This window comes from Sander vitreus, chromosome 17, assembly GCF_031162955.1.
Source record: "Sander vitreus isolate 19-12246 chromosome 17, sanVit1, whole genome shotgun sequence".
Lineage (NCBI taxonomy): Eukaryota > Metazoa > Chordata > Actinopteri > Perciformes > Percidae > Sander > Sander vitreus.
Window position 1 is genome coordinate 5,074,140 of NC_135871.1, and position 144,179 is coordinate 5,218,318.

General features: G+C 40.7%; 4 protein-coding genes and 1 long non-coding RNA gene across 8 annotated transcripts in view; 3 read left to right on the forward strand and 2 right to left on the reverse strand.

The window, feature by feature from the left end:
* Nucleotides 1–25,045, forward strand: part of LOC144531973 (uncharacterized) — a 53,538-nt gene extending 28,493 nt beyond the window's left edge. The window contains exons 3-6 of one of the 2 annotated variants that reach the window (XM_078272385.1): nucleotides 2,241–2,355; nucleotides 8,080–8,217; nucleotides 18,055–18,637; nucleotides 19,686–25,045. In XM_078272385.1, coding sequence (XP_078128511.1) covers nucleotides 2,241–2,355; nucleotides 8,080–8,217; nucleotides 18,055–18,637; nucleotides 19,686–19,948 — 1,099 coding nt within the window. In that variant the 3' untranslated portion in view covers nucleotides 19,949–25,045. Of the gene's footprint in view, nucleotides 1–2,240; nucleotides 2,368–8,079; nucleotides 8,218–18,054; nucleotides 18,638–19,685 lie in introns of both variants that reach the window. The other variant, XM_078272384.1, reaches the window with a different exon arrangement.
* Nucleotides 25,046–32,230: 7,185 nt separating this feature from the next.
* LOC144532410 (uncharacterized) lies at nucleotides 32,231–35,347 on the forward strand. The gene is made up of 3 exons (XR_013503347.1): nucleotides 32,231–32,404; nucleotides 33,621–33,856; nucleotides 33,959–35,347. It is a non-coding gene; the product is annotated as an uncharacterized LOC144532410 (long non-coding RNA).
* A 4,174-nt stretch (nucleotides 35,348–39,521) lies between these two features.
* tm9sf2 (transmembrane 9 superfamily member 2) lies at nucleotides 39,522–64,913 on the forward strand. Of its 3 annotated transcripts, XM_078272758.1 has the most exons (17): nucleotides 39,522–39,975; nucleotides 41,899–41,966; nucleotides 42,499–42,592; nucleotides 45,692–45,819; nucleotides 46,563–46,692; nucleotides 48,894–49,018; nucleotides 49,993–50,101; nucleotides 51,612–51,691; nucleotides 52,713–52,821; nucleotides 53,293–53,425; nucleotides 55,724–55,843; nucleotides 56,011–56,068; nucleotides 56,207–56,366; nucleotides 59,024–59,175; nucleotides 60,176–60,287; nucleotides 62,893–63,064; nucleotides 64,377–64,913. In XM_078272758.1, exons 1-17 carry the CDS (start codon nucleotides 39,859–39,861, stop codon nucleotides 64,442–64,444), a joined length of 1,935 nt encoding a protein of 644 aa, XP_078128884.1. In that variant the 5' UTR covers nucleotides 39,522–39,858; the 3' UTR covers nucleotides 64,445–64,913. The 3 variants fall into 3 exon arrangements, with proteins under 3 accessions (XP_078128884.1, XP_078128887.1, XP_078128886.1); XM_078272761.1 differs by lacking the exon at nucleotides 41,899–41,966 and having other exon boundaries at nucleotides 39,896–39,975; XM_078272760.1 differs by lacking the exon at nucleotides 39,522–39,975 and having other exon boundaries at nucleotides 41,919–41,977.
* A 1,317-nt stretch (nucleotides 64,914–66,230) lies between these two features.
* On the reverse strand, nucleotides 66,231–98,083 carry pcca (propionyl-CoA carboxylase subunit alpha). Its single transcript, XM_078273007.1, has 23 exons — nucleotides 97,998–98,083; nucleotides 94,303–94,380; nucleotides 93,973–94,020; nucleotides 93,567–93,635; nucleotides 92,497–92,610; nucleotides 89,729–89,782; nucleotides 88,344–88,475; nucleotides 87,863–87,899; nucleotides 87,357–87,435; nucleotides 86,984–87,086; nucleotides 85,699–85,793; nucleotides 77,858–78,008; nucleotides 76,623–76,766; nucleotides 74,773–74,847; nucleotides 74,455–74,523; nucleotides 74,227–74,302; nucleotides 73,905–74,118; nucleotides 72,069–72,171; nucleotides 71,622–71,720; nucleotides 69,163–69,216; nucleotides 68,345–68,485; nucleotides 67,554–67,631; nucleotides 66,231–67,251 (listed from the first exon to the last, which is right to left on the reverse strand). The coding sequence occupies exons 1-23, from the start codon at nucleotides 98,049–98,051 to the stop codon at nucleotides 67,183–67,185; spliced, it is 2,136 nt and encodes a 711-aa protein (XP_078129133.1). The 5' UTR covers nucleotides 98,052–98,083; the 3' UTR covers nucleotides 66,231–67,182.
* A 3,343-nt stretch (nucleotides 98,084–101,426) lies between these two features.
* zic2b (zic family member 2 (odd-paired homolog, Drosophila) b) lies at nucleotides 101,427–110,146 on the reverse strand. Its single transcript, XM_078273264.1, has 2 exons — nucleotides 109,385–110,146; nucleotides 101,427–106,169 (listed from the first exon to the last, which is right to left on the reverse strand). The coding sequence occupies exons 1-2, from the start codon at nucleotides 109,905–109,907 to the stop codon at nucleotides 105,538–105,540; spliced, it is 1,155 nt and encodes a 384-aa protein (XP_078129390.1). The 5' UTR covers nucleotides 109,908–110,146; the 3' UTR covers nucleotides 101,427–105,537.
* Nucleotides 110,147–144,179: the final 34,033 nt, after the last annotated feature.

The window sequence follows — 144,179 nt, forward strand, 5'->3', positions numbered from 1 at the left end:
GTTTTGTGTTTTCACCACACTGTGCTTAGATCTAACAGCTCACCCTTTGTTACAAATTTATCAGTGAATTCCGGTAGGGTACTTGAGACATATATACGTGTAAATTTTGAAGATGGCTGAACTTTCAATCCTTTCTGTTAACATAAGGAGGCTAAACAGGCCGATCAAACGAGCTAAATTCCTGGACTATTTAAGAAGGAAGAACATAGATGTGGCGCTTATTCAAGAATCACATTTGCGTAAAAGAGATGTAAATCGTATACAAAAAAAAATTTAAAAGTTGCTGCTGCATCTAGTGATGACACCAGAACCAAGGGCTCCATTGTTTTGCTGTCACAGAGATGCACACTCACCATAGACAAAAGTAGTAAAGACTCTTCAGGCAGGATAGCATATATATGTACTACGATAAGGAGTAGGAAAATAGCCTTTGTCTCAGTATATGCACTGGCTACATCTGATGAAGGCTTTTTCCCTTGCCTAACCAATGAATTGCTTTCTCTCAATGAATACTCACTAATTATAGGGGAAGACATGAATGCGGTACTAGACTTAAATCAGGATAGATCAGGGGTCAACCACACGAAAGCCCAAAAACTAATATCGGACCTGGTTAATGCAGTTGTGGAATCCCATGATCTTACAGATATATGGAGAATGCACAATCCTACTTGCAAGGATTACACCTTTTTTTCCACACGTCACCTCACCCACTCCCGCATTGATTATTTTTTGCGCTCCAGTGTACTTAAGGCAATGTTCCACACAATAGCAATGGAACCAGCAATCCTGTCTGACCACAATGCACTAATTCCCTTCTCCAAAACACAGCTTTTAATACAGAATTTGGAGCCAAACTAGCAGAGTTCAGATCAATCAATACTGGCTCAGTTTCGGATCCGGCGTACATTTGGCAAGCCACTAAAAGATTTATTAGAGATTTCACATCTTCCTTTGCAGCAAATTTGAAGAAAAAGAGAGAGGCAAGGATTGCGGGGTTGGAAGAACGTTGTAAATCGTTAGAGCAATCTTTCAAGACTTGTTTTTCTAAATCTACACATACTCTTTTAGTCACAAATCAAGCAGAGCAAAATGACTTGCTAAAAAGGAGAGCTGAATTCATAATGCACAGAGTGAGGCAAAATAACTACTTTAATGGCTGTAAACCAAACAAATTGCTAGCTCTGAAATTAAAACAAAGCGAGTCGGGGTTGGATGGAATTCCATTGGAACTCTTACTACAGTTCTTTGACACACTAGGACCTATCATTTTACAAACTTTAACCTCGGCCATAGAGAGGGGCACCTTTCATCAACAAACCAACGCTGCACTAATTTCAGTCATACACAAAAAGGGCAAAGACCCTACGGAGTGTTCAAATTACAGGCTCATCAGCCTCATTGGGACTGATATTAAGCTTTATTCCAAAGTCTTGGCACTACGCCTAGAACGCTTCATCGAGAAGCTAGTCCACCCTGACCAATCAGGGTTTATACCAAAACGTCAAGCTGCAGACAATATACGCAGATTACTCCATGTAATAGAAGAAGCCAAAAACCTCCTAACAACAGCAGCAGTTTTATCACTGGATGCGGAAAAGGCTTTTGACCGCCTAGAATGGAACTACCTGTGGTAAGTAATGGAGAGGCTTGGTTTGGGAGCCAAATTCATTGACATGGTACGTACTTTGTATGCGAATCCCACGGCCATAGTCTCAACCAGTGGCCTGCATTCTCAACCATTCCCCATCGCACGGGGCTCGAGACAGGGATGCCCGCTATCTCCCGTGCTATTTGCGATCTCTCTTGAACCGTTAGCCCAGGCCATAAGGCAAAATAAAATATGTAATGTCCAGATTAAATCCAATAACAACTCAATATTGTTATTTGCAGATTATATTTTACTGTATATATCTGACCTTGAGGACTCTGTTCTTTAACGAATTTGGCTCAATCTCCGGCTATAAAATCAATTGGCATACATCTAATCTGCTCCTGTTGAACAACAAACAGGTGACATCAGCCATTAGTGATACAATACCAACCCAAAGCAAAATTACATATTTGGGCATCACCCACAAAATCAGGGAGTGAATCATTGGCGGCAAATGGGGAAATCCACCAACACGTTGGATTCAAGCCAGCCTCTGTAATCTGTGAAAATGGTATTTTTTCTGCTCTTCTCATCTCTTTTTGTCTCGTTCTCCTCAGTTGTCCTCTAACGTTTTGATGTATTTCAGTGAATACAGACTCAGTGAGGATGCTAACCCAGACAGAGCCATGCTACTGGGCTTTGAGCTGCTGCTCGCCAGGGTGGAATGTTACCACCTCCTGGAGCTCGTGGAGAAGGATCAGGTAGGACCACAGGTAAGATCAGAAACCATCCAACCATGTTTCAGATTTGCCATATTATAATCCTGTGAAACAGATGATTATACCACAGTAAATTATGTAGTGTATTGATTTATTAAAGTCCCTGTGGGAATTTCTATGTGTTTTTTTTGTGATTAACAATTTACGTTTTAACAAAATACAAAACATATAACTGGCAACAGTTATATGTTTCCGTCATCATAACCCAGACAAAAATCAAGAAAAGATAGTCTTGCTTTGCTAGGTCTGGCTAGTCCACACAGCATTCCGGGATGGGAGAAAAACATGCTTTGGTTTATTGGCATTTCTTTAAACAAATCACAATTGTCATGGGCGGTGCTAAGCGCCAGACAGAGCCATGGTGCCGCTGCAAAATAGCCTCGGGAAGGAACTTGTTTTGGTGGAACGTGCTCGTTCAAAAGTTGTTTTAGTCGTGCAACAGAAAACTCGCAGAGATCTGAGGAGCAGTTCATCTTTTTCCTCAATAAATCCACCGGATTGTAAAATTCCAACACAAAGAAAGAGAAAGGTAACGGACGTCCGGCCGAAAAGAGTGACATCTGGCGGAATTTCCGACGGCACTCTACCAATCCCGGAAGTGGAACGTTGTGGATATAGACTAAGAAAAGATGACACAGTAACTACAATATTCCAGACCATTCAACAAAATAGACAATAAACCAAATGTAAGAGCCAAATAGGGACTAGTTCATCTGAAATAATAATTTAGTTTAAAAACAGTTAAAATGGTAAAAAAAAAATTCATGAAAATTCATAAGAAATGTATTGGTTTAAAATGCATGATTTAGTAATGTTTAGGTCCAATAACATTTCAGTATTTTGAGCTTCCAGTCAGATAGCACTACGTCATAGCGTAATTGATTGGATGTAGTTAGTTTTAGTTTTTGAAGTTCGAGACGTTGGAAGCAACACAGTTTTTTGAGCGTGCGTACCATGTATCATTTTGTGTTTTATAAGTAAACTTTGTAAAAGAAGACCGTTTGGTTTGCTCGTGTTTCAAATACTGGTTGTAGTTAGACTAACTTCAAAAGGTGGCACAGAAGAATTAGAAGCAACTAGGTGCCACTACATTTAGTCAAAAAACTAGCTAAACGAAGCTACGCTGGATTACCTGGATAACGAGGAGGACGTGGCTAGCTTGTTGCTGGATGAGGAAGCAGTGTATCGCCGCAAACGAGCCACGGAGCCGGACCTGTCTGCCCCAGAGGCCCGCTACGGACCGTCAACAGGCCGCAGTTTTACCGCTGTATGTCAGGCTTTCCTTCGCTTAACTAGCTAACGGCTAGTTGTCGTGCTAACGGCTAGTTAGCCTGTCTGCTAACGGAGAAGTGACGCTGCGCGCTGAAGTGAGGACTGTTTTCTTCAGAAGACTGAGAGGAGGAGAAAAGGTCAGGAACTTAACCAAAGAAGCTAGCACTGAAACTGATCCTCCAAGGCATTCTCCTAGATACGGTACCAAAAACTACTTTTTATCTATGTGTATTGTCAAGGAAAGACGTGATACGGACGTACGAAGATAATGAGTGAGTTTGGAAGAAAACAAAAGTAGGTCAACTTTTCCCTGCAAAACGTATGCTGATAACAAGCTATGATTCAGTCAATGTGGAGTTATGGCGATCTTGCAAACTCAATGCAACAGCTTGAGTTTGAAGCAGCTAGAATCAAAGCTGAAAAGGAAGAGTTAGAGATGGAAACTGTGTTAGCTGAGAGCAAAGCAAAATTAAGGGTGCTTAAAGAATATGAGAGATCTGACGATGGTTTGAGTAGCTACGCGACCGCACAAAGGCCACGAGGTGGACACGTGAAGGAAAGAACTAGCATTATGCACCCACAACAAGCTAATACGAACCTCCATGTTCAACCGCAAACGCGGCACTCCCGAATACAACAACAGCCTCAACCAGTCTCCAATTATGTGCCTAATGCTCAAGCTAACAGAGGTGATGACATACTAGCGGTTATGCAAAAACAATGTAATCACTGAGCTACTTGTAAAACAACAGCAGCTATTTTGACATTGACAAAGCACCCAAATGGCCTCAAGTGAAGTCTGATGATGGGAAAGCATTGAGCGCCTATGCAATGTTTTTGATTGGATGTCGCAATACTATGGAAGACATTGAGTTCTTAGAGGAGATGGACAACCCAACCAACCTACGCACAGTGGTGTCTAAGTTACTGTATAAAATGAAGGAACGTTGGCGTGCTGAAGCTTATGACATGAAAGAGCGAAGAGGCAGGAGAGCAAAGTTTGCTGATTTGGTGTGCTACATAGACCGCCAAGCTAGAATAGCGATGGATCCCCTCTTTGGTAATATCTCAGACAGCCGCCCAGCTCCAAGTGGAAAGACTGACCAAAAAGAAAAGCATCATGGAAGGAAAGAGGTCCGTGGAAGCAGTTTCGCGACCAATGTTTCCACCGAAACTAAAGGGCCTCAGGAAACTCATGTTAAGCCAGCGTACTCAAGTAAAACTGTGAGTGCCTTTGAGAAGCCGTGTTTGTGCTGCCAGCAATCTCACACCCTTGCCTCATGCAGCAAAATCAAAGACCAACCACATAAGGAGCGTGTGGATTTCTTAAAAATGAAGGGCTTCTGTTTTGGATGCTTAGTTCCAGGTCATCTTAGCAAATTCTGCAAAAGAAGAATTGAGTGTAAAGAATGTGCTTTAAAGCATCCAGACATTCTGCACATAATCAAAGAGGAAGGTTCTGTCTCACCTGAAAAGAAAGATGGTCGTCTAGGAAGTGAAGTATCGTGTGCTCAAGTTTCTATTCTGCAAGAGTCCTGTGACCTCACGGGGGCCAGAGAAGCGGAATGTGTGCTGTCAATAGTACCGGTGAAGATCAAGTCGAAAAAGAGTGACATGTGTGTTGAAACATACGCCTTTTTGGACCCGGGAAGCACAGCAACGTTCTGCACAGAAGACCTGCAAAAGAAACTGAACATTAAAGGGAAACCGACACGAATACTTCTTAGCACCATGGGTCAAGACAAACCAGGAGAACAGAAGCTCATGGACAGTTTCGTCATATCAGACCTGGAAGTGTGCGGGCTGGAAGACACCAAGTTCATAGAGCTACCAAAGGTGTTCACTCATAGCAACATACCTGTTCAAACTGAGAACATACCTAAACAGTCAGATATCCAGAAGTGGCCTTATCTTAATCAAGTACGCTTGCCAGAGATAGAAGCGGATGTAGGCCTGCTTATTGGAGCTAACTGTTCAAGAGCAATGGAGCCATGGCACGTTATTAATGCTGAGGATGGAGGCCCTTATGCCGTGAAGACTGCCATTGGCTGGGTTGTGAATGGGCCCGTAAGAGAGGAACTGGATGATGCAATGAATGAAACACCTATGTTTTCAGTAAACAGAATCTCTGTGATGGAGATTGAGAAGCTGCTGGTCCAACAGTATAACACTGATTTTCCAGAACGTAACTACGATGACCGAGAGGAGATGTCTCATGAAGACAAACAGTTTTTGCAGTCTGTGCAGAAAACGACAACTTTTGAGAACGGGCATTACAGCATTGGACTGCCACTCAGGAATGAGAAGCTCCAAATGCCTAATAACCGTGTAGCGGAACAGCGCGTAGCCTGTTTGCTAAGAAAGTTCAAGAAGAATCCTGAATTCTTTGAAGAGTACAAGGGCTTTATGGAGACCATCATTGGCAAAGGCTACGCTGTCCAAGTTCCAGTCCAACAGCTGAACCGAGACGACAACAGACTGTTTTACATACCACATCACGGGGTGTTTCACCCGAAGAAAAGAAAGCTGCGGGTGGTTTTCGACTGCACAGCTTCGTTTCAGGATAGGTCTCTGAATAGTGAGCTGCTCCAAGGACCCGACTTGACTAACACGTTAGTTGGTGTTCTTTTAAGATTTCGTGAGGAGCCAGTAGCTATGATGGCGGACATCGAGTCGATGTTTTATCAGGTCAAGGTGCCGGAACGTAATGCAGACCTACTCCGTTTTCTTTGGTGGCCCAACGGCAAGTTGAATGAGCCTATGGAGGAATTCCGAATGACCGTCCACCTCTTCGGAGCAACTTCCTCACCAAGTGTTGCCTCATATGCATTGAAAAGAACTGCTGAAGATCACAAGGCTGATGCATCTCCAGAAGCTGTCCAGACGGTCCTGCGCAACTTCTACGTAGATGACTGTTTGAAGAGTGTAGCTAAGGAAGAAGATGCGGTGACCTTAGCTAGAGATCTTCGTACCCTGTGCAAAGTGGATGAGCAATAGCAGGAAGGTGTTAATGTCAATCCCTGAAGTACATAGAGCCAGCGAGGTGAAAGACCTGGATCTAAGACATGACGCTTTGCCAGTTGAGAGGACGCTCGGTGTACAGTGGGACACAGAAACGGATACTTTCACCTACAGTATGAAGCTTCAAGACAAGCCGATGACCAGAAGAGGCATTTTATCGGTCGTGAATTCCATCTACGACCCCCTTGGCTTTTTGGCTCAGGTCATCTTGCCTGCTAAACTCCTGCTGAAAGATCTTTGTAAAGAACAATACAGATGGGACGAGAAGATTGGTGGAAAACACGCTGAAGATTGGAAAAGATGGATCGAAGATGTCAGTCATCTCTCTACCTTCCATGTGAGCAGGTGTTTGAAGCCTAACGATTTTGGATGCACTGCAGCAGCACAGTTACATCATTTTTCAGACGCTTCAGAGTCTGCATACGGCACTGTGTCTTATTTGCTGCTAGAGAATAGTCAAGGTAAGAAACGTTGTGCATTCCTCATGGGGAAGTCAAGAGTGGCCCCACTCAAACTGGTCATCATCCCCAGACTTGAGTTGACTGCAGCAGTTGTCGCTGTTAAAATGTTACATCAAGAGCTTCAAGTTCCACTGCAACGATCTATTTTCTGGACAGACAGCACTACAGTGCTCAGATACATTGACATTGAAACTGCTCATTTCAAAACCTTCGTTGCGAACAGAATCTCGTTGATCCGAGAAGCAACCAAGCCATTACAATGGAAGTATGTCAGAACAACGGAAAATCCTGCAGATACACCAAATAAACGTATACAAGTCTCTCCCCAGCACAAAGCGTCTTAGGAGCCCTCCAGAAAGTTTAGGTACTTTCCCCATTTTCTAGTATATACGTCCAATCTGACAAACTGTTTCTATGACATTTTTTCAAACGCCGCCACCCTAGCCATTTCCAACAATTTGGTGTGTCTTTCAGACCAATCTAAACAATTTGGAGGGAGTCTATTAGAAGCGATGCATAATCTTGAACTGAATGAGGCGAACCCTCACATCGCGTGACATAGTTTTAATATTCCTACAGAAGTAGCATGCATGATAAGGAGACAAAACCAGAATCTTGCAATAAAACAAAATCAAAGGAAGATATATTATCTGGCTGTAATGAGCGGAATCTATGTAAAGCTATGACAGACTTTCAGAAAAGAAATACATTTGGCTCATAATATTGAATGAGTTTGTGCTTTGAACAATGATTGAGTATATAGTGTGAGCCGGGCTTATTACCATGGAATATGAAAATAACAAAATGACAGTGATACTGAGTGTCTCCCTGCTCTCCACCCAAAACCTACTGTATATGCAAATGAATGGTAGCCATAGGACAGGGTCAAAGGTCACAGTAACTTAGTCTCATTTCATGGCTTTGACGTGACAGTTGTGATCTTACACTGCAGGAGTGGCTGGAGGTCCTCCAGAGGAGAGTGGGGCCTACAAAACTGGAGATACCCACAGACAAGAAGACAACGATAGGCCAAAAGGAAGAGGAGGAGAAGGAGGAGGAGGAGGAGAAGAAGAAGGAAGATAGAAAAGAGGTAAGACTGGTTGACTGTGTTGAGAAAGAGGATAAAAAGAAAGAAAAGGAGCTGACAGCAAAGCAGTGGGACCAAAGAGAAATAAATATCAAACAGTTTGGTTTCATGCTGTGTTCAACATATGTTTCAACATCAGCAATAAAAACTTCCTGCTATGATAACTGTAATGGAGCAGCTATTTTTCTCATAATCTTAAAGGTCCAATATGTAATATATTTACTGTAGTAAATCCAAAAGTGACCCCCAATGTGTCATCAGATATTAAGGAAACATGTTTGAAATACTGTCTTTTATGACAACAATGCTAATGCCAGTATTTTCTCCTTTTGAAATATCCGTTCTGTGACGGAATTTCTGTTTGTGTTTTGAATCTGTGTGTTGTGTGTTGTTATCAACTGCCCAGTTAAAAATAATCAAAAGTGGCCAGTTTAACCCCCCAACATTTTTATCATAATGATGAATGTAAAATATTGTATATTGTAACTGTTATAAGTAAAAATTATAAGTGGTTGGCTTTCTTGATTCAATGTAATTGGCAAGCAAAGAAAAACATTTTTCACAGAAACCCCCCCCACCACTGGGTGAGACTTGGTTGCGCCCAACCCTTCTCTGTGTTTTTCAAGCACACAGTTTTATTCAGTATGCAGAGAAGTGTAAAAGACCGGTCCAGTTTGTGCTTCTTTTCCTAGAACTCGTATTTCTTTCAGAGGACTTTGTGCAATAAATCTACACTTTGAGGTATAGTGCCCAGGGGCACCACATTGTCTTAATACGGGCCTGCCTGAGATGAGGGAAACTCTGGGGAAACTGTGGGTTTTCCATTTTAGAAAGGGAGGTAAATCAAACCTGAGAAAGAGGGGTAACTCTAGCCTGTTTCAGAAAGAGAGGTAACTTAACCTCAGAGCCAGTTACTATGGTAACTGAGTCTGTGAACCTAACCTGGTCGGAAGCAGGTTTTCTTCAATAAACCTTGAGTTTCTCTCAGTCTCCTCCCTCTGACACAGCGCTTTTTATTTTCTGTAGGCGCATTTTAGCGCAGAAATTGTCATCTGCATGAATAAAAAAAACTGTTCTGTTAGGCAGAATAAAAAACGTTTTTTCCTCGAACATAGCATGTCCTTTTTTTCAACGATCCCGTTGATGAAGAAGCTGTATTACTTTGAAGGGAGTTAAACATTTGTCGGCAAATGATATTGAACTATAGATGCATTTTCATTTCCAGATAACTACCTTATTGAGCGGTATCGTTTTTCTTCCCAGTCTATCAGTTATGTAGCAACCAGCAAATACAGTGATTTATTCAAGCATAACTTTAAACCAGCCCTGGAAAGGGCCAAACAGGACCTTATCCGTTGGTCAGCGCTGCCTATATCGCTTGCTGGCAGGGTTAATTCCGTCAAGATGATAATTATGCCTAGGTTCTTATTCTTGTTTCATACAATACCTGTTTTTATCCCAAAGTCTTTTTTCAGAGAGCTAGATAAATCTATATCTACCTTTTATCTGGAATAAGACCATCCCACGAATAAGGAGGGCACATCTTGAGAAACAGAAAGAGGCGGGAGGCTTAAGCACTGCCGAATTTTTTACAATATTACTGGGCAGGTAATATTTATAAACTAATATACTGGGTCTCTGCGTCTTACGAGGGGGTGGACCTGTATGGGTTGAAATAGAACAACATTCCGCTCATCCGGTGTACCTACCTTCTTTAGTACAGGTGCTGGTCATATAATTAGAATATCATGAAAAAGTTGATTTATTTCAGTAATTCCATTCAGAAAGTGAAACTTGTATAATGCATACATTCATTCCACACAGACTGATATATTTCAAGTGTTTATTTCTTTTAATTTTGATGATTATAACTGACAACTGATGAAAACCACAAATTCAGTATCTCAGAAAATTAGAATATATACAAGGTTCAATATTGAAGACACCTGGTGCCACACTCTAATCAGCTAATTAACTCAAAACACCTGCAAAGGCCTTTAAATGGTCTCTCAGTCTAGTTCTGTAGGCTACACAATCATGGGGAAGACTGCTGACTTGACAGCTGTCCAAAAGACGACCATTGACACCTTGCACAAGGAGGGCAAGACACAAAAGGTCATTGGCTGGCTGTTCACAGAGCTCTGTGTCCAAGCACATTGATAGAGAGGCGAAGGGAAGGAAAAGATGTGGTAGAAAAAAGTGTACAAGCAATAGGGATAACCGCACCCTGGAGAGGATTGTGAAACAAAACCCATTCAAAAATGTGGGGGAGATTCACAAAGAGTGGACTGCAGCTGGAGTCAGTGCTTCAAGAACCACCACCTACAGACGTAAGCAAGACATGGATTTCAGCTGTCACATTCCTTGTGTCAAGCCACTCGTGAACAAGACACAGTGTCAGAAGCGTCTCGCCTGGGCTAAAGACAAAAAGGACTGGACTGCTGCTGAGTGGTCCAAAGTTATGTTCTCTGATGAAAGTAAATTTTGCATTTCCTTTGGAAATCAAGGTCCCAGAGTCTGGAGGAAGAGAGGAGAGGCACAGAAGCCGCGTTGCTTGAAGTCCAGTGTAAAGTTTCCACAGTCAGTGATGGTTTGGGGTGCCATGTCATCTGCTGGTGTTGGTCCACTGTGTTTTCTGAGGTCCAGGGTCAACGCAGCCGTCTACCAGGAAGTTTTAAAGCATTTCATACTTCCTGCTGCTGACCAACTTTATGGAGATGCAGATTTCATTTTCCAACAGGACTTGGCACCTGCACACAGTGCCAAAGCTACCAGTACCTGGTTTAAGGACCATAGTATCCCTGTTCTTAATTGGCCAGCAAATTTCGCCTGACCTTAACCCTATAGAAAATCTATGGGGTATTGTGAAGAGGATGATGCGATGCGCCAGACCCAACAATGTAGAAGAGCTGAAGGTCACTATCAGAGCAACCTGGGCTCTCATAACACCTAAGCAGTGCCACAGACTGATCGACTCCATGCCACGCCGCATTGCTGCAGTAATTCAGGCAGAAGGAGCCTGAATTAGTATTGAGTGCTGTACATGCTCATACTTTTCATGTTCATACTTTTCAGTTGACCAACATTTCTAAAAATCCTTTTTTGTATTGGTCTTAAGTAATATTCTAATTTTCGGAGATACTGAATTTGGGATTTTCATTAGTTGTCAGTTATAATCATCACAATTAAAAGAAATGAACATTTGAAATATATCACTCTGTGTGTGATGAATGAATATAATATACAAATTTCACTTTTTGAATGGAATTACTGAAATAAATCAACTTTTTCATGATATTCTAATTATATGACCAGCACCTGTATGTGCACCATTGCCACTCAGTAAGCAGCGCCTCACAAATAATCTTATTGTGAGTGGCTCGCTTCGAATATGGTCCAATTCAGGACCCACTTCAAACGTAGACAGGCTATGCTCTCTCTCCCAATCTCGGCCAACGCACTCTTTCCACCCTCACTCATGGATACAGCATTTAAGTTATGGTTCAGGAATGGTCTGAAACGGGTAAAGGATCTCTTTAAGGATGGTGTGTTCATGTCATTCGAGCGGCTGGTAAATGAGTATAATATCCCCAGTACTCGCAAAAACAATTGAGACACAGCCGGTAAAGTGATCCTGACTGGTCCTGGCTAACGCCGCCATGCTAACCCTACTAACCGCTAACGTTACCGGAGGACCAACCAAGCAGCCACGGCTGTTTACAACGTGTAGCCTGTTCAGCGGCTGGAGCAGACAATGGTGAGTTATTTTAAGCCAAGAGAGGGAGGCTGTAAATCGGGAAGAGAGGACCGTGAGTTTGCAGTGTGTTTAGCGATTGTTGCCGGAATTCTAAGCCAATAAAGTGTGTTCAGTTGGGTGGAGAGGACGGTGAGGTTGTTGTGTTTTTAGTGGTTCCTACTGTAATTCTAAGCCAATGAAGTGTATCTGTCCATCGGAAGCAGTGAGGTTTTTGTGTTTTTAAGCTGTTCCTACCGTAATTCTAAGACGAAAAAGTGTGTCTGTCAGTTGGGTACAGAGCTCCGCGTGAGCATGGGCTTTTATGACTGTCAATATAGCCAGCATCTAGCTAACGTTAGCTACTCCACTGTACTATGAAGTAATGTCTGGCTATGTGAGACAAGCATCTAGCAACATTGTTGCGGCTGCTGCTCTCAGCCTGGCAACCTCTGTGAACTTCGAGTCTTGGGAGGAGGGGGCGGAGGACACGACTCTCTCCAGTATTTTGAATTTGTACCGCAGTAACTATTTTAAACACTAGCTGTCAGTATTACATATTGCACATTTAAAACTAAATAATGGAATACATTAATAAATTATTGTATTTAAAGTGCTATCAGTAACATCTAAAGTGTTTTTGAGATCAACAGTATCTTTAAATGCCCAGCATGTGTGGTCGGTTGTTTTCATATTTGATAAAATGACATCTATCATTTACCAAATTTACCAAACACTGCTAGTTGCATTGTTTTTTTCACACAGTTTAAGATGTACAAAACAGTGGAATCAGCTAGTAATGATGGACCCTGGTGCAAAAGGTTTTTGTTATGGTCGCTACCCATGTATGCACAGTCAAGTAAACACACACATACAGATGCATGTGCAGTAACACAGACAACTTGGGTTTTCTATGTCAGACTTTTATAATACCATTTTGTATGTACAAGGAAATACAACTAGTAAAGATACACTATTGTAATAAACTATTGTAATACTGTTAAAAAAAAAGCCCCTTGCTTTAAGGTCAGATCCCCCTGTGGTGTTAAGCGGTGTGGGGGCCTACAAGATTTTGGTTCAAATAGCTGGTAATTTATGGGAACTTACAGATTTCCGGTTTACTGCTGTACATGGCCACGTTCACCCGGCGGTAAATCTCCACACGCCATTCGCTTCAGAATGGCTGAAAATCTGCAACTTTCCCTCTTAGCGTTTATCCCGTTACATTAAAGCCATTGCCAAATAAATTGATGAAAAGCAGCTCCACAAAATTCTCTTTGTATTTCTCAATATGGCTATGTTTAGAAAAGGGTGTAGTCTGGCGACTTTCGCACGCAGATACTCGAATGAATATTATTACCTGTTATTTTTTTTTATTAGCACCTTCAGACATACAAAACAAATTCCACAATGTGTGACAGGTAATGTCATATGGTGCACAGAACAAAGAAACAACAAGAACAAAGACCCTCTCCAACCCCCCACCCTCTGCGGTCTCGAGGAAAACAAAACAAGCAAACAAACAGAAATCACACCTTGCCTAATCACTCTCCTCTAGTTCTTGTGGGGCTGAGGTCATTAAGTCTGATATTTGTGTTGCTGCACTTTCCCATAGGCTGATAGTTGATGATTTGGCTTTGTTAATCCTTGCTGTAGAGAGCTCAAGCATAACTATGTCAAGAAAATACGGCAACCACTGTTTTATACAAAGCGAACGGGGGGGTGGAAGCCAGCGCTGAGCTATCATTTTCTTGGTTGTAGTTGAGCCAGCTAGCCAAATTTTCCTCTGTCTCCCAAGCAGGTGTAATTTAGAGTCGTCATTAAGTAAAAAAACAATCAGGTCAGTAGGAATTCGACATCCTATCACATCAGATATTATTGATGTTGTTTAATTCCAAAACTCATGCACCTGTTCACACTCCCAGACCATATGCAGGAAAGTTCCGGTTTGTTCAGGTTGACAGAAAGTACAATAGGGAGTGGGAATGACTTTAGAGACGTATCTCTTCTGAGGAGTCCAATATGTCCTTTGACATATGCTGAAGTGGATATACTGGTGATTTGGGTTTTTGGAACAGTGGAAAATGTTGTCTCAAACTGTCTCCCAATTAATTGCGTTCCCCTCAGGGCTCAACTCTCATTCCCATTTCTTTACAATTGGGAGTTCTCCTATGGATACTTGCATCAGTTTAGCATAAATCTTGGACACTAATCCTCTCACAGGAAAATCAATAAACCATTTAATGACTGTTTCCCCATGGTACTCCATAACATTTTAGGGCTGATCTTAAGCGCAGATAAAAGTAGAAAGATGTCCTGGGGACCTCAAAACTAGCTCTCAGGTCTTCAAAACTCAACATACCTTTCTCACTGAATAGCTGGTCTAAAGTAGAAATACCTCTGTCACTTCACTGCTTACAAGCAAAGGGTTTGTTACCAGACATTAAGTGTGCATTGTGCCATATTGGGGTATTGAAATGCCACTTATTGTTGTAGTGTAGTTGCTCCTCCACCTGTTTAAAGCTGGTCAATATGTTGGTGATAATAGGACCATAGGCTAGCATACACTTTTTTGGACACACACCTACAAAGGCAAGGTCTTGCAGTGTTAGACTTCAGTGAGGTTTTGTTCTATTTCTATCCATGGAACTGTAGATGAGGGGTCCATCCACACTCTGAGGGCCCATAGCTGAGAGGCTCTGTGATACATTTTAAGGTTGGGGAGGGCCAAGCCTCCCGTGTTTGTGGTACGTTAGAGTATCGGTAGAGTAGAGTATTTTAGCCTAGGTTGTTTATTATTCCAAATATACTGCCAAATTAAAGTATCAAGTTTCTTTCAGAAATGTATTGGTGGGGGATCATTGTACTTAAGAAATTCACACGAGGAACTATGTTTATTTTAACAACAGCAATCCTGGACCGTAGTGATGCCCGGCTGCGCACACCAGTTGGCCAGATCCCTTTGAACATTACTTAATATAGTGTCATAGTTGTCCTGGACAACTCGCTGTAGCGATACATGTATGACATTGTCCTTGTCGCTGGGAAATGGCTGAGAATGCAAGCCATTGGTTGAGACTATGGCCGTGGGATTCGCATATAAAGTATGCACCATGTCAATGAATTTGGCCCCCAAACCAAGCCTCTCCATTACTTGCCACAAGTAGTTCCACTCTAGGCGGTCGAAAGCCTTTTCCGCGTCCACTGATAAAACTGTTGTTGGTAGGTCTTTGGCTTCTTCTATTACATGAAATAATCTGCATACATTGTCTGCAGTGTGACGCTTTGGTATAAAACCTGATTGGTCGGGGTGGACTAGCTTCTCAATAAAGCGTTCTAAGTGCAGCCAGTTTGGCTCTAAACTCTGCATCAAAAGCTGTGTTCTGGAGAAGGGAGTTATTAAATTGCCACCTTCTAGATCTTTCTCCTAACATATCACAATGGAATGTGGTTATCAGCACATTGTGATCAGACAGAATTGCTGGTTCTATTGCTATCGTGTGGAACATTTCCTTAAGCTCACTAGAACACAAAATATAATCAATGCAGGAGTGGGTGAGGTGACGTGCGGAAAAAAAGGTGTAATCCTTGGTAGTAGGATTGTGCATCCTCCATATATCTGTAAAATGGTGGGATTTCACAACTGCTCTAAATATGTCTGACGTGTGTTTTTGTCCTTTGTGTGGTTGCTCCCTAAACTATCCTGATTTAAATCTGGCACTGCATTCATGTCTCCCACCTTTTCGGTGCCCTTGGTTTTGGTGTCGTCATTAGATGAAGCAGCAATCTTGTAGTATTTATTTTGTAGGCGATTTACATCTCTTTTACGTAAATGTGACTTTTGTATAAGCGCTACATCTATCTTCTTTCTTAAGTAGTGGAGGAATTTAGCTCGTTTTCATTGGTCCATGTTAACTGAAAGGATTGAAAGTTCAACTATCTTCAAAATATACACGCATACATGTCTCGTGTACCCTACTTTTACTATTCGCTGATGAGTTTGTAGCAAAGGGTGACTGTTAGATCTAAGCAAAGTTTGGTAAAAACATTTTCCATTTTAATTAAAGCTGCAGCAGCGTTGGACGGGCCCTCGCTCCTCCTGCCACGTAGGGGTTACTGGTGGATGCCGCTCCTTGCGACCGTGCACTCAGACACTACAAATAGACACCAATGAAAAGGGAAGTCCCTGCTGAGTTCAATGGTACCTCACATAAACGGGTCACCGGTTATAAAAGGGGCGTGGCTTAAGCATAGGGTGGCGGGCCAAACCATCACCAATGAATAAGGAACTCTCTGCTGAGTTCAAAGATACCTCACACAAGGGTCTACATCAAACAGGTCATTAGTTATAAAAGGGGCGTGGCTAAAGCATAGGATACGGGTCAAACCCTCACCAATGAAGAAGGAACTCTCTGCTGAGTTCAATGATACCTCAGACAAGACTCTACCTTAAACGGTTCAAAAGCCATAATGGGGGCGTGGCCTAAGTACATGGGCATGGTTAATGTATCACATCAGTATCACATGTAGATCACACATTATAAGTTTCATGTAAATCGGATGATGTTTGTCATATAAGGCGAATTTCCTGTTGCCCCCCGCGCTATGACGAAAGTTAAACAAAAGTTAATTTTGGCCTGTCGGATGATGTTTGTCATATAAGGCTGATTTCCTGTTGCAGTCTCAGACACTCAGCACTCAGACAATGCAAATCGTCACCAATGAAAAGGGAACTCCCTGCTGAGTTCAATTATACTTCACACAATACTCTACCTGAAAATCAGAATACGTGTCGTTGTACCCTTGCCGTAGATTCTGTGGGCTCTGTCAATTTCAATGATAGTACTGTTCTGTAAGGAGGGGATCCACACCGGTAGCTGATTTTGCAGAAACCCAACTGGGTCATCCTTTTCTCTGCCCTCTTTTAGTCCAATGATGCGTACATTGTTGCGTCGGGCTCTGTCTTCCATTTCGGCTAGCTTATACTCAAATTTCTTCTGGTCATCAACACAGGCACTCACCATGTTTCTCATCTGCCTGTTCTCCCCCTGCGTCTTGTCCATTCGTTGCGCCAGATCACGTACCGTAGCTCCCTGCCTCTCAAGCTCTGTCCTGATGTGTTGCAGTGAGGTCAATTTCAATTTCTGCTAACGCTTCCTTCATTGCGCTGCGGACCACTGATTCAAGCACACCTCGTTGCCCTTCCTAGACCCTGGCTATAACGTTTTCCATGTTTAGGTCCGCGCTAGCATCAGTAGCCCTGTTAGCCGCCGAAAAGCTAGCAGATTTCTGTGTCTGGGCATACGACGAGACCTGCTTTTTTGTGCCTGCAGGCATTTCACTGAGTCACTGTGGCAACAAATAAAATGATTGACGTTGAAGAAGGAATAGACTTGGTTTTTCAATGAAAATATGGAGGTGGGTGAGGAGCTCTAGCATTGCAATTGTTGGTCACGTGACCTCGAATCCCTTCTTTCTTATTACCTCTTCTGAAGAGTTCATCATGTTTTTTTAATCCTCTCTGTCCTCCTTGGTTACAAGTAACTGCATGGAGGACAGGTGGGGGGTGGCACGCTATCACGGAAGGCTTGCGTCAGGTGGACACAACGACTGTGTTGTCAGAACTTAGAAATCCTCATGGGGGAGACAGAAACTACGCACTATGGCTTTCATTTTGTCTAAGTGGTAATGATGAGTTGGGGGTTCAGGGGGGGAAGGGATGTTTTCATGCTGTGAGCTGTATAAATAAATTTTTTTTTAAGTAGCATATTTCACGTTAAAAACTTGACTTGAGTTGAGTAAAAAAGAAATTCGTTGACATGACAGCATCTACAAATTGAAGGTAACCTGCTTTGGTCCAACTGCGATTTGAACCAATTAAGCACTGTAAGCACACTGTTGGCTCACAGTATTGCTGTAATACTTTGACTATGGGCCTTATTGCAGCTGCAATGACTGTCTGTCTGTATTACAAACCGTACAAAATGAGCAGGTGTATAATGTATGACAAAATACATCATCAACACACAAAAGACAGCCTGACATGACAAACTGAGTACCCAGCTTTAAACCGGTTTGGCTGCACTCAGCTCTATTTATTTCTCCAGGTACGTCAGGATTTGGACACCAGACTTGCAGTGAAACCACAGCCCAAGCCTCGACGCTGCCATCTCATCAGCGTAGACCAGTCCATTATGGAGATGCAGATGACCTACCCTGACCTGGTCTTCAGGGGCCGCCCTGTGCAACTGGACGAACCTCAACAAGCAAACAGCTGCAAGAGCAGCAGTAAAGATGCTCATACTACCAGCACTAATAATTACAGTGATGACAGTAAAGCTACTGAGCTCCCCGAAAGAGATTGTATTAAAGGCACCAAAGCTGCGGCTGCTGCTAAAACTATCTGCAGTAAAAATGATGGCAGCAAAGCTGATGAAGTGTTTGGTGACGATGGCAGAGGCAGTGGTTGTAATGACAGGAACAGTGGTGGGACCACCAGCCTAGGAGACACCATTAGCAGCATCAGTAAAACTGATGGAAGCAGAGTTGATTGTGAGCTCAGTGGTCCTCAGGAAATTTCCCTGCATATCCCACTGAGAGCTGGATCCAAAGCAGATCAGAGCCTGAAGCCTGGGGAGCCTCAGCCCACAGCAGAATCTCCTGCCTGGACACAGCAGCAGACTGTAGCAGGTAACACACACACACACACACACACACACACACATGTAGCATCCGTGACATCTCCCATGGACTGCCGTTTTTGAGGCCTCGAGTTTGGCGATACAGGCGTTGCCATCTTGGTTTTTTGCAACTGGATGTGACGATTTTTTTACGAGAAGGTGGAGCTGGGTAGGATGATGTGGCAAAGCCAGTGTGGTTGCAATTGCACTGTGATAAGCTAAACTCTAAAGAGAGAAAGTTGCACAAGTTGACATTTTTCAACTGAAGCAAGTCATCAGTGGAGATTTACCAGCGGGTAAACACAGACCTTCGGGTACTGCCGCCATTCATTTGCATGTACAGCAGTACACCTGAAATCCGCACGTTCCCAAAAGTTACAAGCTAACGATAGCAGTAGCTAGCTAACTGGTCGCTGAACAAGCTATTTTAATGTACACACTGCCATGGTTAGTATTGCTAAGCTTCTGTCCTGGTCGGTGTGAAGCCACGCTCTAAAGCATCTCCTGCGTTATCGTCTATTTTAAAATAAATAGGACCATAATTTACTTAATGAACATTATGCTGTATTGGTGAAGACTGGAAAGTAGCGATTGAGACCATAAACTCATTATGAAAATGTTTACTGAGGCAATAAATCAACTGAGAAGTAGGGTCATTTTCTCATAGACTTCTACATAAGGAGGCCATTATATTGTGGTCAAAACCCTCTATCACAGTATATGTAATTTTATAATAATGTAACCGTTAATGGATAAAACAGAGAAAACCAGAGAAATTCAAATTATAGATATCACAGCACACACTTTATGGCAACATTATTATTATATTATATATATATTATATATTATACATATGTTCTATTATTACATTGCCCACTAATTTTCATTATGTTGTTACATAACTGACTCTCTTTCTAACTTTCTAGGAGACAACTTTCCCTTTATGCACTTTGAATGATGTTCCTTGCCTTAGAAACTTGCCTTAGAAACTAAAGTTTTGTTGCTTGCTGTACTGAAAATTCACCTGCAGTATAAATGTGGAACTCTGATTTTCACAGACCTACAAAATAAGAGACCAGACAGCTCAAAGCTTCCCTCTCTGAGCTCTATGGACGAGGAGCAGGATCTGAGAAAGCTGGCAGAGAGGATGGGCCAGCCCCATGTGCAGGAGACCAAAGAAGAAAACAAGAGAGAAGAGCAAAACACAAATAAAGAGGGGGAAAAAAGAGAGAAAGGCAAGCACAGCGGGAGAGGCAGAGGAGCAGAACCTCAGGAAGCCAGTGATGGAGACAGGTCCAGCACTGAGCCATGCTCACTCTGAGAAGCAGTCCACTGTGTGTCACCACTCACCGCTGACTGTCAGCAAAGCAAATAGCCAGAGTTGTAAAGGAGGAGGCAGCCAAGGGCAGCGGGAAGGAGAAGATACTGTGGGAGCAGAAACAGGCAGAGGAGAGGAGGAGCAGCTGGCACAGAGCTATGTCATAGTCGAGAATAACAAAAAATAACATGCTCTCAAGTTTACATGTATGGAAATTATTAATAATAAAGCTACTGAGCAAGCCCGAAACCAATACAACATGTAATCAGTCTGTTAGCTTAAATTAAACTTCTGCTAAGAAACTACTGTAAAGTTATTTAAGTTACAGAAACAGGGTTTTACATCATGATTCGACCTCTGTTTTTCAGAGCTTTGGTAAGAAACGCTGTAACGTTGTTAAAGTGATAGAATCAAGTTTTACATGCTAAGAAGCTCTCTGGAGGCCAAAACACCTCTTTCCTGCATATAGTATGTATGTGAATACTGTAAATCTGTAGGAACTTCTGCTAAGAAACTACTGTAAAGCTGTTAAAGTGAGAGAAACTGGGTTTACACATTTTAAAATGCTCTGTGGAGAATAAAAAAATCATCAGAATCACTTCATATAAACATGTTTGTAAGCGCTTCTGTTGAGAAACTACTGCAATGCATTTTAAGAGGCTTTTACATCAAATGATTCTGGCAGAGAAACATGTTTTTTTCAGAGCTTCTGGTAAGAAACACTTGTAAAGTTGTTTAGCTCTGTGGAGCAGTGTTGGGCAAGTTACTTTTAAAAAGTAATTAGTTACAGTTACTAGTTACTTCTTCCAAAAAGTAACTAAATTAGTTATTCAGTTACAGATTATGAAAGTAACTAGTTACTTCAGAAAGAAACTATTGCGTTACTTTCAAGTAAATTTTTAAATGTCAAATGTGACCACACCTCCACCTTACCCCTTTAATGGAACTTAAAATACATGTGCATGTTCAATTATTTATGATAAATCTGAATATTATAATGAAATGGACACTTAATACAATACATTATTAACAGAAACAATGTACACAAATCTAAACTATTTTAATGTTGCTGTGGGACAAAGTGAGATTAGCCTCCAATCAAATGCTATGTATGTAGATATTATGTTTATATAGTGGATTGATACAAATAACACAACACCTCGACAGGCCACAACTGGGCAAAATTAAATTATCCTAGTTAAGCACTATACCCAAAATAAATAACAAATATATACACTCTTTGTAGTGCAAATAACGTGTGTGTGTGTGTGTGTGTGTGTGTGTGTAGTAGGTGATAGAGCGAGGGAGAAGTGAGAGAGTGACGACGATTAGCTTTCGAGCGAGTAGCGACTCTAGAGTCATATAGTAAGAGAAACAAAGTGTCTCCCCTGTTCTTTCTGACCACGGTGGAAAATCTGTAGCAGGAAAAGTTAACCCTCTCCTTGATTTCATAACGCCATATCTGTCTCTCTCTCGTTGACTGACTCGCTTGTGTTGTTCGTTGTGTGTCTGACTATGCGTGCTTTCGAACACCCGCCCAACTCTACCTCTGATTGGCTTACCATGACATTTTACTCAACCTCAGCCAATCGTCAGCATTTATGCGCTTGTCTCGTGCACTGCCCACTAACCAAGGAAGAACAGTAAAAAAAAGTATGTGCCTCTCAGCTCAGACTCAGAGACCTAGTAGGTCTGATGAAAAAAACAGCTTCAAATATAGTAACGCGCGCCATGTTTGGGAGTGGGAAGAGTGGGGGGGCACACGTTATGTTGCGTCCGGTTTACCCCTAGACATCAGGTCGTAACTTAAATTGGGGGCTCGTTCTTTTTTTCCTTCGGTGTCGTGTTGGCTGGGTTCTTTTTGATTTTTGTTTCTTGGGGCTCTTTGTCTGGTTGGCAGTTTTCTTTTGTGGTGGGGGCAGGTATGGACTTTCAATTGGAGGATTTTGCTACTAGTCCATCAGTTGATAAGTTAGATAGGTGTAAGAAGGCTAACCTAATTTTGGTGGGGAACTTTTATGATGTGCATGTGCCCTCCAGTCTCAGGAAGCAGGAGTTGAAAGAGCTCACAGACTACCACTGTGGTGATTTTCATGTTGCTTTACTGTTTTATTATTTAATAATTTCCTGCCAAAGTCCTATACTGTATACCTGGCTATAAAGCAATATTTAATAAATTCATAAAAATCATCATCATTCATCTCACTGACTACCACTGTGGTGATTGTCATGTTGTTCTACTGTTTTATTATTTAATAATTGCCACAGCGATATTTAATAAATTCATAAAACTTTCAAATCAAATTGTTTTCGGCAAACTCCACCAGATTATTGTTCTACATCTCACAGACTACCACTGTGGTGATTTTCATGTTGGTCTACTGTTTTATTATTTAATAATTGCCACAGCAATATTCAATAAATTCATAGAAATTTCAAATCAAATTGTTTTCTGCACACTCCACCAGATTATTGTTCTTCATCTCACTGACTACCACTGTGGTGATTTTCATGTTGTTGTACTGTTTTATTATTTAATAATTTCCACAGCAATATTTAATAAATTCATAAAAATTTCAAATCAAATCGTTTTCTGAAAACTCCACCAGATTATTGTTCTACATCTCACAGACTACAAGTGTGGTGATTTTCATGTTGTTCTACTGTTTTATTATTTAATAATTGCCTGCCAAAGTCCTATACTGTATACCTGGCTATAAAGCAATATTTAATAAATTCATAAAAATTTCAAATCAAATTGTTTTCTGCAAACTCCACCAGATTATTGTTCTACATCTCACCGACTACCACTGTTTGTATACATATACTGTATATTGCAAATGCAATAAAGAAAACAATTCACCAGCCAGAATTTCTGTGAACCAAAACTTAACTTCATTTATTCTTTAGAAGATATGGTCAAGGGAAATCAATGGACTCCATGACTAACACTGACTAATACATGAACATGTATTTTGCAACATACTCCAAAGTACATTTATGTAAGATCACACATAATTAGTGCAGATTTCACAGTTCCACTCTTCTGCGGTGGTTTCCAACACTTTGTGTGGGACAGACACAAAATTGGGGTGGTACCAATTATTACAGTTGCTGCACTGCACCATCACCTCTTTGAAGTGTGAGGTCCTGCAGATGCAGTGAACCTCCACTTGAATTGTTTCCCTTTTTTGTAAGCAAATACTAGAGCCTTTTTGTTTTGGAATGCTCTGTATAATGTTTGTCTCATGTTCCTTTCCACAAACTGGCACTCCTCTGGTTTGACACCATCGCCCAATACCGTTGCAAAAGCCAATGCAAAAAGTCCACAATTGCTTGATGACCGCTGTATTTGTACGGCAGTCTTTTTAATGTCGAAATGGGGTGTTTGTGGACGAATCAACCAAGATAGTTTTTGTTTGGTCTGCTGGTTTATGATGGTGTTGAGGCTGTCGTAAAGACAAAGCTCATTGGGTCCACAGAAAGGTTACTTGCCTTTATCCAGTGGTTGTCATTTATATTCAGTATTTGGACAAATGGTGTCTGTGGTGTCCCAACCACACCTCCTTGGTGGAGACTCTGATACAGTAGGCTGGACTGAAACCCATGTATATTAGGGAACTTCTGCAAAATGTAAAAAGAAGCTGCATCCACTTCATCACTGCTGAGCCAAGTGTGTGGGTGCAGGATGCTTAGCATTTGTCTCTGTTTAAGCACTACCTCTCTCACCAATTTAGTGGCTTGGATCACGTCCTTCGGTGAGTGCCGTATCCAAAGGGGGTCCATGGGACTTTTGCCTTTGTGCTCCATGCGGTTTCCACCCTTTCTATGAGATAAACACCATAAAGAAACATTTATTTTAATGTGAATTATTTGACCTGAATAGGCAGCTCCAAATTATGTTTTAGTAACAAAGTTCAGATAATTAACACGAGTGGAGAGCACTCAACAATCAATGATAAGAGGCGTATATATATTCAGCAGTCTCACCTCATTTCGTTGACAGTTTAGCAGCATCCCTCCACCACCCCTTCTCCACACTCCTAGTCCTAACCACTTACATACGGGGGGGAGTACTCTGGGTTCGGGCCAAACTCCGAGTTCGGAGCCCTCCCCCCGGACAGCATGCTAAATACGCATTAAACTTTACTCCCTCTAATTGTACGTGAGTGTGAACTCGTGAACTCCCCTTTCACTTTGTATATTCAGTCCTCCCTCACAACATTATTTTGTCAGTGTGTTTCCACTTTAGGACTGTGGATGAGATCAATTGAGTTTTCTTTTGATAAATCTGTGTTTAGCTTATTATTAGTAATTTCACAAAGATGGAAATCACAATATTTAATTTCACAAGCTTATTAATATATTATGTTATACTTATTTTGTGAATTGTTGGCATAACTAACTTTTGATTGTCAAACTATTGTGACTGTAAGTGCACACTATAAATGACAGTACAGTCAAGTTCACCTCCAAAGCATCTTTGTCTTGGCTGACTGTCTTTAAGTCCTGTGCTGCCACTGACGGTGTTTGGCTGTCAGAAGAAGGTGTGCTGGTTGTCCCTAGAGCTGTAGGCATCTGCTTTATTTAAAGTAAAACATTGGAAAATAGAAATGTATTTGAAAGTTGTGTTAATTGTTAAGTAATGTATCCAAAATCTGGTACTATCAAATTGTTTCATTATGTCTCAGTCCAAAATGTACACTTTTGACATTAGAGTGTACTGTAAGTGCACACTATAAATGACAGTACAGTCAAGTTCACCTCCGAAGCATCTTTGTCTTGGCTGACTGTCTTTAAGTCCTGTGCTGCCACTGACGGTGTTTGGCTGTCAGAAGAAGGTGTGCTGGTTGTCCCTAGAGCTGTAGGCATCTGCTTTATTTACAGAAAAACATTGGAAAATAGAAATGTATTTGAAAATTGTGTTAATTGTTAAGTAATGTATCCAAATGTGCTTAATGTTACCGCTGTTTTTTTTAAAATTGAAATGGCTTGTTGATGGAGGTAACATAGACTCCTCTCCTGTTTTGCTTTCTCTGCCTCCATTTCTCCTTCAGGATACGGTGCTCCTATGAAATTAAATGAATAGTAGACTTCTTATATATTTGTACAAGTTATTTTTTGTTGTTGTAGTGAAGTTTCAGTTAATTTCATGAAAGACTTAGAATTTCTGTCCAAATGTCATGGTACTGACCCAATAAGGCCACATTTTATTATTTTGCATTACAGTAAGGTGGTGAACAGACAGTTGGACAGATGCAGGGATGTAAAATGCATCCCCAGATAAGCAATTTCTTATGTGTCTGTAGTTTGTGAAATTTTAATTTTTTTTTGAAGAATAACATTTACCAAGAGACATTTAAATACAATATAATGTGATTGTTTTACCTTTCTTTTAGTGATGCATTCCGCATCGCTAAATTCCCTTAAAAGTGCAGTGTGCGTGTCTTTGTAGGTCGTTATGAAATCATCAAGTCTGGTCAGTCGTCTTCCTTTAAAGCAAATTTTCTTCAAATCCCACTGACTCTTCTCCATAATTCCTTGTGTCTTATTGTCCTGAATGAAATTCTGATAAGATAATAAAAGGGCTATAGTATCTTAACTAAGGACTCAGAGTAAAGTAATAGGTTCAGACATTTAAACATTACATTGCATATATTCATCCAAATTATTCCACACCTAGCGTTTTTTCTTTGAAATCTTTGAAAATTTCTTTGAGAACAGATGGTATGGAGGTCCTTCACCATGCCTGCCCAGGTCCCCTGAAGATACAGTATAACATATTTTTACATCTTGTTTGGTCATCTTTTAGGGAAACCTCTGCATACTCTACATTATATCTACACAGTACAGCGTCCAACTCTTCCAATAATTTCAAATTTTGTGAGTGTGAGCAGTACCCATAGATATTGCCTAAAATTTAAAAAAAGCATCTTCCAAACATGTTATAATAACCATCCAGTGACCATCGGTATCCCTTACGGTATTAAGAACCTTTCCTTTAAATTTATGAGTGAGGGTAGCAACCCCTGCTGAGTGGTTGGATCCGTGAGTTAACCAAATGTCCTCTCCCCATTGACTCTTCCATAACTTTTCGTCCTCTTTACATGAGTGAGTTTCTTAGATGAAAATAACATCAGCATTGTAGTCCAAAAAATAAAGATGGCTTTTCTTTTAACAATGTTTCGTAGTCCTCTTGCATTTATAGAAAGTAATTTCATCAACCGCTAAAGAACAATTCTCTTTACGAGAGAAAAACAACCTAAGCAGTAACAGCTTCTGCCTCTTTAAAGTGAGTTTGGAACATTTTAAAGTAATTACAAAGTGCTTGTGTTATTCACGAATGACTGACTGGGTTAATATAATGTATAATATAGAATTATTAATTATTATGATTATATTATAAAACCCTGAGAGAGGATGGAATTCAGCCATATAAGCAGATATAGCCAACATAGGTATTAGAACCATTACCTGAACAGATTTTCTTACCCTCTAAAGCAGCAACAGACAGAGAAGGCACAAGATAATAGTTTACAACAAAGTCCTAGTGTGGCTCCGCAGGAAACATCTTAAAGGATCTCCACATCCTCAATGAAGGCACGGGTTCCTCTGAAAAAAGCTCGCTTTCCTTGTTTCCTCACTTCTTCAATGCGGGGCCACAGCCTTTCTCGAGTCTTCTTGTCAGCCTGTGTGAGATCCTCTCCGAAGCAAAGCCTCTTCTCCCTCAGAAAAGTGTGATTTCGTGCATTTTTCCAGACGTCATCTCTCGCTGTGCGGAAGGCAAAGAGGATAATCACGGAGAGAGGGGGTGTGTTGCCGGCGTCCCTCCTTCCACTTCTGTGCACGACATTGATGGCTTGACTCATATTTTGGTTAGGGGCTATTTGCTGACAAATGTCTATCACCTTTCTCTTTACATTTTCCTCCCTTTCTTCTGGTAGCCCATACAGCCTTAGAGCCCATCTCCGCCTGTATCTTTCAGTCTCAGTGAGCCGAATTTCCATGTTTTTTATAGTTTTTTCATGACTGTTGCAGAGCTCAGATAACTTTTTGTTTTCATTTTTCAAAGCTTCAATTTCGACGAAGGCAAAATTAAGGGAGGTTTTCAGCTCTTCGATGCCTTACTTCTTAAGGCAGGGCTGGAAGAGGGGCTAACAACCGGAGTTACAACCTCCGAATCCGTTGAGGTGATAAGGTGTTGTTGTTTTTTTATATACATAGGCCTATTTATGAATAATTTGAAACATATTATGTCTGTGTATGTTTCTCAGCAGAGGCGTTTGTCCACAATAAATAAGTTTATTGTCATTGAAATATGTTCAGTGAACCAAATTCGCCTACATCAAACGTCAGTTGTCAACAACGTGTCACCAACTGGGAAACTCGGTTAGCAAAATCTGGCCCGAGTTTCCCACCTCTGATTCCCACAGGAAGGGACGTGAATGATGATGTTTTCTCTCGGAAAAACATTTTTCCGATGTCCATGAACGTACGGTTCATATCAAAAACAAGGAAATGATCAACCCGTTCTCACTCCCGCTTGGTCATTGGGTCTCAGAGTGCACATGGGACTGCTGTGATTGGTTGAAGTTGTGGGAAACTTCAGGTTATTGGTCAAATGTGCGGAAAGGTTGCGGTGATTGGTCAAAATTGCGAGTCGCACCGAATTCGCATTGATTGGTTGAATTCGCCTGAATTGGCGCGATTGCGACATTGCGAAATCCTGGAGGGACTGGTAATACATACACCGTTGGTCTTTGGAGACGTAAGGAGAATTTTCAGATCCTCAGGCAGATTATATCTGATTGTTGCAGTTGCTTAACCATTTTGCTAACATCAAACTCAGTATGTTTTGTAATCTCATCATTCTTTTAGTAATGATTGGCTGTGTGATGTTTGGACTGATTCCTTGTGAGGAAATGTACCACACACACCACTTTCATAGTGCTGGCATCAAGGTGCTATTTCGTGAATGTGATGACCAGTTTACCTTTTAACTCCAATTTCCTGTAATATGAAGCTCACGCAGTAAGAAAGATTGTTTTAAGAACAGATCACATTAAAATGAACATGAGTCCATGTACAAAAATAAGGCCATTACATTTAGTGAGAAAGGTATTATCCTGAATGACACTGCTCAGGTTGCTGCTTTCATCTTGTGAGTACTGTGCCAAATGGCCCTGTATGAGATGATAACTAAAATGAACAAAATCTGTTATGTGATTAAGCCAAATATTTATTGTTTGTCTAATCCAATAAATGCCTTGATTTCTGGAACTGAGCCAATTCTGTAGTATATTCAAGTTGAGATTTTAATGCATTGTTTCTCATGTTCAAAGCACAGCAAAGATCATATGATTAGTCAGTCACTCATCACTCATCTTCAACTGCTTATCTGGATTCGGGCATCCTTACCAGATGCCCGAATCATCTCAGCTGGCTTGTTTCTACGCAAAGTAGCAGCGGGTCTAATCCAAGTTTCTCACGGATGACTGAGGTTCTCACCCTATCTCTAAGGGAGACGCCAGCCACCCTCCTAAGAAGACCCATTTTGGCCACATTTAACCGCGATCTAGTTCTTGACCCAGTGTGAGGGAAATTGTCTTTGATCATGTTGTAATGACATAACATTTGACCAGATGCATGCAATTAGGTTAACTTCTCTTGTATTAGATTATGCTAAATCACTTATCAATGTAACCTTTGCTGAGAACAAAGGCATGCAATGCACTGATTGAAAACAAACACCCTGAACAAAGGGGGAGGACAAAGCCTAGGTATAAAGAGAGAGAGCATATTACCATCAGTGTGCATATTACAAACCAACCTTGTCTTGTGTACCATGCTCTGAGCATTAAAAGTGTGACAATACTGTAAGAGATGTTTGTCCTCATTGTCATAGTGGGATTACAAAACTGCCATGACACCCAGCCTTAATGACCATGAGAAGTGGCCCTGTAGTTGGCACACACTCTCTGGTCCTCCTTTTTAAACAGGGTAACCACTACCACTCTTTGGGCACTGTCCCAGACTTCCACGCAATGTTGTAGAGGTGTGTCATCCAAGAAGCCCCTCCACACTCAAAGCTTTAAGCATTTCTAAATGGTTCTCATCAATTTCAGGGTCTCCTCAGTTAAGGTCTACAGCGTTCCATCCTTACTGTACAAAGCTTGGATGTTTCCCTGTTTCCCCCTCCTGAGGTGGTGGACGGTTTTCCGGAAGCACCTTGGTGCCAATCGAAAGTCCTCCATGGCTTCTCAGAACTTCTCCCACACACACTGCTTTGCTTCTTTCATGGCAGAGGCTGCAGCCCTTTGGTCTTGTCATTACCTTGAGAATAGGCGCCATCCTCCATTTTCAACAGCCTTTCAAATCTGCCGGCAGTCGCAAGTAATCTTCTCACCCTACCTGGCATTCGTCACAGTCAGTGCCACTGAGTGAAAAGCACGAAAGGCGGAGGTATGCCCCTCTTTGGCTAATGTATTTTAAAGATGGTGGCCGTCATTCCAGCAAGTCGCTCGTATGTATTCTGAATGATTCTGAATGGCAGATTCTACGCGTACGAGAATACTTTGATTAGTTGGTGGAAGTAATTACACACACTGTAAAAAAAGACCGTGAAATTTACATAAAAACGATGTAAAATCCCTACAGAAAAGTATTGTAAACCCAAAAACATATATTGTTTGTTTAAATCACAGTGAACTTTTGTAAACTATTAAACAGAATGTTTTTGTTATATTTACAACTATATGTGATTATAATCAAATTTATCTGTTAAAACTACAAATATTGCTATCAAAAACAGAGAAATACTGTAATACTGGTGACAAAACAAATTTGTTAATTTGACATGCAAATATTGTAAAAAATATAGTTTTAGTCAGTTGTTTTTAAAAATACAAAAAATATATGTAAGTCACCTTACAAGTTTATGCTGTACTTCTAACATGATTGATGAAACGATGCAAATTGGGGTAATAAAAATGTTTTCACAAAAAATGTCAATGTGAACCTGAGAGGTTGCCTATCTATTTATATATAATATCATTGTTTTTAAATTTAGGCTATTTGCAGCATATTGTAGAGTGTGTGTATAAGAAATTAAAATTATTGATATATGCAAAGTAATACTTCTGTTCAGTCCTAATCCTTGTATGCCTCATGTTTCTTTTAGTCTTTAAATTGTTATGTAATACTTAGCCTACTGGTTTTCTACATATGCCTATTGATAAAATAATATTGATAATTTGAGCATTGTGTCATTATCACAGGCTAAACAACCAAACAGTGCCTTCACTAACATTGCATGATTTATTTGTAGCCTACTGTATTTATAGAGTGTGTGTGTATAAGGAATTACAATTATTAACCATAATCCTTGTAAGCTTTATGTTCCTTTTTGTCTTTACATTTTAATGTAATACTTAGCCTACTGGTTTTCTATTTATATTTCTAAAAATATATAATAATTTGAGCATTGTATCACAGGCTAAACAACCTAACAGTGCCTCCTAACCACATACTTATGCTTGTACGCTCATTGTGCACCGAGTCCGCCTAATTTTGAATTTCATAGTGCGCAGCTGAAGCTTGTCTCTGATTGGATAATGACGTGAGGGCGGGAGGAGCGGGAGAAGCACGAGCTCCTCGTTCACGGCTGCGGCTGACGTAATTAACGAGCGAGCCAGAGCGGCGCTTGCTGGAGCAAACACAGGAGTGGAGCAGAAATCTTCGGACCACTTTGTCATTTTAAAAGCTTTTAGGACAAATCTACGATTTTAACACAAGTTTTGTGTGCTGAAAGCACATTGTGTAAGCTAGCACCAGTTGATATTCAAGACCAGTAGCTAGCTAGCTAGGTCAATGCGTGATAACTTAGTTCAACTGAAAAGCACAGGCAGACACTTAAAATCCCAAAAATGTTCACCTGCGTCTTTTGTAAAAAGAAATTGGATACATTAAGAGGCTATGTACTACATTGCAGAGTGCATAGGAATGAGCCCCGTTGTCTTTTTAAATGTGTTGGCGCCAACTGTAGTCAAAAATGTACCACTTACTCAGCTTTCAAGGGCCATTTTTATCGTGTGCACAATGCAACTGCACCGCAAGCTGCTCCTATAGCTGTTGTTGCGGATTTAAAATGCGCAGTTTCATTATGTGCCTGCCATTTTCACACGGTGAAAGAGCTAGTGGCTCACTTAAATGATCATATTGGAGAGGGCAGGTCTGTGTCATGTCCAGTAAGTGGTTGTAAGCACGTGTTTACAAAAAAGTCATAATTTACTTCTCACATATGTAGGAAGCATAAAGCATGCTCCCCTGATGGTATTGATGACCTGTACAGGGAGACTCGCCCTCAGCCCCCAGATGTCATTGCCAGTACAGATGATTCAGAAACCACACATGAAGCCATGCCAACAACTAGTACAGCCAGTGATATGCCAGAGAATGATAGTCAGTCTTATCTCAGAAACATGTCTCTTTTACCTTAAACTGCAAGGACAGCTGCTTATTCCTGCCTCTACTATACAGACTATTGTTGAGGAAATGCAAAATGTGCACGAGTTAGGTCAAGCCTACACAATAAATAAAGTAAGTTCTTTATTAAAAATATGAGCCTATCGGATGAAGCAGTCACTAAAATCTGTGACTGCATTCAAGAGTCAGATTTGTTCTCTGCCTGTCATCAGGGACAATTGAGAACAACATACTCCAGAAATCAGACATTCACGAAAATGTTTAAATACACAGAACCCCAAAAAGTGGCATTGGGCATGGATGAAAACATGACACAAATGTGCTTACTACATACCAGTGGCAGAACCTCTGAAGAGCTTTTTACAGTCACATTTAGGGAGGAATACACAGTCACAACACTTTGGAGATCCTGATGTAGAAGTTTTTACAGATTTATATGATGGACAAAATTTCAAATGTCACCAGTTCTTTAATGAAAACCCTGAAAGCCTCAAACTGATTTTGTACCAAGATTCATTTGAAATTGTGAATCCCCTTGGTTGTGCTAAAAAGACGCACAAAGTTCTTGCAGTCTATCTTTCATTAGCAAATTTACCCATTCATTTGCGTTCAAATACTGATAATATGTTTTTAGTCTTGTTGTGTGTTGAGAACGACCTTAAGCGTTTTGGAACAGTTTTCTCAGAGTTGTTGGCAGATCTGAAATTCTTGGAGACAGATGGAATAAATGTAGATGGAGAAACAGTAAAAGGAGGTCTTTACTGCATTGCTGGGGATAACTTGGGTTCTCATTGCATAGGTGGGTTTACAGAGAACTTCAGCCGCTCTCAATATTTTTGCAGGTACTGTGAAATCACAAGAAGTGAGTTTGAGGCTGATCCGAATGCCTGTGGTCCTCCACGCACCCCAGAGACATATGATGCGGCTGTTGTTGATCTCCAAGCTGAAAACATCCAAGGTGTCAGAGGAATAAAGGTAAACTCTATCTTTTAATACCCTTGAGTCTTTTCAGGTATCCCAGCCTGGTCTCCCACCTTGTTTAGGTCATGACCTCTTTGAAGGAGTCTTGTCATATGATCTAGCACTATACCTCAAGAACATTATAAAAAAGAAAAAATGGTTCACATACTCACTCTTAAACAGGCGCATCAAACAGTTTAAGTATAAAGGATCTAAAGCACTCACAAAGCCATGTGCTGTCAACCTTGATGGAGCCAAGTTATCAGGGCAAGCCATTCAAAACTGGAACCTTTTGAGATTGCTAACAGTTTTGATTGGTGACAAGGTGCAAAACCATGAGGATGAAGTATGGCCGTTAGCTCTCCAGCTAAAAGACATTGTGGATCTTATTTGTGCTCAGAACATTTCCTTGTCCCAGATAGCATATCTTGACATAGTGATCCAAGAATATTTGGAGTTGAGAAAGATGTTGTTTCCTGAAATTCAACTAAGACCCAAGCACCACTATTTGCGCCATTATTCAGCACTGATCTTGAAATTTGGTCCATTGATTAGGTTATGGACGCTTAGGTTTGAAAGTAAACAGTTATTTTAAAAGATGTGCCAGACACTTGAAAAACTTCAAAAACATTTGTCAAACTTTGTCATCAGATGTATCAGGCATATCTTTTAGCTGGGCAAGAATGCAGTAAACTACTTCAAGTGAAGGACAGCTGTGTGTTTTATCCCAACCTCTACAGTAACACTATTAAACATGCAGTCAGGGAGTTAGCCTTTTCAGAAAGCAATACCACAGTTACCACAGACATTCAGTACAAGGGCACTGCATATAAAAAAGGACAGTTTCTTGTGTACAGAAATGATGAGTATATGGAATTAGGTGAACTTCTACTCATCTTGATTCAGAATGACACATCTGTGTATGTTTTGATGGATATCCACAAAGGCATCTTCGTCTTAGAATACCATCTGTATTCTGTGACAAAGGACAAAGGAGGTCTTGGGTTACAGTGTATCAACATTAATGACCTGCCAGATTTCTATCCTTTGGTATCATACATTCTTGATGGATACCAAGTCATTCCACTAAAACACAGTATTGTGGCAAAATAAAGTCCAATTAAAGCTCAGTTGCTTCTCACTGTAAATAGTTTGACATTAATGTTACCTGATGCATGTCTCTGCTCTGTTAAGTGTATGTACTCTATATTTTTTTCTGTTCTGTTTGAAGGTGGCATTTCTTCTTCAGTGCAAATATGAGTGACTCAGAGCGAACCTTCCTAGATGTCGCCATCATGGAAGTCCTACCAGAACTTCCAGCAGTACACAAAAACATCCTGGAAGAGCACTTGCAATCCATTGGAGTTGAGACGTATGATGATCTACGCTTCGTAACAGAGGCTGATTTGTTGACAGCATTAAGACCTGTACAAGCCAGAAAGCTTCTTTCTGTTTGGAAACGGAAATGTAAGTAAAAACACCACAACTATTCAAAATCAAAAGCAGACATGGACATTGTGTAATATTGTACAGTGTGAATCATAATCTTATTTTTTTTGTCATTTAAAGACCAAACTCCCGAGAACAGCTCACTGTCATCTGTGGAAGCCTCAGCTACCCAATCGCTGTCATCGTTCTGTTTCACCCCAAAGTTCATCATCAACCTCCTCGAGCAGCCCAGGACGTGACACACAGTGGGACGACAACTTTGAAATTCCATGGAGTAAATTTCCTGAGGAAGTGATGCATTCTTTGGAGAGGGGAAAAAGGCCAGGCCCAAAACTGAGGAGGCAAATGGTCCGGATTGTTGTGACTGAGATGATGGAAAAATGCCCTCATGTAGGTAAAAAGCATTCAACTGACGTTGCAAAAAAAATGGTGGCAAAATATGTAAGATGTAATAGAGGGCGATATTGTTGGAACAGGCTACTATTCCCTTGTCAAACAGTTGCATAACAGAATTGAAAATGTGAGGCGCACTTCAACACCCAAAATAAGAAAAAGAAAACATCAGGCTGATGTCTCAGACCACACAGACGAGATCCCATTAGAAGAGAGAGCAGCAATGCAGGACAATTACGGATGCATTAAATGGAATGTAAATGTCTGCCCCTTGAAGAATCTCAAGAGAGCCAGCAGCAAAAGATGGAAAAACTCAAGGTGATGTTCCAACACTCTGATGCCAATCCAGAGGAGGTAAAATGTCTAATGAAGTCCACTTTTTACACACAACGTCAACATGTCAACCAGGGAAAAAGTATCAAATGCCTTAGAGAGGAGTGCCCGTTTTGGTTTCATGAACTTGGCATGTCAGTACACTTCAAGGAACTCACTGGGATTGACCTCAAAGAGTCAATTAAGGAACAATATGTAATTTTTGTTTTGAAGTCTTAAAGGTGCACTATGTAACTTTTTCTGGTAGAGGGTCTGCCACCTGCTTGTTGTAAGATGTTTTTGCTTTGCAGGAATGTTCCATGGTATGTAATAATAATAATAATAATAATAATAATTAATAATAATAATAATAATATCTATCTTGCATTTATTCAATTAGAACGATTTTTATTATAAAAAATATTTAACAAACGTGCATTCTTACTGTGAGAGGGCTCGCCTCTCCACAGATCTGACCTGTAACTTGGCCTGTTGGCATCACCTGATTGTCTCCATGGAGATAGATACGTTTTATGCCATACTGTGGAACATTCCAGACAGGGAATGTGGGTTGTTGTTGTCAATTGGGTTGTTGTTGTTGTGCGCCTGGCACTTAAAGTTTGTGACAGAAAAATGTCCAGATTTAAAGAGGGTAATCTTCTGGAGTATTTAAACTTGGATTCAGTCATAGTTAAAAGAACCATTACATGTAGCTTCTTTGCATGTTGTATACATTGAAAAAAGAAAGAATCCAGTTGTTTACAACTATTGACGATGGCTGTTAAATAAATTTCCCAAAAGTGATATTTTCCTCTTGTCTTTTCTCAAGATGTATTTTTGCATGTTTTGGTGTAGGCGTAGTAATCATTTTGCAGGTTTATAAGTAAATTTTACATTATAACTTGATTATTAAAACATAAAAATACAGCATATTATGAATAAAGTTTATGTATAATATACAGAACAGCTCTATTTAAAATGCAAAGTTTTACTGTTCTACCAGTTTAAATTAGTTTTTTGTATGATATTTCCCTAATACAGGAAATGGTCTATTTATATACGTTATATATAACGGTTATGTGAAATTAACAAATTTGTTTTGTAGACTGTTTTGTTTCCCGTTTCAAAAATGTAAGGAGTTTCTGCATTGAGTACTTTTACTTTTAATACTTTAAGTACATTTTCCTGATGAAACTTACTTTACTAAAATAAAATTTTCAATGCAGGACTTTTACTTGTAACTGAGTATTTTAACAGTGCGGTATTAGTACTTTTACTTAGCCTAAGTAAAGGATTTGAATACTACCACCCCTAATTTGGACTGTGGGAGTAGTCGGAGAACCCACACCAGAAACGTTCTAGAATATTTGCACATACTAGCAAGGGGATAATGGTTAAGAATATTATTGTAACGTATGCTGATGTGTGCACATCAACACACATCAGTGTGCTGATCTGCTGCAATAGCAGTAATCGGCACAATGACTATTATTTGTCATACTTAATAATAATAATAATATTCTTATTCTCCATCTTCCGCCACATTTTCGTCCCACTATAGCGTTGCCAACACATCAAACTCCTATCATGGAGCTTCTTTACTGTAGGACGTGTTATCTCTTTTTAGGATATGTCAAACAGCTGATTTACTGTTAGCCAGGGTACTGTATACTTGGGATGTGCACCAAGTAGTAGGCACACTGTCCAAATTTCTTGCGGAAATGTCTAGCTGATGATATTATTGTAAAACGTTGAATTCTGTTACAACATTATGGAATGTATGCTTCTCGTGATTCATGTATTTGGTTATAGACAAGGGGGAAGCCTCTCTCCATAACCATAGACAGTATATAATGGACCAACAGATTCTGTTGCTCTGGACGGAGACCAGTGAAGGAGATGCTGCGTTCATAGACATCGGAAAAACATTTTTCCGAGTGAAAACGTCATCATTCACGTCCCTTCCTGTGGGAATCAGAGGTGGGAAACTCGGGCAGGAATTTTTGTTTTGCTTTCAAAGAACTTTATTATTCCAGTACAGAAACATACAAACATTGAAAACATTAAATGCATACATACATACAAACATGGGAAAGGGGCGCATGAAATTTACATCAAGAGAGGTTGAAAGGCATTGTAAATGTTCAGAGTCCGGATGGCTTTCTTATATGTCAGTCTTTTTAAAGTTTCAAAATATAATTTCATGTCATTTTTAAATTGGTGAATATTCGGTTTCCTTTCAGACTATTTGTATTTATGGATATAAAATTTCCCAAATAAAATTAAAAGATTCAAAATGAAAACATGGCATTTTTCCAAATCATTTCCTTCATAGTAAAAAATAATGTCTCTACTTTGTAATTTTATCTTAGAGCCACACAATACATAAAATACATCCTCCACATCAATCCAGAACAATCTGACATAAAAACATTCACAAAACATATGTGCAATCGTCTCTATGAAAACCCCACAAAATGTGCAGGATTCAGAAAGTTCAGATTTATATTTCTTTAAAATGTGATTTGTTGGGTAGATGCAATGGACAATTTTGAAAAATACTTCCTTAACTTTATTACTAACAACATATTTATTATAATAGGTCCAAATCAAATTCCAATTGATATTCCCAAATTGGTTATTCCAATGATTTTTGCATCGAGCAACTGTGGGGCAATGTGTCAAATGTCTAAAATATCTATTATTGCACTTTTTATCCTTTATGTCAATGCCATTTAATAAAATATCTGTTCTAAATGTTGACTGATCATTTGACACATTACTACTCTGCAGCAGTCTTATATAACCCGTGGGTATAGCATCAAACACTATGCTATATTCTCATGCTATTATTTGAATATTAAACTTCATTAAGAATTCTGAATATGTAAGTAATTGACCATTGTCATTAATCAGCTGGGAAATCAATAAAATTGTTTTGTTTTGGACCCAATTGGGATAACATATGGACTTGTTCTTACACTTTACATCTTTATTATTCCATATCAAATGTTTGTGGGGTGAAAAGGTGTGTTTATAAATAAGAAGCCAACATAAAAACACCTGTCTATGAAAGTTAGATAGCTGAAGAGGGATTTTATCAATATCAAAATTGCATTTTAGTAAGAATTCAACACCCCCAACTTTTTGAAAAATAAAGTTTGGAATGAAATACCACAGTTTATCTTTATTGTTTATATAATGTTTAATCCAGTTCACCTTGAAAATTCTATTAGATGTATGGAAATCAAGAACATTCAAACCTCCTTGATTGTATGGATTACATACAGTATTTTTGTTTAAATAGTGAGGCTTATTTTTCCATATGAAATTGAATAATGAGTCTATTTTCTTAATAATAGGCTTTGGATCATCTAAGACTTTGGCCAGATAAACTACTCTGGATAATCCTTCAATTTTGGATAAAAGTACCCGACCTTTGAGTGATAAATCTCTCATGAGCCATCTATCAAATTTATTTTTAACTTTTGGAATGAGAGGTTGAAAATTGGAATTTCATCCTTTCTGTCTGATTTTTACAAATATTAATTCCTAAGTATGTTACTTCCTCTTTAACAGGATGCTTTCTTTGAGTGGAAAAAGGGTAAATTGTTTAATATTTAACGCTAATCCTGAAATTTTAGAGAACACATTAAGACAATCAATAACTTTTTAAACCTGAAATTCATCTTTTAAGAAAACAGCTGTATCATCAGCTAGCTGGCAACATTTGATTTCTTTCCCTACAATGTTAATGCCTTGAAAGTTCTCATTGTACAAATATAGGGCCATTACTTGCATTACTAAGAGATACAAGAACGGGGATGCAGGATCTCCTTGAATTATACAACGAGATATGTTGAATCTATGAGTTGTTCCCCACGGAAGTTTAATTGAACTATTGCAGTCACTATACAAACTTTGTATTGCTCTTTTGAAGTATTGACAAAAACCAAAAAAAATCTAACACATCAAATAAAAGACTATGCTTTACAGTATCAAAGGCTTTATATAGGTCTATGAATAAAATGTAGCTGTTGTCTGTTATGTAATCCTTATAATCAGTCAGATCTAAAATCAGACGAATATTGTTACTGATGTGCCTACCTTGCATAAATCCAGACTGGCAGTCATCTATAATTGTTTCTAGACATGCCTTGAGTCTGTGCAAAAATGTGAGAGAATACTTTTGTATCATTATTAATTAGGGTTATGGGTCTCCAGTTATCAAGCACAAGTTTGTCTTTATTAGGTTTAGGTATCAAGGTAATTATACCCTGACACATAGTTGGTGGAAGTTTGCCAATGTCTATAGCTTCTCTGAAGACGTGAAGAAAAAATTCAGAAATATGATCTTGAAATACCTTATAGAATTCACCAGTAAAGCCATCATTACCAGGGGCTTTATTATCTTTCAGTTTACTACTATTTTTTTTTTAATTCATAGAGTGACAACGCTTGATCACAGATATCTTTTTGAGTTTGGTCAATACCTCATGCCTCGTTTGTTATAGAGATGACTCGGGCTGGATTTTGCTAACCGAGTTTCCCAGTTGGTGACGCGTTGTTGACAACTGACGTTTGATGTAGGCGACTTTGGTTCACTGAACATATTTCAATGACAATGAACTGTTTATTGTGGACAAACGCCTCTGCCAAGAAACATACACAGACATAATATGTTTGAAATTATTCATAAATAGGCCCATGTATAAAAAAAACAACAACACATTATCCGTGTCCTTTCCCGTTCGTTGTCCTGCAGATAACACAAACAAACACCTGTCCATATGCTCGTATAAGAAAACCAGATGGCATGAACGCAGCAATATTAGAAGCACTTTTCCGGTGATGGCTCAGCGTTACTGCGCAGCCTCCAACTGAGAGATACGACGTAATGTGACGTGAGCAACCTGTCTGAAAGTTGTAAGTCTTCTGGTAGCTGTGCCAAGAGAAATCTCAATCATTCCCAATCTTGCAGAGACGGAGAGCGTAGGTATATGTAAGGAGATAACATAGGCACAGGCTAATTATTGCTAACTAAAATGCTAGTTAACATTAGTAATTCAACTTAAATAGCTAATGTAAGTCGAAACTGCCTGCGAGCTTCTCCTGTACTATACGACACGAGGTTCGAGTTCTGAAGCGAAGCTTACCCCCTTGGCTCCACTTCTGAAGCAGGACTTCCGGCATATGACGTGTCTGCAGAACCGGATGCTGGTGGCTGCCCAGTGTGGATGTCAGATGCTGTCTTAAAACTGCGAAGAGGAGCAAGTTACAGTTTAAATTTTGGGTGAAGATTGGCCGGTGTGACGATGTTGCGGTGGCTGCTTGGGACTGCGCTGCTGGCTCGAGCGGCCGGATTCTACCTACCGGGTCTGGCACCCGTAAGCTTTTGTGAGCCTGGAAAAGACCAAGTTCCAGACTGCAAGGTAAACAAAACATGTCACAGATCACTGTGTAGCTGCCAGATGCTATAGCAAAATAACTGAATAAATCAATAGCGACTTAACAAATAGACAAGAGGTATTGGAATGCAAATGCTTGGTTAGCTAACGTTAGTTCTTTATAAACAGCTATAACGTTAATGTATGTGATTCAGCTAACGTTAGCCAAAACAAACAACAAAGCTAACGTATAACGTTACTATGTTAACTAACTAGCTACATAGCAAACTAACGTTAACTGTATAACTAGGTTAGCGAGCTACCTCAAAGTCACTTCGTTCGCTGGACATCAAACTAATAACCGATATTGCCAGATTGTATGTATAACGTTAAGTGACTCCTGATGGTTCAGTTAGTATTTCAAAACTAGTCATACTCTCTGTAGGGCTGATACCGATTTGAACTGCCTAACATTAAAAGATTAGAATTCATTTATATTCTCATCCTACCCATTTTATTTTATTGTATTTTATGGCTACTTAAAAATATTCGTAAACTCATGTACACTACAAAGTGCGTATTGTGAATATTGTGAGTTGTTGGTTCTTGGTACTGAAATGTGTAATGCCTTGTAAAATCCTCAACAGTCGAGTGGTTTAGTCGTTTTTAGTGACAGACTGCACTGGTATTGCAACTAGTTGTGCCATATTTGACTACATGTGATAGTCACCGGCCTCTAGCTTTTTCAAAAGCCTTTACAAAGCACAAATTTTCATATAAAAAGATTGAGTTAAAACCATTCAGACTGACTAAAAAACAATTCAGAACATACGCTAAGCTTTTTTGCTAGAAAGGAACCCAGAAACCTAAGTCTCTAATCCACACAGTACAATCCCTGAGTATTAGGCATTATCATGTTTATTCTGCATCTACCGGGGCACGAACCCTCAACCTCAGACACCAAGGGCAAGTCATGATACAGTAACTGGTAAGTTATAAACCATATGTGGCTTCACAGTTCACCCTATGACTGAGGCAATCACCAGGGTTGCTTGTAAAGACAGATTTCAAACTAGTGTCAATTTTTATTCATTTATCAAGACAAAATTCTGAGAATTTGTGTACTCCATAGATATGACAAAACTGATGTTTAAAAATGATCTATTCCCATTGACTGCAATAGCTCACATCAGGATAGAATTCAAAATATTGCCAAAAATTATTTTGTAATATACCACACGAGATCCGAATTTTGTCATTTATTTTCATAAACATTGGAGATTTATTTTGCGAGAATTTGCAGTAGTTGTTTACGGTACTGTTTGGAGTAAAAATAATTTTTTGATAATTCACAAATCTGGCTGGATTGTTTGTGGAGGACAGTCTGAAGATGCAGTGGAGCAATGTGGGTGTTAATTAAGCAAAATATGTTGGAGGTTTTATTAGTTTTATAGTTTTTGAGAAAAACAGAGTAATGGACTTCATAATTCCTCGCAGCAAAACATTTCTGCTCAGTTGGACCTACAATTTGGTGAAAGTTGCAACGTGCTACCATGTACGACTGATTTGTTATACATTTAAAAAAAATTTAACTAGATGGTTGCTGAAGCACCACCATCAGTACTATTAGCCCACCAAGCGGGTTGAGGAAGTTTAGCATAGAGAAAATATTGTATTTGGGGCAACTTTTATTGTATTTATTCCCTTGGACTTTTTCATGATTTATTTATTCACCCACATTACAAAAAAGCAACAAAACAAATTTCCTTACCTACCCAGAGTTTCCAGAACATTGTTTTTGGAAAAGACACACTGCTGTTGAGTTTAAAAAAAAAAAAAAAGTCAACACAATGTCATCACGACAAGGTGTAAAAGCCAATCAATATCTAACAACATGAAAATTAAAGCCTGATAGGAGCATTCCTACTGTCTGTCTAATATGTGTCTGTCTGCTTTGTTTTATTCTAGTCGACCATTGAGCTGTTTGTGAACAGGTTGGATTCAGTGGAGTCTGTTCTGCCTTATGAATATACTGCGTAAGTGCCAAGTGCGTAACACTGTAATTGTGATTTCCCCCCAAAAATAGTTTTAGATTTAAACGCATGTTTTTCATCTTAACCCTGTAATACATTGGTTATTCTCTGCACTGCACTAGTTGTTCTTTTCTAAAAATGGTGTTTGGATTCATACATTCCTACTCATCATATTCAAAGTGTATCAAATTAAGTTATTTATTCAATAACAGTTGTTGGAAGGCACCTGCTGTGGCATCAGAACATCAGAAAACATTTCAACATGATTAAAAGTTTCAGCCCATGGATAACGATGCATCAGCATTTGTCTTATTTCATTCAAGTCGGGTCTAATTTCAGACAGAATTCAGGGAGTTTTAACAGTGTATCTGTACTAATGTAAGCAGAGAGCCTCTCGTTCTGATCTGTTTGGATTTCTCTCAATCATGTGGAAACCCTTGGCACTGAATGCAGTGTTCAATGGGGAATAAAGGTGTTGTGCAGTTTAATGTGTTCTGCCCCAAACATTTTGAACAGTCGCTTCCTGTTTATGCAGGTTTGACTTCTGCTCAGAGAAAAAAATGAAACGTCCATCAGAGAATCTGGGCCAGGTTCTTTTTGGCGAAAGGATTGAACCTTCACCATACAAGGTAACACACAGCTACCAAAACGCATACGCACGCACGCACGCACGCACGCACACACAACAAACCTCATTAAGTATAGTAAGAGTATATGAAAATACATTCCTTGGAGTGATTTTAGACCACAGAATCTGCTGGAAACCTCACATAAACCACGTCAAAGCAAAACTGGCAAAGACCACAGCAAAATAAATCAAGACAGTAAAGCACTGCATACTCTCTGGGGGAAAGCATACAAAACCAACCTACAGTTGTTATGCACATTACAAAAGAGAGCAATCAGAATGATTGATGATGGCACAAATCATGTTCAAAAACAACTCTAAAGAGTATGTGCATCACTATCTGGGGGGGGTGAGTCTTTGGAATGGTTTGGAGCAGGTGCTAAAACATTACACAAACATTAAAAGGTTTACAAAGTTTTATAAAAACAATTTACTAAAAGGATATTAGAATGAAGAGAGATTCATTGATTGTGAGTGTGGGTTAGTATACTGACTGTACTGGGATGGGTGATTATAGGGTGATGGGTTGTTTGGTGCTAAATGTCAAAAGTTTTGGTAGGTGTTTAAAATTACTCCATATTATATTCTATATAATATATAATAACAAGCTTCTGCTTCATCACATGCTCCTTTTCAGACAAACACATAGTTTATAACACTTTCTTGATATTGTTTTTCCTTTTGTATGTTGCAATAAACTTATTGTATTTTTATATTTTATATATTTTTGTTCGAAATAAACTAAAGAAAGAAGGAAATAGTTCTAGAAACAGTTATCAGAGAAATCACGATAACAGTCCATGGGCACTCCTGAAGAAAGCTTTTACAGCGAGGTGCGGACAGTTCTCATTAATTTGACTCAAGCGTAGTTGAACCATAATGTCAAATGCTACTTCAGTACACATTAAGAACAAATATTACTGGGACCAATGCAGACTATTACAGATGGACATTTAATATCCTGGGGTCTCATTTATAAAACTGTGCGTAGGATCCTTAATATAAGTATACGTACGCCCAAAAGCCCAAAAGTCAGATTTATCTGATCTGTAAGCAATGTTCCCTTTATAAATCACAGATTACCTACAATTGTGCGTACGTGAATCAGCCTCTTATCCCGCCCTGTACACGCCCATTTTTAACCATAAATAGTCAATGCAAAGCACCTCGTGAATGCTGATAAGTATGTTAATGACTCATGTACACTACAAAGTGCGTATTGTGAGGTGTTGGTTCTTGGTACTGAAATGTGTAATGCCTTGTAAAATCCTCAACAGTCGAGTGGTTTAGTCGTTTTTAGTGACAGACTGCACTGGTATTGCAACTAGTTGTGCCATATTTGACTACATGTGATAGTCACCGGCCTCTAGCTTTTTCAAAAGCCTTTACAAAGCACAAATTTTCATATAAAAAGATTGAGTTAAAACCATTCAGACTGACTAAAAAACAATTCAGAACATACGCTAAGCTTTTTTGCTAGAAAGGAACCCAGAAACCTAAGTCTCTAATCCACACAGTACAATCCCTGAGTATTAGGCATTATCATGTTTATTCTGCATCTACCGGGGCACGAACCCTCAACCTCAGACACCAAGGGCAAGTCATGATACAGTAACTGGTAAGTTATAAACCATATGTGGCTTCACAGTTCACCCTATGACTGAGGCAATCACCAGGGTTGCTTGTAAAGACAGATTTCAAACTAGTGTCAATTTTTATTCATTTATCAAGACAAAATTCTGAGAATTTGTGTACTCCATAGATATGACAAAACTGATGTTTAAAAATGATCTATTCCCATTGACTGCAATAGCTCACATCAGGATAGAATTCAAAATATTGCCAAAAATTATTTTGTAATATACCACACAAGATCCAAATTTTGTCATTTATTTTCATAAACATTAAGCGCGAGAGCTTAACGGCTGTATTTCCAGACTTTGACATTTGATGATATGTGCACAGTATTAAAGACAGATCTTTAGTTATTTACACTGTGATCTGCCGTTAACTAATGCTATGGTATTTAAATGCTATCCTGTATTCCATGGAGTCGGGCCATCTCATCCTCCTGCGCTCCATAGCGGACAATGTGATGGTGAGACAGCGGCGATTAAATATTAACGAGTTTTGATTTAAAATTTTATTTGTATTTTACAAGGTGTTTATGGAACAATTATCACTCAGTACAAGCGCAAATAACACTGCTGGATTTAATCTTCATGGTAACATGGATGATATGGAGTGAAGAAATGTGCGTGAGGCATTAACACTTGAAAATATTAAGAGTAATCTTTATTCCCACATGTACTTTCTGCAGTCTGACTTCAATTCACCAGCTCACCATCTGCGTCGACAATTTCCCATTGTCTCCAAAATGTGCGTACGCATGGGTCAGAGTTTGCGTGGAGGACTGCACATTCTCCTGTCAAGTTTGTTTTTTATAAATCACAGCCTTTGCGTGGGAAGTGGAGTACGCACATTTCCAGCCCCGTTTTGTGCGTACGCCACGTTTATAAATGAGACCCCAGGAATCCACATTATAGACACTACCACTGACTATTTTTGTAACAATTTAGCCACAATTTTGCACTTTGATCATACACAGTCCAGTCATATACTAGGTTTTGACCTACTCTTGTTTTAAGATGACAGAGCTTGGCTAAATGTTTACACCTGCTTCTCTTAATCTTTGTGCTAAGCTAGGCTAAACACATCTCAGGTATATGTCTGTGCTGATGTTCCTATTTGTCTGGGTTTGAAGTTACAGGGTTCCCACAACTGTTGTGGGTGCTTTATGGGGATTCATTAATTCATTCCACCTCTGTTTCACATCATTAGAAAGGGGCATATTAACACCTGATTGACCCAGACAGAGACTAATGTCTATGTTATATATTGTATTTTTTTTTACGGGCAAGGAAAAGGTTTTAAATTTGACATTATTGATCCTGCTTTTTTATGTCAGATTGAATTTCTTTATTTTGTTGTCGAGTTTGCACTGTGGATAAATGATGCGTTGTTTATATGAATGATGGCAACCAAATCCAGTTGTTACAGTGCCAAAGCACACACATACTAACGCCCTCCTGTGTGTCAGTTTGAGTTTAAGAAACCTGCGATGTGTCAGAAGGTGTGTACCCAAACCTACGACACCAACAGCCCACCAGACAAAGCCAAACTGGACTTCCTCAAGAAAGGCATGTTACTCAACTACCAGCATCACTGGTATGTATGATTCACTGACATACTAACTTCATAAAGTGAAGGGAAATGTAACCACATGCTTAGAGCACATACATCAAAAACACATACACTGTGTGATGTAGAAATTCTGGTCAGTCTTTACTTTAATGAATAATAGAACAAACTTGATGAGCTTCAGTTATTACAACACAAAATCTGACTTCAGAGAAGATCTCGGTACAGCATGTATGTATGGACACAGTCATACCAAAAACTTGACAGCCATGAATAGCTTTGGTATTGTTTATTAGACAAGGTACAAGTACTGCAACAGCACAGCCCACTGGACAAAAGTAGATGTGAGTGGGGGCTGACGAGGAAGTATGCTAGCTCAAGAAAGATGCAAGATGCAGCCAAAACTGGCACTGTTTTAGCAAAAGTTTTAACATCTCACAAAATAAACAAAGACAACAACAAAACCGATCAAACTGGCCAAAAGTACACACTATATTTAGTTTGAACATCTAAGTAGCTTGAAACAATTTTCCATCAAGAAACTCCAAATATAAACTAATAAAATACAGTAAATGATAGCAAATTTATGAGTGGTGTTCATCTGATTGATGTCCGTTGTTTCTATCATGAGTGAATCAAGCGCCGTCATTCAGTCTGTGGCCGGAGGCATGCAAACGCCCACATTCGGTATACTGTGTGTGTGTGTGTGTGTGTGTGTGTGTGTGTGTGTGTGTGTGTGTGTGTGTGTGTGTGTGTGTGTGTGTGTGTAGGATTGTGGATAACATGCCAGTCACCTGGTGCTATGATGTTGAAGATGGACAGAAGTTCTGTAATCCTGGTTTCCCTATTGGCTGTTACGTGACAGAAGCAGGTCGCCCCAAAGATGCCTGCGTGGTCAATGTGAGTGGGTCACACATGGACATACACACCCCCTTTAACACTATAAGTCACGTTTTTATCAATCAAACATATATACAATAGGCCAGTAATTCATGAGATCCAATTCTATAAAAAAAAATAATATAAAAAATGATTATAATAATAATGTATACTCTTTATTGATCCCCAGTGGGAAATTTACAATGTGGACAGGGAGCTCTGATACATAACATCAGTGAGATGTTGACTAGGGATGCCACGGTGATGAAACTTTCCCACCGGTTAATAAACTCTTGACAACACTGGTATTACAGATTATTCCGGACATTTTTCAAGAAAATATATTCATAAATTTAAATCTGAAATATTTCCAAATAGGTGCTTTTGCTTTTCGCTTTGACACCACAAATCCTCTGCCACCGTCTTACCAGTCAACTCACCGTTTGAACACGGCAGTGAAATCTGACTCCTGCTACTGCTGTGACTTTGCTGCTACTGCTGCTGCTGTACGGAATGGAGCAGACACTTTCAGTTTATAAATGATTCCACCAAGTGCAGCTGTGCGTCGTTCCTGCTGGGTTTCAGAGGCGGAGCATTTTTGCCTGTCCGCCGGAGCTGATCTCAGCTACTCTAGACCAGGGGTTGATGCATAGCCAAAACATCTGGATCGCCCCCTGGTGGCTATCTGCAGTATAGGTCATAAGCCCTGCCCCCTCCATGTTAGCCGATGGGACATGGGCCAAACTAAAAAGTCAATGTACATTTGTACACTGTGTGTGGTTTCTCTAATTTTAGTTAGTTCTTATTATGCTAACGTTTGATCAAGTGTTAATTATTTTTATTTTTTTAAAGATCATTTTTTGGGCATTTTAACCTTTAAAATGGACAGCTGTAGTCAGAAAGGGGGGAGAGAGGGTGAAGACATGCAACCCTGACCAGCTGCGTCGAGGACTGAGCCTCTGTATATGGGCGCCTGCTCTACCAGGTGAGCTACCCAGATTTTTATTAGTTATTTGATGCTTTAAAAACGGAGTGAAACGTCACGATTGACAGCTGTGATTGACGATACCGCGGCCCCACCGCCCGGTTACTACAGCGCTAGTCTAGACTTCCACTTCCCAGGTTGCTTCTGTGCCGCCGGAAATTCCGCCGGATGCATGTCTTTTCGGCCGATGTCCGTTTCCTTCCGCTTTCTTTGTGTTGGAATTTTAAACTCCGGTCAATTTATGAGGACTATGGTTAACTGCTCCTCAGATCTCTGCAGGGTAAATCCAGACAGCTAGCTAGACTATCTGTCCAATCTGAGTTTTCTCTTGTACGACTAATGCAACCTTTGAACGTACACACGTTCCACAAAACAAGTTCCTTCCCGAGGCTATTTTGCAGCAGTTCCGTGGCTCCATGAGGAGCTTATTGCCGCCAATGACGATTGTGATTAGTTTTAAAGAAATGCCAATAAACCAGAGCATGTTTTTCTCCCATGCCGGAATAGCCAGACCCTCTGCTGCAGTGCTGTGGAGGAAGGTCTGGCAAAGCGAGACTCTGGCTCCAGAATTACTAGATGGCAGTGCCTTTATCCGGGAAAATGTTGGCTTCACTTTTGTACAGTGGGAGGAAGTGGAGACACGTCTTCCATCTTTTTTTACAGTCTATGCTCTAGACAGGCAAAACACTCCCGATGTGGTATGAAGCCTCGCACAGGACGGATGAAAACCCAGTCGAAACTCGACACAGCTGTGCCCTGGTGTAAATAATACTATGCTTGTATTTTACAAATTAGAGTTGTTTTTTTAATTTGATGAACATGGGAGCACAAATTAACTAAATGGGTTTTATTTCCAAAACAAAGAAAGGAAAAGAAAAACGACGGTGGGGGCATTGGGCAAGTAATCTAGTCAGTGTATGCCCAAACACCGCGTAACACCGGTAACACGACTATCGCAGCAAGCAAGTTTTAAGGCCCCTGTGCATTTTTTTTTTCATTTTTTTTTTTAACGTGCAAATCCTGATGGAATTCATAATCTGTGGATCAGATTTGATAGGGGGTAGAAACGCGGCCAGCGGCATGCATCACTGTCTGCCACTTTGCCTTTTTTGATACTAGCACTTGTCTCAGTCGCCAAAGTCAGAATGGTTTATATCCTACACATAGATGTAACTGTATAACACATTACTTTATATGTATATGCTTTAAACCTTTGTGTCTTGGTTTTGTTTTCCAGTCTAACTTTAATGAAAAGGATGCTTTTTACATCTTTAACCATGTGGACATCACCATCCATTACCACATCGTTGAGCATGAACAACTGGGAGCACGATTGGTTGCTGCCAAGATTGAACCCAAAAGGTAATGAATGGCAGTTTTAGCTGATATGGATCTATGATTTGGAGCTGTCCTGAACCGGTTTACAGCTTTATATATAATTATAATTCATCCACCTGCCATACATTCATGTCATACTGGTCATCTTCCCCCCTTTATATATTGCATATATTGTTATGCACTGGTTATATTGTTTCATTTTTCTGAAACTCCTACTGGTCATATTGTTTAACTGTTTCATTTTTCTTATATGCATTTATATATAATTTTAAAATGTTTTACTACACTTTCTAATGTGTATGATTGTGTATGTGACAAAAATAAATCTTGATTTAATTTGATCTTTTATTTCTTTAATTGTTTTTTATCTTAGTTTGTCTTATGGTTAAAACTTTTGTGCGTAACTTTTTGATATTAATTAACGTCCGTTACATTCAAGCCATTGCCAAATGAGTTGCTACAAAGCTAATTAAGACTATCAGCTCCACACAACTCTCTCTGTATTTCTCGGTATGGCTATGTTCAGTAGATTGTGGTGTCCGGTGACTTTCCCACGCAGAAACTCAAGTGAAGATAATTACCTCTTCTGAAGAGTCCATCATGTTTTTTTAATTCTCCGTATCCTCCTTGACTACTAGCAATTGCGTGGAGAGGGGGAGGGGGGTGGTGCGGTGTGCGGTCACAGAAGGCTTGTATCATGTGGATGCGCCGATGTGTTGTTGTCATTACTTACAATTCCTCATGGGGGCGGCAGAAACTACGCACTATAGCTTTAACATTTGAGCCAGCTGTAGAACTTTTTATGGATACTAAAAGAGCTCTGGTGCTGTCCGTTGGTATGAAAGCCATCTGTTCCACAGAGTAGTTGAATAGTGTGGTATTAATTAGTGTTCTTGTAGGTTCTGCCTGTATTGTAATTAGATCTCAGTATGCAAATTAGATAACTGGTGGACTTTGCTACTTTGATCTATTTCTTTTGTCTCTCTTTCTCTGTCCAGCTATGAAAACCCTAATGACAGCCCTGATTGTACTGGAGGGCCAAAGTTCCTGAAAAACAAACAAACTGGAGTGTTCAACATCCCATACACCTACTCTATCAACTTTGTGGTTAGTACAATAGTATCGTCTCGGTGTGTTTAATGCTGTCCATGTTTTTGTCATGTGCTCTGCCTTGTTTCAGCTTTCTTCTCTGTAGCGGGGCACCAACATTTGTAGCGTAATTACAATAATTGGTACAAAAGATGAAGTAGAGTGAACGCACTCAACTTCAGGCATAGTCAGTATTTATACTGAGTAACAGAATTTGACTTCCTTTAATTCACCTTTTCCCCAAGAAAATGTTACGGTTTTTCACCGGTTTTTACACACACACACACACACACACACACACACACACACACACCACACACACACACACACACACACACACACACACACACACACACACACACACACACACACACACACACACACACACACACACACACACACACCCAAAACAGCAGCATGGAACCATGAGCCTGCAATGTCACTGCTAATGCTCTGCTATTAAAACACCTTTCAGCAGACCATGGTACAGTATTGTAGGTGTTTAGGGGCCCCTAATTAGTGGGAATGCTGACACACGGGGGTGGTGATGGTGCAGTGGATATGACACATGCCTTTGGTGTGGGAGACCTGTGTTCGAATCCCACTGTCATATATCAATCAATGTCTCCCTGAAGAAGACACTTAACACGTGTGCTCCAGAGGCATGTTACCACTGACATATATAGCAATTGAAAGTTCCTTCCTTTTTATCTTTCTCTCTTTTTTCCTCTCTTGCTCTTTCCTATCTGTCTTCTCTCCTTCTCTCTTCTGTCTTCTCTCTTCTCCCTTCTCTCTTTCTTCTTTCTTCTCTTCTCTTTCTTTCTCTGTCTCTCTTTCTGCTTGTTTGTTCTATGCAATGGATATGGCTGATAATACGTCTTTTTAGTCAATTTATTGTAACTTTCACTTTTGACAGTATTACAGTTTAGCTTCCAGCTTTTCTACAAATGTATTTCAGCTCTTAACTTATGTGCAGTTCAGCTTCCAACTTCCAAGTTTTTCAGCAGTGTAGTGCAATGCATTTGAGATTTTTCAAACAATTTGTTCTATTTCTGCATTTTCATCAATGTTTCTCACAGCATTTGTAAGTCTTCCATACTTATTCATAATTTCAGTTAGAAAATAAATTATTTTATACATTAGTGGTGTTATTCAACTTTGAAATTCTAATGAAAACTAATGAAATTCATACTTATTAAACCGATTTCCACTTTTTCAACTATTCTCACTTCTTCAACTTTTTCTTACGGATTTAAGCTATTCATCCAGTTTAGCTTTAGCAATTCAGCTATTCAGCATTCCCACGCATTTTCTGCAGGAAATGCATTTTCTAGTTATTAGCCACTCTTAAAAGCAAATTACACTGAACATTTTAGATGTATTTAGATAATGGAGTGTAACTGCAAACTGCAAAACAGGTGTGTGTGTGTGTGTGTGTGTGTGTGTGTGTGTGTGTGTGTGTGTGTGTGTGTGTGTGTGTGTGTGTGTGTGTGTGTGTGTGTGTGTGTGTGTGTGTGTGTGTGTGTAGGAAGACAAGAATATTCGTTGGGCGTCTAGATGGGACTACATCCTGGAGTCAATGCCTCACACCAACATCCAGTGGTTCAGGTAAGACACACACACACACACACACACACACACACACACACACACACACACACACACACACCCACCCCACAACCCATGTTCATGAATTTTCTGCTTGTAATGTTTGGAATTTCACAGACAAACAAACTAACAAACCAACAAGCAAATGGACAAATCAAACTAAAAACATAACCTAAAGGTAAAAATATACACATTCCAATAGTAAATTCAGCATGTGATTAGTATTAGGGGGGGCATCCTTACCAGATGCCCGAACCACCTCAACTGGCTCCTTTCGACGCGAAGGAGCAACATTCTACTCCGAGCTCCTCACGGATGACTGAGTTTCTCACCCTATCTCTAAGGGAGACGCCAGCCACCCTCCTGAGGAAACCCATTTCGTCCGCTTGTACCCTGGATCTTGTTCTTTCGGTCATGACCCAGCCTTCATGACCATAGGTGAGGGAGGAACGAAAACTGACCGGTAGATTGAGAGCTTTGCCTTCTGGCTCAGCACTCTTTTCGTCACAACGGTGCGATAAATTGAATATAATACCGCACCCGCTGTGCCGATTCTCCGACCAATCTCCCGCTCCATTGTCCCCTCACTCACGAACAAGACCCCAAGGTACTTGAACTCCTTCACTTGGGGTAAGGACTCATTCCCTACCTGGAGAAGGCACCCTAGAGAGGTGTCCAGCTGGGAGGAGGCCTCGGAGAAGACCCAGGACTAGGTGGAGGGATTATATCTCCAACCTGGCCTGGGAACGCCTCGGGATCCCCCAGTTGGAGCTGGTTAATGTGGCTTGGGAAAGGGAAGTTTGGGGTCCCCTGCTGAGCTGCTACCCCCGCGACCCGATACCGGATAAGCGGACGAAGATGGATGGATGGATGGATGGATTAGTATTGATTTTTTTACTATTCGAATTATATGCCCTAATGTCTATTAGCTGACCCCTTGTCTCTAGGCAAAGAGATGATCCACATCAAATACTGATACAACAGCGATAACTAATTTGGCATTGCTGTCTTTTATCTGCAGCATAATGAACTCGTTAGTGATCGTGTTGTTCCTGTCTGGAATGGTAGCCATGATCATGCTGAGGACTCTGCATAAAGATATCGCCAGATACAATCAGATGGACTCAGTGGTGAGTATGCCTGGGACAGATTTCTTTTGTCCCTATTCGATTCTCTCATGATACATGTAGTGTATAGATAGTATTGCGATTTTCTTTTCCTTCTTTAACAAAACAAAAGTTGAATAATATACTTCTAGAGACAATATATCATGAGACATTTCTAAAAACTAATTGTTTTCTAAGAAGAATGCCCATCACATGTCAGTCAGTCAGTCTGACATTTGTTTCATTTGTAAAGAAGTATGTATTTTCTGCATTTTCTGCTTTCGGTCTGTTTTGCTGGAAACGGATATATGGTGTAGTCGCCATCTGCGGTACTGTTTAAACAGAAAATATTTCGGTGAATCAATGGTTAAAAAGAAAAAAAAACGATTCTAGGAAAAATAATCGATTTTAAAAATCTTGGCAAAAAAAATCATGATGCATACGATTTTCGATTTGAGGTTCTCATCATATCTGTTCATCCATCTTGTTTTCCAGGAGGATGCTCAGGAGGAGTTTGGGTGGAAGTTGGTCCATGGAGATGTTTTCCGTCCTCCCAGGAAGGGCATGCTGCTGTCTGTTTTCCTCGGCTCTGGAACCCAGATCTTCATTATGACCTTTGTTACCCTTTGTATGTCTTTTTTTTAAATCTTTGTTATCTTCAACAAACTAGTACCACCTGATAGTGACAGTGCCTGATAGGTTTGTTACTTCATTACTTGCTCTTGACATGCCATTAGCTTTCCTCTTCTTCTTCTTCTGTCCACTCTTTATTTCTGACACTTGATATAATTATCAAGTCAGAAACAGCCAAAGAGTCAGGGAGCATTAATATGCTCCCTGACTCTTTGGCTTGCCCAAAAGTGTAAAATACAAAACATGCAACTTCTTGTGGCATCAAATAATTCAGAAAGAATTGTTATTCATGCTTTGAAAAAGAGTGTACAATTGCACAAATATCTTATTTACCTCCCTGCCTCTCTTTAGAACAACTCGAGAAATACTTAATGTTGCTCTCTGAGCAATAACAGATTTTGAACATTATTTGTATTAGTTATATGATTTTTTTGCTGCTGCAATATAAGGAGGTGGGCATATGCTAGACACAATTCATAATGGAGTCAGTTAAAGAAAATGGCAGAAAGTCAGATGAGAGGTTGTAAACAAATCCCCACTTCAAACATATTAGCAAAACCACTTATTTGAAAGTTGAACTCTAGAAAATGATCAGCCAATATTAGCTTATCCCAAGTATCACGGTATCAGTATACAAATATCTGCTGAGGAGTATTAAGAAATGTCAGTAGAGTAAAACCCTATTCGCACGGAATAAGTATCATCTTATTCCTTGCGATGGCCAGGGCGAGGCTGCCGCATCGCACTTGGGTTTGGGGTTCCGTATCTTTTTGTGCCAGGCCCGGTAGAGGTTACCAGAGGCACATACAGGGCACATACAGGTCTGGGCGGCGCTCAGCTCTGGATGCAGCAATAGTGGCTCTGCAAAATGGTCTCGGGAAAGAACTTGTTTTTTTGCACCCCGCAAAAGAAAACGCCACATACAATATTAAATAAAGTTTACTGTTCACACAGTACAATAATGTAAGCTATTTAAATTAGTTGGATACATGACTAAACGTAATTTGCTCTTACCAGTGTATCACCGTGTGTACTTCGTCCACAACAATCCCACTAATCAGTCCCAAATCTTTGTAAATCTTTACAATCATTCCCCGAAAGAACCAAGCAGGCCTGCCTTGTTGAACGATCCAAATTTTCTTCAAAACATGGCATTTTCAGCGTGTAGCTTGCTAGCTCGAAGTTTGTTGTTTCCTGAAGAGAAGAAGGGGAGGGACATCCATGCGCCGGATGTCAGGCAATTATCCTAGAAAGGTTGTTCTGTTGATCCAAACTACCAAGATACCAAACTGGCGCAGGCGAGGAAAATACCAGTCCACCACCGGTATGACATTGCGTTTTTAGCTGTATACCAACACGACAATAGAGCCCAACATTTCACAAACCTAAAAAACAGCAACATTTTAAGAAACGCAGCTGCACCAACTGGCTGTGTTAATATTATGGATTATGATTCAACCATTCTATACCGATCCAACTTTGGTCTATGGGAAAAAGGAATAGGGCTTTACTTCAGGAACCAGGGGTGTCCAAAATAGCTCCTCCCACTTTTCAACTCTATAAAGACCAAAGGCGTAAGTGATTGGCTTAGTAGTATTCCATGACACATCCACATCCAGAAAATCTCTCTGGTGTTCAGTGATGAAGCTGGAAATTAAGATTGTCTGGAACACTGGAGTTTTTTTGTTATTTTATTATTTATCTTGCAAGTAGAAGGAGACAGTTTCACAGATTACCAAGCAGTCTGCAAAAGTGTTCAAAGAACGTAGGATTACGCAGAGGTTTTATGGATTAGAATGCAGGGGGGAGGGAGGGGCTGTGTCCTTGATGGCACAGCTGTTTATTATCAGTTAGCAACATGGGAACTCCAGACATACTATATTTGGTGGCATTCTAACAACTTCTTTAGTCGTACTTTTCAACGTTCTACACCAGAGACACAAGCAATACCGTATTCGGTATTAAAGGTTTGCATAGTTTTGTCTGAAGTGTACATGCAGTTACACATACAATTTCCAATACAGGGTTCTGTCCAGTCATGAAGAATGTTGTCCCTACATTTTCCGTTTTGTAAAATATTGTGTTTTCTATTTTTTTGTGTTTTGTCAAATGTTGTGTTCTGCTTTTCAGGGCCATACAAATCCAATATAAGCCAATATTTTATGATCAGGTTTTTAAACTTAAATATTGGTATTAGCCTAACAAAAATCCAGTATCAGTGGGGCTCTATAACTGCCTTACTTATCCTAACTTCAAATGTGTAACATGTAATAATGTAATCCCCCCTCTCCAGTCTTTGCCTGTCTTGGGTTCCTCTCTCCGGCGAACCGTGGGGCTCTGATGACATGTGCTGTTGTTCTCTGGGTTCTTCTGGGAACTCCTGCTGGATATGTGGCTGCTCGCCTCTACAAATGTAAGTGGGAAAGGAAACAGGGAGGTGTTTTATGTTGAAGGAAAAAAGAATAATGAGAAAAAATATTCCAGGTAGGGCTGCAGCTACTGATTATTTTCATAATCCAGTTTAATTTGATTTCTATAATTCCTTTTTTTCCTTTGTCTTTATGTTTGGTTAATTGTCAGCTTTTGGAGGAGAGAAGTGGAAGACCAACGTTCTGCTGACAGCCTTCCTCTGCCCTGGGTAAGACTGTTACGAATCGCTCAAACACTGAACATAATAATGGACACAACACCAGGATAGAAGTTTACTGCAGGACAAAGACACAACCACTTGATCCCGCTCTCTCACTGAATAACTTCTCATCTAACATTCTCTCAGGGTGGTATTTGCAGATTTCTTTGTGATGAACTTGATCCTTTGGGGTGAAGGGTCTTCAGCAGCCATGCCATTTGGGACTCTGGTAGCCATATTGGCTCTTTGGTTCTGTATATCAGTACCACTTACCTTTATAGGTGCATACTTTGGCTTCAAGAAGACAGTAAGTAAATATAAACGTTGTTGGTATACATTTCATGCCAGTGGTGGTTTGCAAACAAGAATGTGCTGTCACAATGTCGTCAGTTAAGTACATTAAGTAGTACTGAAGTAAAAAAAATAACCAAATGTGAAAATTAAAGGAGAATTCCGGTCGATTTCAACATGTAGCTCTGTTGTTTGTAAATTTGGAGTGCTGTTAGTAGCGAGAAAACTGAAAGCAATCGGTGCTGCCTACACCGTGTTATCCTCTAGAGTTAGCAGCCACAGTAGGGTGACCAGACGTCCCCGGTTTCCAAGGACAGTCCCATGTTTCTGTGACCTGTCCCTGGCTGGAGCTGTCCCCGGAAATGTCCCCGGTTTTCACTGTGACTGACAGACCCGAAATTGGAATACAAGAAAGAAAACATTGACCAAACGCGCACCCTAAACGTACATGTGCCCATATTTTACGATGCTAAAATTACTGTTTATTTACATGGAGTCTGGTGGGTTTAGCGAATGCAATTTCGCGAACTTTTTATGTTTAAAAAAAGGATCTTACTCTTTAACAGAAAGGTCGACCTCCTTAGAAATCCTTTCCATAATGTTGTCAGACACTTGAAATATTAATTTGAGCCTGTCAATGGCAAAATGAGCACTTTTATGAACGTAAATACAAGCTGGACAATTGACGTCCTATTAACTTACATTGTAGATTGTTTCGCCGTTTCCAACTGCAGCAATCTCGTTTAATACCGGACCAATGTCAAAGGAAAATATTTCCTCAATAGTTTTAATTGTATCTGATACACAATGAGCTGTTGCAGAAACAAGCCCAGCGTGAAGCAATAAAGCAAAAGCTGTCAGATAAATGTAGTGCAGTAAACATTACAACATTTCCCTCTGAGGTGTAGTGGAGTACAAGTATGAAGTAGCAGCAGGAGCGATTCTAGGATCAGACCTTCAGGGGGGCTCAGCCCCTAATGAGAATGTGACACGGATATAGTGCATGCAAAAGTGTTAATCTGCACCATGAAATTACCAACTTTTTCACAACCACACTCCTGCTCTCCCTCTGACAGATAGAGACTCAGCCAAAGGCGTGAGTCTGGCACAACCACCTCAACCAGAATCTAAGCTTTCCAATGATATTAGCGCCAGTTGCTGTGACAAATGGTTTGCACATCCATTACTCTCTGTGAAATATCTCACAAACTCTTCACTCAACTCATGCATCGGTACAACAAGCGGTTCCCGGGTAATCCGGTTTTGAAATTGCAACAACATTTCTTCATAGTCTCCAACTATAGGCACAACTTATAATGTATTCTCATGTCAACTATTTATGTCAGCACAGACATTTTTGTAAATTGCTTAGCCAGTGTATCCCACCATAATGGTTATTATATTGCCAGATTCCAGACAATCCCACTTACTTATATATATATCCCACTTACAAATATGAATATATATTTCGACTGGGATGCTTTCTAGTGACATTAATGCAAAAAATATGAAGAAAAAACTATTCCACCTGTGTGTGCATGGTTAAAATTCTGAAGTGCAAAATAGTTCAGGCTACAGCCCAAATATTTCCATCCATAGATAAGAATACTCAAATCTAACTCTGAATTTCTCTTCAAAGTGAACCAGATTGATGCATTTAAACATTAAAATAGACAACATTTTCTTACAGGGGAGCATGCCCATGGACCCCCCCCCCCCGTTTTAAGTTTACAAATATAAAAACATTACCTGTTTATTTATGCTTCTGAGCTGAAAATGTCCCCGGATTTTGTCTCAGAAATCTGGTCACCTTAAGCCACAGGCTTAAACAGGGAAAGTTTTAAACTTGTTTTTAGCCTCTAAACATGTTTGAAATGTCATTACAAGTGCCTACCCATGTGCAGTTATTCCTACCGAGGGGACACAGCGAATTTGACTGCAGTAGCTGTGACAGAAATGCATAAAAGTTGTGTTAATCCATACCTCTGTTTATTTCCTGGTTTCTGGTGAAGTCCACACTAGTCGATTGCCGAACTCATATAATCCAATATTCCAAAACGTATTTTCCCCCCAAAAAAAACGATTTGCCGTGGTTATTTCCATAGATAGCTAATGAACCTTTGAACTTTTAGAAACCAGGAAATAAACAGAGGTATGGATTAACACAACTTTTATGCATTTCTGTCACAGCTACTGCAGTCAAATTCGCTGTATTCCCTCGGTAGGAATAACTGCACATGGGTAGGCACTTGTAATGACATTTCAAACATGTTTAGAGGCTAAAAACAAGTTTAAAACTTGCCCTCTTTAAGCCTGTTGGCTGCAAAATCTAGCAGGAGGATAACACACACCGATTGTTTTTGTTTTTCTCGCTACTGACAGCACTCCAAATTTACAAACAACAGAGCTACGGGTTGAAATCGACCGGAATTCTCCTTTTAAGTTGCTGGAAGTGTCTGTAGCTCGGTCAAGCATTGTCTTGTTGTTATGTTCTGTCATTATGAAGATTTAATTTTTCCTCCGCTCTAAACTAATGTGAGTAAACCAACAATACTGTGGTTCAAAATCTGATGTATGTGATTTTTAAATCTTTTTCTGAGTGACTATTTCAGGGTGTACCTATCTGAATGTTTGATTCTCTCTCTCTTTCTCTGCTGTGACTGATTGTTTAAGGGTATTGAGCACCCAGTGCGGACCAATCAGATTCCTCGTCAAGTCCCAGAGCAGTCATTCTACACGAAGCCTTTCCCTGGTATCATCATGGGAGGAATTCTGCCCTTTGGATGTATATTTATTCAGCTGTTCTTCATATTAAACTCCATCTGGTGAGAATAAAGAAAAGAAAAATATTCATAGAAAGCCAGAATGCTTCTTGCGACCTCAGTCTTTGCTACTACATTTAAGTATGGACAGCTGAGAACAGAGCTGTGGGGAGTCCCACTTCCCAGCCGTCGCGTTTAACTGCTGGGGGCTGGCTGACTTAGATCAATGTATTACTGTTTAAAGAACACAAAACCAGTGTTTTTACAATATCTTCATGCTGACTTGCTCATATTAGTAAAGTAATATGATTAAAACAAATATACAAAATTAGTCTCATGTAGCTTAACCCTTTTTTAATTACCAATGTGTAGTTAATTTATTTTACATAAATATTTTAATAGAAAATAATGAAAATGCTTTCAATAACTTCCATGTAATGTGACCCAGTGGCTCAAATTAAATACCAAATGTATCACTACACAGGACACACCTGTTCACATGGGATTTTAGCTTGATGTATTTTTCCAGTAGTAGTCAAGGGTAGTTTTACTGTACATTACTGTAATTTCAGCCGGATCTGGTGCAGGTAAAAAAAACTTTGGCGCATGTAATTTTGAAAGTTAATGCACACAGTGCATGCACATAGAAAAAATCATTTTGAGCTGTTGGAATCCAAAGCGACTTACAAATTGCTATATATGTCAGAGGTCGCGCGCCTCTGGAGCAACTAGGGGTTAAGTGTCTTGCTCAGGGACACATTGGTTAATGTGTCACAGTGGGAATCAAACCCAGGTCTGTGCCATCACCACCCCATGAACAATGACACTGTTATTACACAGTCATGACACATGAACCCTAACCATAACTTGTTATGACAAAAACCGAATGACACTTACTGAAAGAAGCGTTGTCATATATGTTTATGACTTGTTTATATAGTTTATGACACGTTCATGACAGTGTCATGTCACTCTTATGTAGATCCCTTCAAGTAAAGTGTAACCAAATTATGTTTAGCCTGTAGTGTCTCCGCTTAAGGACATATCTCTGCCTGTCATCCAGGTCCCATCAGATGTACTACATGTTTGGCTTCCTTTTCCTTGTCTTCATTATCCTGGTCATCACCTGCTCTGAGGCCACCATCCTGCTCTGCTACTTCCACTTATGTGCTGAGGTAAACAACATGATCAATGCAATACTGACATCATCTTTATTTTTTTAATATATTAATAAGTATGTTTCAGGGATGATATTAACACTGGCATTTTTGTATTGAAGCTGTTAGCATCAGCTATTAATTTTAGATTTGTCTAGTTTATTGCATAAAAGTACTGTTACTGCTGACTATATCATTGCGGCAGGAAATAATTGTTGCCAATAAGTTTGCAGGTGTCCAAGGTCATGGACTGCAAATGCAATGGAGGGTAATACTGAAAATCACTAGGAATTAGCTAGAATGGTATTAGGGAAAAACACAATTTATTTAGAGTAGGGATCTGCAATTTGCAGATTATCTGTATCGTGTTAAAGGGTCTGTATCTGTATTAAGTTAAGGGGTACCTACCATTTTTGTTTCAGCCTAGGCGCCATTTCCGCATGCATTTGTGTCTAATAGACTGATGTGACCAAAAATCTTTGAATTTGGTCCAGTATTGAGCGAGATTGCAATGACTAGTCGGCGCCAACTGAGCTACAATGTAACCTTGCTTTTTGTCCAATAAAAGTGATTTTTGTTTTTGCTACTGACAGGCTCAGGTTGTTACTAAAAGTGGCTGACAACATTATCGATCTCAGGATGTGACTTTCTGTCTGAAGACAGCGGTGTGGAGAGTGAAACGCAAGACGAGAAAAAGGCGTTGTTACAGAGTAGGCTACAGAAATGATAGGCTCCTGTTATCTAAAAGATTTTCAATATAATGGCTCAATATTTAAATGATTTCGACAATGTGGATATAATGTGGTTATAACAGTTTGATGACCATATGTAGGCTATTCATTTGAGCCAGAGTAGGCTACAACATTATGGATGAAGAGCGAGAGAGCGAGAGGCAGCGGGCAGAGGAGAGTGAAGCAGCGGCTGAAGGGCTGCGAGGCTCGGATATTGGTAGTGCTCCCGTGGGTGCTGTGCCCCTATATGCCCAAAGAATACGTGTAGGAGTGGTACCTGTTGCTGCCAGATATCTGTGGTCTGGATGTGTCCAGTGATATCACAACGCTCTGTTACCACGTCAGGATTTCCCTCTTCTAATCAACAGGGCTGTAAGACATGAGCAAATACAAACCATGGTTTTCATTGAAAATCTTTTAGATAACACAAAACCATGGATGTATTATAGCCTATTGATCGCGCGAAACACTGAGCAGCTGCAGTCTCTCTCTCTCTCTCTCTCTCTCTCTCTCTCTCTCTCTCTCTCTCTCTCTCTCTTTCTCTCTCCTTCGCTCTTTATCCGTATACTTCATCCATAGTCTATAGCCTACTCTGGCTCAAATGAATACGGGCGGCCATCCAATTATAACGACCTCATCCACATTGTCGAAATCATGTAAATATTGAGCCATTACATTGAAAAATGTTTAGATAACAGGAGCCTATAATTTCTGTAGCCTACTCTGTAACAACAGACTACCTGAATGCCTTTTTCTCGGCTCGCGTTTCACTCTCCACACCGCTGTCTTCGGACAAAAAGTACATCCTGAGATCGATAATGTTGTCAGACACTTTGAGTAACAATCTGAGCCTGTAAGTAGCAAAAACAAATCACTGTTATTGGACAAAAAGCAAGGCTCAACAATTGCCCCATTATGTTACATTGCAGCTTGGTTCGCGCCTGCTCGTCATTGCGATCTCGCTCAATACTGGACCAAATTCAAAGATTTTTGGTCACATCAGTCTATTAGACACAAATGCATGGGGAAATGGGGCCCAGGTTGAACAAAAACAGTAGTTACCCTTTAATTAATTAAAAAGCGCTCTACTTTGCATACAGCTCTGTAAGCAACACTTGCAATCAAACTGTTAGCATGTTAAAACTTTGGGTTTTTATTTATTAATTTTTTTGACTTTGTATTATGTTTAAAGTTTCAGTTTTATTAAATAATTGCTTAAGGCATTTAAACAAACGTGTGTTGGAGTTTGTAACATTCCAAAATGTTAATTTTGACCAGAAGATATTCATTTTTATGGTAAATGCTAATCACTTCCAAATATCGGTTTTATTAAATACTAATTATTGGTATCGGCCCTGAAAAAACCATATCGGTCAACCCCTAATTTAGAGTCTAAAGAAGTTAATTTACTCATTTAAAATGCTGAATTTATCTGCGGTTATAGTTTGATTTTATTCAATTGATTTGACATTGTCTAAAGATGCGTATTGTAGTACAACTTTAATTTTTGTCCCAATAAATTACACTATCCAGGAAATGATCTAAAAGTATAGTATAGTAAAGTAATTTTTTTAATACAACCGAAATCGCAAATCCTAGAATTTCTGTATGTGGTCGTGTTTAGAACTTAACCCCAACCCCTTTAGGCCTAGGAGCAGGAGATTGTGACATGAGAGGTGTGAGGTTGATGGTCGACAAACCAAAGGATGCCTTGACATGTTTGCATTAGTTTAAATTAGATTTTGTTCTGACTTCTGTGTTCCTGTGATTTATTTAACACTCCCCCAGCAGTGACATGGCTCTGTATGACAGGGGCCTTTTGCTTTTTTAACCCTTCAGTTAGAGTATGTCTTCCTTTACATCTCCATTTTGGCTGTTTGTCCTCTTCACAGGACTACCATTGGCAGTGGCGTTCATTCCTGACCAGCGGCTTCACTGCTGTCTATTTCCTGGTCTATGCTGTTCATTACTTCTTCTCTAAGCTGCAAATCACTGGACTGGCCAGCACCATCCTGTACTTTGGATACACCATGATCATGGCTCTCATCTTTTTCTTATTCACTGGTAGGTATATAAAAAAAGATGGGAAGGATGAGGGTTGAAGTGTTTTTCCATTTAGAATTTTCATGGCTGGCATCTTTCATGTACACGGCTACAAAATAGTTAATAATTATTTTGAATGGTTAAAAGGAAAGATCTCTGTTTAGAGGGTGGAAATTCTCACTGTGGAAGGAGGTATTTTTATTATGACTATTATTTATTATTGATGGCATTTTTAGACCATTAGACTTCAATCATTTTTACAGTCAAAAGGGTGTTGGGACTGTCGCTGAACCCAAGTTTAATATCACTCTTCCTTTAGCTTTGGTTTAACGTTCTCAATTTAACACTTTAAAGTTTTAAATCCACTCGAACCACTCTTTAAATCACCATGAATTGGATCCACCACACAGCAGCTTATTTTAAAAGAAAACGTCTTTTTTTTATAGCTCGTTCACTTGTTAATCCTGTTATTTCCTTAAACACTATGTATTTAAAAGGCTTTTTTAAACGGAGTCTGTCGCAGTCCTCACTCCACATAAACGCTACATTACATCACTACCAGCAAACTTCACAGAGAACAAAAAGGAAAAAACAGCATCACCGATCTGATTAAACTGAATATTCTCTGGTCTAGCTCAGCTAAAAACACAACACGAATCCACCAGCATGTTAGCGTGTTGTTCACTACCGAGCCTGTTTGTACCGACCACTGTTCAACTGACTTTAGCATTTTAGATAACCCGCTTGACTGTTCTGCTGTTACAGACATGAACTAACCAAAGGCAGTTGCCTTGTCAATGGACTCATGGCAATGCGTCGCTGCAGAATGAATACAGGGGAAACACAATTAGCAGCGTTATTTTTGGCATTCAAAAAATGATTTTCCTGGCCTGGCGGGGGTTCCCACAGGCCTGTACAGTTATAGGGGAAACACTGATCCTTTTACCATTCCACAATGATGGAGTTTTATTAAACGGAACCATTTGTATGCTTGGCTTAATAAAAAGAAAATAATACATGTGCATTATTTTGTTGTGTTGAGTGTGTGTACACCTAGTTTTAGTCAATCTACACAGATTTTATGCATCTGATTCCTGGTCAGCTGAATTCTAAGAAAAGCTATAATATTAAACAATAAGTCTCGTAGTGTCCTGAACTTGCAATGTGATAAAGTTACAGTGCTTAAAATGAAATAAATGAAACACTGATGTTAAGTCATTGGCAGTGACCCACTGTCCCTCAACCTCACGTGTATGCAGTATATTAATTGATGTTGTGCTATGGGTCAAGAAAAACTTCATATAAATCAAAGGTGTATTTTCTCTGTCCTCAGGTTCAATCGGCTTCTTTGCCTGTTTCTGGTTTGTTACCAAGATCTACAGTGTGGTTAAAGTGGACTGACGGATCCAAACACACATCAGACTGTATATGGATGGAGGTTGCTTTCTCCCAATAACCTCTGGAACATTCAGCACTGTCAAATTGAACTGAACAAAACAATCTGAATCTTCAACTCCTCGTTTCCTCAAGCAGAGAGGACTCTGCCTCAGACAGATGACAATTTTCTTTGTGTGCCTATGTTTGTGTGAGCATGTGTACAGTACACTGGGTTGTAATTTTGAACATACAGTATCTATCTGCTAAATGATTCATAACTCTACTAGCCTGTTTCCGGTCTCTGACACAGAGAGAGTTGGATCGTACCTTTCCACCTTCACACAGTTCAGTGACCCACAGCTGGACTGCCAAGGACTGTGTCAGCTATCATGTCATGCATTTTAGGATTATTTCATGATCCATGCACTAGTTTGCAGATGTAGTTGAAAATTGTAGTCAGACAAATAAAGCTGCAAGGCTCTGCTTCTTAACAGCTTCTTTCTCAGACTGGTTGTGTTCAATTATACAGTGGTATGAAATGTGCCCTTGTCACCATTTTGTGTGCAACACGTTGCACATTGTGTCCCAAAATGTGTCTACGTGCACATTCCAACACCAAATATGTCAAAATGGGTCAATACAGCTGTTCCAATCTTAAAGCTCCTCCAAATGCAGCAGAGAAATGCAGCCTACTTTTGTTTAAAGTTGAGGGGCACAGTCAGGGAGTGCTTTGTGGTCAGCAGCTCCTTCAAATTATTGTGGTACAGTTTTCATTTATTTCTCTGAAGTCGAGGGATATGATGAATCCTCTGCTGATTTGGGTTCAGCCAACCAGCCTTCAGTTCTGGGAATGACAGATTCTACGATTCTGCATGCCTTGAAAGAGACAGCCACTGAAATAAAAGCGCTGCAAGTTTACCAGCCTTCATGAAGCAGGGACAGATTAACCTTTTTTCAAAAAAGGATCGTATTTCTGTAAAAAAAGCCAAAGTCAAGTCCCACTTTGGTGCTGGCCTTTGTTCCATGAAGGGCAACACACAAGGGGAATAGTGATGTCAAGTTGTTAGAATACACCCCTGTCCCTTTTCCCAGCATCCACTTATTGTCCCAGAAAAGCAAAAATTTTATTACATTTGCTCAACTTCTCCGCTACCTATTTTGGTGTCCAATAAGCAGAGGTGGAAGGAGTACAAAAATATTCTACTTAAGTAAAAGTACTATTACTTTGATGAACTACAAGTACAAGTAAAATTACCAGTATAAAAATCTACTCAAGTAGATCATTTAAAATTTACTCAGGAGTAAAAGTTACTTAGTTACTTTTTAACAGGGGGGGTATTTTTTTAAATTTATAGTTAATATTTTATTTATACTTAATTAAAAATCTGTCTTTTGTGATTTGTTAAGGGCACAAAGCCAAAAAACTCAAAAAGGCAACAAAAACCTTTAAAAATAAAAGCAAATTCAATTAAAAAGTGACAAAAACCTTTAAAAAAAAAGAGAAAAAAAAACTATGCCAAAACCTTTTTTTTTTACTCCGTAACGGATATGATTTAAAATGTAGCGAAGTGCAATACTTCGAGACTCGAGGTTGCTCATTTGGATCAAACTATAAGTAATTCCATGCCAGCACAGGTGTTTTATATTCTATTTCTTTTTTATTATACAATTGTGTCCAAGTCCTGTCAGTCCACAGCTAAAGAGTAATTAAAACTGACATTCACTCACATCAGTATCATATCATACACATCATATACATCTCTTATTTAATGGTTGTTTCTGATGTAGCCAGACAGCAGTTCAGTCAGAGTTACTGTTTGTGGAAAAGAAAGAGCACTTTATTGGTTGTATGTAGTGTGTCTTTTAAAATGTCAGTTCAACCAAATTACAACAGACATGTTTTTCTACTTGCCACTCAAGATAGTTTTGGTTTTCTGCGATATGGTTCTATTTCGTTTCTACTGACCGCCAGAGGCGGTGCTTTCAGCACCTGGATATCCATCGCACGCATGTGCAGGTCGAGTGTATCAACAAAGTCGCCTGTGACCTGGGTGACATATGCCCTGTGCTCTGGCACAAAAAGCAGGCCCACCCAGGAAGTGACCTCTTGGCAATCTTCTTGTGGAAATTCCGAGTGACTGCCGAGCTCTGGCGGTCATCAGAAACTCATAGAACCGCGGTTACATACGTAACCATCGTTTTAAGATATCCGTCTCTGAGATTTCTGCTTCCGCTCTAATACAATGGAGGTTAATGGAACTCTCTTTTTGGTGCTCAAATCATGGAAAAATGACTTTTGAAAAACTCATCAGCAGCTCCAGGTCCATGTCCATTATATTGAAGCAGCAGCTGACATTTGCTATGTAGATATCTCAAAACCTTGGCACATTAATCAAAACTATCTGCAAGGAAAGACAGCATAGGGGTAAATATTTTTTGTAATATAACAAAAAATTATAATCAGGTCTGGAAAACACATATGGGAAAGAGATTTCTTTTTTAAGATAGCTGCATCTAAACAAGCAACATGATTGAGTTTGATGTGGAAAAAACACTGGTACACTGCTGATACGCTCAGTTCTGAGTCACCATCAGGGAAACTAAACTGTGCTGGGGGCCACTCTGGAGACTGACCACTGGCAAGATAAATCAAGCATCTGTTATCGTCCAGCCTGTTTGCCAATGTAGATCTTCAGAGGGTAGTAAGGCTCATCCTGGTGCTGATGTTACACATCAAAAGATAAAAAAAAAAAGCTTGTGTTTTATTCCAGCTCTACCAGCAGGTCTCCTTCTCCCACCGTCTCCCCTGGCTTACAGTGGACACTCTTAACCTGGAGAGACACACACACACACACACACACACACACACACACACACACAAAATTAAAAACATGAACACTTTAAAGGCCTATACAGAATATTATTATTACTTAGCAAAGGTTTTTAGGTTTAATAAATAAGTATCTAATCTACCTCCATGATTATTTATCAATTTGCTCCCAATAACAGCATCAGCCAGTATTCTGTGGACTTGGTGTGCTGCTTCTTTATATTCATTAGTAGGGATGCACTGATCTTAGCAACACACCCATAATACGATAACAGCTCCACTGTCAGTGTTTCATGTTGTTACCTTTGCTTGCTTGACAGCAGTCAAACTGTTCTGCATCTTCATTGCTTCTATCACACAGATCTCCTGACCCTCTGCAACCTACAACCACACGCACATTTTAACAATATATTTATGACCGCAAACCAGGACAAGGACACAAATATGAAAGGTGCCGTAGAATACATACGGCTGGCGGATGGCTTAGTAGCATTTATAGAGTCCACCCTATAATGTTTGCAGTTTGTTACTCAGTACAGTAAAACATAACTGTAGTGTAGGTGCCCTGATAGCTTAACTTTTCAAACAACCACTGCTCACTGGAATCGTGTTTGGACGGAACGGAGGTGTGTATTGCAGCACGTGCACTACATAGAAGTAGGTGGACACCTTAAAATACTGTACCACCCATACTTGAAAGTTGAACAGGTTGCTCTAAAATCACAGGAATGATGCAATAACTTTTCTGGTTTCAGGCTTTCCACCAGACTTTGAAACCTGGCTGCAGGGATTTGATCCCATTCAGCCACAAGAGGTCCAATACTGATTTGGGAGTGATGAGGTTAGTATTTCAGCATTCCCAAAGTGGGAAAACCTTTATGGAGCTGGCTTTGTGCATGTTGAGACAGAAAAGGGACAAATCCAATCTGTTGACACAATGTTGGAAGAACACTATGATCTAGATAATTATATTATAGCTATATATTAGTCTGCAACTAGGAATATCAGTTTGTTGAGTCTCTCTGTAACATCGAGTTAAGTGGATAAAGATTACCCAGGCAGTGAAATCAGGTATTTTGTAAATCTCTACATACCGGATCTCCAGGCTTGACGGACACAGCCACCACTGTGCCTGGCATCGGTGAACGCAGGATGCTGCTGGTGTCTTCTGGAACTTTTTCTGGCATGTAGGAGTTAAACTCTGCAGCCAACTTAGACAGAACGCGAACCTTAAACTAAAGAAAAACAACAGTATAAGAAACACAAGTAAGATGTGTCTGTACTGCAATATGATCAAGAGGAAAGATGGGAAGGGAAACTACCAATTTAACGCAGCAAAGTCTGTTTACAGGTCTTGCTGAGTACAAGGTAGAATTTATCCTAATTCTTTCCGTATACAATAATCAGTATACAGGGAACCAAGTTGAGTTTTTCAGGGCAACAGTTTACATTATAAAACAAATAATAGAAAAGACAGCATTCTGTGGCTCCAGAGGAAGCCATCTGATAAATGTCCTCAAGTGATGTCACTTTACATTGGATTACAACCATGCATCACTTGGAGAAATTGTGTTTGTTAATTAAGGTTTCACTTTGTCTATCAATACAATTTACAAACTGCAAGAAAAGTACATATATTTGTCTTTTGTGCTCATCTCATTTGAAGCACATATTTGTCAACATTTACTTGCAAAAATAGTTTGCCATCACGTGCCATCATTCTCTTCACTTACACATCCTTTGATGCCACTGGTTGAGGTAAAAATGACCACGTTCCTTCTCAGTGTGGGAGCTAACATTACACACTATAGCCTGTTTGCATAGCATGAGAACTAGAGACAGCAGCCTGTGTGATTAAGTGTACCTGTATGTGATTATGTGATTATAATTGCGTGCAGACATGCAACCTTACCGATGTGCCAAGGTACTGCAGGAGAATCCTTCCAGAAGCATCTCTGGACAGACACTAAAACAAAAGACAAAATATCACCTGCACTACATCTGTAGCCCCGAGAACTTTTTAAACACTGGTGAGTTTATTTTTTTAATCTGCGTTTTTTTTAAGCTCTTACTGTGTGCTTACTGTGAGGTAAAAAAGATAAGAGTGAAGCTACAATGAGACTAGACTGGGTAAACCCAGCCCGATCTGCCGGCGATTTGATTTCGCCTTGCAGCTCAGGCTGGAAACCTGTAAGTTTATCTATCCTGCTTCTGTTACAAATTTGCGGGGACCAATCACAAACTGGCTTATCCACCTATTGGCCGGTTTAACACGATGACGATAGAGAAGCGACCAAGCAGCTTTTTGTTTACATTCAACAAGCCGGCCACCGAAGTGCAGCACTCCATGGCAGCAACCCGTTGATGCTGCGGTCGCTGCTACGTCACCCGGATCGTTGGTCTGACTGGTTGAAGCAATCCAATTGCGTACAGAGTCATTTGAACTATGCCCGTTGATCACGCCTCTTTGCAGAGAAAATACAGAGCAGACTCCCCAGACTAATGTTCAATCTTAAAAGATTGAGCTTGGTATAGCCAGACTAACAATGATCACCTGAGTGCTACACTACTGATATAGAGCTATAGAACTGTTTCAGCACTATGGACATTGCCACTCCTAGACACGCACCCACTAATTTGGGCATACTTACGTATTTACATACTTATACTTTATTTATTGACAGCACAAGCACTCACTTCCACAGTTTCCATGGTCAGTGTAACAGTTTCAGTTGCTTATAATGGACGCGCTCTGCTGCAGGTATGCTGCGGCAGACATGTCGCACCGGGTCCATGCCCAGTTTATTTTAAGCTTAGTTTGCCACGCATCTTTCAATCAACATTTAGCAAATTCTTGTAAACTTTGCTGCTGGCTAAGACAACCAGCCACTCCTCTCTCAACCAGTGGTACCAGCACATGTCGAATTATCATGACATCATGAGACCTTGACGGTGAGGGTTAAATATTTTGGCAGTAAAAAAAGAGCTGTGTCTATATAGCACAATAGCCAAGCCCTAAACAAGACTCTGCAGATGACCCTGGCCAAGGGGGGAACCTATGCTAAGGTCTACGGTGGTGAAGTGGGTGTGGATGAGGGGCCCATTTTGGAAAGTTTTGCCCCCCTGTTCATAATTCCTAATGACGGGCCTGGTAACGAGCGTAGTTGGAGGAGCTCTGCCTCGACACGGAAACGCAGCTGCGTGATAATAAATTACACCGAAACGTTAAATAGTACCGATAAAAGAACCGGTAATGTCAGGGCTTATCAATTCTATGGTCTCGTTTAATAGGCCTACTGTGTTTCTGTACCCATCTCATCCCATAAACAGCTTTTTTCACAGAAGTCTCTGTGAAAGCTGCGCATCTTGCTTATAAACAAATGATTTTGCATGGTAGCTAAAGCTATGTTCTAATACAGATCACACACAAAAAAACAATGTTAAATTGCAATTGTTAACAAAATACAGCCTTCCTAGAAGTGCTGTAAGTGATTAGCTGGCTATTCATTTTCTTGTGTTAGGCCCTTGTCTGCTAGCCTGGCTCCATCCTCCTATGTACTTCTGCTCAATTTAAATTTTCCTCCAGTACTCCGTCTGGGTTTGCCGTATATTCGCGGGTTTTCTCCAGCCAAATCTTTGCCGGTCCAATCAGCGAACAGAGTGAGTGGCTGAGAACGATGACGTTGAGTTTGTATGCTAGTTTGAGTTGTAGTTCCATAATGGTGGCGGAGAAAGATGCGAGCGAAGCCATTTGGTCCGTTGTGGCAACGCTGCCGCATATCCAGAAGCAAGCCCAAGCAAGAACAATCTTTGCCGAGTTTTGTTGGTGGCCAAGATGTTGTGGCCCTCCTCCCCACTCGCTCCGTTAGTGGTGAAGGAGTTGTCGAATGCTAGCGATGCTAAGCCGACGTCATGACCAAACGTTAGCGGTTATGGTTATGGTAGATCTAGAGTGGCTCTGGACAGATCCAATAGTTTTAAACTCAGAGTCTTCAACGAAGTTAACACTTGTCAATGGAGAGTAGCCAGACTCTGTACAAATGAAATGTACGAGTCTGGTAGGACCAGGCTACCTGCCCGCATCAGCTTCATTCAACCCTGCACTGATACACCACAGCGCCACACCCGCTTTTACAGCTACTGCCTCTACAAGGGGATTACATTTCACTGAAATTGTACTGGAACTGTAGGGATTTTCGTTTTTCATGTGACAATGAAATTGATTGATTAATTGATTAATGTAACTAGAAAAGTTCTATGTTTTAATGTCAGGTGTAGTGTTGGTTTGGCATAATGTATGCCATAAAGTGTAGTGTGGGTGTGGCACAGGTGATCATGTCAATGAAGTGTGTGTGTGTGTGTGTGTGTTACCTGTAGCGTCCTGTGTGTGCCGTTGATGGTAAGTGGTAGCAATGGGGAGGCCAGGTTCCACTGTCCACTTACTTCCACTTTTCCTCCATCCACCTCAACCTACAGAGACAGACACAGATTATTCCGTTATTCTGCAAGTGCTCTGATGGCTGCAATGGCTCAAACCCATTACCAAGAGGCAATGCCCTCCTGTTGTGTCTACACAGGGACTATAGTTACATCGTTCCCTGCTGACTGATGTCTATTTTTTCTTCTGGAATGTGAGCTCGGGTTTTGACAGTTGATAACATATTGTCTTAATCAACTGTCCACATACATGAATTAACATCACAACTTTAAAGGTTATTTTCTTTTCTTTTCTTTCAGTACAGCAGGGCATAATGCTTCAGGAATGACCATAGATATTGATATATTTAATTTGTTCATAGAGGCAAATTAAATACTCACAGTATAAACATTTCCTGATTTGATAACCTCCACAGAATGGCTTCCGTCCTCCAGCTGCACACACAGCTCCCAGCGGCTACATTCCACAGGACTGGAAGAGACCCTGCAACATGCACACGACATCCAGTCCTTCTATTGATGACATTTTACAGTTGCAAATGATTCAACTGTGCCACCTAAATTACTTAGTACCACGTTTCTAGCTCCTAGGTGGTGCTGATCAGGAAAAATGCTCCACCATCTTTCATAACTGCAGAATAAATTTTGATTATCTCGAAAGACACGATAAAACAAAAAGGTAAAAATAAGTTGAAAGTGCACCAACTACTGTTGGACAAACCTCGCCAGGTAGACATCTTGCTCTTACCAACTTCTTCCGCTGCTAATTCAACCCATTCAACTGCTGACCAACGCTAAGGGTCAACTGCTGCGAACACAGGGCAACTCTACGGTGCGAACATTTACACAGATTTGTAAAGCTCCCATGCTAACGAATTTCTTATCTGTTACTAAATAATTTCTCTCTCCTTCTCTTTCTCATTAGCAAAGCTTAGTGTACAAAACATTCAGGTAGCAGCTTCTTATTTTTAGCTGGCCCCAACCATCACTTTCACATGTTAAAATAACAAACCTTGCAGGCAGACGAAGGGCAAATTAAGGTCTCGCTAATTAACACTAAATTCCACTGAGTAACTTGAGTAGAGTAACTTCTTCTGGTTCCCACAACACAAACTGATACGTCTTCTAAAAATAATCTAGCTCACGTCACATCAGGCTGCCACATCTTTTCATTTGTATTATATCAATGGTTTAAGGCAGGGGTTTGCAAACTTTTTGACGTCAAGGACCCCTAAACTGGATTTTTGCTTTTAGATGTTTTATTATAGAAAGTATATGAAACCCATGACCAAAATAGTCCTACATTCTGTCATTGTGTTACTTAAGGATAGTTAAGCCTTTTTGCTGGAGACCCCCTGAAAGAAGGACCCCTGGGCGTCCCCAGAACCCACTTTAAACACTGGTTATACGCTTAATAAAATAAATAAAAATGAGGTGAGCCAAAATAAACAGGCTAATGGTATTTCAAGGTACAATATACATTTTAATTTCCTAGCTTATGCTACTATGAGCATTTGTTTCACTATGTATACCAAGCATCTCTGGCACAAAAACAATTTCTGCGATGAATTGAGTTCCATCTTATCATATCTTATCTTTAGGTTATAGCTACAGGTTGTGAACATTATTTGGTGACCACTCAAAACTGTTTCTGTCAAGACTCTGCTTAAAGTCTGAGACAAGTCAGACTTTCAGCAGAGTCTTGACTTGTAGTTATTTACTTTAGTCGCTAAAAAAGTTAAACACTTACCTAAATGGATTAAATTAGGGATTTGATAAGCACATTCAGTACTGAAATAAGAATCAGTAACTGGATTCAGATTGGATAAAATGCTATGAAACCCCAACCCTACTTGCTAAAAGTGTTTTAGTAATCCCTAAATCAGCTTGCTCTTGCACACTGCATGTTTATTGTTAAAAATAAATAAATTACGTTGTTATCGTTATTTCTTAAAATAAATTGCTCTGCTCTTGACTTTATTTATTTAAATACCTGTAAAAAGTGTGGAGCCCTGCAAAAGTACCAGACACCATGCAAAAGCTAGTCTCAACGACAGTCAGCTTTTTAACTTTAACATTTTAGTTTCTACTATGTTGATTATGTGGTGAGGCTCTATGAATGCACTGTATTTTTCAGGAAATGTTAATTGACGGTAGGGCCGGTGTGTAGAAAACTAGGCCCTTTTAGCCCCGATGACATCTCGCTGGAGTCCTCACCTCAGGTCACCCAGGACCTTCTGTGAACGGAGCTGAGCAGTGATGTAGAGCGCTGCTGCTGAGGCCAACAGCTCCCTGCGTGTGTCTACGTCCAGCTGGTGACCCTTAAAGCCATCAGGGTAAACCTCGGGCAGGAAGTTGGTGCTGATGTCACCAGAGATAAAGCGGGGGTGTGTGATGATTTCCCGAAGGAGGGGAATGTTGTGGGTCACACCTGGAGAGAAGATTATCAAACATCATTACAGAAAGAAAAATAAGATATCCATTTAAAAAGCAACTGAGTGTATAAGCTGACATTCACTGTGAAAATCTGTTGGTGTACCTCTGATTACATAGTTATCCAGAGCGTCCTCCATCCTGGCAAGGGCTTCAGCTCGCGTAGCTCCATAGGTAACCAACTACAATATACACCACAGGAAATTATTGCAGAACCACAAACCCTTGTGGAATGGCGGAAGTTTTTGATCTACTGTCTTAATGTGACCATCAGTTCGTAAAAATAAAAAACACACTATTTACAAAACTATTATGTATTCAATACATCACTGACTTTAGAGATCATGGGATCATAGTAGATGCTGATGTCACTTCCCTCCTGGATTCCGCTGTCTACACGGACCTGACAGAGAGAAAATGTTCATATTGGTAGGACACTTGCCAGTCACTCAGGTAGACTATGTGGATTGTGTGTGAGGAAAATAGTTTAAAAAGAAAGAAATCAGGTGAAACTACAAACTGCAGTATTATATCTGAGAGAGGGCTGAATGCTCTTCTCTGTTGCAGCTCTAATATGTAGTTTGAGGTTGTAAGTTTAACAAACATCTTGCCTCGTGAAGCTTTAAGACTCATATCTCGAACACACACTTACATTGCTGAGGTTGAGTGGCTCTTGGTATTTAGACAGCCGTCCAATAGAGGGAAGACCAAAAGACTTGTAAGGATCCTAACAGAACAAACAGAGAAATAGATGGACAAATGGAAAAAACTGAATCTTCAGGTTTCACTCACGACAGTAGTGTAAGGAGAATGTTACTTTAAATGTTTAAAATGTAAATACTTTACTTTAATATTACTTAATTGGCTTAACACCCCAGCCTCCCCCTTTCATGTCTTTGCTACATGTTTCTGTGTGTTGTGCATGGTTTGATCATCTTGATCAGTGTGCGTAGGGATCTGCAGCACTTATTGGCCCTCATTTATGAAACGTGCGTATAACCTAAAACAGGCGTAGGACGGGCGTATGCCGATTCCTACGCAAAGCAAGGCATTTATAAATTTGAACGCGAGGGTAGGCTGCGATAAAATGTCACGTCTGGTCTGAACTTGTGTACACAAGTTTTCAAGTCAGTGTGGACTTGCGGTGCAGCATATAATCAATTTAACAGGAGAAGGAGAAGTTATCAGTTGATCACTTATTAGCAATGGCAGATCTGGCTCTTTTAGAAGACCTCTATGCGCCGGTACAACAGTGCACAAGCATGCGCACGGCCCACGGTGGAGTGCTCCATCGGATTAATTAAGGGCAGATGGCTCTGTCTTGCATCAGCGCCCATACACGGCAGAAAAAGTCTGCAACATTGTTTTAGCCTGTGGGATTCTACACAACATCGCGCAGAAAACAGGGTGCCAGAAATGTAGTGTTGGAGCCAGATGACCCGATGCGCAGAGTGCAGTGTCCAGCACAGCCCCAACTGGGGGCTATAGCTATGGGCTATACGAATGAGACATATTATTTATATTATTCATCACTTTTAAAAAGGTATAGTGTTATGTTTGGCAATGATATTCAATACAGGAAACATGACGATACACAACATTTGTATTTATATTTCAGGTTTTCATTTCTCTTTTAAAGTGTTGTTAATGGACGATTTATTTCTGCCATTGACCGAGTTATTTTGGCTCGTTTTTCCAGCCCCTCTGCTGTTGGGAGACAGGGTCGGGGTGGTGGTGGTCCAGCACGGGGGGCGGCGGACACGCTCTCTATCCCTCACAGCTGTTCTGACTCATGAACACAAGTAAAATAAAAGACACTTCATAAACTCCACTACAGTGGGTTTATTTAAATATAGGTACACCATGTAGGCCTAAGAGATTGCAATATAAGCCTGTATATTACTATTAAGACTATAGCATACAATAATACATTATTGTATGCTACATTAAATAAACTTCAGCTGGAGTCTGATTTACTACAGCAACACTGTTGACTGCATCAGTGATCTCTTTCCATTCCGCATTCTTTCTATAGCCTTTAATAACAGTTTTCAGGCTGCCAAATAGTACACACGTTAGTGCAAATGAACCTGAGATATCAGGGTTTCAATCTCCACCGCCACGTCTTGCCATGTCGTAAATTGTAGGGGCGAGGCCTCAAAACCGAGACTATATTTCCATCCACTGCATTTATCAATGTACGACCATCTTACGAGATCTTACACTCTGATTGGTGTGATACGAACGTTTCATGAATCACACGTGAAGCCTGTCGTAAGATGATTTCTGCGCTCATATCTGCGCTGGTTTTTACGTTAAGTTGATAAATGAGGGCCTCTGTGATCAGTCCACTTCCAGCTGCTGGTGTTTGTTTCTTTGCTGCCTTGTCACTCCATACAGTCCTTACCTTCAGAATGAGTCTTTGCAGCTAATAACTAATTTAATAATTGTAAAACCATTTTAATATTATCAAACAGAGAACACACACACACACACACACACCTCAGCGTAGACACGACTCTCAATGGCCCAACCGTTAATTGGGATATCTTCCTGTTTGTGCTGCAGTTGGTAACCCTTGGCAACCCTGATCATTTGCTCCACCAGATCCAGGCCAGTAATACACTCTGTAATTGGATGCTCCACCTGGGGTCAAAGTTAAACAGAGAAGATACAGTTTCTGAAAGCAAACTAGTGGAGTTCTTGTTGAACGGGAAACTCAAGCAACCATTACTGGCTCTTTTCCAGATATTTTAGACACAGGTCTTTCCTTCGCAGGTGGAATTTTCTCAGTTGTCATGGAGAGCCTTAAAGATTGCTTAGTCAAACTCCATGCACTGATAAAGTCCATGATATGTGGCTTAAAGACTTGTAAATAGACCTTAATTTAAGATTATTTTTCTTTTGGGGCACCCCGTTAGTTGAAAGCGCCGACCAGGAACCAAAACATCCCCTGTCCAGCTGGGAACCTTTGTCGTTTCCCAGCTCTCTCATTTTCTATAATCTCCCTTCTGTCTCCATTATAAAAGCCACAAATGCCGCAAACATATATATAAACATTATTTGTCTCCAACTTTCTGTATAAACCTAAATAACTCTGTATAAAACTAAATATGAGTATTATAGAGAGAGTACATTGTGAAATGTCTTTCGGCATCAGGGTGGTAGCAAATAAACTGGCTTATCCTGTTTATTTGGCAGATTGATTTGCCTATTTTTTATGTATTTTTGAAAATAGTGGAGGAGGGTCTGGCTAGTCCACACGGGATGGAGAGTAACGTGCTTTGGTTTATTGGCATGGCTTTAAACCAATAATCGTCATGGGTCATCATGGGCCGCTGCAAAATAGACTTGGGAAGGAACTTGTTTTGGTGGAACATGTGTACGTTCAAAAGTTTTTAGTCGTGCAACAGAAAACTCAGATTGGACAGATATTCTAGCTAGCTGTCTCGATTTACCCTGCAGAAATCAAAGGAGTAGTTAACCATAGTCCTTATAAATCGACCGGAGTTTAAAACTCAAACACAAAGAAAGCGTAAGATAACAGACATCCGGTGAAAAGAAGGACATACGGCATATGAAAGGTCGTGGATATAGACTATTCCTCAATGGATCTTTCCAAGTGAAAATAAAGACTAAAGGAATAATAATAAGACGGAAAAAAGGGAGTGTAAACCCGACTGTTAAACAACTGTGTCTACACCCACATACAGACACACAAACAGCCCTACACTGACCTGTAGTCGTGTGTTCATCTCCAGGAAGTAGAAGTTCTTTTTAGAATCCACAAGGAACTCCACGGTGCCAGCAGAGGAGTACTGCACAGCCTTGGCCAGCTGCACTGCCTGCTCACCCATCGCCCGCCTTGTCACTGGGTCCAGGAAAGTACTGGAGAGGACACAACACTAGACACTCAGACTCACCTCAGTGGTAGAAATTGGGAGTCTTTTTTTCCCCAAACACTTTATTTAATTTCCTTTTTCTTTTCATGCAGAGATAGAGAGCAGTACAAAATAGATTAGTACAGATAAAAGTACAATGCAACCAGCAATAACCATGTCAAATTGGGAGCCTGATAAAAACAAATTATACAGCTTGACATTCCACAAACCTTTTTAGATACATACTAAAAACTCACAAATGTAATCATGCAGCCCCTATTGTACCAAATAAATAAATATAGATAGCAAATAAAATAAATAAATAAATCTTGATGTAGGTTACAGTGTACATTCCCAAACACAAATCAGACATTTTTCATTATCTTATTCTCCCACTGCCTCCTCCATATCTCCACTCCCTAACAGTTCCAGAAATATCTTGCAAACGTAAAATTCAGAAGCCCTCTTTCTAACAATATAGGTCAGTTTCTCAAGAGCCAAACTCAATGTTAAGTTATTTAACCAGTGGTTAAAAGACGGGCACCCAACATTCTTCCAACATAAGGCTATACAGCGTTTGGCCTGTAGTAAACAAAGGTCAACCATTTTTATTCCCTTACAAGATAAAGTACAGTCATCTGGATAAATGCCTAAAATACATAACTTGCAAAAACGTACAGGGGAAGTTGTGATCTGAGATATATACTTTAACACTGAGCTCCAAAATTTTTGAATCTCTTCACATGTCCATAAGCAGTGATATAATGTACCCTGGTGACTGTTACACTTATAACATAGATCTAATATATTAGGATCAAATTTATTTAATTGTACAGGGGAGATGTATGTCCGCATTGTCCAATTAAATTGTATCATTCTAAATTGAGTGTTGATGGTTTGAGTGTGTGTTTTTAAAATATTTTGCTCCATTCAATAATTGAAATATCTTCTTGTAAGTCACGTATCCACTCCTGTCTTTTACTATCAGAGTTTTCCTTATGGGTTTCAACCAACATGTTATAAAACCGGGAAACCAGTCTTTTACCAAAACCGTTTTTTGTAACATGCGTTTCTAAGACGGAGAATGGGGGCTGTTGAATTGTTTGTGTGCGCCAGAATAAAACTTCTAAGTTGTAAATACTTAAAGAAGTGTTTGTGCGGTATATCAAACCTTGCCTTTAACTCACTGAATGACTATTAGACTATTATAATTAGAGTATACATCCTGTAGTTTCACTATGCCCTTGTCCACCATGCTTTAAAACCCATGTCGTTCTTAGCTGGGCTGAAGTGTTCATTAACCCAGATTAACCCTGAAGAGTCATCCAACATTTTTTGTACTTCATGCCAAACAACAATAGTGTTTTTTACAAAAGGATTAGTAGTACTTTTCTTTAATGTTTTAAAAGATGCTGATTCTTATGGCTATTATAGCTATTCAATGACAAACCTTTTGAGGACAGTTTTTCAATTTCTAACCAGGGCAAGAAAACATCTTTCGAAAACCAAAACATTGTGGTTCTCAACTGAGCAGCCCAGTAATACCATTCTAGATTTGGCAATTGTAGCCCTCCCCTGTCATAAGGTAAATATAAGAGGGAGAGTCTGAGTCTTGGCTTCCTATTGTTCCAGATGAAATTAGAAAGCAGCTTTCTGGTCTTAAGAAAAAAAGGAGCGGAATTGACTGAAAAATATATAAAAATGTAGGTAATATAGTCATCTTTATTATGTTTATTCTGCCCAGTAAAGAGAGCGGCAGTGTCGTCCACCTAGTGGGATACTACTGGTTTCTTCCTCTCGTTTACATTTAAAAACATAATAGATGACTTTTCTTTGTTCACTTTGAACCCAGAGATACTACCAAATTGACTGAACAACTCCAAGAGAGATGGTATCAATTCTGCAAGATGTGATAAAAACACAATAGTATCATCAGCATACATTGCTGTATTGTGTACCATATCCCCGGTCTTAATACCATGGACTGAGGGTTGTGATCTAAGCGCTATTGCTAAAGGTTCCATGGCTATTACAAATAGAGGCGAAATTGGTGACCCTTGCCTTGTGCCTCGAAATAACTCAAAAGGCTGAGACATGAGGTTATTTGTAGATACCATTGCAGAAGAATCAACAAGTAAAATTTCGACCCATCTACAAAAGTACTCACCAAATCCAAAACGCTTAAGCACCTCGAGTAGATAGGGCCATTCGACTCGGTCGAACGCCTTTTCCACGTCGAGTGATAGTATTGCAGTATCAGGGGACTCTTCACATTCGTGGATTATATTAAGAACTCTCCTCACATTGTGGAACCACTGACGATTTTGACCATTCTGGTCTCCATGTATAATGGTTGGTAGAATCTGTCTCATAGCCAGAACCTTAGCTATAATCTTTGAATCAGAATTTAAAAGTGATATGGGTCTGTAAGAACCGCTTTCGGTAGACGCTTTGCCTGGTTTTAGAATAACAGTGATCACAGCACTACATAATGAAGCAGGGAGGCAACCTGTTTTAAAGAATTCCACATAAACATCTAATAATGGGGATATTCATTTTGCTTTAAATAGTTTGTAAATATCTATCGGAAGCCCGTCTGGACCCGAAGCTTTACCTCCTCTCATGTTTGTAATGGCGTTAGAGATGTCATTCAAATTTAATTCCCTCTCCAATTCAGTTTTTGTAACCTCAGAAATACAGGGAAAGACCAATCCATCCAGGAAACTGTTTTGGTTTACTAGGTCTAGTGGACTGTCAGAATAATAAAGGGTTTTATAATATGAGACAAAAGGTGCTATTAATTTCTGTGGGATCCGTAGATAATTCTCCTGGTTCGTTCCTAATTATATTAATGGCTCTGTCAGATTCAAGTTTCTTTATCTGCCAAGCTAGCAGTGTACCCGGCTTTTCACCCTGATCATAAAAAGTTTGTTTCATTTTATTAGACCATCTTCAGCCTTAAGCAAAGAAAGCTCCTCGTATTTAGCCTTAAGGGTCAGAAATTCCCGTTTTTTTTGTGTTGAATCATCTATGATAACTTCTCTCTCTAATTCTCTAATTTTAGTGTCTAATTCATTTATTGTCTGTTTGAATTTGTTAAATTTAGAGCTGGTGAAGCTAATCATTTGTCCTCTAATATATGCTTTAAAAGCTTCCCACCTAATGGCTGCAGTTGTTATCAATGTGTTCTCCTACAAATTTTATAAAGTCAGAATCTTGTATCCATTTAGGGTGTAAGCGCCAATTAGCAGAGCGTCTATTCAATTGTTCCACATTGTAAAATAGTGAGGTTGGGGCATGATCTGACAAAACAATACTATCACATATACAATTAGTTATATTGGGTAGCAGAGATGAGGAAATTAAAAAAAATAATCTATTCGGGAGTGGGTTTTAAATACTGCTGAGTAGCATGAGAATTCCCTTTTGTTAGGGTTTTGAGCCCTCCACAGATCACAGAGGTTCAGGTCTTTCATATATTGTTGTATTTTCTTTCTTGTTTGAGAATGGGATGTATCCATCCCTGACGAGCGATCAAGCTTAGCACAATTTAAGTCCCCTGCCAATATAATCTTACCAGGAAGGGTGGCCATCAACAGAAATAAATTCTCAAAAAATGATGGGTTATCATCATTGGGGCCATATACATTAACCAAATTGATATTTTCTTTCAAGAGTTCCTTGAACCACCAAAAATCTACAAGCTGTATCATACATAGTGTTGTTTACTTGGAAAGGCACTGAATTATGAATTATCACCATAACCCCTCTCGAATGAGAAGGGAAACAGGATGCTAGCACTTTGCCATCTCCTACATACTTTCACCAGGTCCTCCCTGAGTCTTTTGGATAAACACTATTGATGACTTAAGTTGTTTAAGCCTGGTAATAACCTGTTTTAGTTTAGCCAATTTTACCATTCCTCTCACATTCCAAGAAGTAAATTTAAAATTCATATTTGATGTCATCTAATCTTAATACTACAACAGATTGTGCAGCATAGCATCAGCTTTTAGTTGTTGGTAAACCTTTTGAGTATCTCTATGTGTTGTATTGGGAGTACACCAGCAAAATGCAACATGTTGTGAAAAATACAAAAACACAAACAAAAAACTTGAAATCTGCCATAAACGAAACTCCTTAGCTGTCAACCTGAACAGGACAGCCCCTCGTCCTACCCCACCTTCCCCCTGACCTTGGGGTCCAGCTAAGTGCACACACTGATCCAATGTAAACAAGGGAGCAGCTAGACCAAACCGAGCAGTCATTGTAACAGAACACAACAAAACTAACAGGACGATTGTGTCCCCTGGCAAAAGTATATCATCTACACAAACAAGTATACAGGTGCTGGTCATATAATTAGAATAACATGAAAAAGATTTATTTCAGTAATTCCATTCAAAAAGTGAAACTTGTATAATAATAATTCATTCCACACAGACTGATATATTTCAAGTGTTTATTTCTTTTAATTTTGATGATTATAACTGACAACTAATGAAAACCCCAAATTCAGTATCTCAGAAAATTAGAATATTGTGACATGGTTCAATATTGAAGACACCTGGTGCCACACTCTAATCAGCTAATTAACTCAAAACACCTGCAAAGGCCTTTAAATGGTCTCTCAGTCTAGTTCTGTAGGCTACACAATCATGGGGACTTGACAGCTGTCCAAAAGACGACCATTGACACCTTGCCCGAGGAGGGCAAGACACAAAAGGTCATTGCTAAAGAGGCTGGCTGTTCACAGAGCTGTGTCCAAGCACATTAATAGAGAGACGAAGGGAAGGAAAAGATGTGGTAGAAAAAAGTATAGCAATAGGATAACTCGCATCTCTGAGAGGATTGTGAAACAAAACCCTTTAAAAAATGTGGGGGAGATTCACAAAGAGTGGACTGCAGCTGGAGTCAGTGCTTCAAGAACCACCACGCAGAGACGTATGCAAGACATGGGTTTCAGCTGTCGCATTCCTTGTGTCAAGCCACTCTTGAACAAGACACAGCGTCAGAAGCTGGGCTAAAGACAAAAAGGACTTGTTCTCTGATGAAAGTAAATTTTGCATTTCCTTTGGAAATCAAGGTCCCAGAGTCTGGAGGAAGAGAGGAAAGGCACAGAATCCACGTTGCTTGTAGTCCAGTGTAAAGTTTCCACAGTCAGTGATGGTTTGGGGTGCCATGTCATCTGCTGGTGTTGGTCCACTGTGTTTTCTGAGGTCCAAGGTCAACGCAGCCGTCTACCAGGAAGTTTTAGAGCACTTCATGCTTCCTGCTGCTGACCAACTTTATGGAGATGCATATTTATTTTTCCAACAGGACTTGCACACAGTGCCAAAGCTACCAGTACCTGGTTTAAGGACCATGGTATCCCTGTTCTTAATTGGCCAGCAAACTTGCCTGACCTTAACCCTATAGAATATCTATGCGGTATTGTGAAGAGGATGATGCGATGCGCCAGACCCAAGAATGCAGAAGAGCTGAAGGCCACTATCAGAGCAACCTGGGCTCTCATAACACCTGAGCAGTGCCACAGACTGATCGACTCCATGCCACGCCACATTGCTGCAGTAATTCAGGATCAAGGATTTTGTGCTGTACATGCTCATACTTTTCAGTTGGCCAACATTTCTAAAAATCCTTTTTTGTATTGGTCTTAAGTAATATTCTAATTTTCAGAGATACTGAATTTGGGATTTTCATTAGTTGTCAGTTATAATCATCACAATTAAAAGAAATGAACATTTGAAATAAATCACTCTGTGTGTGATGAATGAATATAATATACACATTTCACTTTTTTTTAATGGAATTACTGACATAAATCAACTTTTTCATGATATTGTAATTATATGACTAGCACCTGTATATGAAATGTTCATCATAAACGTTCTTGCAGCTTAACTCTCATCTAGGAAAGCCGACATATATATAACCACTTCTCCAATAAACTAATTTAGCCCACTTAAAAAGGGCGCGTGGCAGGTTCTCTGTTGTGTGGCCCGTAAAGCCAGCAATTTCAACCTATATCTGTTATAGGCGGATACTAAAGGATTCAGCAGTTCACATTAGTTACTCTGTGAGTCCTCTGTGTTCTGTAAACCTTGGATGAATTTTTCAGCATCTGCTGGGGTTTCAAACTCATGTGTTTGTCCTTCGTCTGATTAACTGGGTAAATTAATCCGTAATGCATGTTCATCAATCTCAGCTGTTGTTTTAACCAGTCAAAACCCCTCCTCCTTCGGTGGAGATCCATCGAAAGATCCGGGAAGAACATGACCTCTTGACCACCGCAGATAACTTTACCTTTGGCCCTGGCTGCTCGCATCACTCTGACTTTATCCTGGAAGTTTAAAAACTTCACAATGAGGACTCTCGGTGTAGTTGATAGATTAGGATGCGTCCGGCCGGGCAACCTGTGCGCTCTTTCGATGAGAGGTTGTCTCGGGAATGTCACTGGTCCCAGCGCTTCAGGGAGCCACTTCTCCAGGAAAGCCACCGCATTATTTCCTTCCATCTTCTCCGGCACGTTATCTAGTCGCAGGTTGGATTGACGAGACCGGTTTTCAAGCTTATCGAGTTTGTTTGTGAGGAGAGTCACTTGTTTAACTAGCGCCTCAGACTTGCCTTTCTCTGAGTTAACGGTGTCCTCTACACTGCTAATGCGCACTTCCACCTCATCCATGCGCGTTGCACGTCCCTTTTAACGTCTTGAATCCCGCCGAGTATCTGAATAATGGTGTTTTTCCATTACATGGTACCTGCTCGACTCGCCTCTATCACCTCGACGCACTGTGCGTCCGTTTTCCATTGCAGATTTTAGTACCGCCTCAGTGTGGCTGGTCGTCTTATATAGCGGTGCCGCAGTAAACTGCCGTGACCTAACGCAACACACACAGAACGTCGAAGGTGTGTTGTTGTTGCCACAGCCAGAAGACACTTTTTGTTTATATATTTATAAAAAAAAAAACACAGCTGGCTAAACTATTTAAAAATGGCGGGTTTGTTCAGGACACCCCCGTCTGTCGCTTTCACGTCACCTTTTGGTATCGGCTCAGCTCGCTTGGAACCTCGACTGAGGTGGTACTAAAAAAAGTACCTGTTAGCAGGTACCAGGTACTTTTTTTCGTAATGGTCGAGTCGAGCAGGTACCATGTAATGGAAAAGCGCCATAACATCCATGTTGTGGGCCGTTCCAGTATCAACGTCCACGTGCAGGGGCTAGCATCACCTGTTGAGTTAGCTAGGCTGTTAGCATCTGAGACGTCGTCTTCCCCACTCGGAGAAGAGTTTGCTTTAGTGCTTTCTTCGCCGGCATATTGTCACGGGTATACAGTAATAAGTCGCCACAAGCAATATTTATCACTGTTCATGCAGTTAAAGGAAAGTTCACAGGATTTTACTAAAATATCGCCAGGAGCTCACAAAAATGTGTGTGCTTAGTTCACCGCCATAACCACACCCCCAGTTTATTGCATTCTTAATGAATCAAGAGCACTACATTAACTAAAAATGGAGCAACATTAGAACATTATTGGTATCTACGATGTTGGCTAAGCGGTTCAAGGAAACTACCAGATTTCAATTTAGCAGTAATGCAGTGTGTGGCTGCAACCGTGCTGATCACAGCCTTTCTGACCTTCTGGCCCACGCTGATTTAAAATGCGGAGAAAGAGCAGACGCAGTTTCTCACTAACCTGGGAGCTTCTTCCACCACCTTCTGGTTCCTCCTCTGGATGGAGCATTCCCTCTCATTCAGCCACAGAGCATTACCATGTTTATCGGCAAGCACCTACAAGACAAACAACAAGTAGATCTGACCGGGAATCTGAATGGCTGGTCAACTAGACATTTTAAATTTGCTCAAATCAGCGTGATAGCACACCCAGAGCCGTTTGAGCCCATGATTTGAGCACACCTTACTCATCAGTAAAAATATTACTCCGCCATTTTTTTCATGTAAACATTCTAAGAGTTAATTCAAAATTCAACTGTACCGGTAAGTCAGTGACACGGCCCTATGTTAAAAATACCCTACGTGTGAAGTTTGCAGACATTGTAGCCAACGATCTATTCATGTAAAATAGATTTTCAGCAAATATTTTAGTTACAACACAATTCGTCTAGCAAAGCAGCTTTGTGTTTATATGTGCGGTATCGATTTAGTTTGGGAAATCCTACGAGCTCATGTAAAGTTGGCTGGCTTAGCAGGGACTAGAAATCCTCTCTTTTTATATTTGTGAGCAAATTGCCTCACAATATCTTATTTTGTTGGTAACCGTTGTATGTATAATTGCAAAACTATCGCAACTTCAGTGAGGCTTACAGACCTGTCGTTCCAATAATGACATCAAAGCACACCCTCTTGTGTAATATTGCTTCATTCTATGGTTCTCTTTGGTAAAGGAGAGGCATTTGGAATTTATTTAGTGATTTTTATTATTTGACTTTTTTGTCAGAATAGCTAGCTAAAATTCAAACATTCTAGTTTTAATCACAACACTGTTGACCAGTGTTGTGATTAAAACTAGAACGTTTGAATTTGAATGTGTTGGAGAGCTGGAATCTGCTAGCTGCTGCAAGCTGCTGCTACAGCAGCAATTATTTCTTCCTTGGCCCATAATACACCCACCAGGTTTCATGAAAATCTAGCCAGTAGTTTTTCCGTAATCCTGCTGACAAAGAAAGAAACAAACCAACAAACAGACAAACCGAGGCGAAAACCTAACCTTCCTGGTGGAGGTAACAATAAATAATGTTCGTGTTCATGAGTTATTAGCCAGAACATAGAACACGCAATAACTGACCACATGGCGGCGCTATTGGTATCATGTATTAATGTGTTAAGATTTCAGATTTCAACATTACTCCCATACACTTCCCATTATAATTTTTTATAAAATACATGTACGTCCCAGTCACACTCAAATTGTCAATATTAAATGACATCAGACCTATGTGTGCATGGTTCTTATACAGTACCTGTATCTCAATGTGTCTTGGGTTGTCTATAAACTTCTCAATGAGCAGCCTGTCATCTCCAAAGCTGGATGCTGCCTCCTGGGACGAGAACCGGAAACCTTCCCTGTAACAGTACACATACACAAACAAATTGCATCAGACATAAAAGGTAGCACAAACATCAGTCTTTCCAGTGGCCTAGTAGTTATTGTGTATGTATTTGCAATACAAGGTTTAGCAGTAGTATCTAAGGTTTAGCAGTTTAAGTCATACAGTATTTGTAGAAGCAAATTAAGTCCTCTACTTTGTTTGTTTTCATTAATAAAGTTGTTTAAAAAGTAGATAGTTAGATAATGTACATTCAGGGCGTGACAGAAACAGAGGAATACAATACCTTGTCTCCTCAGCATTCCAAGCAATCCTCATTCCTTTCCCTCCTCCTCCTGCAGATGCTTTGATCATCACTGGGTAGCCTAGCAACAACACAAAGGCCCTGTTCAGACACGGCATTAAAATACGTCCTAGGTGATCCGATCACAAGTGGACAGCACTCAGTACGTGAATTCACATCTGGCATTAGAATGTGCCTCCACTAGGCTTGCTAAAGTCGTGTTACACGGTGGTCGGCCATAAGATTACAGATACACAGATTACATTACATTACATGTCCACCTTCGTTTTGCTTTTTTATAGGAATAAACCCATTCAACCAAATTATCGAAAAACTGTATAAAATAAACCAAACTTCTTGATATAGTAATTAGTATATTTCTAAATCATTCTGCTACAATAATACAACAGTTAATTGCCTGACATAAATGTCCCTTACAAGTGTATGTAGAACATTTCTGCAATAGAAGAGCTGAGTGGGAACGGAACACACACACACACACACCTTACCAATGTCCTGTGCGATCTTCACAGCTTCCTCAGCAGTCTGACACAGAAGGGTTTATGGTTACTGATGAGGAACCAAGGCATTACTGACAACTATGCAGTAATTGTCTCATCCATGCTTTGAACTGGCTTGTATGGTTATACATACAAATTAATTGTTTGTCTGGAGGCTAATTGATCCTAGTGGTAAATGAAAATGATCTTGTACCACACCATCTTGAAAGTTATTTGTATGTGATGACTGTTGTGTTTTTTTTTAAATTTCTTGTTTTTGGTAAAAATGTTTTGTGCCCAAGTTAAATGACAAAAAAAATCTTATTGTTGAAACAGGAAACAGTTAATCATACTTTTGGTACTTCCCATTTCTGTCTGTAAAAAAATTATACCGATTTAAGGCAGTGTGGCCCATAAAGGGAACATTCCTCTACTGCACTCTCTTCTTGTTGAATACATGCATTGCTGTGTACTGTATGTGTGCCCGTACCTTGACGACTCCATCATATCCTGGGATAGTGTTGACGTTTGCAGCCTTAGCGATCAGCTTGCTCTCAATTTTATCCCCCATTGCCATTATAGCATGGGTGTCTGGGCCAATGAATGCCACGCCTTCTGCAGCCTAGTAACAAAAGAATACTGCCATGAAATTTACCATATCAGGCTTATAATACTACAGAGAGAACAAATAGTCCCACCCCCACTGCTGGGCTAGCTCCACTAGCAGCACAACATGTTTGCATTTAGTAAATCTATCATCCAACTTCCTAAAAAAGATGAAACATAATAGTGAGGTTTACTGTCCATGTTTTTAGTAACTACTATTGTAATTGCCAGTAAAACTTTAGCCTGTTTTTTTAAAGCAATAGTTCAACATTTTAGTAAATACACTTATTTGCTTTCTTTCAGAGTGAAACTAAAAGATCGATCTCATGTCTGTGTGTGTAGTACAGCTAGAGTCAGGAAAACTATTCCTTCAAACCCAAATGCATACCCTTTATTTTAGCATTTAATAACAATTAAAGTACTGTAAAAACCTGACTGGAGGTGGTTTTGTAAATGCTAACAAAAAAACTTATCTTTTTAACACTTCATCACTGAGTGTTAGATAAGACGCATATTCATCACAATACTGCACTAAGTGCAAATTGCACAAACAATTTAAGTAGTTGTACATTTTTATTCCAAACTTGTATGTTTGTACAATCTTTCCTGTATTGTATATTTTTATCATTCTATCCTATTTATTAATATTCTACATATTTCGGAATTCGGTTACATTTAATTAACTTAAAATTATAAAAGGTTTTTGTCTTCCGGCAGTAGCCCAGGGGCCGCTGCACACTCAGAGAGCCAGTGATAAGAGCAGGCGGGTGTGTGTCAGATATGTGCAGAGCACCGGAACAAAAACACCAACACATCCTCAACAGTATGATAATAACATCCAAAACACACGATTCACTCTCAATGGTTTCTATGACATGAGAAATACTTTAAAAAATACTAATGTTTATAAAAAATAAATAATACAAATATGGTGAAAATACACAGACCGTACACAAACTTGTTCTTGGTGTGAATGGCCCAATATCCTCGACAGTTGCACAAGCTTCCACATCCCTAATCCATACTTTCATTACACATTTGTGGATCATTCATTAACACAAATATGTCCTGTTAATGATACTAAAATAAATCATAAATAGGTCAAAGACTGTAAATACATCAGCAACAAATGCATGTCTTACCCCCAAAGCAGTAATCAATTACCTTGGCATTTGTTTGTCATTGATTCATTTTGAACTCATTGTAGTAAAGTGTGTGATAAAAGAAAATAAGTGTGTGTGTGTGTAGCTGATTCTACGTTTTACTCACCAGTCGCTTTGCAAACTCTTTGTTTTCAGAGAGAAACCCATAGCCAGGATGAACCTTCAGAGAAACAAAAAAACTTCATTGGATTTGTTTCCAAGGCTTTAAAACACAAAGTTACAGTATAGCTTTACACTGGCGATTTTGTTGTTGTCAGTCTGCTTTACAAAGATGAGTCTGCTTTTTAGACAGGGGTCAAGCTTCTCACCTCAAGATCAATACAAGCAAAATGAAGGACATGCTGAGGAAAAAAAACACCCACTTCATCTCAGACTGTCATAGCAGATAACACAGTGGAGGTTGTTAATACCTGCAAATACATGGGCGCAAGCCTCTATATATTACATTAAATGTCATTTAGCTGGCACTTTTATCCAAAGCGACTTCCAATTCAGTGAGAGGAAGTGGAACATGTTTTTAGTGGTGGGGGAAACCAGAGCACCCAGAGTATAGAATACCACATGCAGACACGGGGAGAACATGCAAACTCCACACAGAAAGGCCCGGGACGACCTGGGTTCGAACCTGGTACCTTCGTGCTGTGAGGCCACAGTATATTTTTTCATATTGTTTCTATCTCAATGACGGAAAAAAACAGCGGCCAAACTGCATAACAGCAATATTTACGTCCTGATCCTTGTCTGTTCTTAGAGCTATGTCAATTTTGCACTCATGTTCTTAATAAAATGAGAAAAAGTCAAGTATTTAATTCACAAAAGGAGTATACAAAAATAAGCTTCACCATGTGGTTATTTCATATAGCCTATTTGTTGAATTACCAGAAAACATCATCATCCCCCAGTCGGAGCTGGTTAATGTGGCCAGGGAAAGGGAAGTTTGGGGTCCCCTGCTGGAGCTGCTACCCCCGCGACCCGACCCCGGATAAGCGGATGAAGATGGATGGATGGATGGAAGATATAGAAGGACTTATATCGAAATAGAATATTTTGGCTAAATTGCCCAGCACTACTACAGCTCCGTGCTTTTCAATAATGTATTGAGTGCTTCAGATGAAAACTGACATAATTATTGCAAAATATGATGGATAATACTGGTAACATTACATTTTTACATTTATTTTTTTATTAACTTTTATTTATGTATTTGTATATTATTATATTTTACCCTGTTTTATTTTCATCATGACTGTTTTTAATTGCTCTTTAATGTTTCATGTAAAGCACTTTAAATTGCCTTACTGCTGAAAGGTGCTGTAGAAATAAAGTTGCCTTGCAACCTCAGCCTGTCAGTCAGTCCCAAGGGCATAGAACCCACTGTTGTGCCTGCTTGTCATTAATATATCACAGTGAATGGTGTCTGCGTGAAGTTTTCAAAAGCTGTAACCACACTTGAAACTAGAGGTCGACCGATTAGTTGGCCGATTTTTTTTTTTTTTTTTACATAATCGGCATCGGCCTAGTGTTAAAAACAATAATAGGCGACATTTTTTACAGCGCACCCAGACCAGCTGCCTCCAGCCCCTCCCCTTGTGAAGTCTTGCGCCTTGTGTCTCGCGCAGTCACTTCAGGCTCAGACGCTACCGTTAGTAGTAGCATATTGCTGGTGTACTTGCCTTGGGATTAACTGTACACTGTAAAACCGTACAAATCACCACGGCCACACCGCTGTGGAAGCTCCCCGAATGTCATTTATCAGAGTCTGTCCGTGGCAGCCTCATCAACTCCTATAACGGAGCTAACCGCTAACGGAGCTAATCGTTGCTAATCGTTGCTAATCATTGCTAACAGAGCCTTCAGTTCTCCGTGCCTGTATCCATTAACTGCATCTATGGACTCCAGCACGAATAAAACCCTTAATTTTATTAAACTGGCTGGACGAGTTTTAAATTACAACTAAGAGTTGTTTGAATGACAGAAATCTGCTCAGATAAGACCATAATGAGTGCAACAGGACATGTAACAGTAGGATCCCCAAAACACAGATAAAACACTTCAACAAATGAACAATGATCTAACAAACAAGGTGAACAAGAATTGACTTTAGATAGCCCTAGTCTTATGTGATTCAACAGCAGTTAGGAGGAAATAGTGTTGAGATTAATAACCTGTCACTCTCAGAAGTTTAATAAATGCTGCTAAGTGCACTAAACTTTGTGTTTTCATTGAAAAGTTCATTTGACAAAGTTTATTTTCTTCTTACCTGTTTCGTTTATTTAATATATTTTTCATACATTATTTATACTATGTTTTTACATTATACATTTTTAATTGAATTATACAAGTGTAGATTGGTGAAATTCTGTGTATATTAGTGTTATATTTTATCTTTCAAATAGAGGTTTAAAAACAAGCACATATCAGCCAAAATAAATCTGCAGCATTTATCGGCCATCGGCTGACCCCGATTTCTAAAGATCGGCATTGGCCAGAGAAAACCCATATCGGTCGACCTCTACTTGAAACCACTTTATCGGCATTACCGTGACTTCAACAAAACTGCAGAGCCGACGTAGTTTTGCTCCGTCCGCACCTCTGTGTGTGTGTGTGTGTGTGTCGGAGCTCCGCTCTCTGTCAACATGCAGAGAGGACAGATAAGCTTGCGCTTACGCGCTCTCAGGTACCGAAATTTGCCACCGTTTGATTTTACGTGAACCAATACTCGGTAATACCGACGTGATTCGGTCGGTACCGGTAAAAGTACAGGGTTCGGTACCCAACACTAGTCTTGATGAACATGTGTATCAAGTACACAGAGTGTATTGCATGTCGCCTACCACAGTCACATAATGTAACAAGAGCCATGTAAATGCTTACAGCTTGTGCTCCAGTCGCTCTGATGGCGTCCATGATGGCATCCATGTTCAGGTAGCTCTTACTGGTGGGGGCGGGGCCAACACACACTGCTTCATCAGCCATCTTTACATGAACCTAGATACACACATACACAGGGAAGTTCAATCCAGATCAAGTGAGAAAGACACATCGAACATGGTTACCACCTATTCCAACTGTTTATGAGCCCTGAAGACTCCAAAACAACAATCCAATATGTCCCCACCTTATATAGTTAGGTTTCAACAGAAACGCCGGGATTTGTGTGATAAAGATGAATTTCATGTGACTGTATGTAGGCTATGTATGTATGCTAGAGCCCCTCCCTTATTTCTTCTTCGGTGACTGTAAATCCCTTGTGCTCCCTTTCCCTCTCCCCTTTTGTAATACCGTTTGGGAGAGGTGAGTGTAATTTAATTTTGGCTCATTCATTACTTGAATTCATTCCATTATTTTGTTAATATTTTTGATCCCCATAATTTTATAATGTCTGTCCCAACCTTCTACATCTTGATTTCAACAGACTTGTCACGTTACTGTTGTTTACCAAGTTTTTAAGAGTTAGTGTAGCTAGTTTAAATTTGCGGCAGACAAAGCTAACTTCGGTTTTGTATATGTGTTAATGTGTGTATTGTAGAAGTTGGATCGGGCCATTCTGATGTATGACGAGGTCTGTTTATTCATGTTTGTCACCAGGTACGTTTTTACTGTATAAAACATTGCTGTATTATGTATATTATTTTTGTCGATTGTTAATATGCCCCTTTTTGTAATACCATTTGGGAGAGAAGTTGGAGCGGGCCTGATGTATGACGAGGTCTGTTTATTCATTTTTGTCACTAGGATAAACGGACATCATCCTAAAGAGATCCTGGTGTCACGGTGTGGTGAATAAAATATAACGTTACACAATGCAGAAGTCCACCGGTTACACATACACGAGTTTTCAGTACACACACCAGGCTTAAAAACAAGTAGATGTTAGCAAGAATTTCCTGGGAAATACAGGATCCCTAATTTTTAACACTGGATGAAAACAGATGGAAACTCACAGCACTGGAGTCTACATCACTGTGAACAGCTACAGTCTGGATGCCCATCTTATGACATGTCTTCATCACCTGATGGAAAAACACAACATTAACAACTCGTGCTTCGCTCTATGGTCAATGACAAATACAATGCTGAGAATGACCGTATATAGGTACAGGTTGCTGTGTGTTAAGGTGGAAATGTACCATTAACAAAAATCAGCCAAGGAGCAAAGCCAAGTTTGTGGTTAAACATGTTCATAATTCTGCCCTTACAGAATATGTTTTACAAGCTCCTCCATCTGGGGTGGTGTGAGGTGAAGCTCCAGTGAGTGTATGTCTTTATGTGTTGGACAGAAATCCAACACCAGTTTCAGTTTTCACCAGGATTTCATTTACAGTGCATGTCTGTGTCAGCCAGCCTTACCCTGCAAGCAATCTCTCCTCTGTTGGCAATGAGGATCTTATCAAATGTCTGTGGAAGGAAACAGCAGACAGATTAGCTGTTTATCAATGACACAACAAGGACTTTCTTCACTCCACCTGTCATAGAGAAGATTAGCAAACTCTCTTTACACCCTAACTCCGGAGCAAGGCATTTTATTTCAGCATTCACACCCATTCTTACCAATGTCACACAAATCACATCCTGCCTCACAATGTCCAAATTTTTGGTAAAAATTTTGACATTTTTTTTCAGTGTTAACAGCTGCTTGTTGAAAACATCCAATATAGTCAAACAGGGAGGATGCATTACCTTTTCACTGGGACTGTGGACGGTGGAATATTGAGCGTTGTAGTGCACTGCACAGCATCCTGACTGGAATGAGGCATACTGCAAAACACATACAAATACATTAGGCTACTAAATAATGTCATATTCAATTAGGGTTGCTGTATGTGGTATGTGTAAGGGTGTGGTATACGTTTGAATTTAATCAATTATTTCTAATTATACATATCAATTCCCATTTTATTTCTATGACAAACTCTACGAACAAATACATATGCATGAAAAACTACCTTTATTTCCGGCAGATTCCGGCTGGTAAATGATATATTAGGATGTTTTGTGGTGTGATGACTTTGTTGGTAAAAGTAATTTATTAATTTATCTCAGTCAGGATCTGAAATTATCGCCTGCCAAATGCGAGTAAATGGTTGGTAGTGGCAGGCCAAATTATCAGGCCATGCGCCCATTTGGCATACAAGAAAAAAGTGTTTAGTAAAGTTAGCGTCTGACTGGATAAAGCTATAAATTTGAAAGACGCTCGCAACGCTATTGGCTGTAGAACCTTATTTGTTTGGTTGACATAAACAAATTGGCCCCTAGAAAGCCACAGTGTAATTCAAACACTATAATTAACCATGCATGTAATGACAAAAACGCCTGCCACTGTCACAGGCAGTGAAAAAAGTTCATTTCAGATCCTGAACTCAGTACACAGTAGACTTAAACAACTTTAACAGTGGTTTTGCATATTGCACTAATCATTTTATAAACCTAGCTATTGTGTGTTAGGATTTCAAGTTTTTAAAAAGGTTTATTTAGATAGGGACAGATACAAAAAAACATAGATAAACTTCAACAGTCATCTGATGTATGTATCATAGTGTTTTTAGCCAAAGCTAATTCGACACTTGTCCCTAGTAGGGCTTTTGGTTACAAATAAAAATACAGATTTAAATTATCAAAAATACAATAAAGCTGAAACAAAAAGAAATGAAAGTATACAGTGTAAAAACTAAATATGAGAGCAAGATTGTTCCCGAATTATACAAGCGTAACACCTGTCCATGTAGTAGTCTCTAGTGTAGTAGTACTATGGGAAGGCGCCTGGGTTCTCCGTTTTTACTTTAGATGGCGCTATTACCGGTAGTAACTAATGCTTGTTAGCAATCTATGTTTCTCAATAATAATAAAATACCTGGCGGTGCCGCCAATATGAATTAGGTAAGTTTTGTGTTAACCTTGATGATTACTCTTTTAAATTGTAACTCAGAATGAAACCTCATGTACCAAAATCTAAGACCCAACAAGTATACTTTAAATACAATAACCCAGATAAGGGAATTTATTTAGTTAAAGTACAAAAATAATATGAAAACACATTTATGGTGCATTAGAAAAAAAAACACAAGTGATTATAAATAAACAAAAGTACTCCCTTTTTTTTTTTTCATAAATGAGACACAAAATAATATGTTGCCTCAATATAGTTTTCAGTGTATACTATAAATTGTTACCTCTGCTTAGGTTTTAATAAAATAAATGCAAAAACTCTTTTGACATGTAAACCTGGCATGTTGTTTTATTTGCCCTGGCAGATGTGTCTGGTCCCCCTTCCGCTTTGAACAGATTTCCTTCAGCTTGAGCTCCGACGGGCAAATCACAAGCGTTTAATACAGGGCATGTTTGAGATGATTTCTGTTTAGAGGATCGCCAATGAGGCATTTTCAAAAACAACCAAAATGACTGCAGCTGATGTGGAACTTTCTGTGGAAGCTGCTATTGCGTAACCTGACATCCCAAGACCAAATTGCAAATGCATGTGCCAGAACAAATAAAACATGAGCTTGCAGATTCATCTTGTTCCCAGGCAAATTATCACATTTTAATGGCAACAATGGGAACACTTCACAGACATATTGATGCTATGAGATAAGCGTCTGCCAATTTATTTTCATAACATACAGAAATGAAAACCAATGGGTGCTTGGACCATGGATGTATAAAAAAAAAAAAAAAAACTAGATACAGATTTCGAGGCAGAGCTCTGCTCATTCCTATGAGAGTTGCTCAGTAGCGGATGAACATGCATATTGCATATTCTGATAGTGAAACAAGTCATTTCACGGGAGTTGTGATGCTCAAAAGAAATTATCCACTAATTTACAGATGTGTCTTTCCCCACGTAAATCTATGGGGAAAGTCTTTTTGGGCCATAGGGTATTACTGTCGGCCCGGGATTTGCAATTCCACCACCTGCCCGCTATGTTCGATTTGCTTCAAAGCCCGGCATGGAGCAGGACTTATTTTTACAGTATATGGAGCAGGTGTAATAGAGACCTCGGCCGGCCGAGCCAGCTACTTCTGGTTTAGCGCTGAGCTTACTTTAAAAAGGGATTAAACGATTTATTTTCTTCTAGACTTTCCAAATGTTATCGGATAGATCAAATTCGGATAGTGAAACAATCATTTTGCAGGTGTTGTGACGCTTGAAAAAAATTTATTCACTGATTTACGGATGTCGCTTTCGCCATAAAGGTCTATAAGAATGGCATCACGTGAAGGACACAGAAGTTGCAATTCCACTGTTTGGCCGCGGTGTCAAACTGGCTTCAAAGCTTGACACACTTCATGGGGGCCTGATTTGGACCAGCATGAAAAAATGAGGTTCAGGTTGTATCAAGTGTGAAAGCACTTGTAATAGACTTTAATACAAAAACAAGTACTAAAGTTGCACTGTGCCACATGATTATATATGTAGTAGAGCTTGGTGGAGTGACAAGAAAGAAATGTGACATTTTGTATGAGTGAAAAATCAACAAACAACTTTGTGAATGAGGCACAAGCCCTGAGGAAATTACCGACTTGTATCCAAACAGAAGCAAAGTGGTTTGTACAGAACAATAGTTTTCAAACCATTTAAAGTGCCTTTATTAATTTGAAATGCAGAATAATTAACATGGACACATGGTCTGACTCAAACCTCCCTTAGCATGAAGGCTTAGTGTTAGAATGAAAAAGCTATGCTATGTTTGAGTGAACCAGTTTGCTTAAAATTTTGCTCCTAATGTGTTTTTTGTTTATAATTGTGTACCAAAAGTATCACAAGTAGGTGGCCACTAGGGGCCCAACCATTAATTTTACTTCGGGGCCCCCTAGTGGACTGATCCGGTGAAACATAAGACCTTAGAGGACTCAGTAAAAAAAGTTAAAGCCGCAGCCTGTACCCCTTGAAAGCGATCCAGCGATGTCTTGCTAAGTAAATAAAATGCAATTACAGTTGTTTAAACAGGATATAATGTGTGAATGTTCAGCACCATCGTACCAGAACCTGTTTTATACACACGTTTGGAGCACAGCCTGTCTGTCAAAGTCAGGCTGGATTCAGTCTCTTTCTGGCTTAAAAAAAACAAAACAAAAAAAACATTATTTACTTGTCAAGCTTTTGGCAGCATACGTTTTTCCAATTTTAGCAATGCGGTTCTTTCGCTTATTATCGCATCTAAGGACGTTCCATGTTTGGTTTATCGTTATGCTTGTTCCATCAAGAACGTTCAAGACTGTCCTACTTGTCATTAGCAGGTGTTGGACTTATGCTAACAGCTATCATGTCATTCTACTGATAGTAAACACACGGCTGTCAGTTTGGTCAACGAGCTCGCACTTTGCACAGTCACACTGTGAACAGCTCACCTCTACAGCAAAAAGTGTGAACAGCTCACCTTTACCGCAAACAGCAGCCTGTTCAGTGATGGAGAGACCCTGTGCGCCGCCATGTTGCCAAACTGTGACGGTGACGGTTAATGACGTATTAGCTTTAAAGAGACCAGATTGGTGGAGAGAGAGGCGTCAACGCCAATCTTTTTTTTTTTTCTCGCAACTTTATTCATTCATCATCGTCATCATCATCATTATCATCATCATACCTGCGAAAAAGAAACGCTGCCTTAAAAAAATCTTTGGCAGAAGACATGCTAGTCAAAATCCTAGCAAGTGTTCCTTTTGTCTGGTGGGTACAATATAGATTTTCTGTCAAGAAACAAGATTCATTCAATTTATTGTGGGGACATTTTTAGAAAAATAAGTTGATAACTCAGAATGTGTTTTGTAAGGAATAAGGAGTAGGCTCACTGCTTTGTAACAGTGGATTATGACTGTAAATTATTGACCCCTCTGTGTATTATCAAAGTTAATTGGAACATTTAGTCACCTAAAACTGTTTTATTTAGCGTTATACCAAACTAGCGTTAGCTGGTAACTTAAGAGAAAGTCTGCCAATTTTCAACCAGCTTGTGTACTTCCATAAATGCTAACGAACGGTTCCAGTACCTGGGGGTCTGTGTTTAACCATCAGTAAAACTCTGCTGGATGACTCGCGTCAGAACAGTTGAAAATCAGCAACTTTCCCTCTTTAGCGTTTAGCTTAATGCAGCACCATGAAACCATACACAACACTGGCTTAGATATGTCTTCCTTCCCAGCTGCGCCTTTTTGTTCAAATATGGTCACTTCTGGCTCCAAAATGCAAAGATAGTGACGGCCAAAATGCAAACTCCTGGCTTCAAAACGGCAGTCCACAAACCAATGGGTGACATCACCGATATTACGTCCATTACAGTCTATGGTTTGGTTGTTGAGATCAAATATTAACAATCTTTTTCCATAAGACTCCACCTTTTAAGAAACAGGTGCTAAAACAGACTGACAGAAGGTGAATACAGCAGATGCAGCAGTAAGCAATATGAGAAAAACCATGTGGTTTGTGAACATTAAAGCATGTTAGGGACTGTTCGTTATTTATTTAAGGGGCTACCGGAGGAGTTTTGGGACCTTTAGTCAAAAAAGACACGACCCTCCCCTCGCCAGTAAAAGAATTTCTATGACCCTCCAAAACAATTTGGATAAAAGGGATGACCCTCCCCCAGCAATTTATCGATACCTTCTGTACTGACTTGCGCTTGGTAAATATACATCTTCCCATTGTTTTTTAACAGCCATAACATACGTGACTAAACCTGCATTCTCATCTGACCACAATCCTCTGTTATGGTGTGGTGACCATTTCAGGAGATTTACTCACTAACATTGTTGTGGAAACACAATAAGCATGGAAACTAAATGCACACTTCCTGCATTACTTCAAATACTAAGTTACTCCTCTAGTAAACTAGTATTCACTTGAAATAAAACAATAAAATATTGAGACCATTCAGCAAGGCACTCTGGGTAACATTCAACACACAAACTGGTTGCTATGGACTCGTCACTAGGCTTCATCCACTTCGCCGTTTAAACAAAGTGGAATAAACGTATAAAAGTCCAAATCTAAACAAAACCCACAATTAATTAGTAAGCTGACATCAAATGTGGCATTTAGGAAACCTTTATTGCAACCTTGGCACGGTAAGATGTCCAGACTAGCGACAAGACATTTTCGTTTTTTACGTCCTGCTGCTGCCATCGTCAGCCAGGAAATACTTTTTTTTTTACTAAAGCAGTATATTAAATCAGATGTATTACCTACCCCCATTTAGTTGTTTTGTGTTATTTAAGATATTTATAAAATATCTGATCATGTCAGACGTAATTATTCCACTCATTTTTTAAACAATGCAATTATCCGTTTCAGCCACCAGGGGGCAGCTCCCCCTGCCCCACTCATGGGTCAGACCCATCTGGTAGCGAAGGAGGGCTGAGACTAAGAGCTACATGGAAAAATATGCACCAAACAAGCCACTTTGAAATGTTGCTGTTTCATGAATACAAAAGTTGGGTGACCCCCCCTCTGGACTGAAAAATGTTGGATGACCCTCCCCTCAGCAAAGAATAAAAAGACATGACCCTCCCCTATTTTCCTCCGGTGGGCCATTCCATAAATACCGAACGGTCCCTAAATATGTTCTAGTAGAAAACCCAAATGAGCATGTTTTCTTTAAGACTATACATTTTACTTCTCCTCCTTCAGACTAAATTAACCAAGGTAGCAAAATAAATAAATATATAAAAATCCTAATAGATATTTATTTATTGTGCCATTTGTGTCTCTCCACATTGGCATGAGTTTCGTGGGGTCAGCTGTGTATGTTGTATTTAAAGTGAATCCTTCAAATCTAAGTTTTGGTCAAATGCCATTTTGCCATCCATTTAGAACAGCACTCCCTAGAGCCCTGAAGAAGGTAACATATCCAGATTGTAAAATGAACAAAGCTAAGATTAGATGAAAGTCTGAAATAACATACCTTTGCGTAGCAGAAATATGTTATTGTTTGTTTTCCTCTCCTGTTAATCATCACGACCAAGCAGATTTATCATGTGACCCATTGTGAGGGGCCTGACCCACATTGGGAACTACTGACTTACAAAACCATTGTAATTATTGTGCAGTTACTCAGAATCTGTGTTTAATGCTGCATTCCACTGATATCAAAAAAGTCAGAAATTCATGTCCATGAATCCACATATACAATCCCACCTGAAAATCGACGTCAGCTCCACATCAGTAACCTGGTCACTTGATGACAGAGGTGGACACGGGCAGCTGCTACTGAGTACACTGAGCCCATATCTTCATTATTTCCGGCCGTGTGAAGGTTTGAACAACGTGTTACCGTGTGTAGCTTTCAATTTATGTGGAAATCAGTTGCTCAGAATAGTCTGCCAGGATAACATTATTGACTAATTTAAAGGTTTTTCAAAAATATTTGGCCTGGCTCGAGTCTATCAGATCCTGTGAAGCCTATGTAGCCTTGTTGTGGTTGAAAGAAAAGGGTCACAGATGCTGTATTTGATTAATAAAATAACAAAAATTAAATTAACGGTAAATACTTCACCATCTACTTATTTTAAGGCTGCTGCTGTATTCTATACACATTTTTGGAACATTGTAAAACATCATAACATTTTAAAAAATAAGAAGTTAAGCCACAAAAAATGAACAAATAGTAGGCCTACAGCCTTTTCTAATCAAATCAGGCAAAAATATCCTTATATATATATATATCTTATCCACACAAAAAAACTAATTTGTAAAATCCTGTCTGCATTCCTGGACATCATAAGAATAATTAAGAAGCTGTAGTATTAGTAGTAGTAGCTGTGCCTGCTTCATATGTGCTTAACAGAAGACTAATAATAAGTTATTAGGATTTAAATGGTTTATTTAACAAATTACACTTTCATGTGCATGAGAAAAACAATTCATTGAGAAATTCATTTTAGATTTTTTTGTATTGCTCTGTGATGACTGCATGTGACTGTAAACCAGTGGACCTGCATGAAAAATGCAGGTCCAGTTTTTTGATAATAATTTAAAAAAACAAACAAATAAATATACTTGCTAACTTATATACTACTCGTTCAGTGTGTTTGTGACACTGTCTTTTAAATTATGGACCATGCCAGAGTCCTTTACATTGTAAGTCTGACAACAAAATTCGTCATACTCTTCTTAAAACTCTTGACTAATGTAGACACATACTGCTAGTGTCTTTTTCTTGTTAAAACAGATAGACACCGGTCATCAGGTTTGGTGTAAAAGGATCTCACGCATCAGTACTGTGGGACATTGGGAAATGCAGATTGAAGATGGGTCTTTCGTAAAATGGCATTGGCCTATGCTAACTTTACAAACAGCTTATTGGGAAGCAGTCTGAGCAGGCAGTGTACATCTGATTCATCCCTGACGTCAATTAATCATTAAACCTAGCACCAGGATACAGATTAATTTAGTTGGCTTGAATTATGTGGTTAGAATAAAGCTTTCGTCTAGTGAGACCAACTACTATCACTTCAACAGTTCAGCTAGTGGTACAGTAAGACATCTTATTCCATGGGCTACTTACTAGTATTTCCAAGGGCTGCATGGTGCCTTAGATCAGGAGGGTCAGGGTTCGAACCCTTCTGTGTGAAGTTTGCATGTTCTCCGCACGTAAGGTTTTCTCCGGGTTTTGCAGTTTCTTCCCCCAGTCTACAGACATGCAGTTTAGGTTAATTGGCGACTCTAAATTGCCCGTAGGTGTGAATGTGAGCAGTTACAGATAATGGTTGAATAATATTTACAAGATCAAGAATGAGCTTTTTAATGCTTAAGTGGCGTAGTAGTTCCAGTGCTCCTCAGGCACACTGGATATGAATCCTTTCAGCTGCTCTGTGGTCAGATTTGCGTCAAATCTCTTGACCTCACACTAAATCATAACATTAGTTTGTTCTTTTAAAGCCTGATGAGCCTTGTTAATAATCATGATACAAGGACAGACAGATGCTGTCCTTTCACCTGTTTCCAGAGAGTCACCAAGATACAGTACTGATTACTGAGTAAAATCGACAAAAATGGTTGATAAAAAATCTGACATTATTCAATAGCAATAGCATGATACTTCAGTAAGGTTGGTTGGTTTTAATTAAATTTCTTATTCACTCGTTTACTCACACATCATTGTGACTTAGTGTTGTTAATTCAGAGGGTTGGGGTGGGAAAGGGTGAAAGGAAAGGTTGATCTCACTGGAGTTCATAATAGCTGAATAGCTGTATCTTGCATTTCATCTGCTGCATTGAACATGTTTTTAGACAATGAATTGTTCAGAAGGTGTCTGAACTGGAAACCTTCAATGACTTCTGGTGGTCATGGTGTGGTACTGCATCAAACAGCCTTTCTCGATAAAACACAAATATGCTATTCAGTGATCAATAACTCTGAAATGTCTGCCCTATCGTGAGGCAAAATTAATCAATCTGTAGGGCAAAATGTATAACCCAGGAACAGATTTGTACTCAAACAATTTGAAGCAACAACCTGATTGGGTAGTTACTAGTTTTCATTAGCTGAGAGATTCTGAGCACTTGATAACATGAGACAGAGACCTGGAGCCTATCCCAACTCACATCGTGTGAGAGGCATGTTACATCTTGATAAGTTACCAGTCTAGCACAGGGCTAACATATATGGACAGACAACCATTCACACTCACATTTACACCTACAGCTAATTCAGAGTTTCCAATTAATCAGACCTGTATGTGTTTGGACTGTGGGAGAAAATCCACACAGACATGTGAACTCCCTACAGAAAGGCCACAGCTGTGAGGTGACGGTGCAAATCACTGTTTCAACGTGACGACCATGAAAATAATACAAACTTCATAACTGGGTGCGAGTAGTTGCTTGCTCGTGTCTAGAGATTATTGCTTGAGAATCAAAACTTCAATGACACAATTCTGTCTGTCCAATTTTGTTCTACACTTACTGTATACACTTCCCTGTATCCTCTCCACTCTTGACTTCCAGATTGATTTGTCGTAAGTAAACCTAAATGAAATTGAAACTCACAATTCTCAAATCACTTAAATTGTTTAAAGGAAAATTCCATAACCTTGGTGTTATTTGCTGTTTTGTCCATCATTCCTGCCAGTAATAATAATGTACACACTAAGTTAATAGTTTGGGGGTAAAGTGACTTAAAAGATTTTAAACAAACCCCCACGTTAGCCAAACGTACTTGGAAGATGAACACTAAAATTATTTCCCAAGATAACCCTTGTGAACATCCATCACAGTTTACATACTCACTTCCTACTCCAATTCTGACTTACTGTACTTACTGTAGTGTGCACCCAGTTTTCCTGTGCAATGAGGGATTATTAGAGACATTTCAGGTGTGCTCACTTTCAGTTTTAAGGTTGTAAGACCTGGGTTGTACACACTTTAAAACAAAAAATCAAAGGCACGCACACACTACATACTGGCTCTGCTCTGCTATTCTCTTAAAGACATACGCTAGAATGACGCAGACACACCAGCACACAAGTATAAATCCTCACAACGGCATAAGCCACTTACTTAGGCTCTGCGTAGAGTCACGTACAACCATAAATCAGCCTTAATTTCCCTTTAAAATATAATTTAAATCCTGTCTGCTTCAGCTAGATTTTCTTACAACTCAGGATCAAATCCAGCTTGATATGTCCTACTAGTTGATGGATAATGTATATTGGTATAAGTCACTTATTACTCATTTAAAGTGTTCTCGATGCAGTTAGTTCAAACATAGATGAAATATTTTTCCAAGCTGTACCACAATCTTTCACAATACATTCTGCTCGTTTTGTTGATTCATTGAAGTCAATTTTCAAATCCAAGATTCCACTTTTTATGGCTGCACCATTTGATCAAAGGGAAAACAATAGATGTCTTGTGCATCATTTAATACACATTTTCATGTTAAAGGAATATGTGTATGACATATATGGTAATTTTGGAAACCTTGGGGTCTTGACTTAATTGTAGATGGAGTGTAAACAGATGCAGGCGATTAACCCACTGAAAGGTCCATAGAGTTGAAGAGGTTAAGGAGACACTTAATGATCAGTACAAAGAAACAGTCCCTATGGTCTTCAAACTGCAGCTTCACTGCTGGCTACTGTGTTGGATTAGACTGTGATCACATAAAACACGTTTGAACAAGTTACTACCAATGGTTTATAAGTAAAGGCATCAGTTTGCTTTAAACAAAGTGCTTGTCGGATCACCTAACAGCATTTAAAAACCCCTTTCTGACCGCAAAATCAGCTGCTTCGAACACATTTTGATCTGATGTACAAACTAGTTTGTTTAAAACATACTGGAGCCATAACAGGCACACGCTCACCTCCAACCTGTGTGCCTGTTGTTTTGGACCTGTCGGGGTACCATGTGTACAGAGCTATATTGACCTCAGGATAACATTAACCACCTTCTATCAGTGTCAATGTAGCCCTTAAAATTGCTTCATTTAGGTGGAGCGCTTAGATAAATTGGTCAATAATCTGTCTCCCTAGAGAGGTCGTCATGTACACCGCCCTCTTCATATTCTTTAATAGCAAGCAGAGCAGTACCCAACATCACCTGGTCCATTTGTACAATGTCATCCCCTTTGTTAGCTCAGGTAAGTTAGCCAGCACTAATTGGATATCTTGCAGTTTTTTTGTCAAACATTTTGTTTGATAACCATAACAATGGAATTCCTCTTGTCCCTTCTGGCAACATTTGATTCATTGCTTTTTGGTCCACAGATAGTGATGATCGCCAAGCTGAGTTTTGTATTAGAGACAGAGTAAAAAAGGTCTCCATCTGATCACAGCCTTCTCCATCTTAGCAGGGCCTCTGATGTTGAACCATACTGCTGGTTCTGGAAATTTACAGCAACTATGATTCCACAGAGCATTCTCTGACCTGACCTGGGTCTGACAATACATGTTCTTCAAGTCCAAATTACGTGACATGATGTCCTACGTGACATACTCCTCGTCATCACTAGGTTCTGATTTGATGTGGTCTGGGTGAAGTAGAGGAAAGTGTGGTGCTGTACTCCTGGTACAGACATACCACTCCTTAATGTTAGACAACTGAGGTAAGGCTGGGTTGACTGAGCGCTGGCTCCTCCGCTGGGTCCTACCACTCTGCTGCTTCTGGGCCAGCTGACTCTTCAGGCTTGACAGAGAGAGATCCAGAGGCATTGTCATTGGTGATGAACTCCGCAGCAGCAGCTTATGGTCAACTTCGCTGGCTGAGCTGATATCTAATTGGTGATTGGACAGGAGAGGAAAATTTGTGTTTTTATTGGCAAGTGATGGAGAGAGGCGATTCATTTTAAGGTCGAGGGGCTCGAGGAGGGCTTGATGAGGTTGTTGGAGTTGATGAGGGATGGAGTCGTACACGTCCTGGGGTTCAGAGGTAGGTGACGACTTGACGTGAACCTTCATGTGTTTGCGCAGGGAGCTGGGGTGGGTGTAGGACTTGGTGCAGCCCAGGGCTTTGCAGTCGTAGGGCTTCGAGGCTGTGTGGACCTGCGAGTGCTTCTTCCGGTCGCTGCTGTTGGCGAAGCGTCGCTCACAATAATCACACTGGAATGGCTTCTCACCTGCAACACAAACATCACACTCATTATCATCACACTCTAGAATGGGCCCCTAAGTACTGGTACAGACACCAACTTTTCTCCACCATCTACGCATATGCTACTGAGTGCATTTTAGCCTATGGCGTGTTGAATGTGTTGAGCGACAAGGAACTCTTATTCATTGAATGTGGGGCTGTGTTCAGGTAAAAGAGATTTGGAAGGAGGTGATTAAAAAGAAATCTTGAGGATTCTTGAGAGTTTATTAATGTTTCTTTAGTACACATAGAATTGTTAATTTTAGTTCATTCATTTAAGAGCAAAAGAGTTTAGAGTGTGTGCACATTACATGTAAAGTTACTTATTGCCTTAAACTGGAAGAAAACTGTCAGTGTTAAAAATATGGTGTACTGTATAGGATTTAAAGAAAATACCATTTACTTTGAGAGCCAAACTGAGTTATTATGAAGAGATTATAGGAATATTCCTGTGGATGAAGAACTGGGTCATGTTCAAATATAAATGCAATGGTATGCCTTGCAAGAAGTGAAAGGGAGGCTTATTTATCACATAAAAGTAGGGAGAAAGGGGTTTGCAACAACATTTTGCTGTTTAAATGCTTTTTTTTTAGATATGTAATTTGGGATGGCATGTATAATGGAAAACTGACAATACCAATTATGGTGTCAACCAATGACATGAGTGCAGCTCTGAATAGTACATAAAAAAACCTCACTACATCTCTTTCCTGCAGCTAACAGATAGTTTGACATAGTATAAAAATTACTACATTTAATTTACTTTGCCATTTTATTTCAGCTGTAAGCACTGACATTTTCTGTAGGAAATACATTTTCTAGTTATTTGTTGTTTTATGCTGTTGCTTAATTTGCTGTGTGCTATGAGCACGATACTTAACTTTAAATGATGCAAATGCTTCACAAGAAATATGACCCCAATCAGCCTGATGGTGGCGCTATAATTAACATTCAAAAAACAAGTCAGATTGACTTGAAATTTGACACACATATCCATCTCTATCTGCTCTTTAAAATGACAATATTTGGACAAAACCTGGACAATAAAGGCCACCATGATGGATTTCTTGCTCATTTGTATAATACACATTTAATTTACCATTTGGGATTTTGACTGTATCAATACCACATTTATACACCAGATACACCAACACATTACAATTGAGCTAGACTGGTCCAAAAACATGGCTGCCATCAATCAAAAAACTTTTGGTGCACGTGCTCTGGGGGAAAGTACTAAAATCTGAAGTTTCATAACTCAAGTTCTCTTTGAGCAATACTGATTAAACTCAGTCGAGACATTTCCACTATGTCCTGAAAATAGACATCAAGCTTTGTTCACATCAAATAAAGAGGGGGAAGGGGGTACAACTATCACAGGTTGAAATTTCAACCAAGTGCAAGACAAGAGAGAAAAGAGGCGCCTGGTGATTGGATAAAGTTTCAGAGAAGACTGTTCTTTTCTGGGTTCCTCCATTACTGAGTGTAGCAAGAAAGTTAATCCTCTTAGTTTTTCATTATATTTTTAAAAAACTACTTGCTGTAAATTAGTGAAACCATTTTTTGGATGAATTATGAAGAACGTGTTTTGAGAATTTTACGAATACTAGGGCTGTAATCTCCCAGTCGACTAGTGGTCGATACGTTCTGGCTCGACCAAAATTCAGATTGGTCATTTTTTTGCTGTGTTAATTTCTTTCTTTCTTTCTTTTTTTTTTTTTTTTTTTTTTTTTTTTTTTTTTTTTATTATTATTTTTTGCCGCGTTAATTTGATCAGGTGGAAAGCACTAATTGCTAACGGGGGTGTTTTCAGAGCACCCCTGTTTCACAGGTAACAGTCTGTCTTCAGAACACCCCCCTTGTTTTCACTTTTTGGATCAGCCCAACCCACTGGAGACAGAAAATGCAAAATAATTAGTTAAAAAATGATTTAATATACTGCAAATAGCCTACTAGTTTTTTATGTTTGTTTATAATTAATTTAGGTGGACAAGGCTACCAAGTATGCGCAGCTAATTAATCTAACGCTTTTTTTTTTCGCCCTTTGTCACTGTCAACTGGAATGGGGGTGTTTCTATATTCCTATGTGATAATAATGTCTCATTTATTCTCTCACTCACATTTAGGTGTGTGTACAGTTATCTCTGAGTATGTCATGTACTATGTACAGTATACATCATACTAGTGTTGTACCCTGGACTTAAGTTGGATTAGTTATTGTGGTCACTGTCTAAAGTTTGTACTGTGGGGGTTGTTTGTGTTTTTGGAATGATAAAAGGTTATCAAAAAATGATCAATTCTTTTACAGCATTATTTCATCACCCCATGGACATCTAATAGAGCTAAAAGGGTCCACCTAGCTAAAGCTAGCTATTGCAGTATAATTCAATAGTTCTGCACTAAATCCTGCCTGCATGGAAGTTCTAATGTTCTAACATTGTCCGAGTCTATTCTGGGACCTATTTTAAAGTTTAGCAATGCTAGCTTCCCTTACACTGTCTAACAAAACCATGAAAAAACAAGCAAGTAAACAAAACACACAGGATTGACAACTTATAATTCATCTATAGAGCATGAATAAATGATTCATTGACCATTACAAAATATATTAGTTACAGTTTATAATCCCTTCACAAAGGGTGTCTAAGTAGAAAGCAGCACTGTCTCTTCGGCATTAAATGGAATGCCACATTTTAAACAACTGGCAACTGAATACTTAAAACTGCACACATTGACATAATATAGGCCTGATTCTGGGTAATTGTGATAAATAATAAAATTCCTGCAAACTATGTTTGATGCAGGCTGGGAATTAAAATGACAACTATAACCATATGAATGTCTCAACACACTCAGTTCTTTTGTGTACATCGAATCAATTAGATTCTGCACTAATCCTTTTCCCTCTCTCACAATCCAGCTGCTTTGTCCTGCTTCCTGTCACCTTGCATGACTCCTGAGCTGCAGTTTCGACCTATGATTCCTCTAGGAAACAAGGAGGCAATGAAGGCCGGATGTGAATGGGGTACTGAACTGTGCCTACGTAAACATGGAGGGGATTCCTAGCAGACTGGGAACAATATCTATTAACCTCTTTATTCTCTGTAAGGAGGCTGCTTTCTAAACGGGTGACACGGATTTAAAGACTATAATGACTGTATCACAACGCTCTGTGTGAGTCACAGAATCATGAGACCCTACCAGTGTGCGTGCGCGTGTGGATCTTGAGGTTCTCGGAGCGTGCGAACATCTTGCCGCAGTTGGGAAATGCGCATGAAAAAGGCTTCTCCCCGGTGTGCACGCGAATGTGGTTGATGAGTTTGTATTTGGCTTTGAATGCCTTCCCGCCGCGCATACACTCGTCCCACATGCAGACATGACTGAGGGTCTCGAGCCCCGCTGCTACATGCTCGGTGGTGACGTGGTCCACCAGCTCGTGCATGGAGCTGAAAGTTTGGTCGCAGACGGATGTCGCCGTCCGCCCAAGCCTCTGTCTCGAAGAAGTTCGGTCAATCCATTTACAGACCAGCTCGGTTTTGACGGTGGGGCCTTTGGAGAAATCCAGCAGGCCGTCCATCCCACCGCCAACACCACTGTCGGCAGAAGCGGAGATACTAGTGGCTCTCGGCTGTGGTGGTGAGACGATGCTCGAAGCCCCGGAGTTGTTGTTCCCCAGCGGAGAGACGAGGCCATTGTGCCTGGCCACTACAGTCGTCCGCTTCATGCTCAGCACGGCGGGCTGCCCCGCTCCTGTCTCCAACTACAACCCTCTCTTCCACGTAAAACGAGTTAAATCCAACTGGCAAAGCGTCCGCCGCTGTCCTGGCTTCCTTCCCGTGTGTTTTGGTGAAAGGGAGAGCGCATGCGGTGTCTTTACCCCCCGCTGTTCGATATTAGATCCCGAGAGTCGGAGCCTCCATGCTTTTATTTACTGTGTGAATGGAGGTGAACGGAGACGAAGAAACACAGCAGGACGCGACCCAACAGCGTCTAGGGCGTCCTCGTCTCCTTTCCTTCTTCAATCCTTCCTTCCTTCCTTCCTTCATTCCCTTTCTTATTGTTCAACTAACAAACCCCCAAAGTTATGGTACACACATAACATGACAAATTTACCTTCAGTGATTACACTTTGTCACAGGGTTGATGTGGATGACCTACGTTTGTCAACCCATTACAACATTACATGGAAATTTGTACATACACATACATATGAAACATATGAAAAAGACATATGAAAAAGAAATCTAATATATGGGCTAGTATTTGTGTAACCATAATTGACAGACACACACAAATATTTTTAGTATCATTCCATGTTTGGTATGCAAATTCTAGATTTTTACTATACAGTCTTATTGTATAGTTTTGGCAATTATTCCCATCATTACTGCTATGATTTGTATTATTATTAGCCCATTATTATTTTTGATAAGGTCTATTATCAATTCTTACCATGAAAAACCTCCCTATCTTAAAATGCCACTTTTGTCTAGAAATGATTGAAATCAAATAACCATAATGTTGTGTATTTGGGTGACAGCCCATGTTGTAAGGATTTTTTTTCCTGCATCACAAACACCAAAATGACCTTTCTGAATAAGAAAAGAGAGGGAGCGCTGGTTAATGTTTAAAAGTAAGTTAATATAACAAGATAAATGTAATGAATTTATTGATAATAGTAATAATAGGTGAATAGCGAAATGATCTGCATGGTACTAGCCTGCTTTGAAATGTAAGGTCTAAGTGTTCGGCACAGTTGTGTGTTGTTCTTTTTGCAAAAAAGCGTTGACAAATTGCACTTGAATGGTTATAGCCTAGAGCCCTGCACAAAGTATTTATTATAGGATTAGATTATTCAACTGAGTATAAGGGCCACTTTTGGACCACTTTCCTTTTTGAGACATTAAGAATTAAGTCATTATGAGAATATATGTGTAATCTTAAAGATAATAATTTGTGATATTTCTGCATTAAAATGTATAAAAACGACTATACCTATGTTATTTATTTTGCTAAACTGTGTACTTACAAATGTTTCCAACAATGTTCAAATTCAGAAAAATCTGTAATTTTAATCAATGACACGTTTGGTCGCCTGTCAATGGTGTCATATATTAACCCCTCTAGTTGCTCTTCCGTAAAAAAAACAGGAAACGGATGGAAACAATACGTTTTGATATATTTCAATATTCATAATATATGACATAATGGGGGCGTGTTTGTGTAATGCTGATATAACCCAGATTTACAGATGTGTGGGGGATATCATTTGAGGAGATTAAAGAGTCTCAAGCAGACGGCTGCACACATTCCACACAGAGAACACTACTAAAGACAAAGAAGCTGAAAGACATTCTTGTTTTTCCACATCACAAACTTTTATACGACACAATACACCTTTTAAAAACTGAATTACAACAACAAGGAAGAGCAGGGCTGGCCTGGCGAAGATGTCGACAGAGCGGACCTGAAGCATCGCTTCAGACGCAAAACCATGCAGAGTCTGGGTGAGTCGGTTTAACACAGCACAAACCCCTCTAGAAGTAGGAAAGACATACACTCATCAAGGCAAGTTTATGCCTAGCATACACTTGAAGCAAACTTTAAAAAAGCTTCCGTTGACATGCTTCAGAAGAGTTGAAAATCTGCAAATTTCCCTCTATAGACCCTTTGCACATGACGTCACGTGACGTCACGCTCCACTCGTGCGAATTATGAACGCCATGACAGACGGCGGAAGAGCTATGCTGTAGATGGACGGCAAGCTAAACACGTACGTTTTCGTTCGTGTTTGTGTTCTCACATTCACAATCTGCAAAGTAATCCAAACCAACACAAGCATGTATATGTATTGCCTCTCTGTTTTAAATTAGTGATAAATAAAATTAACCTCAACCAGCTAGCTAGCTGCCGTGCTAAACAGCTGTTCCTACTAACAGGTCCAACCCGATGATGACCCACATAACTAACATCGGTTATTCACTGACCTAGCTACATATCCAAAAAAGAAAGCCATTTTCTTGATCATTTAACTTAACACACATTCAAAAAATATCGGTTAAATTAAAGATGACATGGCATGGAAACTAGCTTCAAAAAGGCCAAAAAAACAAGTTAAATGCGGGTCTGCGGAGCTCCTACCCCAGTTAGCTGACGAGCTAGCTGCAGCTAGCTTTGGACTGCTTGCTAGCTTTTGCCCATCCACCGGTCATATCTTAACATAGGCTACACAGCGAATATAATCACAGATAAGAAGATGGCTAGATGTTACAATTATGTGTGGTTACTACTGAGCATAGACACTCCGTGATTTACTGCATTAACTGGATTAACGTGTGATAGATAATTAATGACTGCACTTCCCAGAGTTGGAATGCCTTCATGCATCCATTAGATAGTTGCATTGGCACACCCAGTGAACAACGGTATGTGGGTAGCCACGACCGACCATGTCCTCTAAAAACATGGGCTACGTGTTATGTAAATCTTTACTTAAGTAAAGAATAGATATTAATACAAAATAAACCCTAGATTGATGTCTTATCTTTGCCATTATGAGGTACATCCCCCCGCCGTTAGCGTAGCATCGCGTACCTGTAACCCAGGTAAGCAAAGAACTGGTAAGCATCCAGACTTTTAAAGCTTTGAGATCAGCACCAGTATATGGGGATAGCCTGTTTACCACATAGTGGTACAGATCATGTGGGCTGAAGTCGGGCAGACTCGGTGATTTAATGAGGTCCGTGAAAACGGAGGGAGGAAGAATTAAGGGTCGGTATCCAATCCTGCTATCTCCAACTTCTCCAAATACTGCTCTTTGTGAGCACCTACCAGATGCCCTACCTCGACCGATAACAGCACGACAACTTGTTATTCAATAGAAGAAGCCATAAAGCCATAAATACAGTTTATTTAGTGTTATGTATTTCAAACTGATTGAAACTATGAAACTTTCCACTCGTCTACTACACTGTTTAGCTTGTTATTGCTGGTAACTTTGCCGTCCATCATGGCGTCGTCACGTGGTCTTGGTCACGTGTTTGAAAAGTGTCTATAGCAACCATAAACAATACTGGCTCTAGCTGTTTGCTGCTTCCTGTTTGAAGCTGGAGGGAGCGCACACATTGGTTGTTGACAATGTTCACGTGATTCAATACACAGACTTAAAACTTAAGATAATATCCAACACGTTTTCACGTCAAGACGGGAAAAAAAGACTGACTCGGACTGAGTTTTATGATCACCTTACATCAAACGATTGAGACGACAGGAGCGCGCCCCAACTGTAGCAAGACTCTCATGATTTCATTCCGATATTGGAAAATAGTCTGCGACAGTGGAATCACTTGAAAAGTCGTTTGGTGTAAGGTCGGCATTAGTCTCATTCTCATGTTTAAGGGTGTGTAGATGTGTGTGTTTGTGTGTGTGTGTGTGTGTGGTAAGTAAAAGGGAGAGAGAATCACCCAGAGCAAGGCAAAGCAAAAGAGGTGAGATTATAACTGTCAGCGGGGAGACAATAAACAATTCTTTGATCAACTCAGAACTCCAGTGTGTGCTGCCATTGTTCTAATCTAACAGACAAAAGAAGACTTTATTAACTTCATCTGCAGTAGTACGTAACTAACACAGTGAGACAATACAATGAATGTAGCGAATTTAGCATACATAACAAGCAGCAAACACAATGATTAAGGCACTTAACAGAGCAATAAACAAGGACACAGCGGTCAGGATTTCACAATTATAAAATAAGACTGTACAGCAAGAGAGCTTACATATAACACACTGCCAAGAACTACAGCCTCTTACTTGAGGTTGCTTTCGGTAGCGATTTAAGTGGGTTTTAGTCCATCTGACTCGTCCAGCGGCTTCTCCGAGTTCAACAATTACGTAGCATTGTATTGCTCCTTGGCAAGTTTAACGGCAAGCTGGCCTGTCAGTGGCAGCAAGGGAAACGGCTGAGTCGACTTAGTGCGGAAAGCGGGACTTGGAGGTTCCTGCTTGGTGAACGCGGCGGTCTGTATCACCCTTCTGCAGGTTAGCCCTGCAGGCCCTCATTGCAAAGTGACAATATCACTATAGCCTAAAAGTTTTCAAGACTGCATTTACATTGTCAATAGGCATTACTACCTTAGTACGATAATTAGGAAGCATAAAAGGTTAGCCAGACAGCATTGTGTATATAGGATAAGGAAATTACTTTACAGGTTATGTGAAATGTTGCAATGAACACATATCTGTTACTCGTCCAGTGAGGTGAAGTTCTGCTAATTATGAACGTTATACTGAGATGCTCCCCCTGCAGCAACTCTTGTTGCAGCAGAAAAGACAAAAGACGAGGCACCTGGGGTCAGCATTTATCTCCTGGTGGACGTCATGACCATGTCACAGGGGCTCACCAGGGTTCCTGTGATTCTCATCCAATAAGAAGCCAGGATCTGAATTCAAGCCAGGTGTGATTCTAGGTTTAGTGTATTTTGACGTGGCCTTCTTCCTCTTTGTTTGTGTCGCTATATGTAGGCCACTGTAGTAAAGGCTTTGTTCTGCATGTAGGCTTTTCCTTTGTTGGAAGCCACATGTTGCATATCAAGTCCCAACAGTGTGCAGTATATTGTCTGATCTTTACATGCAGCACAGCTGTTTGGGTATCTGTAGTCTGTTTCTGTGCATTTAAATCAGAATCAGATATATGTCAAAGTGAGTTTTCACATACATGCAGAATAGATATAATACAGTAAAATGAATAAAACGTGTGTATGCTATAATTTTAATCTCGGGATATGCAAAAGTTTACAGTATATATGTGAAATGGTCAGGGATAATAGTCAAGGATGTATGTTAATGAAACATGTAGGGACTGTGTTTGGGGAGTTAAGTGTCCTGGTCCTTATTGAGAACCACTGCAGTCATGAAGAAACTATTTTTCTTCATGTGTTTCAAGTGTTTCAAACAGTTTGTCTGCAGCATGGAGGAGATGAGGATGGACTTGATGATGACAGTGTAGAAGTGCACCATCATTGTCTTTAGCGTGTTGAATTTTTTCAGCTGCCACATGAAGTTCATCCTCTGCTGTGCCTTTTTGGTTAGGGAGCTGATGTTCAGCTCCCACTTGAGGTCCTGGGAGTTGATGGAGCCCAAAAAGCTGAAGGACTCCACAGTGTTGCCTGAGGAGTCAACCAGGGTGATGGGGCGGGTGGAGCTATGTTCTTCTGGATATCCACAACCATCTCCGCTGTTGTGTTTAGCTCCAAATTACTGCACCAGGCCACCAGATGGAAAATCTCCCACCTGTAGGCAGACTCATCCCCACCAGAGATAAGTCCAATGAGGATGCTGATGTCCGCGAACTTGAGGAGCCTGACGGACTAGTGACTGGAGGTGCAGCTGTTGGTGTACAGGGAGAAGAGCCGAGAGTTAAGGACGCAGCCTTGAGGACAACCAGTGCTGATGGTTTAAGACACAGAGACGGGTTTCCACAGCTTCACATGTTTCTTCCTGTCAGACAGGAAGTCTGTGATCCACCTGCAGTCGGGCACGTGCACCTAGGAGAGCTTGTCCTGCAGCAAAGCTGGAATGATGTTGTTGAAGGCAGAGCTGAAATCCAATCCTGGTGTAGGTTCCTGAGAAGTCCAGGTTTGGATGTTGAAATGAAGGGCCATGTTGACTGCATCATCTACAGACCTGTATTTTTATTTAACCATAAAACCATTTAACCATTTGTTAAACCATTTAACCTTTATTTAACCAGGAAAAGTCCCATTGAGTTACAGTAACTCTTCTCCCAGGGATTCCTGGCCAAGACTGGCTGCAAAAAGTTTCAAAATACATAAAAGACAGGACAAAGGTTACATACTACACCACAAATCTCTGTACATACACTATACATACTAAAACACAAACAAGACATTACACTTAACTTGGCTCTATAGGCGAACTGCAGGGGGTCCAGGAGTGGGTTGGTGAGGGTTTTGAGGTGTGACGCTCAAAAGACTTCATAACCACAGAAGTCAGGGCGATGGGTCTGTAGTCATTCAGTCCTGTGATCCTTGTTTTTTGGGGACAGGGATGATGGTGGAGGACTTGAAGCAGGCTGGTACATGGCATGTTTCCAGTGAGGTGTTAAAGATGTCAGTGAACACGAGACAGCTGATCAGCACACTGCTTCAGGGTGGAGGGAGAGACAGAGTCTGGTCTAGCTGCTTTGTGGACGTATTGTTTTTTAAACGGCCTGTAAACGTCTCTTTCGCGGATGGAGAGGGTTTGTTGGTGTGGAGCGGGGCAAGGGGGGCTCTGAGGTGGGCAGTAATGAAGAGGCCCCTGTCCCTGTTCTCTGTGGGGCTGGAGCTGGTGGATGGAGTCATTCAAACTTGTTCAGTCTGTTTGCCCAGCGCAGGCATGGATGTATTAAGAGAAGTAGATACAGCGTTCAGCGGGAAGCCCTGTTCATTCCAATGAGAGTGCTCAAAAGCACATAAAGCAATCATGAAGCTTGATCTTCTGCGTTGACTGACCCATGATGTCACGATGGACATGCGCACTAGCAACAGTTGTCGTAGCAACCGGTAGCAACATTCGCTTCTCTCTCGTGTCTCTTACAAGTGGAGAACTCATGAACTCGCCGTTTCATTGTATAAAATATTCACTAACGTTAAACATTGTGTTTTCGTTGTTCCTGATCGTTTACATGCTTATCTAAATAAATGATGGATGTATTTAGACAACCAAGGAGATGTAATTATGTTGCGCTACTAGCTAGCGCTAGCTATTAAGGTTAGCCTGCAGTTTCGCGAACAGAGCATCTCTTAATAACATCCATGGCTTCATCTCTCATCCACGTTAAAGGCTTTACAGCATACATACCATGGATGTATTAATAGAACACATGGTGAATTACAACCATTAGTGTTAGCATTATCCATTATTACAGCTACAGGACCTCGGGAGAACAGTCATATGAATCTGTCTAGGGCCCTCCAGATGCAGAGTCATTAGCTGACACCGACGATAATGATACCCGATTACGCAAATCGGAGATGACTAAAATTAATGTTGAGTTGATGTGTGCATATGCAAAGACAATGTCGGACTCCGTAATTTTCTCTGGACCCCTGCCAAACTTGATAGCGATGACATGTATAGACGCATGTGATTCCACTGCTGGCTGTTGAGGTGGTGCCCAGTAAATGATGTGGGCTTCATAGATAACTGGCAGACTTTCTGGCGATAACCTGGTCTGATTAGGAGAGACCGCATTCATCCCAATTTGGACGGAGCCGCTGTCTTATCTAGAAATATAACCAAGTGTATAGTTTATCAGTGGTCCTAAACCATGACAACACGCTTCTCTGTGCTTACATTAGGACAGTTACCAACTCATAGTTCCATAACAACGGTGTCTGTCCCCTGACTCAAATCAATTAAATCAAAAGTAAACAAAAGAGGAGTTATACACAAAAACCTAATACGAACTGAAACCACCACCATAACATAATAGGATTATTAAATGTGAACTTTTAAATATCAGATCTCTGTTTTCTAAAGCAGTACTAGTAAACGATTTAATATCAGATAACCATATGGATCTGTTCTCTCTTACCGAAACATGGCTGTGTCATAAAGAATATAGCCTAAATGAATCCACTCCTCCCAGTCATATTAATACTTATATTCCTCGAGGCTCTGGCCGAGGAGGGGGAGCTGCAGCAATTTTCGACTTAAGCCTATTAATCAATCCTAAACCTAAATTAAATTATAACTCATTTGAAAGTCTTGTTCTTAGTCTTTTACATCCAACTTGGTAAACATTACAGTCAATTCTATTGATTATTGTGTAACGCGCTTCAGGTCCATATTCAGAATTTTTATCTGAATTCTCTGAGTTTTTATCAAGTTTAGTCCTTAAATCATGCAAAATAATTATTGTAGGTGATTTTAATATTAATGTGGACGTTGACATAACGACAGCCTCAGTATTGGGTTCATCTAGATTCAATTGGTTTCAGTCAGAGTGTACATAAGGCAACTCACTGTTTTAGCCTCAAGGGGCGGTAACCCTCGAACACCGTGGTGGACACCGGTGGTCAGGGAAGCTGTTCGACTGAAGGAGTCTTTCCGGAATATGTTATCCCAGAGGACTCCGGAGGCAGTTGCAAGGTACCGAAGGGCCCGAAGGGCTGCAGCCTCTGCCGTGAAAGAGGCAAAGCAGTGGGTGTGGGAGAAGTTCGGAGAAGACATGGAGAAGGACTTTTGGTCGGCACCAAGGTGCTTCTGGAAAACCGTTCGCTACCTCAGGAGGGGGAAGCGGGGGACCATCCAAGCTGTGTACAGTAAGGATGGGACCCTGTTGACCTCAACTGAGGAGGTAACAGGGCGGTGGAAGGAGCACTTTGAGGAACTCCTAAATCCGACTAATACGGTAGAGGCAGAGCTGGAGGATGATGGGGGATTGTCGTCAATTTCCCTGGTGGAAGTCGCTGAGGTAGTTAAACAACTCCACAGTGGCAAAGCCCCAGGGACTGATGAGATCCGTCCAGAAATGCTTAAAGCTCTGGGTGTGGAGGGGTTGTCTTGGTTGACATGCCTCTTCAACATTGGAAGTCTGGGACAGTGCCTAAGGAGTAGCAGACCGGGGTGGTGGTTCCCCTGTTTAAAAAGGGGGACCAGAGGGTGTGTGCCAATTACAGGGGTATCACACTTCTCAGCCTCCCCGGTAAAGTCTAATCCAAGGTGCTGGAAAGGAGGGTTCGGCCGATAGTCGAACCTCGGGTTGAAGAGGAACAATGCGGATTCCGTCCTGGTCGTGGAACAACGGACCAGATCTTTACTCTCGCAAGGATCCTGGAGGGAGCCTGGGAGTATGCCCACATGTCTACATGTGCTTTGTGGATCTGGAGAAGGCGTATGACCGGGTCACCCGGGAGATACTGTGGGAGGTGCTGTGGGAGTATGGGGTGAGGGGGTCCCTTCTCAGGGCCATCCAATCTCTGTACGACCAAAGCGAGAGCTGTGTCCGGGTTCTCGGCAGTAAGTCGGACTCGTTTCAGGTGAGGGTTGGACTCCGCCAGGGCTGTGCTTTGTCACCAATCCTGTTTGTAGTATTTATGGACAGGATATCGAGGCGTAGTCGGGGTGTGGAAGGGTTGCAGTTCGGTGGGCTGGGGATCTCATCGCTGCTTTTTGCAGATGATGTTGTCCTGATGGCATCATCGGCCTGTGACCTTCAGCACTCACTGGATCGGTTCGCAGCCGAGTGTGAAGCGGCTGGGGTGAGGATCAGCACCTTTAACTCTAAGGCTATGGTTCTCAGCAGGAAACCGATGGAGTGCCTTCTCCAGGTAGGGAATGAGTCCTTACCCCAAGTGAAGGAGTTTAAATACCTTGGGGTCTTGTTCGCGAGTGAGGGGACAATGGAGCGGGAGATTGGTCGGAGATTGGTTTTCATTCCTACCCTCACCTATGGTCATGAAGGCTGGGTCATGACCGAAAGAACAAGATCCAGGGTACAAGCGGCCAAAATGGGTTTCCCTTAGGAGGGTGGCTGGCGACTCCCTTAGAGATATCGTGAGAAGCACAGTCATCCGTGAGGAGCTTGGAGTAGAGCCGCTGCTCCTTTGCGTCGAAAGGAGCCAGTTGAGGTGGTTCGGGCATCTGGTGAGGATGCCCCCTGGGCGCCTCTCTAGGGAGGTGTTCCAGGCACGTCCAGCTGGGAGGAGGCCTCGGGGAAGACCCAGGACTAGGGATTATATCTCAAACCTGGCCTGGGAACGCCTCGGGATCCCCCAGTCTGAGCTGGTTAATGTGGCTCGGGAAAGGGAAGTTTGGGGTCCCCTGCTGGAGCTGCTCCCCCCGCGACCTGATCCGGATAAGCGGACAAAGATGGATGGATGGACTGTTTTAACCACAACCTTGACCTTGTTCTGGCATATTGAAGACTTCATCCATCAATATCTTTATTGATATTTTCAATTTTAAGACAATTGTGTTCTCACCCAGCAGGAGAAAAATTAGAAGATATGTAGATTTTTGTCCAGCATTGAAATCAGACTTTTTATCACCAGTAAATTATCCAGAGGATAGTACCAGAATGAAAAACACAAAATAAGCAAATAAAATAACAAAAAAATTAAATGACAGTAAGTAAAAGAACGACCCCCTCCTCCCCAAAAAAAACAAAACAAAAAACAAACAACGTTTCTCTATTTTCACATAATCAAGGGTTGCCCCGTTATTATATTCATATTCATATGTTGTGCATTGTTATCAAACTTAAAGGTACATTCTATAAACAGAATAGTACGGAGCCCCTAAAGGGACATGGGGAGGGAAAAAATATTTTTTTGTCCGCACCAGATACGTTCGCGTGGTAACAAGTAACTTTCTCATGCTAACCAGAAACTTTCTCGTTACCACGCTAAAGTTTCTGGTGCGCACCAAATACCGCATGCACAGAAGCGTGCATTATATCTTCTGTTTCCATGGGTAGAAATGACAGAAAGAGGCTTAGTTAAGCTGTATTTCGACCTTGGACTTACTTATAAGGACATTAAAAGTTTGCTAGCGAGTCGTCACCACTATATTATCTCAGAAAGACATTTAAAATTAATTTTGAAGTCGTGTCGTCTGTTTCGGTGCAAGGGATACACCCATCTGGACCAGGTGATTACTTTCATTTATGAACAATTACAAGCATCTGGCCAACTGCATGGGTATAGGTGGATGTTTACAAAATGCAAGGAGAATGGATTATGTGTCAGAAAAGAAGACATCCGCTTAATTCTAAAAGAACTGGACCCGAGGGGTGTTGAACTCAGAGGAAACAGCTCCATCGAGCTATTTGCAACAGGGCCCAATTATATTTGGCACTTACATGTAGCTGCATATGACAAGCTGAAGCCAATTGGTATCTGTATAAGTGGGTGTATTGACGGCTTTTCACGGGAAAATCTGGCTGAACGCATTTACTACAAGCAGTGACCCCAACATCATTGGAGGCTACTATATGGAGGCAGTGGAGAGAACAGGTGGCTGTCCACGGATTGCCAGAGGTGACCGGGGCACAGAGAATGTGTTAACCTTTTCTTTGTTTTACTAGCGCCAGTTACTGTGGCTTGCAGTTTTGGGTAAGCGCTGGGTGTAAGTGCTTGTACTGTTTGTTCAGGTTGTTTTTTCTCTACAGGAGTACAAATCTTTACTTGATTTGAGTTCATTCCCATTTGCTTGCTAACTACTCCCCCCTTGCGTTCGCGCACATTGTATGGGGGAGGTGTGTATTTTACTTACTGATCTTTTTCTGTTGGAATTAAAGCTGTTAACCTGTGAGCCCCGTTTTCCCTGTGGGTGCCTCGGGTCGACTCAAAACATACTGTGTGTATTGCCCTTAGCCACTGTTCGCAGGGTTTGGTTACCTGATTTCCTCCCCCCTTTTTTGCCGTTGAGTGTATACGGTGGGTGCTTTTCAAGTGTGTTGCATTTCTTTTCTGCTTTACTTTTAAGTAGTAGGCCAGTTTTGGGGAGTGGGCTTGTTCGGTCCAACAACTGGACTCTCAGTCACGGATCCTGGCTGCCATACGTGGTTTGTCTCCATACGGAGGTTACGTAAGATTGAGGCTCAGCGTTCTGTGGCGAGAACCCTCAAGGGATTCCTCCCCTGACGGGTTGCCTATCAGCGGGATGATAGTGATCATGCTGACACCCTCTCCCTTTATGCCCCGACCTCCCCTTTTGGGAGTGGTGGGCAGGCTGAGGATGCAGCTGAGTCTGATCAATTTGACTCCTCGCGGTTTGGTGGTCTGTCCACTTTGACAAACACGGGTGACAGTGAGCCCTCACATGGATATTATCTCCAAGGTCATGAGTGCGGAAAAAATTGTGGGTCTTGATGTCCCGACTGTACCCCCTGCTGTGGATGGAGTGTGGGCAGGCATCTCCCAGTCTCAGCAATCGGTGTCGGATCCTGTGGCTGGGGATTATTTGCAGATGCTCAGAAAGGCGTGGAGCACCCCTAGTGGGGCCCCTCAATTCAATGCAGGCTGCCAGAGATTGGCTAAAGTACAATATGCTCCTGGCACTGGTATGGGGGATATGCCTCCCGTTGAATGGGAAATTGCGGCTTTGACGTCTCTGAGTCCGGAGCGTGTGACAGCTACTCTGCGCTGTCCAGTTAAAGAGTGCAATAAGACTGACTGTCTGGTGTATCGGACCTACAATGCAGCCACACGAGCGGCTCGTTCTGGTAATGCACTTGCCATTTTATTGGCGTATCCGACAGGGATACCATGAATCTCATAGATTCCGCCCTTGTTACCCATTCAGACATTGGGTCTACTATGTCGTCGGCCACGATGTCATGGCAGCAGGTTTGGTAAGCGCAAACGTTTCTGCCAGAGAATATCCGGAAAGAGCTTGTGAATTGTTCCGGGGTAGGTTTTTCATACTTACTCCCATGGATTGTTGGATAGGGCTTAACAGTCTCGGCGAACTAGGGATTGTGTCCAACGCACATTCGGTAGAGCTGCTGTTGCCAGATATAACCTCAGGGGCTCCCAGCTTCCGCACCAACCCGCTTGTTGGTATGGCAGACAGCAGTATGTGGCATTCTCGCCCCCTGGTAGTGGTTACAGACAGCCATCCCAACGCCAGCAAGGGTTTCGGCCCCGCCTGTCAGGGTACAATGGCGGACTCAAATGCACGACTCAGGATGCAGAGGTAAAAGGTAAGTGGAGAAGATGTGGTCAGGAATACAAGCAGTTGGTCTGGTAACACTGGAAATATACACTAGGAAAATACTGGAAAGAGGGACACACAAGGAGCTACAACAATCTGACAGGGAACAAGTGAAACAAGGGGGAGTATATATACATGGGGGATGGGAAGACAACTACACACAGGTGAATCCCATTAGGGCGGGGACAGGTAATTACAAACGGCGGGAAACAAACAAAGACAGGAAGACAAGAGAACGGGAATGCAGACAGACAGTACATTTCAAAATAAAACAGGAAGTCCATGAAACAAACAGAAACAAAATAAGAGTGTGGACTGGATGTAACAGTACCCCTCCCTCTAAGGCCGAACACCGGACGGCCCAGGCTCTTCAGGATGCTGCCTATAAAAGTCCTGAATCAGGCTAGGACCGCCAAAAGCTGGACACAGGAAAAGGTCCTTCGAACCGAGGAGCCAACTTCTGGCTCGCTCACGCAGTGGAAGGTCCTTGGTGGCCAACCACACCTTCTGGCCCACTTGGTAATGAGGCGCCGCAGACCTCCGACGATCAGCCTGCCTCTTGTACTGGTCCCTGTACCTCAAGAGAATCTGTCGAGCCCTCGTCCAGGTCCGCCGACAACGCCTGACCAAGACCACAGCAGAAGGAACCCCCACCTCTCTCTTGAGTGCCAAAAACATCAGCGGCTGATACCCATAGGCGCACTGGAAAGGAGACAAGCCGGTGGATGAGCAGGGCAGGGTGTTGTTAGCGTACTCCACCCACAGAAGCTGTTTGGACCAGGAAGCTGGATACCGCGAGACCAGGCAGCGAAGACCCATCTCCATCTCCTGATTCAGTCTCTCAGTCTGTCCGTTTGACTGTGGGTGGTAACCTGAAGACAAGCTGACTGTGGCCCTGATCAGCGTGCAGAATGCCTTCCAGAACTGGGAGGTGAATTGTGGACCACGATCTGACACCACATCAGTAGGCAACCCATGTACCCTGAACACATGGGCAAGCAGAACCTCTGCTGTCTCTTTAGCAAGGGGTAGTTTGGGCAGGGGAATAAAATTTACCATTTTGGAAAATCTGTCCACAGCTGTCAGAACGGCAGTATTACCATCGGAGGGGGGTAACCCACTAACAAAGTCTATGGAAATGTCTGACAATGGGCACTTGGGAACAGGCAGAGGTTGTAAGAGGCCAACAGATGCTTGACGTGAAATCTTACTTTGAGCACAGACTGGACATGCAGCCACATATTCCCCGACTTCTCTCTCCATGGACGGCCACCAGAATCGTTGTTGCACCACAACAATGGTCCTCTTGACCCCAGGATGACAGGAGAGAGGTGAGGTGTGTGCCCAATGGATGACCTGAGCCCGAAGTTCAGCAGGAACAAACAGATGATTGGGAGGACAACCAGCAGGAACAGTTAATCCTTCTTGAGCCCTATTTACCCTTTCCTCCACATCCCAGACAATGGCCCCTATAACACAGGACTCAGTTAGAATGTTAGCAGTTTCTTCGGGAGATGGCTCAGGATCGAACAGGCAGGATAAGGCATCAGGCTTCACATTCTTAGAACCAGGATGGTAAGACAGGCTAAAGTTAAATCAGTTAAAGAACAGGGCCCACCTAGCTTGGCATGAATTCAGTCTTTTGGCAGAACGCAGGTACTCCAGATTCTTGTGATCCGTCCAGACCAGGAACGGCTGCTCCACCCCCTCGAGCTAATGCCGCCACTCCTCCAAGGCCACCTTAACTGCCAGCAACTCACGGTTACCAACATCGTAGTTCCTCTCTGCTCCAGACAGCTTACGAGACAGAAAAGCACATGGATGAAGTCTCTTATCTTTGGAGGAACGTTGAGACAGTCTTGATAGATGTGAGATCGTGAAGTGGAGCTGCCACAGTGCTGAAGCTTCTGATGAATTTGTGGTAGAAGTGAGCAAAACCAAGAAACCTCTGGACCTGCTTGCGGTTAGTAGGAGTAGGCCATTCAGCAACTGCTCTCACTTTCTCCGGGTCCATGCGAAATTCACCCTCCGACACCACGAACCCCTGGAAGGACACAGTGGACACATGAAACTCGCACTTCTCAGCTTTGACATAAAGCTGATTATCCAGTAGTCTTTGAAGCACCTGTCGCACATGCTGAACATGTGAACTTGGGTTAGAAGAGAAGATCAGGATATCGTCCAGGTAAACAAATAGAAAAATGTTCAACATGTCTCTCAGAATGTCACTGTCACATCTTTGCTAACGCCTGAAAAAATGCAGGAGCGTTAGTGAGTCCAAATGGCATTACAAGGTATTTGTAATGGCCTGTAGGGGTGTTGAAATCCGTTTTCCACTTGTCCCCACTCCTTATTCTCACCAAATGGTAGGTGTTGCGAAGATCCCTGACAAAAGTGAAAATCTTAGCCCCCTGGAGCAGTTCAAAAGCAGTGGAGATCATAGATAATGGTTCTTCACTGTAATGTCATTGAGTCCCCTGTAATCGATACAGGAGCGTAGGGATTTGTCTTTCTTTCCCACAAAGAAGAAACCAGCTTCCGCCGGAGAAGAGGAAGGGTGAATAATCCCTGCTGCCAGTGATGCCCCCATGTACTCCATCGCTGCCATCTCAGGAGGTGACAGTGAAAACAGACACCCCTTAGGAGGTGAAGTACCAGGTAACAGTTCTATGGTGCAGTCAGAGGAGATTTTGATCCTTCTGCAGAAGGATGCGATCATGAAAGTCGATCCCAGCGAACAGCTCGATGGCTTGTATTCCACGTATTTCCTTGTTCCCGAAGAAGGATGGTGGGTTGCGCCCCATCTTGGAACTAAGGCGGTTAAACGCCTTCATAAAGGTTCTGCCTTTCAAAATGCTGAACACAAATCAGGTCTTGGAATCCATAGAAAAAGGAGACTGGTTCACCTCCACAGATCTGAACGATGCGTACTTTCACGTGCCCATCTGCCCCGACCACTGGCCTTTCCTTCGGTTTGCCTTCCAAGGACAAGCTTACCAGTTCAAGGTCCTGCCATTTGGTCTTAGAGCTGAAGATCTTTGCCGGGTCCTGTCGGGTCCCGTTGGGTCCAGTCGGGTTCGGTCTTAATTTCTATCATTTTACACGGGCTCGGGCCGGGCTCGGGCTTGCGCTCCAGGTTGCATGGTAAATGAGCGGTCAGGTGATGCATTTCGATTAGCACGAAAATGGATGCTGAGGAGGTGAAACAGAGGCTGGCCTCTGGAGGACTTATTTTATTTCTTTCTTCCAACTTCCAAGTGGCCTATAGCCTACGTTAGTCATGAATAAATTATGTTAAAAAATTTATAAATGACTCATTCTTGACGAAAGACAAAAGAGTTGTGTGCGTGCGACGCAGTCTCTTTTTTCTTTCTCTCCCTTTTCCGCCGAGTGGTGCATATGCCCGCTTGTGGTGTGAAGCGGACTGTGTCCGCGCTATTCTCTGACCTGCACTCTAATCACTGCTGATAGACGGCCTTTTGTATAGTCGGGCTGTAAACGGGTTCGCGCTTTTAAATTTTAAAAGCTGTCAATCAAAATGTACTTGTCGGGCTCGGGCCGAATTCTGTTGGGCTCGGTCCTTTTTGGGCCTAACTTTTAAGGCCCGATTACAGCTCTATTTGGCCTGTCCCTCTCACCAAGGGTGTTTACCCAGGTGGTAGGGGCCGCCTTGTTTTCTCTTCTACTGTCAGGGATGAAAGTCCTTCCTTATTTAGACGACTGGCTGATTTGTGCTCCATCTCCGAGGACACTTCTCTCACATGTCCAGTCCCTGGGTTTCACAGTGAATGTGAAGAAAGCAACCTGACCGGTTGGGGAGCAGTCTGGGAAGGCAGGATGGTGCAAGGTATGTGGGAACCCCCTTGGGGGGAGCACACATCAGTGTTTTGGAGTTGAGGGCGGTTCACCTTTCTCTGAAAGCTCTCCTCCCTTTTATTTAGGATAGACATGTGCTAGTGAGAACAGACAGTTCCTTTACTGTGTATCATGTAAATCACCAGGGAGGCACCAAGTCTCTGCGCTACCTCCAGGTCGCACAGGAACTCCTGTTTTGGGCTTTTCGGCGTCTGGCTTCGCTAAGGGCGATTTACATTCCGGGAGTTGTGAACCGGTCAGCGGACCTCCTGTCCAGGACTGGTCCTCCCCCTGGAGTGGAGACTCTCTCCAGAAGTTGTAGCCCTCCTATGGACTCGGTGGCATGGCACTGCAGGATGTGTATCAAATTATTGATTTATTTAGTTAAGTACGGTGTAATAAGCGGAATAATGTAAAGCAAGCGGGTCATTAACTCTCCCACAGTCATCATTAGTTTATTACTTACAATGTAATGTATACTGTAAATTGTCACCAGGGGCCTATTTATCTCAGCTGCAGAGTAAACGAGGGCTGTATTTGAAACAGGTCTATTTTTAGATACTTTAGTTCTATTTACTTTATTTTTATATGATATTCTATCATACTGGTGTAAGAAACTTTCCTGCAAACTCATCACTTTCTGTTGTCTTGATAAATTCAGTGTAATGTACATTCCACAACACTAACTCTGTCAGTACAACAGAGACATGTCAAACTCACCACTGTTGCTCTCACGTTCTCTTTTTAACACTAATGGTGTAAGGCGTTAAGGAGACTATATTGCACTTGTTGTGTAGACCTGTCGTCAACGTCATGCCTTCCCAGACAGACTTGAGGTCATAACCAAATTTATAGGTAGAAGGTTCTTACTGATACAGAAAGTAGTTTGATATCAGGTAAACATTTGTTTGTGGACCCCCTCCGCTGTGGATGTAGGAGAGCCTTGTAGCTGAAGTGTTTTTGTTTTGTTGTCCTTCAAGTGCCTAGCTGATGTGTTTGTTTTTGTCCTATGTGGTATCTGCAGCTGGAGGATGAGGAGGAACCATTTGTGTTAGAGGATACCTGCGTGCTAAACACAGATAACATGGATGCTCACTCCTGTGACACCTCCTCTCTGGCCAGCTCGGACAGTGGAGACCCAGCACATCTTCAACGGCATGTACACACATACAGACACACACACACTCACGCGTCCTATTGGGCAGCCGCGGCATTTATGGTGCTTTACTCTTCTGGAGTCTGTGTTTTATATCTGTTGCAACATTTATTGTACTCTTGAAAGATGCAAATATATAAACGTATATAATTGCTAACTTACTCAAGGGCTTTTTGTAATAATACATTTTAAACAAATTTGAAATCCCCCCCCCCCTAACAAAAAAACAAATAATGTTGTTGACAACATCATTTTCACTGTTTTATTAACTTTAGGCTTCATTATTAGCCTGGTTGACACCCGACCCTTCTCAGTTGTAACTGAGAGTGGGTCTGGGCAAGCTTCATTCGCAGCGCATTTCCAAAGGGGCGTCACCAACGGACGCCATTCAAATGCCTCCGGGCGCAATTGGATAGTCCTTCAACCAATCAGACCAACGATCCGGGTGACGTAGCAGCGACAGCGGAATCAACGGGTTGCTGCCGAAGCGGTGGCCATCATGTTGAATGTAAACAAAAAGCTGCTTGCCTTCGCTGCACTATCGTCATCGTGGCCTGGTGGCTGAAACGGGTAATTGCATTGTTTAAAAAATTAGTGGAATAATTACGTCTGGCATGACCAGATATTTTATAAATATCTTAAATAACACAAAACAACTAAATGGTGGTAAGTAATAGATCAGATTTCATATACTGCTTTAGTAAAAAAAATATTACCTGGCTGACGATGGGAGCAGCAAGACGCAAAAAACAAAAATTACTGTTGCTCTAGTCTGGACATCTTGCCGTGCCAACCTTGCAATAAAGGTTTCCGAAATGCCATGTATATAATTGTGATGTCAGCTTACTAATTGATTGCGGGTTTTGTGTAGATTTGGACTTTTATTCGTTTATTACACTTTGTTTAAACGGCATAGTGGAGAGGCCTCGTTCACCTGTTTGGAGCTGGCTGGTGAATGTGACACTCGTATAGGCTTTGCTGGATACACCGTGATCCTTTTTGTGGATCTACTGATCGCTGTGGATTACTTTTTTTTCCTTGTCATTGGATTACAGCAAAATACAGATCTTTTTTATCAACGTGTCTTAACATTTTATGGTGTGACAGCGCTTCGTTTCTGCGTTTGGATAGGCATCTCAACAGACTGTAGGTCGAACACTGATTGTTTATTGTTACATTTTAGTTGAATTTAAGTGTCGGGGCATTCCGCCACCGTCTATCTATTGCGTTCCAAGACAGCCGTGCTGCGATTGGATTTCATAAGGGCGAATTGTTAAATTGTTACAATGTAATTTAAAATCATATATATGTTTTGGAATATAATGTTCAGCTTCGGCAGCTTTACCTATGTGCTAAAATATACAATGACTGAGGAAGCCTAGTGACGAGTCCATAGCAACCAGTGTTGAATTTGTTATTTCCCAGTGTCCTTTGCTGAATGGTCTCAATGTTTTATTGTTTTATTTCATGTAAATACTAGTTTACTAGAGGAGTAACTTAGTATTTGAAGTAATGCAGTAATGCAGGAAGTGTGCATTTAGTTTCCATGCTTATTGTGTTTCCACAACAATGTTAGTGAGTAAATCTACTGAAATGGCCACCACACCATAACAGAGGAGTGTGATGTGTAAGGTGAGAATGCAGAGGTTAACTACTATGTGTTATGGCTGTAAAAAAAATGCAACCTAGCACATAAGGTGAGGAGGGTCTTTTCCTCTTTTTTTCCAAGTCATTTTGGAGGGTCACAGAAAAATTATTACTGGCAAAGGGAGGGTCAAGTCTTAGCCTAAAAGTCCCGAAACTCCTCTGGTGGCCCTTTAAATAAATAACAACAGTCCCTTATTGGTGTAAACTGACAGCTTTCAGAACGGTGTGTTGCAAGTAGCTGCAGGATTCATCTTGTCTCGTTGCAAATCTTTGGTCAGAACTTGCTACTGCACACACAGTGAGTGATGCAGAGTGAAATTGTAAATTGTTGTTAATGACTTTTACTTTCTTAACTTTAGCTATGTTTACTTGAGGTAAAGATAAAGGGATATTTTAGTTGGCTATGGTTAACAATAGTCTAGCTAGAGTGAATGCGTGAAATACAAGCATTAACTAACCTAGCTATCTGAAGTTCTCTATTCTCTGCCATTAATATAGCATAGTATTAAAAACTATTTCAGTCCCCACAGAATGTTGTCACTGAAAACTAAATTTCATAGTGTCACTGTTAATGCTATTGTACTGTTATATCCTTCAATTCATTGAGCAGATGGATACTGGAAGATATTTTGAGAAAGAGAGAGAGAGAGAGAGAGAGAGAGAGAGAGAGAGAGAGAGAGAAGCAGGAGTTTGTCAAGGCAGCTGATTCTGAGGGAAGCGGCTTGAATGAGGTCAGTAACGTTAGTGGTCTACAGCAATGGTTCTTAAAGTGGGGTCCAGGGACCCCCAGGGGTCCTTGAGGGGGTTCCAGGGGATCCCCAGCAAAAAGTGAAATAACTTATGTTCACTATAATTCCATCCATAATTAACACAATGTTTCATAGATTAATTCATAGACTCAATATAGACTTCCTGTAATAAAAACATCTAAAAGCAAAAATCCTATTAGATGGGGACCCTTGGACTAAATCTAATCAAATGGGGGTCTGTGTTCTAGTTTCTGTCAGTTTAGGGTTCCTTGATATTGAACCACTGGTCTACAGGGCTAAAAAAGTGTTGGGTGTTTTGTTTTCTTCTAACAACAGGCATTTGTTGGCAGGTCTAGGCACTAAGGCATAGCCTAAACTAAATTATTTCATGATATTTATTATATAGGCTATATTCTGACCAACTTAACTTTCTGCATTAATTTGCTGCAATACATTAAACAATTATGTAGATGTTGTAGGCTAGGCAATACATGAGCATACATACATACATACATACACACACACACACACACACACATACAGTATATACATACATATAGTAATCAAAACTTGTATTCATCCACCATCAGGTTATTAAATTCAGAAAGTAGCTACTTTAAATAGGATCCTCACCAACAGCTTACATGATAAAGTATGCAACAATGGCTATTTAATATTTTATTCTTTCTATAGTACTGTTATTTGTCATGGTACACTGACCTCTGTTTGTCTATTTTACTGATTTGTGCTGGACATATTTTGGATGTTGACATGACACTGATTCAACCTGCAACTTATCTAATAGAGAAAGGAATTAGGTATAGTATTACTTTATCACACATTTACACGAGCAGATGGATAGTCGTAGCCTACAGAATAACTCAGCAGCAGCACAGTCTGGCCTAAGTAAGTTCCCCCCATGCAGCTTTGATGTATCTAAAAGCTAACATTAGAGTAGCGTTTGATAGTAAGATTTTGCAAGGGAAAGTTTTGCATAGCCTGGGGGCTAAGCCCTCCCTGTCTTTCAATCCTAGTGACGTCCCTGGTTCAGACCGTGGCAGGTGTGATTGCTGTAGGAACGTCTCATGGTCTGGCTCTGGTCTTTGGTGAGTCTAAACTTGATTACACTCTTACTTACACTCTTATACACAGTAAAATAAATTATATTTTCACATTTTAAACTTTTTACAACAGTGTAAATTAAGCTAATTGAGTCTAGTTACCAGTTATTTCTCATAAAACAAGTCATATAAAGCAGGTCTAGATCATAGTCTTACTATGAAACAATGCTTCACTTCCAATTAAATTAATAAAAAGTGTATACATTGTGGGGATGCAATGGTAAGTATTCTTTTGCATGTTGCTGTTGTTGTTGCTCTTGCTGAGTATGAAGAGAATGTTGTAATGTTTATAAAAAGAGTGTGAGAAATTGAGGTTAATATGGTACTTAATTAGAAACTCCTTATCTCACATTAGAATAATTTGTTTCAACTTAAATTATTATTAACAATAACATTGGTCAAAACAGACATTTTGGGACAAACTAATGTTTCCCTTCTCTTGGCTTTTTCTTTTTGGGTCTGTTAAAACCTGAAAGTGGAGTTAGGTAACAGTAGCAAAGGATGTCAAGCAGCAACCTCCAGTGCTGAGAAATAAAGCCAACGCAGAAGTGCCAAGTTCACTGAATAGCCACTTGAGGGGACGGGTGTGTATTGGGAGATGCGGCTCACGTATGTGATGATGACAGGACATAGTTATGTCATGTATAGTTCTTTAGTGTGTTTGCATAACTGTGAAACCAAAACAAACCACATCAATGTATACTATATAACAAAGGCATGGACCTTGGTCTGGACTTTGCTTCAAACATTCAGGTGTGAAAGGCCCTATGGTCAAGTGACAGGTGGCTGCCATCACAGGAGACTGTGCCACCAGGAGCTGCCCACCCTGAGCTTAATTTTGTCTCTTCTTCTCTTCCTATAGGTGACATCACAGGAACCACTTCAATATTTTATTCAGTCTATGGTTTATGTGCATGTCTCCCATCAAACACAAACATCCACAAATACTGACTGTAGCCTGTGCAAACGCTATGCTGCCCTCTAGTGTCTGTCCTTTACATACACACCTAAACATAGGCTTATTGTATCATTAGTAGAAAATGAGTGCCTCAAGACTTCTTCAACAGTCCTGTTCCATAGATCTGAGTAAGGTTAGGGCTATTTTCACACACACACACACACACACACACACACACACACACACACACACACACACACACACACACACACACACACACACGCACACACACACACACACACACACACACTCAGGCCATCTGGCGGAAACACAACTTTTCCCATTTATTTTGAATGGGGGTACTCTGTTTTGGCTGTGTCAGTTGGGGGCCGCAGGGTGGTGCCAGAAAAACCAGTAGCAGCCTGCGGGGAAAAATTAAGACAGATTCAACTTTGGGAGACACAACCCAACATCACCCTGTGGTGGCCAATCATGTAACCGGTGATCAGATTTGTCAGTCGGTTTTGAGGCAGTGTGAGAGTCCCGTACAGTAAACATGTAACATCACTGCCTCTATCGCTGCCACAAAAAGAAAGAAAGCACTAAACTGCCCAGGAGTTTGTGTAACAACAGCTGACTGTTTCCTGCAATAAGCTCCAACACAAAGCACAGTCGCTCGTCTCTTTTCTTTTTCTCTGCGAAAGGAAGCTGCCTTCAAGTGCGGATGGAAATGATGGGATCATAAAAAACGATCTGACGGAAAACAATAATTGTAAAATATAAGGTCTACTTGTGATACATTGGGGGCTAAAGAACACAACAGGACGCCACACAAATAGGCCATTTAAGTGATACTCTCAGAGGTGCACAACCCTGCAGCGAATAGCTTGCTTTGGTCTGAATGCGCCCTAAAAGAAGTTTGCGATTTCTCCGGGTGCTCTGGTGTCCTCCCACAGTCATGTAAAAAGTAATGCAGAATACATACGTAATAAATATGAACTTTAAAGTTAAAACTTTCTTAATGTTGAGGATACTCTGAATGCTGCCCTGACGTTCCTCCCACAACAGGCCTTATGTGCTGCCAGTTATATAACATGGGAACTACTAAGCAAAAAATAAAAATAAATATTGGATGATAAAATGTGGTGAGGACATTCACAAATGAAAGTAAGATAGATAATACCTGCACCACAGTGCATTAATGACAACTGTGTCATATGCTGCCATCGTGGCGCGGGGGAGCCGCTCCTCTTTAACGCATCAGCATCCATGTAGGCAAAGGTCTAAAGGCTCTGACACACCAACCCGACGGCCACCCGTTGGCAGAAAAGGCAGTCGGACTGACTGCCTCCCAGAGTTGGTCCAAAAAGTGCCTCGGAACACACCAAAGCGACTCCGACTTGAGTGTACGTTCTGCGCAAGACGTAATATGTCTCCATAACAGCAGGCAGCACTAATCTGTATTGTCGCCCAAAAAAAACGGCAGCTGATTGGACGAACGTGTCACGTGGGTCTGGCCTCTCCCGAATTTCAAAACCGACTATTAATGGCGGCTCGTTTGGAATACGATCTCGTATTTTACGAAAACAGTTCACCGAAACGTGTTTCTGAAAACATTTTTAGCGAGAAATTGGCCATACAGTTGCTGAATCTGTCTTCATTTCAGATCGACAAAGGTCAGTTTAAAAGATTTTCGTCAGACCAATCAGATTGGTCATTGAGTCCGACTGCCTGCCTTCCGATTCAACATGTGAAATCGGCCGAAATTAAAGCTGACGGTTCCTCCAACTGACGACGGCACAGAACACACCAAACAGACTTGAGTCACCGACCTCGCCATACTGTCCGATGGCCGATAATCGGGTTGGTGTGTCAGAGCCTTAACAGAAATAAACTCACTATAAATCGTCAAAATGTCATGCAATTTTGTAGTTTTTTTGGTTTCGTTCCAAAGGTTAAAAGTTTATCATCATGTGCAGTAACAAACAAAAGAAAGACTAATTAATGTGTTAATACAAAGAATATTATATGCCTAGTCCTGGTTCTGGTTCTCCCGGGGTTCCCTTCCCTCCAGCAGTACGGCCTGGGCCTCCAGCTGCGTGGTGTCGGTTTTGGCTCCCAGGAAGCGGGCAATGAGCTCCAGATCCTGCAACCGCAGACGGACTCTGCTGCCCCGCTGTAGCTTCTCTCCGTCTGCCGGTGTTATGTCCCTACTGGTTTCCAAACTAACTGCTTTCCGTATATTGTGTTTACCTAACGGCAGCAGTTGTTGCCTGCCTCTCTCGCCAGATTCATCACACAATCACAAACATATTACTGGCGATTTTCAGGTCGCATCTCATATCTATTGCAGTGAATATGATTGTATAAATGAGCACTACATCGCAGCCACATACAAAAAATAATTTTAAGAAAATACAAAATTGCAAGTTTGCATCGAGCTGGTTTCGAACTGTCGAAAGCAAAAACACATACTCTTCCTGTCCGCAGCTCTACGCTGCAAGCACCTCGAACGTGTTTGACTCTTGTTTCCAGTAGGTATTACTTAACTACGTCAGCATTCAGGTAACTTTTGTTTTTATCTGAAACTACGAAGCAAGATTTGGCGTTAACGAGGTAACTTCAGGTTCAACCCAGAATTTTCTGTACCACGACGGTGGATCACTTGTTACCGGTACTGGTAATTTATGCAACACCTAACCTGGTCGGGAGCGGGTTATGTTGGAGATTAGAGATCAACCGGTGTAAAAGCACCGCCTACTGACCAATCAATACTCGATTGATAAAGGCGTCAACGTTCTTACAAGATCAGGCGGAGCTCAGTGTCACGGTTTGTCAGGAATGACTTGGACCCAAAATGCAGTTTAGATGATTTATTAAACAAAAATGAAGTACATAGCAAAAGTGTCCAGAAAGCAACAGGCAAAAACTAATTCCAGAACAAACAGAACAGGATCTCAAAAACCGGAACTCAGAGACGAAAGGTAGACTCCAGACACGAACACACTCACAGAACACACAGCAACAGAACACACGGCAAACAGAATGCACAGCAACAGAAACGTAATGCTCCCACACAAGACAAAGACAACACAGATACTAAATACACAGGTTAACAAGGACTAACAAGAAACAGGTGACACAACAGGTGAAACAAATCAGGGCAGAACAATCAAACAGGCGGGAAAACAAAAGACAGGAAGTAAACTAGATAGGACAAGGGAGACAAGACAGACTTCAAAATAAAACAGGAAACAGAACATCACAATCATGACATTCGGTGCGTGGAGAGAGGGAGAGAGAGAGAGAGAGAGGGGGAGCGAGGGATGCGCTAAAAGTTAAAACATTTAGAGACCGACAACCCCGTTAACATTCCCTGATGGGTATTTTTATGAAATATATAGATTTTAATGGGAGGGAATTACATATAGGCTATCGGCATCTTGAGCCGTGTGTTGCCAATGCGCACATCGGTTTGAATTATGTTTTTATATATTTTATTTGCTCTCACATCGCTTCCACTGCCAGGGTTGCAACTGAAATAATAGGCTAAAGCAACGGCAGTTTATGGAAAGCACAAGTTGTGATGTTATGAGTACATTACTTGAAGAACTCCATTACCGAGCAAGCCACAGTAATTAGGAGCATGCGCAGAGGCCCCGGCCGGCAGTGGGGGTGTGTAGCCATGCGGGTAGCACTGAACTGTTGTTTTGTGCAAGTTATCGAGTAAATATGAAAACTCAGCTATCACGCCTTGTCTGCTTATTATAAGTTAAAGCAAAGCAACACATGGTGTCAAGATGGTGAGCAGCTACGGAAGGAAGATTGCCACGGGAGAGCCACGAAAAAGAAAAGAAAAGTCGCGTGAGTGTAACGTGCTAACAACGCAACATGCTAAAAGAGTTTGCTACGGTGTGTGATGGCTACAAGTGGCAGTGGAAGTGAAGCAGGGGACAAGGGACAGATCGAACAAGTAGAAGAGGATTTTGTGCCCGAAACGGAGAGGGCTGGAGAAGTCCTGGTACCCTGACGTGCAGTAATGGAGAGGTTAGCCTCTCCATTACTGCACGTCAGGGTACCAGGTCCACCCACTTCCATGCAACTGACTGGTAATCTTGCTGATAATTGGAAGCGTTTTAAAGTGCCCATATTATGAAAAAAACACTTTTTCTGGGATTTGGGGTGTTCTTTTGTGTCTCTGGTGCTTCCACACGCATACAAACTTTGAAAAAAATCCATCCATGCTGTTTTGAGTGAGATACGGGTTTCTGAATGTGTCCTGCCTTCAGTCTCAAACTGAGCTGTTCAAAATCGGCACGGCTTGTGATGTCACAAGCCGAAACGAGCTGGCTAACCACAACTGTTAGCTCGTAGCATTAGCGTTAGCATGCTAACGCTAGCATGCTACCTCGTTCTCAATAGCAAAGCACTGCTACAACACACACAAGTTCACCATAATCTCCAAAAGAACTACTTACATGTGCGCCCTCATTTAGAAGTCTCCCAGCTAATCCTGCTTTGTAACTGACCGAAGTTGTAGAAACAGCCTTTCTTTTACTGTCTATAAAGCTAGCTAGCTGACATGATCTACATCTGAGCTACTGCGCATGTATGCGAGTGCAATCAAAGATAGTAAGAAGAAGAAGAAGAAAAGAGGTCTCACTCTGTAGCTAAAACAGAGACCAGGTGAAAAGAGGATCTGCAGCAGTGAGAGAGAGCTGTGCAGTACAACAAAAATATGGTGTTTTTTGAAAATTAAATCATGTAAATCTATTCTGGTACAACCTTAAAACACAAATATGAACCTGAAAATGAGCATAATATGGGAGCTTTAAGCTAAGATTTAATATATATTTAGCAGCAAGCAGAGCAGGGGGTGATGATGAAAAACTGAAAGCTCACATCCTTTTGCATGTTATGGGAGAAGATGCTTTGGACATATATAATAGCTTTCAGCTGGATGAAGCTAATCTGACTTTAGCAGAGCTAATGACAAAGTTTGAAGAGTACTTTGTGCCTAGTCAGAACGTGAACTTTGAGAGGTACATGTTTTTCACCCATGACCAAAAGCAAGGAATACCTTTCGATCAGTACTTAGCAGAGCTTCACACAATGAGCAAAACATGTGAATTTGGCACCCTGAGAGATTCACTAGTGAGAGACAGGATTGTTTGTGGCACAGTCAGCGAAAGACTGCTCAGAGAGACTAGACTTACACTAGACAAGTGTGTCACTATGTGCAGAGCAGCAGAAACCACTCAAGCACAAGCAAAAGAGCTTCGGAGAGGTGAAACAACAGTGCATGCAATACATAAAGAACAGAGGAAAAAGAAAACATTTACAAAACAAAAAGACCAGAAAGAGAAATCTGTGTGGTAAGGCAGCCCGAGCCAAAATCATGTCCTGCATTTGGAAAATCCTGTAACAACTGTGGAAGGAGCAATCACTATGCAAGATGTTGCAAATCAGCTTCTAAACAGAAAGTTCATGCAGTTGATGAGGAAGAAGAGGATGATGAGGAGTTCATTGTGGATGTGGTGCAGGCTTGTACAACTGAAAAAGAGGAATGGATTGTGCCAATCGAATTGAATGAGACAACAATACCATTCAAGTTAGATACAGGTGCCCACACAAACCTGTTATCTTTTGAAGACTATAAAACATTGACTGTGAAAAGCAAAATTCATCCTATAAAAACAAAAGTGACAGGATACACTGGAGAACGTGTTCCTGTTAAAGGTGGATGCATCGCAGCCTTCAAACACAGAGGCCAGCAGATAAGAGCATTGCTACTGATCGTGGATACGAGTGCACAACCAATTCTGGGACTCAAGGCATGTACAAAGATCAATCTGGTCCAAAGAGTGTTTGTAGTGACATCGTCAGATACTGCAAATGATCATGACTCACTCATGGAGGAGTATAAAGACTGTTTCGAAGGACTTGGATGGTTCAGTAAACTAGACGCTTCGTCAGGTTTCTGGCAGCTGAGGCTGGACGAGGAGAGTTCGAAGCTGTGCACGTTTAACACACCTGAGGGCAGGTACAGGTTTATTCGTCTGCCGTATGGTATCTTATCAGCGCCTTAAGTCTATCATAAGACTATTCATATGATCTTCGAGCACATACCAGGAGTAGAGACAATGATGGATGACATCATAGTCTGGGGGTCGAATCGAGAAGAACACGACGAAAGACTGAGACAAGTGCTAGAAAAGACAAGGGAAGTGAATCTGAAGCTTAACAAAGACAAATGTGAGTTTGGAGTGAAAACACTTACCTTTGTGGGAGATGTTGTCAGTGAAGAGGGGGTGAAGCCTGACCCGAGAAAAACGTCAGCAATCAACAACATGGAAAGACCGAAGAACAAAGATGAGGTCAGACGTTTTCTGGGAATGGTCACCTATCTTGCCAAGTTTGTACCACAGCTGTCAGCGCAGTCAGCACATCTCAGGAGTCTTCTGGAACAAAAGAATGAATGGATCTGGTCCCACGAGCAGGAACAATGTTTTGTGAAACTGAAAGAGACTCTGACACAGGAGCCCGTGTTAAAGTTTTATGACCCAGAAAAAAGAACAAGGGTCTCAGCAGATGCGTCACAGTACGGCCTGGGAGCTGTGCTGCTGCAGCAACACGACGAGCAGTGGCTACCTGCTGCAACTGCAAAAATATGACGTGCGCATGATATACACACAAGGGAAATACATGTACACCGCCGACACCTTGTCTAGAGCAGTGGATAAGGGGGAACGTGCGGACAGCGAGAACACTGCAGAAATACAGGCATATGTGGACATGATTGTGACGTCTCTGCCAGTAGCAGCTGACAGAACAGAACAAATACGGAGAGAGACAAATGCAGACAAAACGATGAAAGAACTCAAGCGCACAGTACAGACAGGATGGGCTGAAAACAAAAAGGACTGTCTCATGAACATACAAGACTACTGGAACTGCAGAGCAGAGCTCACCGTGGTGGATGACATAGTGTTGAAGGGGAGCAAGTTTGTTATTCCATCATCATTACGTAAACAAATGCTCCAAAAGATACACGAAGGCCACCTCGGAGAAGTCAAGTGTAAACGACGGGCGAGAGAAGTAATGTACTGGCCGAGAATCAACCAAGATATCAGCCAGACAACAGCGTCATGTGAACTTTGTCGCACTCACAGGCCAAAACAACAAGCTGAGCCGCTGATGCCCCACAGACCTTACTACAAAGTGGGAACTGACCTATTTGACTGTGATGGAAAGAGTTACATAGTGGTCACCGACTACTTTTCAAACTATCCAGAAGTTGGAGCGCTGCAGTCAACATCAAGCAAGGCAGTCATCAGCTACCTCAAGACTGTCTTCGCTAGTGTCCCATGTGAACTGTTTTCGGACAATGGGCCCCAGTTTTCCAGTTGCGAGTTTGCTGCCTTTGCCAAAGAATGGGGGTTTCAACACTCTACGTCGAGTCCAACCTATCCAAAGTCCAACGGCTTGGCAGAAAGCTCTGTGAAAACAGTAAAAAACATGATGAAAAAAGCGCAGGACAGAGATGACTTTCAGAAAAGCTTACTGATCTATAGGAGTGCACCTCTACAGAACAAACAATCACCAGCTCAAATGCTGATGGGTAGACGCATTTGCTCTAACCTACCAGTAAATGAGGACTTGCTTACGCCTAAAAGCGCACACAAAGTCCGAAAAGTAAAGGAGGAACAAAAAGCGAAACAAAAACATCTGTATGATTGAACGGCAAAACACCTGCCAATGCTGAAGCCGGGAGACATGGTGCGTCTCAGGGACATCTCTACAGGCACATGGAGACAAAAGGGACAGGTGGAGAAGGAAGTTGCTCCACGCTCCTACAGGATCCAGACGGAGAATGGATTGTCTCTGAGGAGGAACCGCACAGATCTTCAACTACAGCCGACTGAAAAGGACACTACAGCTCAAGAGACGGGTTCAGCAGGACACGGCTGAATCTACAGAGCTAACTGACAGTGGTCTGACAACAGTGTCGGTGTTACCAGCTGCTGCGACACCTTCCAAACTGTCGAAATCGCCAGCTGCAGAAAGACAGGCTAGACCTAAGAGACATGTTCAGCCACCTCAGAGGTTGATTGAGAGTTGCTAAAGTCTCTTTAGTTTGTTTTGCTGAACAAAGGAGAAAAAAAAAAAAAAACAGGTTGTACTTTATTGTCTATTTAAAAAAAAAAAAAAGGTGTTTAAATTGAAAAGTTGTTTACAAGTAAAGTTAATATGCTAAAAAAGTATATATAAGAGCACTTTAAGATGGCTATGTTATACAGGGGTAAATATTACTTCTTTATAGGGGGAAAGATGTGATGTTATGAGTACATTACTTGACGAACTCCATTACCCAGCAAGCCACAGTAATTAGGAGCATGCGCAGAGGCCCCGGCCGGCAGTGGGGGTGTGTAGCCATGCGGGTAGCACTGAACTGTTGTTTTGTGCAAGTTATCGAGTAAATATGAAAACTCAGCTATCACGCTCGTCTGCTTATTATAAGTTAAAGCAAAGCAACACACAAGTCTAATTATGGTCAGATCTAGTGCCTGACTGATGGGGAAGATATTGATAAGCGTTTACACATTTACAGCGTTGGCTATTTTTTTTGCCAGCTTTCCTCCTGTTTTAGGAAGCAGCGACTGTATTGCGTTTTGCCTGCAAAACCGTGTCTGCGGTCTTCATATTTATGTAGAATTATAATTTGCTCTTCTTATATACAATATGTGGCTCTGGTAGATTGGTATGGTTGCGATTGGTCGTGCTTTGCAAACACCGCCTCTTTTATGTGAATGCGCGCGCCGCTGGATTGGGAAACCCTGGGTTGATTGAACTAGTTGTTGACCACCGTCGTGACACAGCTTATGCAGGACCGCGGTTGTTAGGGTTAGTGAAGCCGGGTAACTGAAAGAAATCCAGGGCATGTTGATCTTGATTCGTAGTACAGGCCTCTGGTTACTCCCATAGGCTGTATAAAACCGTTACTCTTAGAAAATACACAATCGTATTTATCATGATTCTTTTCTCGCGAGAGAAACATATACATACATAATACATAACTGGAAAGCAGGAGATCCATGAGCCTCGTAGCTCACAGCGTAGATCCAGTGCCAGCCCGAGCCTTTTGGGGGCCCTAAGCAGAATTTGATTTTGATTGATGACGCGGAGTCACCTGTGCTTGACGATTATTGACAAATGTCATGCTATAATGTTACATTATAAATGAATACAGTGAGGTTATGTATTAATACAGTGAACTACTGTCCCCCAGGGCACAGATGCATAAGGACCCTCCCCCCCTACCCTATTTGTGCAAAAGTGGGTGCAAACGTGGAGGGGGGGTCTGGGGGTACTCCCCCAGAAAATTCTGAATTTGGTAGATGTGATTTCCTGTATTCTGGTGCATTTTTGGGATGGTCAGCTGGAGAAGAGCAATACCTAAATTTGTTCAGATTCATAGCCTTTTGCTTTTTGACTTATTGAGGTAATGACTTCACGCAACGCCAAACAACACGTTCAATCCCACAGGACTTTATGTTTGAGTAAGAAATTACATCTATTTATCCTAATAGGGATGCTTATTTAGATTTTTTTCCCTGACTGTTAAGGGTAGATGTCGAAGAGTAGTCGTGAGCAGGTGTAAACACTCAGGATGAGTCAGAGATGAAGTTGACAAAAGATAGAAATAGAGCGTTTAAAGAGTTAAAGAGAACACATCATTTTCAGAATTTAGTTCGATATAAAAGATATCAGGCAATAGTCAGAAAAACAATAAGACAAGCAAAAAAAGATCACTGGAAACAGTTCTGTGATTCTATTGGTAGAACTACTCCAGTGGAGAGAATTTGGAACATGATTAAAAAAAATGAAAGGGAATGGAAGGGAAAGTCTGAACTCAATAAGGCATTGAGGAAATTAGGTAAGTCATCTCCAGGGAAAGATAACATCTGTTATTCCATGTTGGAGAACTTAAGTGATAAGGGGAAGGATGTGTTGTTGAGTATGTATAATAAAGTATGGATAAATAGTTGCATTCCTAGAACCTGAGAGGAATCTATAATCATTCCTATTAGGAAACCTGGGAAAGATCCTCAAATAACGAATAACTATAGGCCGATTGCTTTAACGTCACAGATGGGGAAAACTATGGAGAGGATGATAAATAACAGGCTTACATATTGGATGGAACATGAAGGCTTAATGCAAAATTATCAAAGTGGTTTCAGGAAAGGTAGAGGTACCATGGATCCCATTGTATACCTAGAAGATACAATAAGGAAGGCTCAGGTGAATAAAGGATCTGTAGTGGCAGTATTTTTTGATATTGAAAAGGCATACATGTTGTGGAAAGATGGTATGCTGATTAAGTTAAGAATATTGGGAATAAAGGGAAGGATGTTCCAGTGGATAAAAGGGTTTTTATCTGAAAGAACAATTCAAGTTAAAATGAATGGGGAACAAAGTAAGAGCTATAGTGTGGAAAATGGTGTCCCACAAGGGAGCATTATCAGTCCACTATTATTTTCAATAATGATTGATGATATTTTTAAGGATATACAAAATTCAGTTGGGGTAGCATTGTTTGCAGATGATGGAGCAATGTGGAAAAAGGGAAGAAATATAGATTTTGTAATGGATAAGATGCAGCAGGTAGTAAACAAAGTCCAAGAATGGTGATTAAGGTAAAGATAAAGTTCAATGGGGATTTAGGTTCTCTATAGACAAAACAAAGACTTTATTCTTCTCTAGGAAGGAAATAAGTATGAATGTGAAAATCTAATTATCTGGAGCAGAATTAGAACGAGTGGAATTCTTCAAATATTTGGGTATTTGGGTTGACAAAAAACTGACTTGGACAATGCATACTCAAAAAATTATAGATGAATGCAAGAGAGTGTTGAATGTGATGAGATGTTTGCGTGGAGTAGAATGGGGTGCAAGTAGACCTGCTTTGAAATCCATTTATACAGGGCTAATGAGATCGGTATTTGATTATGGGTGTATAGTGTATGGGTCAGCTGCTAAAACTTCATTAAAGAAGTTAGATGTAATTCAAAGTCAAGGTTTGAGGCTATGCTGTGGGGCAATTGAGACCACTCCAGTGGCAGCAGTTCAGGTAGAGATGGGGGAGATGCCTCTCCATCTTAGAAGAGACCAGTTGTCTCTTGTATACTGGGCGAATTTGAGGGATCATGGTGACAAACATTTGAGTCAGTCAGTTCTATGGCAATGTCAGGAAAGAGAGAATAACCAAATTAAAAGTTTTGGATGGACAATAAGGCAGAAGGTAATAATGATGGGAATCAGTGCACTGAAAATAAGCCCTTCAGTGGTTTATTCAGTTGTTCCTCCTTGGCTTTTGTCAGAGGTTCCAGTTGACTTTGGCTTATTGGAGGAAAAGGAGGTTAATGAAGTGGATCATTACAGGGTACAGAGATACATTTCAAGAAAATATAAAGAAGGAATCATTATATATACTGATGCATCTAAGAAGACGGATACGAAAATGGGAATTGCTTATGTTATTCCTGTGTTAACATTGAATCTGCTAAAAGAATTAATGATGATTTAGCTGTATACACAGCAGAACTGTTAGCAATATGGATGGCCTTGATGTGGGTAGAGAGCAATAGACCTTAGCAAGCTGTGATTGCCTCAGACTCCAGCTCAGCTTTGACAAGCCTTAAGTTTCTAGACAGGACATAGTGTATGAAAAAATGCAACTAGCTAACAATCTGATTAAGTCAGGTATTAGTACTACATTTATATGGGCACCAGCTCATATAGGTGTAGGAGGTAATGAAAAAGGCAGATAAGTGTGCGAAGAAAG

What these genes read in the sequence shown, in the direction of transcription:
- pcca (XM_078273007.1), bottom strand. Translation starts at nt 98,051, where the DNA reads ATGGCGGCGCACAGGGTCTCTCCATCACTGAACAGGCTGCTGTTTGCG. An exon ending in AGAGTCGTGTCTACGCTGAG is followed by an intron (nt 74,848 to 76,622) that starts GTGTGTGTGTGT and finishes TTGTTCTGTTAG; the next exon opens with GATCCTTACAAGTCTTTTGG. An exon ending in AAGGTCCTGGGTGACCTGAG is followed by an intron (nt 72,172 to 73,904) that starts GTGAGGACTCCA and finishes TGCATGTTGCAG; the next exon opens with GGTCTCTTCCAGTCCTGTGG.
- tm9sf2 (XM_078272758.1), top strand. Translation starts at nt 39,859, where the DNA reads ATGTTGCGGTGGCTGCTTGGGACTGCGCTGCTGGCTCGAGCGGCCGGA. An exon ending in TATGACCTTTGTTACCCTTT is followed by an intron (nt 53,426 to 55,723) that starts GTATGTCTTTTT and finishes CCCCCTCTCCAG; the next exon opens with TCTTTGCCTGTCTTGGGTTC. An exon ending in ACTTCCACTTATGTGCTGAG is followed by an intron (nt 60,288 to 62,892) that starts GTAAACAACATG and finishes TCCTCTTCACAG; the next exon opens with GACTACCATTGGCAGTGGCG.
- zic2b (XM_078273264.1), bottom strand. Translation starts at nt 109,907, where the DNA reads ATGAAGCGGACGACTGTAGTGGCCAGGCACAATGGCCTCGTCTCTCCG. An exon ending in CCACACGCGCACGCACACTG is followed by an intron (nt 106,170 to 109,384) that starts GTAGGGTCTCAT and finishes TTTGTGTTGCAG; the next exon opens with GTGAGAAGCCATTCCAGTGT.